At 53.8% G+C, this 137,838-nt stretch overlaps 6 protein-coding genes across 12 annotated transcripts; 2 read left to right on the forward strand and 4 right to left on the reverse strand.

Moving 5' to 3' along the window:
- Nucleotides 1-3,854: 3,854 nt before the first annotated feature.
- On the reverse strand, nt 3,855-8,109 carry HEXIM2 (HEXIM P-TEFb complex subunit 2). Its single transcript, XM_036495997.2, has 2 exons — nt 7,966-8,109; nt 3,855-4,724 (listed from the first exon to the last, which is right to left on the reverse strand). The coding sequence occupies exons 1-2, from the start codon at nt 8,026-8,028 to the stop codon at nt 3,888-3,890; spliced, it is 900 nt and encodes a 299-aa protein (XP_036351890.2). The 5' UTR covers nt 8,029-8,109; the 3' UTR covers nt 3,855-3,887.
- Nucleotides 8,110-20,025: 11,916 nt separating this feature from the next.
- HEXIM1 (HEXIM P-TEFb complex subunit 1) lies at nt 20,026-21,991 on the reverse strand. The gene has a single exon (XM_004597370.2). The coding sequence runs from the start codon at nt 21,424-21,426 to the stop codon at nt 20,410-20,412; it is 1,017 nt and encodes a 338-aa protein (XP_004597427.2). The 5' UTR covers nt 21,427-21,991; the 3' UTR covers nt 20,026-20,409.
- Nucleotides 21,992-26,581: 4,590 nt separating this feature from the next.
- On the reverse strand, nt 26,582-33,393 carry ACBD4 (acyl-CoA binding domain containing 4). 2 transcript variants are annotated; one of them, XM_058676504.1, is made up of 9 exons: nt 32,611-33,393; nt 32,319-32,439; nt 32,151-32,235; nt 31,904-32,024; nt 31,645-31,731; nt 31,363-31,451; nt 31,199-31,286; nt 30,190-30,329; nt 26,582-26,855 (listed from the first exon to the last, which is right to left on the reverse strand). In XM_058676504.1, exons 1-9 carry the CDS (start codon nt 32,696-32,698, stop codon nt 26,733-26,735), a joined length of 942 nt encoding a protein of 313 aa, XP_058532487.1. In that variant the 5' UTR covers nt 32,699-33,393; the 3' UTR covers nt 26,582-26,732. The 2 variants fall into 2 exon arrangements, with proteins under 2 accessions (XP_058532487.1, XP_058532486.1); XM_058676503.1 differs by having other exon boundaries at nt 26,582-26,858.
- A 918-nt stretch (nt 33,394-34,311) lies between these two features.
- On the forward strand, nt 34,312-58,208 carry PLCD3 (phospholipase C delta 3). 2 transcript variants are annotated; one of them, XM_058676502.1, is made up of 16 exons: nt 34,312-34,588; nt 44,235-44,396; nt 44,506-44,734; nt 44,960-45,089; nt 46,648-46,876; nt 47,137-47,338; nt 47,473-47,617; nt 47,926-48,078; nt 49,002-49,136; nt 49,273-49,423; nt 50,038-50,154; nt 52,092-52,258; nt 52,402-52,537; nt 52,620-52,769; nt 55,515-55,645; nt 58,080-58,208. In XM_058676502.1, the coding sequence occupies exons 1-16, from the start codon at nt 34,444-34,446 to the stop codon at nt 58,191-58,193; spliced, it is 2,496 nt and encodes an 831-aa protein (XP_058532485.1). In that variant the 5' UTR covers nt 34,312-34,443; the 3' UTR covers nt 58,194-58,208. The 2 variants fall into 2 exon arrangements, with proteins under 2 accessions (XP_058532485.1, XP_004597335.2); XM_004597278.2 differs by lacking the exons at nt 55,515-55,645; nt 58,080-58,208 and adding an exon at nt 52,883-53,392 and having other exon boundaries at nt 34,315-34,588.
- Nucleotides 57,374-87,802, reverse strand: NMT1 (N-myristoyltransferase 1). The gene is made up of 12 exons (XM_004597279.3): nt 87,495-87,802; nt 73,181-73,289; nt 70,101-70,245; nt 65,637-65,755; nt 64,774-64,865; nt 63,619-63,735; nt 63,016-63,186; nt 62,246-62,354; nt 59,862-60,032; nt 59,217-59,384; nt 58,266-58,403; nt 57,374-57,730 (listed from the first exon to the last, which is right to left on the reverse strand). The coding sequence occupies exons 1-12, from the start codon at nt 87,797-87,799 to the stop codon at nt 57,710-57,712; spliced, it is 1,665 nt and encodes a 554-aa protein (XP_004597336.2). The 5' UTR covers nt 87,800-87,802; the 3' UTR covers nt 57,374-57,709.
- DCAKD (dephospho-CoA kinase domain containing) lies at nt 87,741-115,793 on the forward strand. 5 transcript variants are annotated; one of them, XM_058676506.1, is made up of 6 exons: nt 87,872-88,051; nt 105,193-105,244; nt 108,490-108,713; nt 109,016-109,219; nt 112,108-112,195; nt 115,240-115,793. In XM_058676506.1, exons 3-6 carry the CDS (start codon nt 108,602-108,604, stop codon nt 115,529-115,531), a joined length of 696 nt encoding a protein of 231 aa, XP_058532489.1. In that variant the 5' UTR covers nt 87,872-88,051; nt 105,193-105,244; nt 108,490-108,601; the 3' UTR covers nt 115,532-115,793. The 5 variants fall into 5 exon arrangements, with proteins under 5 accessions (XP_058532491.1, XP_058532490.1, XP_058532489.1 ...); XM_058676508.1 differs by lacking the exons at nt 87,872-88,051; nt 105,193-105,244 and adding an exon at nt 87,741-87,865 and having other exon boundaries at nt 108,487-108,713; XM_058676507.1 differs by lacking the exons at nt 87,872-88,051; nt 105,193-105,244 and adding an exon at nt 87,741-87,865.
- Nucleotides 115,794-137,838: the final 22,045 nt, after the last annotated feature.

Consider the following 137,838-nt stretch of genomic DNA (forward strand, 5'->3'; position numbering starts at 1 on the left):
GGGGAACAGGGAGGAACAGCAACATGAGTGCTCAAGTTTGGAATTCGAGGCAGTAGGCGCACACACTGGGCAGACACTAGGTGCGTGCGGAGCAGGAAAAGCTGGGGACCACAGAAGGGAAGCTGGCTCAGGTGTGAGGCACGGGGTCCATGGAGGAGACTGATTCCATCTCCTGGAACCGGAACTTCTGGGCCAGCACCTACCAGCTCCTCTGTTGGGGCAGCTGGGACAGGGCCCTGGTCCTCCAGCTGCTGAAGAATGGCAAGGAACCCATGGAATGAGATCAAACATGTTAAGCAGCAGGAAGACGGGCCACAGTCCACACTGGGGAGCTGAGGCTGGCACCAGACTCAGGAGGTGCCACCTCCAGCAGCCAGGAGACTTGCCCAGGGTGGAAAAGGCTGACCCAGAATTCTTTGTGGTACCCCTGGGTTGGGTGGGGGAAGGGACTTGGGGAGCACCTTGGCCTCCTGTGTCAGACCCAGGAAGGAGTGACGGCAGCACCAGGAACTAGGGGTGAAAGGCTCCCTCTGGAATCTATCCCCCAACTTTCCTCTCCACCCCACACAGCTCCTGCACATGCTCAGTGTGCTCCTGGACTGGGTTGGCTGGGGGTAGAAAACTGGCTGGCACCCCCACTTAAAGGGCCAGTGCCACCCTTTTCTGCTCCCAACCAGGGACCATGGGGACCCAGCCACCTTTCCCCCAGCTTGAGTCACTTGGCCTCAGGCCCTTTCTCCACTTCCTGGGAACTTCCTCCTGACTCACCCCAGTGCCCCTCTTTCCTGGCCTATTGCTGGCACAGGGTCAAGGAGTCCCTAAGGGAGAGGGATCTCAGGCTAGGCTACTCAGGGGTTGGGGGAGCACCAGCAATCAATCACGCTGGGCCCAGTATCCAGCATTCAGTGCAACGGGTTAAGCTACCACCTGCAATGCTGCCATGCCATCTGAGATGAGAGTCAGCTGTTCCACTTCTAACCCAGCTCCCTGCTGATGCACCTAGGAAAGCAGCTGAGAATGGCCCAAGTCTTCAGGCCCCTGCACGAGAGAACTGGATGAAACACCTGGCTCTTGGGCTCAGCCTGATCTAGCCCGGGACCACTGCAGACATCTGGGAGTAAGCCAGGGAATGGAAAATCTCTGTATCTTTCCTACTCTCTCTTTCAAAATAAATAAAATAGGGGCCCGGCGCAGTGGCCTAGCAGCTCAAGTCCTCGCCTTGAACACACTGGGATCCCATATGGGCGCTGGTTCTAATCCTGGCAGCTCCACTTCCCATTCAGCTCCCTGCCTGTGGCCTGAGAAAGCAGTGGAGGACGGTCCAAAGCCTGGAGTCCCTGTATCTATGTGGGAGTCCTGGAAGAAGTTCCTGGCTCCTGGGTTTAGATCAACTCAATCCAGCCATTGCGGCCACTTGGGGAGTGAACCAGTGCATGGAGGATCTGTCTCTGTGTCTCCTTCCCTCTGTAAATCTGCCTTTCCAGCAAAAATAAAATCTTTTTTTAAATCTTAAGCATAAAATATTAAAAACAAAACCATACAAATATTCAAAATAAATACATAAAATCTTGAAAAAAAATCCTGTCCACAGGGCTTTGAACAAAAATCCATCAGGCTTGGGCCCGGCGGCGTGGTCTAGCGGCTAAAGTTCTCGCCTTGAAAGCCCCGGGCTCTCATATGGGCGCCGGTTCTAATCCCGGCAGCTCCACTTCCCATCCAGCTCCCTGCTTGTGGCCTGGGAAAGCAGTCGAGGACGGCCCAATGCATTGGGACCCTGCACCCGCGTGGGAGACCCGGAGGAGGTTCCAGGTTCCCGGCTTTGGATCAGCGCGCATCGGCCCGTTGTGGCTCACTTGGGGAGTGAATCATCGGATGGAAAATCTTCCTCTCTGTCTCTTCTCCTCTCTGTATATCTGGCTGTAATAAAAATAAATAAATCTTTAAAAAAAAAAAATCCATCAGGCCTTGAGCTGCTTGCCCTCTGGGCCTCATTCCTGGCTCAGGTGACCACTCTGGGAAGTAGAGCAGTGAGTGAGCGCATTGGCTTGGCCAAAGTCTGGGGCGTTGGGGGCCGCATCAAGCCCAGCTGAGGGGCTCCAGCTTGGGGTGGGTTGTAAAGCTGAGCTGCTGACAGGCAGCAGGGCCAGGACACCCACAAGGTAGGAGGGGAAGGCAGGTGAGGAGCCCCGGGTCCTTGCCTTCTGCACCTCTCACCCTGGGGTGAAGGAAGGGCTGGCAGCCTAGGCACTGAGCCCACCCCTCCTTACCCAGCCCCTGCCTCACCCCATCCGTCCACCAGCCTTTTGAAAATGAACCCATCTTGGTGTGCGGCCCTGGCCAGGGCCCTCGGCCAAGTCATGTTTGTAGGGGATTGTCAGGAGAGCTGGCAGCTTCTTCTCTCCAGATTCCTCAGTTCTGGGGCTAAACCTCTCACCTGCTGCTGCTGCCCCAACCCACCTCCTGACACACCCACACCCCACCCCTCCACTCCAGCAATCCTCTGGAATCTTCTCTCCTCTCCTGGTCTCTCTCACACGGACACACCACAGCTTGCCTTGCTTCTGGTAAACAACCTTTGCCCTGGCCTCCTTCTCCCTCTAGGGAGAGATTTGGGGCCATAGGGTCCCATCCTGGTAACCTTGCAGGGGAGGGCAAGCCTTTGACCTGCTCGCTTGGATTTTGGAGAGCTGCTTCCTGTCTGGGTCTTGGCTTTCCTATCTGCAAGGTGGGGGCATCTATTCCTGCTGCCCTTCCCAGCAGAGCTGTGCAGGGTGGGTCACAGCTCCCAGCACGGGAGGACCTCAGCCAGATCCGCAGGAAGGGAAAAGGCTGTCTCTTGAAGCTCACCCCTTCCTGGAGCTTCTTCTTGCCTTGCGTCATTGCACAAGGTGCTGGCCAGGCCTGGGTGTGGCAGGACAGAAATAAAAGTTGTCCTGGCAACACATGGGATTTCATCAACATTTCCATGCCGGCAGCTTCCAGGCCTAAGAAGAGCAGGGATCCACAGGATCAAGGTGCAGAAGGCGGCTCTCAGGATGAGTGCCTAGGATGGCAGCCAGGCTGCCTGGCTGCTCCTGTCACCGGCTTCCTGCTCAGCCTGCTGTCTACCACGCTGCTGGCCTGACACCTGCCCAGGGGCCAGCAGGGATAAGAGCTGGGGTTTGTAGGGGTTGGGTGGGTGGACGTGAGTGTGCCTGGCTGGCTGACAGGCAGGTGGTACCTCCACAATGCAGAAGGCCAGGCGGCTGTCTACCTCCAAGAGAACTGACCAGACCAAGATCTGGCAAAGACTAACACGCAGCCCGAGGACACAGGCTGGCTCTGCCCTTGGCTTTCTCTTCCATCAGGGGGATACTTCCTTCCAGGGGGTAGGTGGGGGAGGACAAGGAGAAACAAGGTCTGTAGACCCCCTCTAGGAGCCCATTCCCCTCAACTGTGGACAGAAGATGTGGGGTCTGAGAGCGAGCTGTTAGAAAGCCTTGGACTTGGGCCTTTGCTGAGTCCCAGCTCCTCCTCACCTAGGCTGTCAGGTCTGGCTGAACTTGGGGACTGCCCAGTTCCCTCCCACTGGTAAACCCTTGGCTGCAGGACACACAGGACAGAACGTGGGCAGCCTGGAGATTGTCCAGGGGTCCGCTGACCTCCCAGGCGTGGGGCAAAGTGGGGGCTGGACCTCCCTAAAACATGTTTTGATTCTCCAAAGAGTCCTTCTGCAATCAACGCTGGCCACTCCCACTTGCTCTCAATAAGCCACTTTATTTCTCAGGGTTGTAAGGGGGAAGGATGACATCAAAGAGCCAGCTGTGGCAATGACAAGGTGGGGGGGTGGAACCTGCTGCACCTCTTCCGGGGCAAGGATGCGGAGGGCGCAGGGTTGCCGACCTGGGTCACCAGCCTCCCTGAGACCCGGCTGGCCGTGGGTCCATCTGCCTGGGGGGGCACTCTTCGGTGCCAGGTCCCTCACCTGGGTGCCACATCTGGTTCTCCTGCCGCAACCGCTGGTTCTCTGTTCTCAGCCTCTCAACCTCGGCTGCCAGCTCCTCCACGTGGCGGCAATGCCACTGGCCCGAGCGGCCCTGCAGCCGCTGCAGCCTCCGCGTCTCCTCCTCCGCCTGAGACAGCCGCCTCTCCAAATCCAGGTAGTCGCGTACCAGCTCCTGCTTGCTGCGGCCCTGCAGGCTCTCGGCATGGTAGCGCTCATAGGCCTCAGAGAAGTCCCTCTGCTGGAACTCGCCACACGCCTGGTCCCGCCCATCGCTGTCCCCTGCCTCACTCTCCCCACTGGAGTCTGGGTGGGAGATGCTGGCAGGTACATGCAGGTCAGGCTCCTCTGGGGCCCGGTCATTCATCAGGAACTGGGTGGTATTGTAGGGCGCTACGGGTTGGCCCTTGGCAAACATCTCTTCACGGACCCGGGATGCCCGCTGGCTCTGCTTCTCATCCCGCTGCTGCTTCTCGTCCCAGCTCAGCTCCAGGTAGGGACGCCAGTGTCGCTTGCGCTTCGACGGCCTCCGCCGATGCTTCTTCCGGGTCAGCACAGGTTCCACCGAGTAGCCTTCTGCACCTTGATCCTGTGGATCCCTGCTCTTCCAGCCCAGGCCATTGTGGGCCCCACCAAGACCTTCCTCTAACTGGCTCTCCATCTGAGGTGTCAGGGGCAGGGAACCGCCAGGGTCACAGGTCTCAGGAGACATCTTGGGGCTTCCTAGAGGAGTGCCAGAGCTCTAGAGAGAGGAGGGAGCGGGGGTCACTGAGGGCCTGTCTCTGGGGTTGCAATCCTTCCTACCCACCAGCCTGAAGCCCACCCTTGCTCACACAGCTATCCTGCTCATGCAGCCTTCTGCAAGTCCTTGTTTGCAGTGTGCCTGTCTACTGTCTTCCTGCTGTCTTTGGGGAAGCTCTGGGGACACTGGGAACTTCACCTGCATGTGGGACTTACCATTTCTTTTATATATATATATATATATATATATATATATATATATATAAAGATTTATTTATTTTATTGCAAAGTCAGATAGGCAGAGAGGAAGATCTTTGGGCCACCGGGGTTAGAAGCAGCGCCCATATGGGATCCCAGTGAGTTCAAGGCAAGGACTTTAGTTGCTAGGCCACGGCGCCGGGCCCCTATCATTTCTACTCCTAGAACAATACCTGGCTGAACAGGCATCCCATAAAGGCTGTGTGAAAGAATGAGGGAGGACAGAATTGGGCTACGAGATGGGCCCTGATGCACTTCACCCCATCCCAAGCCATAGGGCTCCGGCTCTTCCACATGAAGCTGGCTGAATGGCCAAGTGGCCCAAGCTGTCACACGTAGCCCTGTCTTCAGAACAGCCCCACTCCAGCTTTAGTGCCCTGAACTTTGGAATAAGCTCCGCACAAAGCAGGGAGCTGGTCTTGCCTCCAGCTGGGGCCTGAGTAACTTTTTCACCCTGGAGGGTTCAGCAGCTGGGTTATCTGCAGACTAAAGCCCGGCTTATCTCGGGGGCCCCCACCTCTCCACACCAGCTTGTCCCATAGTTTGCATCCAATATAGCATCCGGCACGTACGGTAGTTCACCATGTGGCTGCTCAGCTTACCACCGTATCTACAGACTACACTGGGTCCCTAAACATTTGCTAAATAATCTGGGGACAGACCATGGCTCAAAAGGCTAATCCTCCACCTTTGAGTGCTGGCACCCCATGGAACACTGGTTCTCATCCTGGATGCTTCACTTTCCATGCAGCTCCCTGCTTATGACTTGAAAAAACAGCAGAGGATGACCCAAGTCCTTGGGACCCTGAACCCATATGGGAAACCCAGAAACTTCTCCTTGTTTCAGATTGGCTCAGCTCCAGTTGTTGCAGCTGTTTGGGGCGTGAACCAGTGGATGGAAGATCTTTCTGTTTCTCCTCTCTGTAAATCAAACCCTTCAAATAGATCTTTTTTTTAAGATTTATTTTATTTTTATTACAAAGTCAGATATACACAGAGGACAGACAGAGAGGAAGATCTTCCGTTCGATGATTCACTCCCCAAGTGACTGCAAAGGCCAGTGCTGCGCCGATCCGAAGCGGGGGACCAGGAACCTCTTCCAGGTCTCCCACGCGGGTGCAGGGTCCCAAGGCCTTGGGCCGTCCTTGACTGCTTTCCAGGCCACAAGCAGGGAGCAGGATGGGAAGTGGAGCTGCTGGGATTAGAACCGGCGCTTTCAAGGCAAGGACTTTAGCCGCTAGGCCATGCCGCCGGACCCTAAATAGATCTTTTTAAATAATTCTTTTTATTGGAAAGTAAGATGTACAGAGAGGAGGAGAGACAGAGGAAGATCTTTCATCTGCTGATTCACTTCCAAAGCAGCCACAATGGCTGAAGCTGTACCAGTCCAAAGCCAGCAGCCCGGAACCTCTTCCAGGTCTTCCAAGCAGGTACAAGGTCCCAAGGCTCTGGGCCGTCCTTGACTGCCTTCCCTGGCCACAAGCATGGAGCTGGAAGGGAAACGGGGATGCTGAAACTAGAAACGGCGCTTATATGGGATCCCGGCATCATGGGCAAGGTGAGAACTTCAGCCACTAGGCTACCACACCAGACCCTAAATAAATCTTTTAAAAATTTTTGGTTGGGCTCAGCGCAATAACCTAGTGGCTAAACCTTCGCCTTGTATGCACCATGATCCCGTATAGGTGCCGATTCAAGTCCCAGCTGCTCCACTTCCCTTCTAGCTCCCCGCTTCTAGCCTGGGAAAGCAGGAGAGGACAGCCCAAAGCCTTGGGACCCTGTACCTGTGTGGGAGACCTGGACGAAGCTCCTGGCTCTTGGCTTCAGACTGGCTCAGCTACAGCTGTTGTGGCCACTAGGGGAGTGAACACAGAAAATCTCTCTCTGTATTTCCTTCTCTCTAAATCTGCCTTTCCATTAAAAATAAGTCAATCCTTTAAATATTTTTTGGTAAGTGATCTAAAGCTCCTAAGATGAGGAGATCCAAAAGCTGTGGCCAAGGAGCCTCTTTCTGCTCGCCTTGCCGGGTAAGCAGCGTGGAGTCTGCTTGTTCCCAGCACGAGTTGGTATCCTCTCTCTAGTGGCAGTGAAGAAGTCCCACACGGTGCGCAGCGAGCGAGCTCTAGGCCTCAGTTGGGCGAGGGGGAGGCAGGGAGGGACAGGTCAGAGGGTGTGTATGCCAGGCCCCTCCATGTTAGTGAGGGTGAGAGCACCGTGGGTAGGCCATGGGAAATGAATTGCTCAAAGTTTGTGGTTTTGGGATTTCTAACAATAACTCCTACCACCAGTCTATCATTTTACTACGTATAGCACGTGGAAGAGGCATCTGAGGATGGGTCCACACGAGCATAGGAGTGTGGTGAATGCGGCCCATCCAAGGCCAGAGGGGTGTTAGGGGCTTTGGGGTTTCTTGTGGAGATCATTAGGCAAACAAAGGCAAGTTGTTGTGTGTTCACACGTGTGTGCGGCGTCACGTTACTTTACCTGCAGGGACATCACGCATCAAGAGCCAAGGGCCTCATCTCCACCAGTGGCTGGGATCAACTGGAGAGGCCACGCCACTGGAGCCCGAAGGCACAATGGTTTGTGCGCACAGTCACCTGCTCCAGGCTCTCAGTCAACGTTCCCCAACCATCCTTCCTCCCATCCACGGTAGCCTGGCCACCAGTCCCATAGGCCTCCTCCCCTCTGCCTCAGGATTTCTCTCATGTGAGGGCAGACCTCTCACCTGCTCCAAAGGCCCCAAGGGTGAACCCCAAAGGGACCATGGCTGACTCTGAAAACCTTAGCTTTGGTGACCAGGAAGTGACTCCTACCACCTGAACTGGCCAGGGTGCTGGTGGTGCCCATGGCCAGGGCAGCGTTCCACACCCTGTCTTTCCATCTTTCCACCTCAGCCGACCATCTGTGTCCAGACGCCAGGATCCGGGTTTAGGGGCCTTCAGGGGGTGTGCGGGCGGGCCGGCCGGCCGGGGGGCACTTACCTTGGCCCCCTCCAGGGTTGCCGAGGGATCGGGGTTACAGTCGGCCGGAGTCGGAGAGCTCATCTTCCCCAGTTGTCTTTGACTAGTAGTACCTGCTTTGGACAACGACAGTTTGAAACTTAAATTGGCAAGGAGGACGTTTTGGCAAAGCCCCGTGCTACTCCAGAGGCTGAGTCTGGGCAGCGGCAGCCATTTTGTAGCTCCAAACCTGCATGCCCCCGTTGTTGTTTTTTCCCCAAATGAAGGCCCTGAAGGTTGTCCCCTCTCCCCCCAACCCCGGCTTTTGTATCTTCAGCCAGCAAGGGACCAAGCGGGAAGAAGCGGCCATCTTCCCGTGCTGTCCCTCAGCACCCCAGGCTACGGCTTACTGCCCGGTCCTGGTGGAGCCACTGGGGCCCAGGCCAGCGGCTAAAGCAGCAGCGAGGCCTACGCCTTGTGCCCGCAAGTCCCTGAGGGAAAGGAGTCGGCCGGGGGAGGCTGCAAGGGGGCTGGGTTCGTGGCTCCCTCACGACAACCTGACACAGGCTCTGGGACAGTCCTTTCCCCCACGGACTCTAGGGGCCCCCATCTTGGCGGCAGGCAGCCTCGCCCCTCTGCCTCCTCCTCAGGCCGGGCTTCACCGGGCCAAGCAGGACATAAGCGGCCTCCCTCCTGCCTCTCAGGCGGGGAAACGGAACGGGAAGGGAGTTTTCAGACGACCTGCAGCGGGCGGGAGGATCGACTGAGCTACGAATGGGTTTCTTGGAAAGCGGAAAAGAGACATGGAAGGGGCTTTTGCAAAGGAGGCACTGACCTAGTTCCTGACATGGGCTACGCAAACGACTACATCTGTCTCTCTGCCACCGCCTGACTGCGCAGTTCCCAACGCCTCAGCCCTACCTCTTGCTGCAGTTGTAGCAGCTCTGGTCAAACCGTTGAGGTACTAAGGCTGGGGGGAGGGGACAGTCGTCGGCGCGGTGCCTGCTGGGGATTGTAGTCCTTCCAGCCTGAGACGGCGGCCCAAGAGCCTGTCACGTAAACAGCCACACCCAAGAACTGCAAAACCCATCTATCCCTGCGCGGAAGGCGCCCGCGCTCACCACTGCCTTCTCTGATTGGCCAGACCGCCTGCCAATATTCTCACTGCCATCGATGATTAGCTGCGCGGAAGCACAACCAATCCTCTTTTTCCAGGCTCAATTAAAGAGTTCATTGATGGCGCTAATCTTCCCGGACAGCTAATAGATCCGGCTGAGGGGAGGGGCTAGGTGCGGAGGGATCCCCGGTCCTTCAGGCAGGCGACAAGAAGACCGGTGGCCGCCGCCGCCATTTTGGGCTGGGAGGAGGCAGCGGAGGGACTCGCTGCGCAGTGAGAGCACCCCATGGGGGGTGGTCCGGGAGCGGGGAGAGGCCGGGCCAAGTGGGCTGCCTGCAGTAGAGGCGCCGGGAATCGGCGGGGAGTGGGAGCCGGGGACAGGGAGCGGACAGGTAGCCTACGCAGCCGAGCTCGGTCCTCACCGTCCCGGCAGCCCCGCAGCCTCGCCTCGCACGGGGGGCGGGGTTCTCTGCTAATGACCGCGTGTTTCCCGAGACCCTAGCAGGCGAGAGGCCGGCAAACCAGTTCTCGTTTGCTGGCGCGGATACTGAGGTTGGGCTCTGCCCAGACCCTGTCCTCACCCTCTGTCCCATCTGGGTATGGCATCCCACCCAGGCCCAGAGCGGGATCCCACTTCGAACGAATAGGTGGGAACGATGCCAGATTCCAGACCCTGACGCCGCGAGAGAGGGTGGAGGTCCTGGCTCTGGCCTCAGCACCCGCCTCCGCCCCCCGGGCGTGGCTGTCAGCTGGAGCCCCGAGGCCTAGGAGCTGGGCGCACCCACCTCTTCTCCCTCCAACACCGAGGCCATCCCGCCTCCCGGTCTGGGAAAAGGAGCAGCCTCCTGCTTCCCGTGGGACCGGCTACGTGGGGGCACGTGGGATGCCTCCTGAGCTTGGGGATCCCTGCGCGCTCCCACCGGCCCCCATCCTCCGAGTGACCTGGCCCTCTCGGCTCTGCCAGCCACTTTTGGAAACTCCTAAAGTGTGCTGTTCCACTTGTTCTTTTGGCTTTACACCAAACGGATGGGGTACGGTCTCTTGCAGGGTTGGGTCAAAAAATCATTTCAGAGTCGCCCATTTCGGACACTTTGTGAACATCTGTTTGCATTTTGAAATCCGAGCCGTCTTACCAAAACTTCTGGAGGAACTGCTGCCCTCTGGGAGGGGTAAAACAGGCTAATTGCCGTGCAGGCTTTCAGGACTACGAAGTCTTTCCAGTGTAAGCCATTTTCTTCCACAAATCAAATGAGGGAGTTCTTGTGCATACTTACAGGGGATCTTGAAATTCCAAATCCTGGATGCTCCCAATGTAGAAGCTGCTGTTTGGATCTCCATTTGCGTGGCGTTTAGGGGATTGGGAAATTTTTTGAAAAGCGTAAACCTGAAATTTGAGGTATAGCAAGTCCTTTTTAAACTTTTAAGATGAATTTATTTGAGAGGCATAGTTAAAGAGAAGGGGAGAGAAAAGTCTTCCATGAACTGATTCACTCCCCAAATGGTTTCAAAGCACAGAGCCAGGCTAGGCCTAACCCAGCAACCTGGAACTCCATCCAGGTCTCCCTCTCTTGACTGCATTTCCAAGCCCTCACAGAAGGCTGGATTAACTCCAACCAGTGCTCCTAAGGGATGCTGGCGGTGCGGCAGGCAGACGCCTCCTTAACCTGCTGCCCCACAGCATGGCAGAATAAACCACTTTGTTTCCTCCTTGAAATCTAAATCCAGAAATTTTGTGGTCCATAGGTTATCTTCAGATAATAGTTTTATTGTGAAAATGTAAGCTGAGCACCTGATGCGATGGCTCAGTGGCTAAATCCTCACCCTCCATACTCTGGGACCCCATGTGCGTGCCAGTTCCTGTCCCAGCCGCTCCACTTCCCATCCAGCTCCCTGCTTGTGGCCTGGGAAAGCAGTCGAGGACGGGCCAAAGCCTTGGGACCCTCTACCCACGTGGGAGACCTGGAAGAAGCTCCTGGCTTTGAGTCAGCTTAGCTCAGGCTGTTGCAGCCACTTGGGGAGTAAACCAGTGGACAGGAGGGCTTTCTCTCCTCTCTAAATCTGACTTTCCAATAAAAATAAATTTTAAAATGTCACCTGAAATTATGTCTAGGTGGATTCTGATGGAGGAAATTGGACAGTGAACTTGATTTTTGTGGTTCCCTTGTGATGAATTCCACCACCTGTTATGGATGATCAGACTGTTCCTAAGCCTTTGGCTTTAATAACACGAACCTTGAAAGTCTTCAGAATTGAAGGCCACTCCTTCTGTTAATAAAATACTTATTCCTAAATTCCAAGAGTGACAACACTCTAGCTTGTTTTCTCCCGCTGTCCCAAGAAAATCTCAGAAATTCTGAAAAGCTAGATTGCAAAAATGAATCACCATGCATGTGGCTTGGAGTGCAGCACGGGAGGCGCCCCCTCATTGTCAAGGCTTCAGGACGGTTTACGGGAGGCCTACGTGCTCAGGCCACGCTCCCTTTGCGCTGACGGGGAGTGATGTTAGAACAGCTGACACTAACGTGGAGGGAGTTACCCACAGCAGTCAAAGGAGCTGAAAGGGGTTGTAGAGATTATTTTCGTAATTTCTTTTGTCAGAAACGTTGTGGAGGAGGATCTTTTACTGGTGTGATTCACCCTCCGTTGTGGAGTCATCTGTTAAACCTTGGGTGGCTTCTGCACGGCAGATATTTAAGACTGGGTGCAGAGATCTGTTACTCATTTGTAAATCCTTCGGTTGTTCGATTCCTTGATAAAAGAAAAAAAAAAGGTGGGCACCAAACCAGTTTAGTAACAATCCCCTGGTTTTCTTGTGAGCACAGCCCAGAAGGGAAAGTTAGGCAGGCTGAGTTCTGTGTGTGCCTTCCCTGGGTTGATTGGCTTGGCTGTGGGCCAGATCCTGAAGAGGAGGTCAAACTGGTGGTTTTGTTACTGAGTCTTCATCTAATGTCCCACCAGCCTTCCGGCTTCCTCAGCAGCCCCACCCTCCGCAGGTGAATTTGTGCTTTAGAACGAATTCTCTATGCCTCAGTTTCCTAACAAAAACCATGTCAATGCTGCTTCCCACACGGTGACCTAGACGAGTAATCACCCTTCACGCGGTCATGATCTTGGACTCCCAGTAACTCATGTTGGGAACTTTACAACTTCTGCTTCCAGAGCACCATGGCAGCTGGGAGGAAGCCCTCTGTGTCTCAGTGTGACCTTGGCTTTGTCTGTGGCAGCACAGAATGGCCCTTCAAGTGGGATGAACAGGGGGCAGTTTCGCAGTTGTCAAGGTTAGCCCTGGACAGTCCAGCTGGAAGGTAGCCAGCTCCTGGGGTGCCTGGCTGTGTGAGCAGGGCCTGTTGATGGGTAGCATGATTCTCCATGCACCCGTGGCAGTGGGATGAAGATGCGGGCCTCTTGGCTAGCTGCTCAGCAGTAATCCACCTTTTTATACCCCTCCGTTTAACCTCCACCATCCTTCTTCTCTTACTCTTTCTTTTAATTACTCAGATGTTTTGCAGCTTTGTAAAATACACTTTTAATAATCTCTGGCAAGGAAGATGGACCTAACATTAGGTATTTCTTCCATCCCCATGTTTGGTCTTCGTTGCATGAAAGTTGTTCTGGGGTTATGCGACCAAACAGAATTACATGTTTAAAACAGGCTTCAGGGAACAGACATTGAGGTGCCATGGGTTAAGCTGCTTGGGTGCACCTGTATCAGAGTGTGGGTTCGAGTCACTGCTGCCCAGCTCCTGCTGCATCCTGGGAGATAGCAAGTGATGACCGCCTGACCCCTGCCAACACTGGGGGAGACCTGGGTGGAGTTCCAGCCCTGGCTGTTGCAGGTGTTTGAGGAGTAACCAGCAGATGGATTCTTTGTTGTTCTGCTTTTGAAAGGTTGGCTTTGAAAAAGCTACTTTCCAAAAAAAAAAAAAAAGGGGGGGCCCTCAGTGTTATGACTGTTGGTTAATCCTCTCCTTGCTTTCACGGTTCATGTCTGGGATGCTCCACTTCCCATCCAGCTCCCTGCTTGTGGCCTGGGAAGAGAGCAGAGGACGGCCCAAAGCCTTGGGACCCTGCACCTGCATGGAGACCTAGAAGAAATTCAGATCAACCTAGCTGACAGTTGGGACTATTTCGGAAGTGATCCAGCAGAAGATCTTTGTCTCTCTGTAAATTTGTAAATTTGTCTTTCCAATAAATAAGTAAATCCTTAAAAAAAAAAAAAAAAAACAAAAAAAAACCAAAAACAGGCTTCACACCTTCAGAATAATTTGCTTTAGGCCTGATGCTGAAGACTAGCCACTAAGTCCTCGACTTACACGCTCGGGTTCCTATATGGGTACCACTTCTAATCCCGGCAGCCCCACTTCCCATCCAGCTCCCTGCTTGTGGCCTGGGAAAGCAGGAGAGGACGTCCCAAGGACTTGGGACCCTGCACCTGTGTTGGAGACCTGGAAGAGGCTCCTGGCTTCGGATTGGCGCAGCTCCAGCTATTGTGGCCTCTTGGGGAGTGAATCAACAGACAGAAGATTTTCCTGTCTGTCTCTCCTCCTCTCTGTGTATCTGACTTTCTAATAAAAATAAATGTTAAAAAGTAATAATTAGGGCCTGGCAGCATGGCCTAGCGGCTAAAATCCTCGCCTTGAAAGCCCCGGGATCCCATATGGGTGCCGGTTCTAATCCCGGCAGCTCCACTTCCCATCCAGCTCCCTGCTTGTGGCCTGGGAAAGCAGTCGAGGACGGCCCAATGCATTGGGACCCTGCACCTGCGTGGGAGACCCGGAAGAGGTTCCAGGTTCCCGGCTTCGGATCAGCGCACATCGGCCCGTTGTGGCTCACTTGGGGATTGAATCACTGGACGGAAGATCTTCCTCTCTGTCTCTCCTCCTCTGTGTATATCTGGCTGTAATAAAATGAATAAATCTTTTTTAAAAAAAGTAATAATTATTTGCTTCTCAGACAAACACCTAGGGCAAGTTCTGCTGGGTGGAGGAGGAGGAGCAGTCTTTATCTCCCATATTTTTAGGAATGTACTTTAAAAAAAAAATTTATTTTTATTGGAAAGGCAGATGTACAAAGAGGAGAGACAGAGAGGAAGATCTTTGTCTGATGGTTCACTCCCCAAGTGGCCGCAACAGCTGGAGCTGAGCCAATCTGATACCAGGAACCTCTTCCAGGTCTCCCACACAGGTGCAGTGTCCCAAGGCTTTGGCCCGTCCTCTCCTGCTTTCCCAGGCCACAAGCAGGGAGCTGGATGGGAATTGGAGCTGCTGGGATTAGAACTTGCACCCATATGAGATCCTGGCATGTTCAAGGCGAGGACTTTAGCCGCTACACTATCACGCCGGGCCCAGGAATGTACTTTTTAAGATAATTATTTTCATGATTTGTACATAGTTGATTAGAGTGACTTTTCTTAATATTTATTTACTTCCAAGGTAGAGTTATAGATCAAGAGAGGAGGAGAAAGATCTTCCATCTGCTGCCTCACTCCCCAAATGACTAACAGCTAGAGCTGAGCTTGTTGGAGGCCAGGAGCCAGGAGATTCTTCCAGGTCTCCCATTGGGTACAGGGACCCAAGCACTTGAGCCGTCCTCTGCTGCTTTCCCAGAAGCATCAGCAGGGAGCTGGATGGGAAGTAGAACAGGGATTCAGAAAAGTAGGTTATCAGTGTTACATGGAATTCTTAACCAGTCATGCCACAGCACTGGCATCAGATTTATGTGTTTAGTTATTTGATGAAAGGCAAGGTGATGGATCTTCCATCTGCTGCTCAGTCCCCAAGTGGCTGCAGCAACTAGGACTGATCCACACTGAAGCTGGGCATCCCAAGTGCCATCCAGACTCCCGTGTGGGTACGGGGTCCCCAGGGCACGGCCCCATCTATGCTCCTGTAGGGGTATGGGGTCCCCAGGGCACGGCCCCATCCAGGCTCCCATGTGGGTACAGGGTCCTCAGGGCACGACCCCATCCAGGCTCCCGTATGGGGACAGGGTCCTCAGGGCACAGCCCCATCCAGGCTCCCGTATGAGTACAGGGTCCTCAGGGCATGGCCCCATCCAGGCTCCCGTGTGGGTACAGGGTCCCCAGAACATGGCAAGCCTCTTCTCCTTAGCCACCTCAGTTGGGAGCTCAGTTAGGGGTGCAACTGCTGCCGTTGAAGGAGCAGCTTACCTCATGCCACAGCAACAGCCCCATACTCTTCTCCGAAACCCGAGGGCAAGCTTTTTGGGGAGGATTTGTGAAAGGTTGAACTGATATTGTGTAAACCTAGCCTTTGGTTTTTCTGCAAGAAGCAGTCGATGTTTTCATATTCAAAGACAAATTGCAAAGATGAGTTGCCTGGACTGTGGGTTTTGTTCCATTTGAGATGTATGACTATGATTCCCTTTTGGTCAGTAGCTCCCATGGTGTTCAAGGCCTGAATTAGACATTTTCTTTCAAAAAAATTTTTTGAAAGATTTATTTATTTTTATTACAAAGTCAGATATACAGAGGAGGAGAGGCAGGGAGGAAGATCTTCTGTCCAATGATTCACTCCCCAAGTGAGCTGCAACGGCCGGTGCTGTGCCGATCCGAAGCCGGGAACCAGGAACCTCTTCTGGGTCTCCCGCACGGGTGGCAGGGTCCCAAGGTTTTGGGCCATCCTCGACTGCTTTCCCAGGCCACAAGCAGGGAGTTGGTTGGGAAGTGGAGCAGCCAGGACATTAAACAGGGTCTATGTGAGATCCTGGCACCTGCAAGGCAAGGATTCAGCCATTGAGCAAGTCTTTGATTTTTCTAAGAACAGGTTATTTAATTGTAGATATTGTCTTTTAATTCTGTGAGGTCCTTCTTTAGTTTCTGTAATTTATTAAAAAAATGTTTTTATGGGCCCGGCGGCGTGGCCTAGCGGCTAAAGTCCTCGCCTTGAAAGCACCGGGATCCCATATGGGCGCCGGTTCTAATCCCGGCAGCTCCACTTCCCATCCAGCTCCCTGCTTGTGGCCTGGGAAAGCAGTCGAGGACGGCCCAATGCATTGGGACCCTGCACCCGCGTGGGAGACCCGGAAGAGATTCCAGGTTCCCGGCTTTGGATCGGCGCGCATCGGCCCGTTGTGGCTCACTTGGGGAGTGAATCATCGGACGGAAGATCTTCCTCTCTGTCTCTTCTCCTCTGTGTATATCTGGCTGTAATAAAAAAATGAATAAATCTTTAAAAAAAAAGTTTTTATTGGAAAGTCAGATAAACAGAGGAGACAGAGAGGAAGATGTTCGGTCCGTTGATTCACTCATCGAGTGGCTGCTACGGCCAGTGCTGACCCGGTCTAAAGCCAGGAGCCAGGTCTCCCACACAGGTGCAGGGTCCCAAGACTTTGGGCTGTCCTCGACTGCTTTCCCAGGCCACAAGCAGACAGCTGGATGGGAAATGGAGTAGCTGTAATATGAACTGGTGCCCACATCAGATGCTGGCACTTGCAGGACAGGATTAACCAATTGAACCATCATGCTGGACCCTGGTTTCTCTATTTTTTATTTAAAAATTGAGTTTAAGATTTATTTTTATTGGAAAGGCAGATTTAAAGGGAGAGAAAGATTGATTTTGTCTGCTGGTTCACTCCGCAAGTGGCCGAAACAGAGCTAAACCAATCTGAAGCCAGAAGCCAGGAGCTTCTTCTGAGACTCCCACGTGGGTGCAGGGTCCCAAGGCTTTGGGCCATCCTTGACTGCTTTCCCAGGCAACAAGCAGGGAGCTGGATGGGAAGTGGTTCAGCCAGGACATGAACTGGTGCTCATATGGGATCCTGGGCACATGCAAGGCGAGGACTTTAGTCATTAAGCTACCTCACTGGACCCTGGTTTCTGTAATCTTTTAATTCATTGGGGGTTAAGTGTCTGCATTTACATTTCCTTAAAGTGTTTTTATTTTATTTCGGGTGAAGTGTAAATGAAGACTGATCAAAGGGCAACTGCTCTGGGGTTAAGCAGAATCAATAACACACCAACAGTACCTTACATTATATAAAGGATGTATTTACTTGAAAGTCAGAAGATTTCCATCAGATGGTTCATTCCCCAAATGACTGCAGAAGCTGAGGCTAGAGCAGGACAAAGCCAGGAGCCTGGAACTCCACTGAGTTTCTCGTTGGTGGCAGGAGCCCAATCACCTGGGCTGTCTGCCTCTTTCCCAGGCGCACCAGCGGGAAGTAGGTTGGGGAGAACAGCTGGAACTGAAACCCATGCTCATGTGGTTGCCAGTGAGTGTGGCAGGCAGCACCCAGCCCGCTGTGGCACAAGCTCTGCCCTTAGTTTTCTGACTCCTGGTTGCATCAGATTTTACGGTTGCTCTCTCTTTGGACACACTTAGTCTTCTTTTCAGCACTAAACCAACCTGGAGCTTCTTGGCTTCCTCCGCCCCTAAACTGAACGTTAATGGAGCCTGTCTTCCACAGCCTTTGCTGTAGACTAACTCCAGAAAATCCATCCTTAAGGATAAAGGTGTGTCCTGCTAGTTTGCAGAGTAGTTCTTCCTGGTTGGATGCCTGCATGAGAATAGTGATGTGAAAATTGCTCATTTGTAAGTCTGGTCTTTTGAGCAACTCAGTTAAAATGTTAGACAGAAGGCCCACTGGGATGGCCCTGTGGCTAAAGTCCTCACCAGGATCCCATATGAGTGCTGGTTGGTTCTTGTCCCAGCAGCCCCACTTCCCATCTAACTCCCTTTTGTGGCCTGGGAAAGCAGAGGATGGCCCAAAGCCTTGGGACCCTAAACTCATGTGGGAGACCCAGAAAAGCTCCTAGCTCCTTTGGATCGGCTCAGCTCAAGTCATTGCAGCCACTTGGGAAGTGAATCAGCAGACAGAAAGTCTGTCTCTCCTTCTAATCTGCCTTTCCAATAAAAATGTCTTTAAAAAATGCTGGAAGATCTTCCTGTCTCTCCTGTCTGTATATATGACTTTCCAATAAAAATAAATAAATCTTAAAAAAAAAAAAAAAGAGACAGGGGGCTAGCAGGTTGAGCTGCTGCTTTCTTTTCATATGGAATGCCGGATCAAGTCCCTGCTGCTTTGCCTCAACCCACCCCATTAATGTGCCTAGGAAGGCAGTCTTGGGGGGCCAAGTACTTGGTCTCCTCTAACCCATGTGGAAGGCAGGGTGAACCTCCTGGCGCCTTTGGGCTGGTCTGGATCTGGCTGTGGGGACCATGTGGGGAGTAAACCGAGACAGAAGCTGTCACTGCTCTGTCACTCTGCTGTTTAAAACAGCAATCTTTTGTGAAATGTTAGAGAACTTTAGTGATGTGCTTGAGTCGTCTAGGGGAACACTTGCCACAGCTCCCCATTACTCAGCATCTCCCCTCCCTCACTGCCAGGAGAGCAAGAAGGTAACATTTCCATATAGAAAATGGTGATGGAAAACAGATTTTTGCACAGAACAGCATTCTAAGAACTTAGTAGAATGCTACTAGAGTCAACATTCCCTAACAAGGTGGAGCAGAGTGTTCAGGGGAGTCACCTTCGATATTCATTTATTGTTAAAGACGTTATCTTAAAACATATTAAATAATTTATAGTCTTTCTGGGATTCATGTTAGGTATTTCAGGCTTCTGATGGTATTGTGGTAAGTTCTTTATAATTAAACCTTGAAGAGGATCCCCGCTGCCTGCATCCTAGAACAGTGGGAAGGTGTCCCTTGCTCTGTGAAGCCAGGGGGCACTGTTGCAGCTGCTTTTCCAAGCAGCCTTTTTTTCCCTGAGACTGCTGGATGACGTCATAGCAGAAAAAAAATACGAAAACTCTTTAAAGATAGTGCGATTTTTAGGCCAAAGACAAAAACCCAGCATGCAATGGCTCCAGTGGACCAGCTGAGGCCACCTCCAAGGCCCTAAATGGCCCTCCTGGCAAACGCAGGCTTCCCCAATGGCAGGAGTTCTGAACCTCCAAGGAGTTTTGATCCAAGTATCTTGAACCCTCCTCCCAAAAGTCTACATAAAATCTCAGGGAGTTCATGGGTTCCAAGGTTCCCTGTAGCTGGTAGGACCAGTCAAGGAAGCCCTGAGCTGGTGGGCAGGTAGTGTGGCTGCCCCCGGGGCAGGGTTGCCCAGAGGGTCCCCAGGGAGTAATCACGTCATTTCCTTTGCAGTGTGACTGGAGAGCAGCAGGAACTCTACAGGGCTTCCCTACAACTGCTAGAGCAGAACTACCAGCAGCTGAGCAGAGCTGAGCTCCGTGGGCAGGGGTGGCTCCTCCCTGGAGCCCTGCACCCAGGAGCTCACTGGGCTCCCTAACCCACCGGATTCGCTGTGAAGACGCACACCTGTTCATTGTCGGGCGTCAGGAAAGGCACATCAAGCCATTAGGGCCTGTTCCCTTTTTCTAGTACAATGAGCACATAAGTACTGGACAATTAAGGTTAAGTTTCAGAATCCCCCAACAGCCATTTCCTCTGTAAATCCAGTATTCCCAACCTCTAGACATTTTAAAACAGCTATCCTACAAATTTGTCTAACCTTTACTTGAACTAAGAAAGCAAGAGGTTTGTCAGGAGCCTCAACCAGGCATCCAGAATTTGCAGCCTTTCTGGGGGGAAGGGAAGGGAAGGATTACTTTAAAAAAACAAAAGTTGAAGGGAGGCTGGTCAGTTGGCCAGCCTGACCAACGTCAAATTACCTTACATTTTTGTTAAAGTTTTCAATGGCTATTGAGACCCAGAATTAAACTTTAACTTCTGGTTGCAGTCGGTTTCCACGCCTCCAAACACCCCACACTGCTTGTCTTTGGCAACAGACAACTAAGGCGGCAGAAACAAGCACACTGAAGTCAAAGAAATTCTATTTTGCCTGAACTGCCTAATGCAGCATACTAAAACGAAGCACAAAACCAGCAAATTGAAAACTGCCATTAAAGCTATTTCTTCGCAAATTGACAATTAAGCTTTCTTCCCCTCCCAAAAAATGCATCACAGAAATTAGCATTTCGAATGCGTTATAGAAAGCACACTGAAGCTACATTACATTTACAAATATTAAATTTATTATAACTAGAATGAATTTATTGATTCTCAGATTTGGCCACCTTATAGCTCCATTTAAGGAGCTCTTTTTTTTTTTTTAAACAGGAAAAATGCATTATATATACCTTGGACAACTTACTTGCACATTTAAAAAGAAAAACTTCTATAAAGGAAAACAAGAAAAGCAACCTTCAGTTTCACATAATTAAAGAACAGGAGAAAGCACGCAGCTACACCATAGCTAAATTTACCAAACCAACCGAAGCCGGGTGGGGTGTGTTGGGGGATTTTCTGATTCTGTCATAAAAAGGTCCGCCGTCTTATGTACACCTGTCTATAACGTTACATTCCAGCCCCGGCCAAGGTCCCCGCGGCCCCGGCTCAGTCGGCGAACTTGGAGAGCGGCGCGCGCTCCTGCAGCCCGTGCCGCTGGTTCTCGCTCAGCAGCTGCAGGTTCTCGGCGCGCAGCCGCTCCAGCTCCAGCTCCAGCTCCCGCACGCGCGCCTCGTCGCCCGGCCGCCGGCTCTCCAGCCGCAGCCGGTTGTTCTCGTCCTCCATCCGCGAGAGGCACTTCTCCAGCTCCAGGTACTCCTTGATGAGCTCCTGCTTGCTCATGTTCTGCAGGCTCTCGGCGTGGTACCGCTCGTACGTCTCCGAGAAGTCGCGCTGCAGGAACTCGCTGCCGTCCCCTCCCATCCCGTCGCTGCCCCCGTCCTCCTCGCCCCCCTCCTCCATGAAGTCCTCGTCGCTGGTGTCGGATTTGGTGGCGGACCGCTTAGGGCAGAAGCCGGTTTTAAGATCCGGTTCCTCTTGGTCGTGATCGTCCATAAGGAACTGCGTGGTGTTGTACGGCGCGACCGGCTGGCCCTTGGCGAACATCTCGGCTCGAATCCTCGAGGCTCGCAAGCTCTGCTTCTCGTCGAACTTTCTCTTCTCCTCCCAGGTCAGCTTGTAGTACGGCTTCCAATGCCGCTTCTTCTTGGAGGGGCGCCTCCGGTGCTTCTTCTTGCCCAGGTGTCTCTGCTGATGGCCCCAGGCCGCCTCGCCCCCTGCAGCCGGAGCCTCCAACTTGTTGGCCTCCGAGTCCTGCCCCGGCGGGTCCGCTCCCGCCGCCGGCGAGGGCGCGCCGCCCGTGGCCAGGCCGGCCCCGTTCCGGCCCCGGTCTCCAGGTTCTGCCCCGGCCTGGGTCTGCGGAGGCTCCGGACTCCCTTCCCCCGCCGGCCCCGGACGGCCGTCGGACTCGGGGGACGCTCTCGATTGCCACCTACTGTCCTCGGCGGGCACCCGCTCCTCCGCGCCTGGGGCGCACTCCGCGTTCTCTCCGGGGACCACAGCAGCACCTGTACAGTTGCTAGTCTGAGGCTGGTGTTGATATTCTGACAAGAGTGACTCGGCCATGGCTAGTGGAGTCCTCTTGTCCAAGTTGGACAAATGTTAGCTACAAATCCTTGAAGAGGGAGAGAGCAAAGGCTTTCTCTTCTTGTCCTGAAGGTGTCCGAGTCCTCTTCGGCAATTCCTGCAAGGATGCGTTGAGCGAGTCCTGCCGGCAAACTCCGATTGCAACTTAAGACGCCCAAGTTGGGAAAGGGTTAAGCGCCGACAGCGCGGCCAGTTGGCGGGTCCGAGGGGGTGCAGCGCGGGTGGGCCTCACGCCTCCCGACCGAGGAGCCGGTGGGCACCCAGAGGAGCTCGAAGTCCAGCGAGTAAGACCCAGCCTCGAAGGGGTTAAAACCACCCGATGACGCCGCCTCCGAGGGGCCGAACCCACAAAGGGTTAAATCCCCTGCCGCAGAGCCCACAAGGGGTTAAAGTCCCAGAGCCGCCTCCTCCCACTTGCACGGGTGTCGCTCCGACCCCAGCTTCCAGCTCCCTAGGCCCGGCCGGAGCCTCCGCCGAGGACGGACAAACTCATCCCGCTCCGGCCCGATGCTCTGCTCAGCTCTGCTCAGCTCTCCTCCGCCTCCTCCTCCTCCTCGTCTCCTCCCTCCCTCCCCCTCGGACGGAGCCTCTTCCGCCTCCTCCCCGGGCCTCCCCTCCCAACCTGCCTCTCCACCTGCCAACTTCCAACTGCTGTCTCCAAGCCCTCTGCGCGCCTTTTATATAGGACTTGGTTGGCCCCGCCCGCGCGCATGCGTAACGCAGTGTGCACGGCGGGAAGCCGGGAGTCGTAGTCCCCTTTGGCCGGCCCCGCCGTCCTCGCGCGCGGTGCGACGTAGCCAATCCCCGAAGGCGTAGGGTGCGTCTCCTAGGCCGCTCCGTGCCAACGCTGAGCCCTCGCTAGAGAAACGTGAGCCACCATTGGCCAGCAGTAACACGTCAGTCGCAAGAGGGCGGGCCAATGGCAGAGGCGACGAGGCGGGCTGCGGACCGTACCATTCCGTTCCAGGAGTGAGAGAAGGCTCGAGGGCCTGGTCGGAACGCGTACGGGATATGTTCCTGGAACGGGGCGCGTTAAAGATGACCACGACGTTCGGGCCTCAGCGGGAGGGCTCCGACCGTCACAAACACTCGTCAGCTACCGCGAAAATGGTTTGGTCCTAAAAAGTAGTCCCTAAAACATAAAGGAGGATTAAATGCCGTGAAGAGCGACTCGGGATGCGGGAGCGAGCTCTGTGGCCCGAGGCCGCCGTGGCCGCGTAGCAGGCGCCCGCGGGGGGACGTCGTAGCGACGCCTTCCAAAAACAGAAAACAACAACAAAAAAGATAAACGAAAGGCGCATGAAGAAGTAAACAAATGCAGAATAAAAAGTGCCGCCTTAAAGGGACAGTGTAGCTGCGTTCAGCTCCGCCACCTCCAGCTAGGCCTCGGAAGGGGGCGGGTTCGAGTCCCGGGTGACGTCGACCTCCGGGACCCTTTGGAAGAAGGTGGCCGAGGCCGAGCCCTGAAAGACCTTTCCGTCCCGGGGGGCTTCTGCACTCGGGCGACCCGCAGCTTGAGCCTGTGTCGGCCCAGCTCCCTATGGCTGCGATCGGCAGGCGCAGGCCAGCGCTGGAGGACTCGCCCCGGGGCCTCAAGCTTCTGTCGAAGAAAATGGCCTCCTGGGGTCGACTCGGTCCCTTCACTTCCGACCTGGAACATTTCCGGAGCCGGAACAGCAGAGGCCAAGCCGGCGAATGGGCCTCTTTTTGGGGGAGCGGCTCGAAAAATAATAGTAATAGCCAAAATATTATAAGTCATCCTTGGCTATCAAAAGTAAAAGAGGCCTGGGGTTTTTCCTCGGGACGCTTGGAACACCCTCCTGCTGCTACGACAGGAGCGCTTTTCCCTTTTTTGCCCTAAATAAATCCTGCTTTTCTAACTGGGGGGTCGGGGGCAGTGAAGGAGGCGCCATCCCCCGGGGGGAGGTGTGCGCGCCGCGGTCCAGCCGGAGGCACCCCGGGGGGGCGGGTGAGGGGCTGAACCCGACCGGGTATTATTAACCGGGAGAGGGGGCCATATGCGATTGTGGGGAGAATCCTGCAGACTCCAAGCCCTCCCCCACTAACGGGCTCCTCCAGCCGCTGCCACTCCCCCTCCCCCGGTGGCTACCCATTCTTGTACTGGAGGGCAGGCAAAGCCTTTAGGCTTTGATGCAGGATGGAACATCATAGCCAGCCCACCGCCCTGAAAGGGAGGGAGGCCCGCTGGGAATCCTCCCCTCCATTTTAGGAGGAAACCTTCCTAAAACATAGAGAAGTTGACTTACCCAAGGTCACACGACAAACTCACCACAGTTCTCTGGGACTCCTGTGCTACTACATGTTCTGTCCCAAATACAAAATTCCCCCCCCCCTTTTCCCTCAAAACCCCTGAATTTCGTCGTTTTTTTTTCCAACCCCACATGGGGCCATGACTTCTTCCTTTCACAAATGTCTGTGTGAGGAGGGCACAAAGATGAATGAATGATGCGTCCCCACTGCCTCCGGATACCCTGTAAGCTGGGAGTTCGGGCAGGCAGAGGCCAGCAGAGTTTTCAGGCAAGGTGGCCCAAAGCCAAGAGGAATGCAGATAGACTTCCATGGGGTGGAGCACATACCCTAAACCAAGAAACTTCAGAAAGTTCATGGAAAAGTGCAATGAAAGTTGTTTACGGGCCTGGCATGGTGGCCTAGCAGCTAAAGTCCTCACCTGAATGTGCCAGGATCCCATATGGGCGCCACTTCTAATCCCAGCAGCTCCACTTCCCATCCACCTCCCTGCTTGTGGCCTGGAAAGCAGTCGAGGATGGCCCAAAGCCTTGGGACTCTGCACCCATGTGGGAGACCTGGAAGAAGTTCCTGGATCCTGGCTTCGGATAGGCATAGCACCGGCTGTTGCACATATTTGGGGAGTGAATCATCAGACAGAAGATCTTCCTCTCTATCTCTCCTCCTCTCAGTATATCTGACTTTGTAATAAAAAATAAATAAATCTTGAAGAAAAAAAAAGAAAGAAAGGTGTTTACTGGGTCCAGCGCTGGTCCATTAAACTGCTGTCTGTGGTACAATGCCCTGTTAGTGTCCCAGCCGCTCTACTTCTGATGCAGCTCCCTGCTAACATGCCTGGGAGGGGCAGCCAGGGTACTTGTGTCCCCAGAGCCCTTGGGAGACCCTGGAGAAGCTCCAGGCTCCAGGCTCCAGCCTGGCCTGCCCCAGCTGTTGCAGCCATAGATCTTAAAAACAAAACAAACTTTGGTGAGGCATGTGAAAAATTGCATTGCACACATACAACAGAGACTCCAAAAACTTGAAGGAAAATTATGCATGGATTTCAGTTCTTTAAGAAGTGTTTTCATGTGCTTGAAAGGCAGAAAGACCTTTGATGATATGCGTGCCTGCACACACACACACACACAGAGCAAGCACTGCCCTACATGGGCACAGAGAACTTGACTGAGACCATTGTTCCCAATTTTTCAGACTCCAGAAGACTCCTGGGGACCCTTCAGTCAGATACAGGAGGTACAGGTCTACATAGGACTCAGCGGTGGAGTTCCAGGGCTCCCATTCCCCAGCAGGCTCAGGAGCTGTGCAGTTCTAGAATCCTGTCAGATGAGGAGCCATATTGTTGCGGAGTTCCAGTCCTCGGGAGGCCATGTTTCATGCCCTAGTCATTGTGCAGCCCAGATGGTGAAGGGCTCACCAACAAGGGAATGCAAGCCCTGAGAATCCGGCACCATTGCACTGCGCGCAACCCCATCGTTTACAGCCAGGCTGTCCCTCCTTGTTTATTCAGCCTCTGCTGGGCAGGGCCCTGTGGGCCAACAGGGCTCCTTAGAAATGTGAGGAAGGATCGCGGTGCCTTCGCGACACTGTAGGCCAAAGTGTGTAGCTTCCAGGAACCGACAGAGGCCACACCTGGGGCAGCAGTTAAGGCCAGGAGTGAACAAGAGAACTCAGGAGATGGAAGGTCTCAGCCATGGGCCTTTGGGTGCAGTGGCAGCTGCGGGGGTCTCAGGCTGCTTCTGTCCATTACCTTCCAGAATGGGAACTCTGGTCTCCAAGTGGCAGGAGACCCTCAAGTGGCCAAGTTCACCAATGAATGTAGCCTGGCATGGAGCTAGAGCCAAGGCGGCCCAGGGACACCTGGAGCTGGCTGACCTGAGAGAAGAGGCCAGTGCCTCCAGGCAAGGCTAAGGAAAAATTAGAAAGGCAAGAGCCTGTGCCATGCCACGCCACGGGGTTCTGCTAGGCCAAGTCCAATGGGGGGTTTCAGGCTGCCCACATGCGGCGGAGGCAGCGGCTACGATGTTCTCCAGAATTCTCTGGAAGGCCTGTGCATCCAAGTTGTGGAGCTAGGGGGCATAGGACAAGCCGCTAAAGAAGGGGTGGGTGGGCAGCGGCCACTTCTCAAATCTCCAGCCCTCCCCAAGGCGCCAGGGAGAAGCAGCTACTCTGCCATGCCCATGAGCGGCCAACCTATGCCCGGAACCGCTCCCCTCCACCCCTGCACCCCAGGGGCGCGGCCCCGGAGCCCCCATGGATTGTGGAGGCGCCCCACGCTCCGCCCTGTCCAGGGCGCTCCTGCCCCCTCCCAGGCCGACGCCTATTTTCCCCTCGTCTGCTAGGGAGGAGGGAAAATATTCCTCATTCAGAAAATACCCTTGGCAGCCGCTGGCAGGCAGACCGCCGGGGCCTGGGGGACGGAGCGGGAAGGTTTGTGCCTCGTGCCCCCCCTCCGCCCCCGCCACCTCTGCTCCCTCCGTGGGAGCCCAGAAGGCAGAAGATTAAGGTTTCCTTTTATTTAGTGAAATATTTCATTTGTAAGTGAAATTTCCGGTGAAGACGTCCTGAGTGCGTGCGGCGGGGGCGGTGGGCACAGCGGGCACCACGGGCGCTCCTTCCCCCGGGGCCTGCGCCTTCCTCCCTCCCGCAGCCACAGCCAATCACCTTTCCAAGGCCCGGGCCCAAGTCCCAACTTGCCCCAGAGCAGTGCGGGGTGGGAGGGGCAGTCAGGTGACCCATGGGGTGGGGGAGGCAGGGGACTGGGACCGGCAGCTCCGCCCCAGGGCCGGGCGCGTCTGGAGCCCGGGTGCAGCGCCGCAGTTGAGGGCTGCCCGGGGCCCGGGGCCCTGGAAGGCGGTGAAGAGTGAGGTCTTAGGGCCCCCCTCATTGTGTGCAGGCGGTGCCAAGGCAGACAGTGGTGGGCGGGGCACTTTTACTGCCGTTTCTCATGGAGCTTCAGAAAGCCTGGGCCCCCAGGAGAGGGACCCCTAGGCTGGCTGAGCCCCCCCACGTCTCAAGAATCACCTTTTCAGAGTTCGAAACTGTCGGTAGAGCCACTGGACGACGAAGGGCCACAGGAGGAAGAATAGCAGCGTGGGAGCTGAGAGCCTCAGGGGCCACGGGCGAGCCCTGGGCCGGGACCTCTGCTGCCAAGAGGGGAGGGGAGTCAGGGGCCAGCTGGGGCTCAGCACAGCCCTCCTGAAGGACCTGCAGAGGCCCACAAGGAGAGTGGGTCCCCGTGCGTCCCCTCCCGGGGCAGCCCCAGGTGTCAGGAGTGGGTGCTTTGGGCCACCCAGCAGTGGGTGACCCCTGTTTCAAAGGGCGGGAACGTAGGTGATGGTTCCTGGGGCAGGCACAGAAGAGGTGGAAGCGGTGCTTTCAGAAAGCAAGCTAACTGCCAAAGATGAGTGTGGCCCCATCCTAGGGACCTGACTTGAGCTGGCACAGCTGTGACCGTTGGCACTGCTGCCTGCAGCTGGCTGGACTGGGAATCTTTAGAATCCAGAGTTCATAAGGACACTCAGAGAGAAGGAATACTGGAAATTGTCACAATCATCCTTGCGGTGGCTTTTAAATTCACTCCTCACTTTAAAAATAGCTAATTGAGAAAGAATCGAGCACTTATCCTGTCTTTCCATAAGGCACTGTATTTCACAGAAACTCGACAGAAAATGGATGGCTAATAAATGTGTCAGAAATAATAGGATTTAAAAGTCAACTTTTTTTTCCCATTACTAAATCAATTATTGATTCAGACAAGGGTCATCAATTGTCAAAGGGCTGGCACTGTATTAGTGGATTAAAATGGATTAAAGCTGCCTCCTGGGACACCAGCATCACAGGCTGGAGCAGCCTGGAGTCCCTTCTGCTCCGTTTCCCATTCAACTCCTTGCGAATGCTCCTGGGCAGGCAGTGGAGTGGGACCCATGTACCTGGGCCCCCTGTCACCCACATGGGAGCTGCTGGTGGAACTCCAGGCTCCTGGCTTCTGCCTGGCTCAACCTACTGCAACTGTTTAGAGAAATGAACCAGAGAGAATGGGGGAACTCTCTGTCTTTCAAGTAAGTTTTTACAAAATCGTGTCAAGCAGGGCTGACAGGAACCAGAAACTGGATGACCTCAGGCTCTAAGAGAAAGGCAGAGGGCTCGGCAGCGTAGCCTAGTGGCTAAGGTCCTCTCCTTGATCCCATATGGCCGCTGGTTCTAATCCCAGCAGCTCCACTTCCTCTCTGTTTCTCCTCCTCTCAGTATATCTGACTTTGTAATAAAAATGGAATAAATCTTAAAAAAAATAAATAAATAAATAAGAGAAAGGCAGAGTGTGAACTAGTGGGATCGACTCCAGGCCTCATGCCACTGGCTCGTCTATGGTCGCCAATGAAGTGTCTTCCAGGCCCTCTTGTGGGGATTGTCACCTCTGATGTCAGCTGGCTCTAGCCAAGCTGATAGCCAGGACAAGGTGCACTGGCACAAACCACAGGAATGCCACGAGGCCCCAGATGGTGGCATAGGCCAGAGGACCCTGGCCACTGTGGTCAGCAAGGCCTCAGCGAGAGGGAGTGGTCAAGATCAAAGGAGACTCCACGGCAGGGGAGCCTGGACTGGCCAGAGAGGCTGCCAGGGCAAGTTCCCGAGAGCTGGGGGAGGGTGCATTCGGTTATGTGTTTAGTTCAATGAACGGATTAATTATTGTGAGTGATATTCATGGGTAAGACATGATGGAACTCCTGGCTTCCGTTTTGGCCTGGCGCAGCCATGGTTGTTACAGCCATTTGGAGACTAAACCAGGTAATGGAGCAGCTCTCTCTCTCTCTCTCTCACTGTAATGTTGCCTTTCAAATAAATCTTTTTTTTTTTAATAAAAGAGGAGACAGTAATTGTGGCTGATAAGTTGTTGCGTTGGCTATAGAATGGAATGTTGAGAGATGCAAACTCAGGCATTTCCAAATGGAATGCTATGACATCACCATGTCTGGGCTCCACTTTAAGATCCTCAGCATTTAAAAAATAAATTAAAGGGCCCGGCGGCGTGGCCTAGCGGCTAAAGTCCTCGCCTTGAATGCCCTGGGATCCTATATGGGAGCTGGTTCTAATCCCGGCAGCTCCACTTCCCATCCAGCTCCCTGCTTGTGGCCTGGGAAAGCAGTCGAGGACGACCCAAAGCTTTGGGACCCTGCACCCACGTGGGAGACCCGGAAGAGGCTCCTGGTCCCGGCATCGGATTGGCGCGTACCGGCCCGTTGCGGCTCACTTGGGGAGTGAAACATCGGATGGAAGATCTTCCTCTCTGTCTCTCCTCCTCTCTGTATATCCGGCTTTCCAATAACAATAAAAAAAAATCTTAAAAAAAATAAATTAAAAATAAAAATAATAAGATCCTCAGCATTTAAGTTAGGAAATGGTTAACAAAAGCAAAATGCAAGCCAGCCCTGGGCAAGGAGGCAGTGTTGAAAGGTTCGGCCACTGTGGGTCTGAGGCCATCTCAGCCACCACGGCTCAGGGCCACTGGGTTAGGGGTGACTCAAGCGGTTCCTGAAGTCCAGCAGCTCGACTCTTCCTGCCCCCACACCCCTGGGCTTCTCAAGACCATACCCATTCACACTTAGTGTGGGCAGCAGCAAGGGGTTGGGGAACCAGACTTGGGGTCACCCCAAGCTCCATTACTTTATAGCAACAACAGGGCCCATGGGAGAAGGCTGGTGGTGTGCTGGGCAAGCAGCCACACCCCCAGCCCAGGGCACTTCTCCTAGGCTGTGTACCTTCAGGCAGCTGACTCAACCTCTCAGAGCCTTGGCTTCCCCCACCCACAGGGCGGAAAGGAGCAGGGCCCAGGAGTGAGAGACAGGCAGACTGTGGGAGGGGAGGGCTTGAGGGATGGCAAGGGTGACAGGTCCTACATTTGGCAACAGAAGCCCTGGCTGCTGGGGACACCACTGTGGCACAGAGAGTTAAGCCGCCACCTGGCATAGCCACATTTCATACGAGCACAGGTTTGAGTCCCGGCTGCTTCACCTCCCATCCAGCTCCTTGCTAATGGGCTGAGAAAGCAGCAGAGAATGGCTTGTGCTTGGGCCCCTGCCCCCCATATGGGAGACCTGGATGGAGCTCCAGGCACCTGATCAAGACCTAGCCCAGCCCTGGTCATTAGAGCCATTTGGGGAGAGTGAGCTAGAAGATAGAAGACTGCCTTTTCTCTGTCTCACTTGTCTCTTAGGTTAACTAAATGAATCTTTAAGAAAAAGACCTTGGTGGAGGGGGAAAAGGACCCCCAGTTGGGGCAGGCAGGGAGGAGTGCCCTCCCGGTGTGCTTCTGGGAATAGAAGCAGTTTCAGGGCATCTGTCCCCTAGCCCACAGCATGAGCCACCCCATTTTCTAGACAAAGATGTGGGGACCAAGACAAAGCGGCCAGCCAGCTGAGAAGCCACCCCCGGCTGCACCGCCCCAGGCTGCAGCGTGCATGGGGCAGGGGGACTCACCTGCTCCGGGGCCAGGGGCAAGTGCTCCAGGCTCTGCAGCCTGCCCTGGACGTCCCGCATGTTCTCCTGCAGTGCTCGTACTGTCCCCACCAGCCATGAGTCCAGCTCCTGGGGCCCCAGCAGGGTGCCCCCCAGCCCCTCTGTAGAGCAGAGACCCAGGAAGTGGGCTCAGGAGGCAGTCCCACCACAGACAAGGAAGAGGCAAGCTGCTGGGGTTTGAGTCCCAGCACTGCTCCTTTCTAGCTGGGTGACTTTGGGCAAATTGGTAACTTCTCTGAGTCTCATTTTGTCATGTGAAAATTGAGAGCAGATGTCACCTCCTAAACAGGGCTGTTTAGTTAAAGGAATGAAGGAGACAGTATTTACAAACATGCTCCTTAATGGACACGCAGGAGGGCTTAAAGTGCCTCAGGCAGAACTCAGATGCTGGAGGGAGCATTGTGGTACAACACGTTAAGCCAATGTCTGCGGTGCCAATTCAAACATGGGATGCTGCACTTCTAAGCCAGCTCCCTGCTAAGGCACCTGGGAAAGAAGTGGTGGACGGCCCAAGAGCTTGCACCCTTGCAGCCATACGGGAGACCAGGAAGAAGCTTCTGGCTCCTGGCTTTAGCCTGGCACAGCCCCGGCTGGTGCAGCCATTTGGCAGGAGAACCAGTGGATGGAAGAGCGCTCTACTGTTCTCCTTTTGTAACTTCCCTAATGGAAGGCCCAGAGACAAGGGATGCTTTCCCAAGGCCACTCAGCTGCAGGTGGCAGAGCTGGGATGGGATTCACTCCCACCCCTGCCGAGAGCACACAGGCTCCTGGGGGCGGGAGGGCTCAGGGCGAAGACCAGGGCTGGGAAGGACTCAGCCCATCCAGGCAGTGCTGCTGTTTGACAACCCTTATGGGACCAAGGCTGTACCCTGTGAGCCTAGTGCTGGACTTTCACCTCTGCCCCAAGGAGGCCTGCCACGCCAGCAGCCCAGAGGAAGGCAGTGGGGTGAAAGGTTGGGCGGGAGCCCACCTTGCTCTCTGGTGGTATCCAGGCTGTGTTTCAGGGCGGTGGCAGCGCTGTCCTCTCCTCCAATGGCTCCCTTCAGCTCCCGGCACACCTGTTGAGATGAGTCAAGGCTGCCAAGGAGGGGGTGGGGAGACAGAGGCAACTGGTGGGGAGGTCGATGGTCTCACCAGCTCAGGCTCCAGCTGCTCCAGCTGCTCCAGCTGTTCCAGGGAGTCACAGAAGATCTCAGGGTCCAGGTCTCCGGGTGACCGAGCCTCTGGGGAAGTTGGGGGCAGATACATTAGGGACAAGCAGGGTGTGGGGAAGGGCCAACAGTGAGCACAGGCACAGGCTCAGATGCCAGGGACACAGGGGACCCCAAAGGAGGCCCTAGGACAGGGAATGGGAAGGGCGTCGCATGACACCCCTGGTTCGGGTCCAACCCCCGTCCCTCCTGTCCCAGCACTAACCTGGGCCTGGAGGTGCTGGTTCCTTGGGTGGGGCAGGAGACACTGAGACAGCCCCCACCTCTCCATTTAGGACCTGCTCCTTCCGGCCTGTGGAGATGTAGCACCTGGAGGCAAGGCTGGAAGGGAAGGGGCGGGGCCCCAGGGAGACAGTCCAGGCCGGGGGGTGACAGTCCAGGCCCAGGGGTGATAGTCCAGGCCCAAGGTGCTTGCCTCCAGCCCCTCTCCAGTTCACTCAGCAGAGTCCTGGCCAAAGTCTCACCTGCGACTCTTCTAAGAAAGGTGTCTGGCGGCCTTGGCATATCGGGGATCACTTGGTACAGGGGCTCGAAGTAGCCAAACATGTCCTCTGCCATGTCGCCCAGGGGCACAGTGTCTATCACCTGTGGGAAGGGGCTCTATGGGCTGGGGACCCAGACAGGCGGGACTCACAGCAGCGACAGGAGGTGATGATTCCCCCGGGTGTTGTCAGGTGAGAGTCAGCTGGCTGGCCCCTTGGGCTCGCCCACCTTCTGGGCCACCAGCTTCATCTCAGCGATGTAGGCGGCCATGGCCTCCTCCCGGCTCATCTTGCCCAGGCTGTTCCAGGCATCCCTGGGGAAGGGGGACGCAGAGAGTGGTGAGAGAGTTGGCTCATTGCTCAGCCTGGCTTGCCAGCAGGCAGGTGGGGAGCTCACCACTTGTATCGTCCAATGGGGTCCCAGAACCCAGGCCGGGGGACTGCACAGGGACCCATGGTAGCCTGCTTGTAGTAGCTGTAGAATCTCAGCATCTCCTCATAGGATGGGCGGTAAGAGCCTGGGCAGAGGGATGGGGAGTGGCGGGCCCTGCATCAGTCCCAGGGGATAGCAGACGGACTGCACCCTCCGCCCAACTCCCACCTTGAAAAAGGCAGGCGTTAGGGCTACCTTCTCCGCGTCCAAACCCCCAGCGCCCGGTCCCCTAGGCGTGGGTACACCGCAGCCTCACCGTTCTTTGGCAGGTTCTGAATGACACTGACAGCAGCGTGGAACTGCTTATGGTAGTCCGGCCCCGGGTCCTCGTCTTTGGTGCCCATGCTGCTCCGAGCCTCGGCGGGGACAGGCCTCCGGGTCCAGCCGGACACCCCGCTTTTCAGAGCGGGGCGAACTCAGCTCCTCAGCGGCCCGAGATGGACACCCGCGGGGCCCGGCGCTGCAGCCCAGGGAGATTCCTTTCCCTAGCTCAGGGCAGCGTGGCTGGGTCCAGGGTGGCCAGAACCGGGGTGCACGGAGAGGCCACGGTCGCAACGCCACACAGATCCCCAGATGCACCCTCTCAAGTGTCCATCAACTCCGGGGCAGGCGACCCGGCGGCAAGAGAGGAGTCAGAGGCGGGCGGTGCGGCCTCCGGCCCGGCCCGCACTCAGCCCGCAGTGCCCACCGCCCCGGCACCCGAGTCCTCTCGCGCCACTCACCCGCGGCTTGCCGACTGACCTCGGGGTCCAACCGGGTCGGGATGCGGACGCGGAGCGAGGGGAAATTTCCAGCCAATCAGAGGTTTCGTTTCACATTCGGCTTTTACACTCTGGCCATTCAGCGGGGCCCTTTCAAGATTGTGTAAAGAGCCTCGCGGTCGCCTCTCCCAACCAGGCGCGGCTCGTCCACGGGCAGGACTTCCCATCCCGCGACGGCCAGAGGCGGGCGGCAGCGCCTCCTTGTGGACACAGTGAAGCATGGCGGGCTCCTCGCGCCCTCTGGTGGGCACCCGCGTCCTGGGTCGTCAGGTGCTCCGGAGAAGTTCGGGGAGATGAAAGAACAAGTCAGGAGTAGGACGAGGGAGGTCATTTCTGGAGGAAAGAACGGTAAAATCAAAAGTACGAAGCTAAAGGCTTGATGGTCAGGAAGAGAGCCCGGGATGTCCGAGCGGGATCTCCCCACTGGGGGACCCTCTGAGACGAGTGGGGCGCGGCAGGCAGGTGGCACACCTAGGTCGTGATAAAGGGAACCTTCTCTGAGGGTCGCTCCGCGGCGGGCCTGTGAACCGGCTCTCCCTCCCAGGTTCCCGCACGTGCTACAGGCAGCGGCCGCCGCCGGACACCCCCGCGTGGCATGCAGCCGGGGCACGGCCGATGCGATTATCCGGTGCCCCCGCGTCGGCGCTCATCCCCGCAAGGCAAGCTGCCTAAGCCTGCAATCCCAGAACCCAGGGCCAGGACAACAGACTGGGCGTCAACTCTCCCTGTCCCGGCCACTGAGAGGGGGCACGGCTGCCGGCCTGGTTTGGCTCGGGGCGCGCGATGGGGGGAGGAGGGGGCTGTCATCCTATGACGTCACTGCCAACGTCTTCCTGCCCACCCCCCGCCCCAGCCCCATCCCGCGTGGCTCTGCTCCTGGGTTCTGCAGGCTCGTCGGCTCCGAGGACCCCTAGCCCAGGACCAGCTGACCTGCACCCCTGTCCCTGGTCTGACTCCCTGCGCAGCCCCCACCCTTGGAGTGGGGTCCCGGAGCCACAGGACGACCTCCCTCGCAATGGCGACCCCGGCCCCCACTGTGGGCCAAGAGCCGAGGGGCGCCCGGGCTGGGAAAGGGGAGGCGGGGGTACACCCGCGCCCAGCCTGGGGTCCCCGGCGCCCCGAGTAGCCCCGCCCCGCCCCCTGCGCCCCTCCCCCGCCCAGCCCTTCCCCCGCCCTCCTCCCGACGTCTCCTCCTCCCCGCTCCCTCCCGGCGCCGCTAAGTTTCTTCGCTCGGGATCGCGCACAGAACCGGGGCCGGGCCTGAGCGGTGGCCCCGCTGTCCTGTCCCCGCGCGCAGGCTCCGGGCCCGGCCCCGGCCCCACCGAGCCATGCTGTGCGGCCCCTGGAGGAGGTGCCGCGGCCGGCCCGAGGAGCCCCTGAAGTCCGCCCGGGTCGCTGCGCCCCTGGAGCTCCCGCCCTCGTCCCCGGAGTGCGGCGCCAGGAGGCCGGGGCTGCGCGCCCTAAAGAAAATGGGTCAGTGACGCGCTCGAGGGTCTGGGTGGGCGCCGCCGGGGGAGGGGCGGCAGGGGCAGAAGTGTCCTAGCCAGCCGACCGCAGGCTTCCGGGACGGCGTTGGGTTTCGGGAGGCTTGGGCAAGACGCGAAGTACCAGCCCCGCCCCGCAATTGGGGGTCGCAGTTGGGGTCACCGGAGAGGCGAGCCCGGGTGCTCAGAGTGCTGGCTATTTCCCACCAGAACGCGTCCGCGGGGCGGGAATGGGGTCCCTGAAGCGGACAGCGGAGTGGGTGCCAAAGACGGGAGGACGGACCCTCACCAGCCTCCCCAACGCCTGCTAGGGAATGCGGGGACAAGGTGGCGGCAGCAGCAGAGTCCTAGGAGGGGAACCTTGCCCTTGAGGGTCTGTCACCTTGAACTTGGAGAAGCCTCTCGTGGGGGAGGATAGTCCCTATGGCTCCTGCGAAGGGGGAGGGGTGGGGTCGGGGAGCAGCCCCGGGCACGTTGCTTCTCCTTCACCTTCCTGGGGCAGGTGGCATTCCACAGAGGAGGAAACTGACTCAGAGACGGCAAGGAATTTGTCTGTGACCACACAGCAAGTGATTGGTCACCAGCACCCCCAGAGTTGTCAAGCGGGACTCTCTGAGTTGGGAACTAAGCGTGTGGGTGGGATGCCAAGGCCGGCCGTGCACCCCAGGAACTGCTCTCTCGGGGTTACAGAGACTGGGCATGAGCCAGGGAGCACAAAGCAGGGCTGACCAGGCAGCTTCTGCAGGTCTTGAGCAGAAGTCAGGGGTCCGGCTGCCAGCCTCGCCTCCCCTGCCCTCATCTGACAGGTGCTGAGCAATTGCAGAGCCCTGTGCAGGCATTAGATCTCCGCCCAGCCCCTTGATCAGTCATCCATGGATGCACTTAGATGCTCAGCGAGCACCCACTGTGCGCTCTGCCCTGGGGCTACCACAGCCAGCAGGACTGGTACAGCCTTGCCCCCCTACACACACACACACACCCAGGAGGACTGGGGATGAAAGGGCAGAGAGGGGGTGGATAGAGACAGCCCTGCTGCACCCCTGCCCCAGGCCAGAGGGAGACCTCAACTGACAAAGCAGGGCAGCTCCCTCACCCGCGGGCCAGACACTCAGCCCCTTCTTGTAGAGCTGGGGACATTATTGGAGGACAGTGGGAGTCCCAGAGGGTGGCAGGCAGGCAGGCAGGCCAGGAGCTAAGGTTGGGGTAGACCATACCAGGTGAAACAGGCTGAGGAGGCTGTTGGGAAATGTGTAACTGGGCAGGTGCAGCCGAAATGGTCACCGGGGCCTCCGAGCAGGTGCATGGAGCTGGCTCTGTAGGTGGGATCTGAACGGCACTGGGGAAGGGCCGTACAGGACACACAGTCCCCCAGAGCAGGGCTGCAGGGGTCTCTGCCTGCACCCCTCCCAGGTGATGCCTCGAGGAGCACTTTGTGCAGTGGACAAAGCTACTTGGGAACACACAGGACAGCTAATACTGCCGAGTCCAGTGGCTGAGTCCATCAGGATGACTCGGTGGGGAGCTCTATGGGTGTCAGCCATCACTGCAGCCAGCTCTTTCCTCATTCCACCTGGTTCTGTGCAAGGAACGTCCCTGGGGACTGTCCCTTCCCTACCCCATACCAAGCCCGGGCACAGGGTAGAGCGGAATCGCAGACAGCTGTCCCGGGCCCAGCCCCTCAGGTCATGGGGCTGGGGAAGGCCTGGGCCTATCGCAGATTGGACCCCACCCTCCCGGGATGACCACCATCACCATCAGTGCCACACCCCTTAGGCTAACAGAACCGATTTTATTTGGGATCAAGGTGAGGAACTAGGGCAAGGAGTGGCTCAGAAGGGCCCAGGGGAAGGAGAAGGCCTCAAGGGCCCTGCCATGGGGAGCCAGGGAGAGGAGCCGCGGGCAGGACTGTCCCCAAGAGGAGTGTCCATCTTGGGTCACCTCCCTCTCTCCAGGGCGGGGCTGCTGGCCTGGCTGGGCACAGAGGAGGCGCCAGAGACCCTGCATGCATTGTCATGCAGTGCTGAGCTTACAGCCGTCCCTGGCCTATTTCATCCCGGCCCCAGGGATGCTGTGTGCCCACGACAGAGGACCTGCAGGTGCCACGACTGCCCAGGGCCTTGTGTTAGGAGGCAGTGTCTGCCACTGATCCCCGATGGTGGCTCTTGCCGGCCAGGGTTCATGATCAGGAACACGCAGGTTCTTTTGCAGTGCCATGTCAAGCGCTGTCCACGTTCTACCTCATTGAACGCCCACAGCCGCGGGAGTGGGTGGCACCATTTGGTGAGGAAGGTGGGTACTTGGCCTGGGGTTCAAAGTCACAAGGAGTTGTAGGATTTAAACACAGGCAGTGCAGCCTAGGGTCTTTGCTCTTAGCACAACGAGTGATGCTGGGGCAAGGACCGGGGGAAGCCCTCAGCCTCCAGGCCCGTCCTAATGTGGTGGCCGAGGAAATGCAGACGGCCTTGCTCCTGCCTGGATTTCAGATGAACAACAGATCACCTGAACCATCCTTGACTGAAAAAGTATTTGCTGTTTCTCTGAAATTCGCATTCACCTATGTACTCAGTTTCGCTTGACAACCTCAGGGCCCTACCCACCCCCCAATCCCTCCAGTGGGCAGAGCCCTGAGTGTGCAGAATCCTGCACTGTCCCCACCCTGCTCCACCCTGCCCCACCCTAAGTGCACTCAACCCTTGGGGCTGCAAAGCTGAGCGGATGGCCTTCTAGGGTGAGCGGGGTTACAGTGGATCAGGTTGATAAGCTGGAGGGTCTGGTGGGTAGGGAGGGCTGTGGCCGGGCCAGGTGGTTTCTTGGGGACCCGATCTGGCTTCTTCCCTCTCCCAGCTCTACCCCAGCCAAGCTTGCTGCCTGTGGGAGACCCTGCCAGAGCACTGCCACCTTGCTGGCTCCCAGGATCCAGCTCCGGGCTGGTGAAGCCCCGCCCGCCTTTGTTGACCTGTTGGTTTTCCAGAGGATGCTGCTGGCTCCAGCCTGGCAGTGGTAACAGCCAGCCGGGCACTGATGCAGTGCTGAGGCTGCCTGAGGGGTGAGGGCCGGAGGGTATGTGACGCTGACTGTGTGTGTCCCGTCCATGTGGCTGTTTTCCTCCCGCCCCTCCGCCTTGGCCAGGGGCTGGTGTGTCTGTTTCTTGCACGGGTCACATTCCTGCAGGAGTCCGTATGCCCTTCCTGAGTGAGTGCTGGCTGGCTCTCACGGCCTGTTTTCCTCCACAAGCCGACCCGCCCTTCTCCCACTCTATCCACCTCCCCCAAAGTGCCCTGGTCTTTGTGTGGGGACTCTGGGGGTCCCCACAGCGCTGCCCACCCCGCCTGCTGCCCTTGCGTCCATCCCTGCCTTGACCCAGTCTAGGGCAAGTGGTTTGGCTTCCCGCCCTCCAGGGGCTCAGCTGTAAAGAGGCTGGAGTTTGGGGGCTCCCTCCTGCCCACTTTCCTGTGAGGCAGGTTCCTGCTCCCGGCCTTGGCCACCCAGACAGCACTGTGCAGGTCCTAGACCGCACACAGCTGTAGCTGCCCGGGGAGGTGGAGGAACTTGGCCTTGCCCAGGCCTTCGCACCCCTGGCCTCTGTCCATGGGTGGAGATAAAGCCCTGGGCTCCGGGCCCAGCTGACAGTGTTGCGTGTGGCTGGCTGCAGGCCAGCTCTATGGGCGTGCCTGGATGCCTTTTCCCTCCTGGCCCTCCATTTGCCCTCCCCAGAGCCCTGCCTCGGTTTCCCTCTGTGTTATTGTCTGTGGAATCCTGCAGGGCACTCCAATGTCCCCTCTATGGGGTTAGACAACCTCCTGCTGTCTTCCAGCACCCCTCCCACCCATGTCATAGACCCATGCCTGCGTGGGACATACCTGCGACAGGGTGACCGCCCACTGTCCTTGCTTTGGCTCTAGGGCGCATTCACTCACGGGACCTGTCCAAACACACAATCCTTTCTGGCACTTTACATTATTAAACTTGAAAAATGGTGGCTAAACCCACAGGACATAAAATGGATCAATTCAATCTTTTTTTAAGCATATATTTCTAGAGATTTGATTTTTTTCAAAAAACAAAATTACAGAGAAGGAGAGAGAACTTCCATCCCTTGGTTCACTCCCCAGATGACTGCAATGGCTGGAGCCAAGTTGATCCAAGGCCAGCAGCCAGGAGCTTCTTCCTGGTCTCCCACATGGATGAAAGGTCCCAAGGCTTTGGGCTGTCCTTAACTGCTTTCCCAGGCTACAAGTAGGGAGCTGGATGGGAAGTGGAGCAGCTAGGACACAAACCGGTGCCCGTATGGGATCCTGGCATGTGCAAGCTGCTAGCTACTGTGCCAGTCCCAATACCAACTTAAAAAAAAAATTATGGTCTGGTGTGGTGGCTTTACAGGCTTTACTTCAAGTGCCAATATCCAATATGGGTCCTAGTTTGTATTCTGGCTACTCTCTTTCCAATATCCAGCTCCCTGTTTGTGGCCCAGGAGAACATTGGAGGACGCCCCAAAGCCCTGCCTGCACCTGAATGGGAGACCCAGAAGGGGCTGCTGGCTTTGGATAGCCTCAGCTCCAACTATTGCTGCTATTTGGGGAGTAAGCCAACAGATAAAAGACCTCTCGGTAAATGACTTTCAAAAAAAAAAAAAGAATCTTAAAAATTTAAGTTCATGTCCTAAATGCCCAAATGTCCGCACTGGCAGGGACTGAGCGGGCTCAGAGCTAGGAGCCAGGACTAGCCTAGGTGACCTGTGTGGGTAGCAGGGACTGAAGGCTTGAGCCGTCACCTGCTACTTCTTGGGGTCCCACAGGCTCGGGCTGGGTGGTGACTCCAGACTCTCGGAGGAGGGAGGCAAGCACCTTAACCAGTGTCTTCCCTACTGCGCTAAGTGTCTGCCTTCAATTTCATCATTTCTGAGTGGTTAATTCACCGGCATTCATTGCATTCATGCTGTTGTGAAATAGATAATCAGCATTATATCATTCCAAAACATTTCCGACACCCCAAATGGTAGCTCCCTGCTCCTCCTGGCCCTGGGTTCTGGCCATTCTAGCTCACTCTGTGCCTTCTGGGTGCTTTGCAGTAGTGGAATCTGGCCATGCAGGTCCATTTGCGTCAGGTGCCAAGGCTTGGCACGTGGAGGTTTGGGTTGAGTGACACTCCACTGCATGTCTGGGCGCGGTTTGCTTGGCCAGTTGTCTACCCCCGTACCCAGGGGTTGTTCCCAACTCCTACGATCGTCCACCCTCACTTCTTCTGCTGTTGCTTCGTGACTGTCCCCCTACCTGCTCAGTCCAGGGTGACCATGCCCCTCCCCTGCCAGCCCACAGCCTTGGCAGGAGGTGGGTGGTTTGTGCACCTGCTCAAGAGTGCACAGGAATGAGGTTGAGGCAGCCTGGGGTTAGGGCCCGGCAGGAACTATGATTGTCTCACGGATGACTGGGCAGAGGGCCAGGGACTCTGAGCATCAGTGCCCCAGGCCTGGAGCCCCTGTGACTGGGTCACCTTCCCTCTCTGGCTGCAGCCCTTCCTGGCTGGACCCCTTCCAGCCCAGGGCACAGGAGCTGAGTGGAACTAGAGGTGCCCAGCTTGGCACTGTACCCTCATTCCTCTGGGCATCTCCCTGGGGCCCGTGTGACCCAGAGGCAGTGTCAGGTGGGTGGACAGCCTGGTTGTTATTCTTCCCCGCCAGGCTCCTCAAGAGCGGAGGAGGCCGGGCCCAAGCAGGAGACTGCCCCCCTCACCCCCGCCCCCAGCAGGTCTCCACCACTCACCTCTATTTCCTGCTTTAGTCACAGCCACCTCCCCCGCCTCCTACTGCCTTGGCTGCTGCTGGCCCCAGCTGAAAGTCTGGTTGTCAAGGCAACAAGTGGTCTCATTTTCCTTCTGGAAGTGGGTGTAGAAGCGGTGGGCTCAGTGGCTTCCCTGGCTGTCTTACCTTCCCAGTGTTTCTTTCTTTTTTTTTTTTTTGTAAAGATTTATTTATTTTTATTACAAAGTCAGATATACAGAGAGGAGGCGAGACAGAGAGGAAGAACTTCCGTCCGATGATTCACTCCCCAAGTGAGCACAGTGGCTGGTGCTGTGCCGATCCGAAGCCGGGAACCAGGAACCTCTTCTGGGTCTGCCACGCGGGTGCAGGGTCCCAAAGCATTGGGCCGTCCTTGGCTGCTTTCCCAGGCCACAAGCAGGAGTTGGATGGGAAGTGGGGCCTTTGGGATTAGAACCGGCACCCATATGGGTCCCAGTGTTCAAGGTGAGGACTTTACCCGCTAGGCCATGCCGCCGGGCCCATCCCAGTGTTTCTTAAGAATTCAGGGACCACCCAGATCTTATGGGTGGGGAGCAGACCTGCCACCTGCCACACTGTTTGGATTAGGGAGATGACCCAGGGTCTGATGTGTGTAGTCTGGCCTTGGAGACACCCCCTGGAGTTATCTAGGGCTCCAGAGGAGACCACAGGGTCCTGAGGAAGGCAGCTTGCTTCCCCAGGCCCTGAGACCTCAGTTGTCAGTCACCGTCACTCTCACAGTTAAAAGGGAAGAGGGAAGTTTTAAAAAACAGACACCCAAGGGCCTGGTGCGGTGGCCTAGCAGCTAAAGTCCTTGCCTTACATGTGCTGGGATCCCATATGAGCGCCGGTTCTAATCCTGGCAGCCCCACTTCCCATCCAGCTCCCTGCTTGTGGCCTGGGAAGCAATCAAAGATGGCCCAAAGCCTTGAGACCCTACACCCACATGGGAGACCCGGAAGAGCTCCTGGCTGCTGGCTTCGGATCAGCTCAGCTCTGGCTGTTGTGGTCACTTGGGGAGTGAATCATTGGACAGATTGTACTCTCTGTCCTCCTCTCTCTCTTTCTCTCTCTCTCTCTATATATATATATATACATATATATATATAAATATAACTGACTTTGCAAATAAAAATAAATAAATAAAGCTTAAAAAAAATAGACACCCAAGGCCCTCCCCACCTGCTGAGTGACACTCTTTGGGCCTCCTTGCACTGCTGGGGTTGAAAAATGTGACCCTCGGGCCCGGTGCAATGGCTCAATGGCTAAATCTTCACATTGCAAGCGTCAGGATCCCATATGGCACCAGTTCATGTGTTGGCTGCTCCACTTCCCATCCAGCTCCCTGCTTGTGGCATGGGAAAGTAGTAGAGGATGGTCCAAGTCCTTGGGACCCTGAATCTACATTCAGGAAGAAGCTCCTGGCTCTTGACTATGGATCTGCACAGTTCTAACCATTGTGGCCACTTGGGGAATTAACCAGCATGTGGAAGATCTTTCTCTGTGTCTCTTCTTCTGTCCATAAATCTGATCTACCTTTCTGATAAAAATAAGTAAGTCTTTAGGCAAAACAAAACAGAAAAAAACAAAACCAAACTTGATCCCCAAGGCTGTTGCTGAAGCTGGTGACAGGGTGGGGCCAGGGCAGGCAAGGGCTGTCCACTGGCCTCTGCTCCAAGCACTGGGCAAGGACACAAAACCTGCTGTTCTCTGGTCTTAAAGTCTCCACTCCCCCAACACTCGCTCCACCAAAGTAAAAAGTACTCCTTGTGGTCAGGGAGAGAAAAACTACCATTTGAGGACAAATCCCGGGAGGCTTCCTGGAGGAAGTGTTACTTGATGGGTCCTGGTTTGAAGGACTCGGATATGAGAAAGAGGAGGCAGAAAGGTGCTACAAGGGCTCAGAAAGACATAGGGGTGGGGGACAGGTCAGGGATTTGGACTTGATCCCTGCCATTGGGCAGGCAAGGACCCTGGGCCGCAGAGCCAGACTGGGCCCTAGGCATTTGTCAGATGAAAGGAGGGGAGTGAGCCCTCAGCATGGCCGTGAAGCCACCACTTGGGGTGCTGCGTCCCATCTGCAGTGCAGAGATCCTTGGCCCCGCTCTGCTTCCAGTTCCCCACCCCTGTGGGTGCGCACCCCAGGAGGCAGCAGCCCCAGGGGCCTGCCTGCCTGCCACTTGGCATGCCCAGGTGGAGCTCCAAGCTCCTGGTTTTGGCCTGGCATAGCTGTGGATGCTTCGGGTGTTTGCGAAGTGATTGGACACGTCTTTCTACCTTTCATATCAAATAAAAATAAAAACTAATAAATAAATAAATAACAAAGGGAGGAAGACAGGCCCACGCCATCATGTTCTGTCAGGACTACACGGTGGTTTCTGGTTTGGGGTTTTCCAACTAGATTTAGGTGCCGTACAGCTTGAGATTCTGTTCCCTTTGAGACGCTGGGCCCCCCATCCACTCCTGGCTGTCCCCTTCCTCCCCCAGGGTGGGGTTTGTCTTGTTGCTACTTCTTCTGCTTTCCCTGCTGGGCGTTTGGAGCAGGCCCTGCAGGGCTGGGCTCCAGGGCTGAGCCAGCAGAGGGCTCAGCCTCTCCCGGGCACTGGGCGGGCCAAGCTGGAGCCGAGCTGCCCTTATGTTGAGTTATACACTTTTGTTGAGTTCTGGAGCTGGCAGTCTGTGTGATCGTGGTCTCTGTTAGGGATGGGGGGAGGTGATGCTTAGCCAACCGCAGGTTAGTGCCACCGGGCCATGTCACTGACAGGGACAGAACTGGGACCTGCACTCTGTGCTGCCCTTACCTCCTGTGGCTCTGGGGTGGTTGCAAGAAGCAGAAAGGGCAGAGGGCAAAGCTGTGGCAAAACTGTGCCAGGCAGCCTGCTGCCACCACTTCCTAGCTGTGGAATTATAGCTAGTTATGGAATCTTCCAGAATTTCAGTTTCTTCTTGGATTAGCATGAGCAGGCCTTGTGTACACAATAGATGCTTTGTAAGCATTTACTTTTATTTATTTTTTTTCCTCTTTGAGAGAGAGAGAGAGGGAATTTCCATCCTCTGGTTCACTCCCTAGATGCCCATAATAGCTGGGGCTGGGCCAGGCCGAGGCTGGGAGCCAGGGCCTCTAGCTGGGTCTTCCAGGTGAGTGACATAGACCCCAGCACTGGAGCCACCACAGGTGCACAGAGCAGGAAGCTGGACTTGAATTTGCCTGCCCCAGCATCGGCTTCGATCAAAGGAGAGTGGGCACTACAGAATGTCTGTGGGCTGAGGGTCCCGGGGAGCGTGGCAGAGCAGGAGGCCAGCAGGACCCAGCAGACCGGCAGGAGGACTGTTGGAGAGCAGCCAGCCAGGACTGCAATTGGAGGCCTCGCCCATGGCCTTGGAGGCCAAGCGGCCTCTGTTGTCCCCAGGAAGTGAATGCTGAGAGTGTGGGTTGCAGCAAGACACTGAGTGGAGACTGGGAGAAGACCACTTCCCTGGCCATGGTTGGCCGCGGTTTCACTCCCATGGGTGAGAAAGCTGTTGGCCAACTGGGCTTCATGGCCGCCTTGGAGGGCAAGTGCCAAACAGGTGATCCTCAGGCCTGAGCCCTGGACAGCTGCTGCTTGGCTGTTCTGCAGAAGGTGCTACTTGGCAGGCTTAGGGGAGCCTGTTAGTGGCACAGCCTGGAAGGTGCAGTGCAGGTGTCTGGAACAGGACAGCCTGCACAACTGAGGCTGGACTGAAGAGAGGAAAAGACTGCATTCACTGAAGTGTGAGACCTGGGTTTGCTGGGCACGAGAATCAGGAAGCCCTGGGGAGGAATGCAGCCTGCAGGGATGAGGGCCAGGTCCAATGGCAGGTGCGCGTGCCTCCCCAGGCCTGACAGAGGATGAGGATGTGCGCGCCATGCTGCGGGGCTCCCGGCTCTGCAAGATCCGCTCGCGCACGTGGCACAAGGAGAGGCTCTACCGACTGCAAGAGGATGGCCTGAGCGTGTGGTTCCAGCGGCGCATCCCGCGCGCGCCCTCCAAGCACATCTGTGAGACCCGCGGGCGGGCGGGGACGCGGGGACTTGGTGGGGGGGCCTTCCCGGCAGGGATTCGGCCCTGACCCGTTGTGCTTCCCTCCCTCCCCCCCCCCACCCGCAGTCTTCGTGCAGCACATTGAAGCTGTCCGCGAGGGCCACCAGTCCGAAGGCCTGCGGCGCTTTGGAGCCGGGTTCGCACCCGCGCGCTGCCTCACTATCGCCTTCAAGGGCCGCCGCAAGAACCTGGACCTGGCAGCCCCCACGGCCGAGGAGGCACAGCGCTGGGTGCGTGGCCTGGCCAAGTTGCGCGCACGCCTGGACGCCATGAACCAACGGGAGCGGCTCGACCAATATCCTGGGCCACTGAAGAGCGGGTCCTGGCCCTAGAGAGGGAAGTTCCGTTAGGTGACCCAGGCCTCCTGTGTCTGGCGATCCCTGTGGAGGAGCCTATGCGAGTGTGCCCATCATGAACCCCTGGGAGCTCCCAAAACCTGGGTAGGGGAACCTCTTCCCTGCTGACATGGGTGTGGGGTGTGGGGAGCCAGCTGTCGCAGATCTTTCCTGAACACCCACACCTGGATCCACTGCTACTTGCACCGGGCTGATTCGGACCAGGACAGTAAGATGAGCTTCAAGGAGATCAAGAGCCTGCTTCGGATGGTGAACGTGGACATGAATGACATGTATGCCTACCGCCTCTTCAAGGTGGGTCCCCGCCCCTGCCCCACCCTGCTTTGTCTTCCCTGGGGTCCCCAAGTTGACACCTGCCGGCCTGCTGCAGGCAGCAAAGTCATGTTCTTGGAAGGGCAGCCTCTACCCATGGGACCACGTGTGGCTTCCTCGTGGGAGCTCAGGCTACAGTCGACTTGTGCACACAGGTGCAGGCCCTCTTCCACACGTGACCGTGACCATGTGAGAGTACAGGCATGGCAGGGGGAAGGGGTCTACAGAACAGGGAGCAGATGCCTATGTAGGTGTTGACCATGTCTAGCCTGCGAGCCTGAGATCCAGGCCAGCCCGTGGCACCTGTCACTTGGCCTCGTGGACTGCCCCATGAATCCCCACTGACTGTGTGCGATGGTCTTAGTGTGAACATGCGGGAGGGACATTGGGGCCAGGGACCCATTCCTTCGCCTGTCACCTGTCTTGGATCTCGATTCTAGGGCTAGGTCATGGGGCACAGGGACAAGCACCGAGCCCAAGACCTTCCTTTCTTAACCCATGAAGTTCTAAGTTTTCAGTTAGTGATGGTTTCAATGAAATGGACACAGGTGTACGGAAATAGGCTGAAAATCATAATATAGACTTCCATTTCCTTTATTAAGAGTGAAAAGGAAATGATTCTATAAATAGACATGCAGGGACAACACAGTATCTTTTACATAAGGGGCAATGTTGTGGCTTAGCAAGTAAAGCTGCCACCTGTGACGCCGGCTTCCCATATGGGCACTGACTGGTTTGGGCCCCGCTTGCTCCACTTCTGATTCAGCTCCCGGCCAGTGCTCCCTGGGAAAACAGCAGAGGATGGGTCAAGTGCTTGGGCCCCTGCACTCATGTGGGAGACCCAGATGAGCTCCGGCTCAACCCTGGCTGTTTCAGCCATTTGGGGAGTGAATTAGCAGGTGAATGATGCCTTTCTCTCTGTAATTCTTTCAGATAAATACAGAGAAGCTGTCTTGTAAATAGGACACTGGACAAATAGCCTTTCCTGCGTTACAAAACACACAAGGAAGTGGCTTTAAGGACCTGTCAACAGTCATCCTGGGTGGGGTGGAGCAAAGCCTTCCAGGCTGTCACATTGTTGACAGCGCTGTTGGGCTTGCATGTTGTGGCTTGTTTTGGCCTCCTGGCCATTTTTACCTGGAGAATTCCCCGACCTCCCGTCAGTGCTGATCGTGTCGGCCGGTGTTGGAGTGGTACTACACCTTTCTTCCCCCAAGGCTTTCCCGTTGCACATTGCATTGTCTTAGGTGTGTGAAGAAGCACGTGTCTCTTTGGAAATCCAACCAGTATATGAGCTCTGTCCTGTCTGTGTTCACCTATTTGTGAATAATCCACACATCAGCAACACATGCCCACTCTCCTGGTCAGCTGAGGCCTAGACTGCTGGTCACTCCTCTCAGAAGCCAAAACTACCCCATTGTGTCTTTCCACAGTACCCTGAGGTGGTTCTGGCTTTCTAGTGCACTTGTTTGGGATGCAGTGGCAGAACCCTGCTGTGGGGGTTCAGCGGTGACCTGATCTTGTGTCCCCTGCTCCCCAGGAGTGCGACCATTCCAACAATGAGAGGCTGGAGGGGGCAGAGATTGAAGAGTTCCTGCGGCGGTTGCTGAAGCGCCCGGAGCTGGAGGAGCTGTTCCACCGGTACTCAGGAGAGGACCGCGTGCTTAGTGCCCCAGAGCTGCTGGAGTTCCTGCAGGACCAGGGTGAGGCCGGCGCCAGCCTGGCCCGTGCCCAGCAGCTCATCCAGACTTATGAGCTCAATGAGACAGGTAGGCGCTGGTGGGTGTCCTTGGGTCAGCATCTGACCTGCCTGGGCTGCACTGTTCCTGGCAGTGCAGGCACCGTGATGTGGGGAGGGGAGAGGGCAGGTCACCTCTCTGCTCCTCCAGGCTCAGCTCCCACATGGGTAAAATGTGCAATCCCATGTCCTCCTTGGGGCTTGGCTGGAGATGCAGCAGCGTGTCTAGGGGGATAGTCTGGGGAAACCTTGGGGGCACGTGAACAGTCACTCTCCCTGCCCTTCCTTCAGCCAAGCAGCATGAGCTGATGACGCTGGACGGCTTCATGATGTACCTGCTGTCACCTGAGGGGGCTGCCCTGGACACCGCCCACACCTGTGTGTTCCAAGACATGGACCAGCCCCTCACCCATTACTTTATCTCCTCCTCCCATAACACCTATCTGACTGACTCCCAGATTGGGGGACCCAGCAGCACAGAGGCCTATGTCAGGTACTGGGGGTGGGCAAGCAGCTTGGGGAACGCAGTTTGGTGTGGTGGAGGGGGCGTTGGGGTCACCTGGGGCCTGCCTGGTTCAGCCCAGTCCACGGCCCTCCCCTGACACCTGCCCATCTGCCCTTGCACAGGGCCTTTGCCCAGGGCTGCCGCTGTGTGGAGCTGGACTGCTGGGAGGGGCCCGGCGGGGAGCCCATCATCTACCACGGCCACACACTCACCTCCAAGATCCTCTTCCGGGATGTGGTCCAAGCCGTGCGTGACCACGCCTTCACGGTGCGCCCCCGGGGTCTGCCCAGTGCCCCCTTACCTTTGATCACATTTCCAGGAGAGAGAAACCGCTGCAGGGACATTGCTGCAGGTGCCTGGCAGCCCGCAGAGACAACAGTCACTGAGCAGGAGTTTGGAGCCAAGCTGAAGCGGCCTGTGTCAGCCATGCGGACACGGTGTTCATGGATGTGGCCTCCTAGCAGCTCCCTCCTAACACTGGCCTCTCCCTCACCCCTGCCTGTGCTGATTTGGGGGGTGAGGGGAGAGGAGGAAGAGGGAGAAGGGTTCTGAGCACTGCCCTTTCCCTTCTGCAGCTGTCCCCGTACCCTGTCATTCTGTCCCTGGAGAACCATTGCGGGCTGGAGCAGCAGGCTGCCATGGCTCGCCACCTCCGCACCATTCTGGGGGACATGCTGGTGACACAGGTTCTGGACCCCCAGAACCCCGAAGCACTGCCATCCCCAGAGGTGAGGACCCCCAAGAAAAAGCAGGATATGCCTGTGGGTCCGGTCCCCACTCTGACCTCTCATACCACCTCTTTGGCTCACATCCTGCTAACCGCCCCCCCCACCCCATCCTCTCTGCTACCCCTCACCTCTGCCCCCCAGGGCTCTCCATCCTCACCCTGCCCTCTTACCCAGCCTTCAAGGCATGCCCTGCCCTGGCCTGCCTGTTCTGTCACTGCAGGCTCGGCCAGTTCCATGTGCCAGCAAGGCCTGGGGCAGCACAGGAGCTCCCTTCCCAGCCACCCAAGCTTGGCATACCACCTGCTTAGAATGCCAGCTCAGCTGGAAACCCCTCTCACTGAAGCCTGACCTTACCTCTCCCCGGAGCCCAGGGCATTTTATCCACCCTCCAGGTGCCCATTCTTTTCGAGCTCCTTGGGAAAATATTCCCCATACTTCCAATCACAAATACCCAGGGAGCTTAGACCCCCTTCTGCCCCTGCTGTGTGCGCGCGACTTGGTTGTCATTAGTGTGAAAATCACACACACGCGGTTAATTAAGCGTCAAGCTGCACAAAGGGAATACATGGAAAAAGGAAAAATGAGTTTTCCTTCACTCAGATCCCCCATCCTGTTTTACAAGCAGTGGCCCTCTTGAACAGTTTCTCGAGTATGTCCTTCCAGAATTTTCTGATGCACACCCACACATCCAGACACAGCCACCTTCTATAAATGTCATATCCAAGGATGACGCGATTCCATGTTCTGTACACACCTCTTCCATGTCCAATCTTTATTTTTAAAGATTTATTGTTTTATCTAGAAGGCAGGGCTGCGGACGGGGGAGATCCCCTGCTCCAGCCCTTCCCACAGTGGTGGTTGACTGACTGTCACTGGGGGATGCAGGGGGCAAGGCCTTCACCTCTCCCTCCTGGTCTCTACAGCAGCTCAAGGGCCGGGTCCTGGTGAAGGGCAAGAAGCTACCGGCTGCCCGGAGTGAGGATGGGCGGGTTTTATCAGACCGAGAAGAGGAGGAGGAGGAGGAAGAAGAGGAGGAGGAAGCAGAGCAGAGGAGGCAGGTGAGCAAGGGCAGCCAGGCCAGCAGGCTGGGGCAGAACGGTGGCAGGGGTGGGCAAGCTGGGTATCCCAGGATGGGGGACAGGATGCGAAGGCGAACTGGAGGCGCAGGGGTGCCCTCTGAGTCTAGTCTCCCAGACCAAGCAGATCTCCCCGGAGCTGTCGGCCCTCGTTGTATACTGCTGCGCCACCCCCCTGCGGAGCCTCGGCCCTGGCCCCGACCCCTCTCAGCCCTGCCAGGTCAGCTCCCTCAGTGAACGCAAGGCCAAGAAGCTCACCAGGGAGGCAGGTAGGAGTGCGGAACAGTGGGTGTCTGGAGGCCAGAGATGGTGGGTGGGCAGCCAGCTCCTGGGGCGGGGTCTGCAAGTTGTCCAGGAGACAGATTGAGAGGAGCTTTGGGGACCAGCCAAGAGGTCTGGAGGAGCCTGCAAGGGGCTCAGGGAGTAGGCCCAGTGCATGCTCAGTGTGGATGCTCCAGCTGGGGCTGAAGGGCCTGGTGCTGGGGCTGAGGTAGATGAGAGGCTCCGTCAGGCTGAGCCAGGGACCCAGGGAGCCCAGCAGAAGCAGGGTGAAGCCATGGACGGAATCTGGGAAGGGTCCAGCAATGGGGAGCCAGCAGCCTGGAGGGCAAGGGGGAGGGATTTCCAGACGAGGAGTTAGGGTGCAAGGAGGTCTGGATGAGCCTCTGCCCGGCAACTCGAGGTGTGGGCCAGAGGATGTGGGCGAGCAGGGTGTGTGTCAATGACAGGCTCTGGCTGTGGCATTTGGGGGCTGGGTGGCTGGAGGGCACCCTGGCCCCTCTCTGGATTTGAGCAGGCCCATCTATCTCCCTGGGTCAGGAGAGGGCAGGCGTCGGGAGGGGCCTGGAGGGACTGGTTCCAGCCCCACCCTTACTCTGCGTAGGAAACAGTTTCGTGAGGCATAACATGCAGCAGCTGACCCGTGTGTACCCACTGGGCCTGCGGATGAACTCGGCCAACTACAGCCCCCAGGAGATGTGGAACTCGGGGTGCCAGCTGGGTGAGTGGGGCTGCCCATGGTGGGCAGGTGCAGTGGGCGACCACCGTGCAGGAGGGGAGCCAGCCCACCTTGCAGCCAGCCTTGCTCGTTCTCTCCGTTCTTCTGAGGAAAAGGCAGAGCACATTGTGATTGATTTCCATTTAAAAGAATCTGTGAATCTGTTGGATTTCAAGGCCACTGCAAAATGCATGGTCATTATGACAAGACTTGTTAGGTTAATGCAATATGAAGAACAGTAGTGGGTCCCTGTATATGGTCCTAACACAACACTTCCCCGTCATCCCTCTTCTTTTTATTAATTTTTAAGCTTTATTTTTTTTTAAAGATTTATTTTATTTTTATTACAAAGTCAGATATACTGAGAGGAGGAGAGAGAGAGAGGAAGTGGAGCTGCCGGGATTAGAACCAGCGGCCATATGGGATCAAGGCGAGGACCTTAGCCACTAGACCACGCTGCCGAGCCCTAAGCTTTATTTTTATTGGAAAGGTAGATTTACAGTGAGAAGGAAAGACACAGAAATATCTTCCATCAGTTGGTTTATTTCCAAATGGCCCCAATGGCCAGAACTGAGCTGATCTGAAGCCAGAGACTCTTTCAGGTCTCCTATATGGGTGCAGGGTCCCAAGGCTTTAGGCCATCATCTACCTCTTTCCCAGGCCATAAACAGAGAGCTGGATGAGAAGTAGACTAGCCAGGACTTAAACCAGCACGCATATGGGATGCTGGCACTTGCAGGTGGAGGATTAGCTGGTTAAGCTATTGCTCTAGCTTATCTTGTTTTCTTTCTTGTCCTTCCTTCCTTTTTTTTTTTTTTTTTTTTAAGATTTATTTTATCTTTTTTGGAAAGTCAGATATACAGAGAGTAGGAGAGACAGAGAAAAAGATCTGTTGATTCACTCCCCAAGTGGCCGCAATGGCTGGAGCTGAGCCAATCCGAAGCCAGGAGCCTGGAGCCTCTTCCAGGTCTCCCACACAGGTGCAGGGTCCTAAGGTTTTGGACCATCCTTAACTGCTTTCCCAGGCTACAAGCAGAGAGCTGGATGGGAAATGAGGCCACTGGGATTAGAACAGGTGCCCATATAGGATCCCGGCACATGTAAGGCGAGGACTTTAGCCACTAGGATTCTGCACCAGGCCCCTTTTCTTTTTTCTTAATCTTTGATAATTTATTCTTTTTTTTTTTTTTTTTTTTTTTTTTTTAAAGATTTATTCATTTTATTACAGCCAGATATACACAGAGGAGGAGAGACAGAGAGGAAGATCTTCCGTCCGATGATTCACTCCCCAAGTGAGCCGCAACGGGCCGATGCGCGCCGATCCGATGCCGGGAACCAGGAACCTCTTCCGGGTCTCCCACGCGGGTGCAGGGTCCCAATGCATTGGGCCGTCCTCAACTGCTTTCCCAGGCCACAAGCAGGGAGCTGGATGGGAAGTGGAGCTGCCGGGATTAGAACCGGTGCCCATATGGGATCCCGGGGCTTTCAAGGCGAGGACTTTAGCCGCTAGGCCACGCCGCCGGGCCCGATAATTTATTCTTAATTTACACTGTAGTCAGTCTCACATCCATATGAAGGTAGACACTTCCACTCCTTTGGGTGCCCCCTTCCTCTGCTCCACCTGGCAGCCCTACTACATCAGCATTCACAGGGCCAGCTCAGAGAACGCTGGGATTCCATGGTCACTTGGTCCTAGGTGTGGGGTCTCCATAACCCTTTCTACCCCTTCTCCAGCCTTTCCCTTCAGTCTTGGGGATAGCAGGGTTAAGTTTCAGGTGACTGTGGGGGCTGGGAGACTGGGGGCGGGAGGGTGCAGAGAGTGGGACCCAGGCCCTCTGTGGTGAAGTGTGGATCTTCTCTTCAACACCTTTCTTCTGGACCTGGGCAGTCAGCAGAGGGCCCTGGGGGCTCTGCTCTGAGCCTCCCCACTGTACCCGCAGTGGCCTTGAACTTCCAGACACCAGGCTACGAGATGGACCTCAATGCCGGGCGCTTCCTCATCAACGGTCAGTGTGGCTACGTCCTGAAGCCCACCTGCCTGCGGCAGCCTGACTCAACCTTTGACCCTGAGTGTCCTGGGCCCCCCAGGACCACCCTCACAGTCCAGGTCAGCAGTCTGCCTGCATCAGGCCCAGCCTGGGGACAGGCTTGCTCTGGAGGGGCAGGTGCCCATGTGCTGTAGGGGTAGGTGTGGGAGGCTGGGGACAGGGCTGGTGTTGAGGGTGGCCATGAGTGTCCATCCATCCACAGGTGCTGACTGCCCAGCAGCTACCTAAGCTGAACGCCGAGAAGCCCAACTCCATAGTGGATCCACTGGTGCGCGTGGAGATCCATGGGGTGCCAGCGGACTGCGCACGCAGGGAGACCAGCTACGTGCTCAACAACGGTAGGTGGGCTGGTGGCTGAGACGTGGTGGGCTGGGGCCACACGGAGGGCAGTAGGGGTTGATGGTCGCATCTCTGCCCTAGGCTTCAACCCCCACTGGGGGCAGACCCTGCAGTTCCAGCTGCGAGCCCCTGAGCTGGCACTGGTCCGCTTCGTGGTGGAAGACTACGACACTACCTCCCCCAACGACTTTGTGGGCCAATTTACACTGCCACTCAGCAGCCTGAAGCAAGGTCGGTGAGGGATGGGCTAGGATCAAAGAGGGGCCAGGGCTGTTGGACCCCCAGCCCAGGCATGGGCTCCTAGGGCTGGATGTGGTGCTGATGCCTGTCTACCTACCCCGCAGGGTACCGCCACATCCACCTGCTTTCCAAGGATGGAGCATCCCTGGCCCCCGCCACACTCTTTGTCCACGTCCGCATCCAGGGCTCCTAAGGGCCCATGTGCCCCCTGGCCTCTGCTGAGGGAAGGGGGTGTGCATGCCAGTGTTGGTCTCACCCTGCTGTGGAGGCATGCCTTCTAGACCTCCCCATTGCTGGGGCCTGGAGCCGGCCCTGGTTCCTCTTGTCCTCTGTCCACCTCCTTGTGGCAGCCGGGTCTGTTGCTGCCAGCCGCGGGCCGGGAGCAGGACCCCCGGGAGCCCTCAGCCATCGCAGCCTTGTTGCCCCGCCCCACAGTGGGGTTCACTGGCCTCAGCCTTCCTCTCCACGTAGGTTATCTTCCAACTCTAGAACCCAAGTCCCCTTCTCAAACAAGGGGGAAACTGAGGCAGGAGCCCAGAGGGAGGATTTTGTGTCACAGAGCTCCGAAGAAAACAAAATGAGATGACTGTGAAAAATAAAGGCGGTTGAATTCACCACTTTGCCTCCCTGATGCCACAGCCATGGCCCTGTGAGGGACCCAGCTGGACAGGGAGAAGGGGTCCCTGGGGGAGTCTTCCCAGCTCAGCCTGTACTCACCCAGGATCCTGGGAGTGGCAGGAAGAGCTGCCGCAGCTCAGAATAGCTCTGACCCCCCGCCCTTGGCCTAAAGCTGCTGCCAGCATCACAGGGGTGCCAGAGGACACCAATTGCAAGGTCACGCTCAACCCCTCCTCCACACACACATGCACGTTCACACACGAAGAACCTCAAACGGGACTCCAGACAGACCCCACCTGCCAGGACAAGTGGCAAGGACATGGGGTGCCCCTCTCCCCAGTCTAAGCTTGTGCAGAGGGCAGACCACAGGGCCCTGGCATCTCAGGTGTCTGTCAGGTCACAGCACTTGCTGGCAATCCCTGAGGTTAGCCTGGAATTGGCTCCCACAGTCTCATAGGAACCGAGTCTGGGTTGAGGCCATGTTCTTGCACCCCTGGGACCTAACGCAGATTCTAAGAGTGGTATCTGGTTCAGGTGCTGATTGAACAAGGAGGATCAGTACCCAGAGGGGCTCAGAAGGGAAAGGCCGGGCAGCCCAGGCCCCTGGTACCCGGGCTGTAAGGGAGAGCTGAGCAGCCAAACAGTGACCTCATGGCAGGAGGTGTGGCAAGGCCGAGTGGTTTTAGTGCATAGGGAGCTGTAAGACTTGTCTGTCGCCGACCAGTCCTGCCTGGGCATGGGTTGGGTGCATCCCAGCCCCAGGGCTAGTCCCTCTTCTAGCCTCTCTTCTCTGGGCCAGAGTAGCCACAGGCAGGGTTGCCAGAGCGAATGAGTGCCCCAGGCTGGGAGAATTGCTTTGTGAGGGCAAAAGTTTGAGCTAGAACGTAGATGGGAGCTGAACATGGGGGAGAGTGGAGGCCAAGAACCCACAGCGGACACCCCCTGCAGGGCTGTTTTCTCAGCCCAAAGTTGAGGGCAGGGATGAAAGGGCACGGGTCTGCAGGAGCCAGGGTGCCCAAGGTCAGGGCTAGAGGCCCAGGTCAGAGGTCAGCTGGGCTCAGGGTGGCCCTGTGTCCTCCCAGGTTCCTTGGAAGGGCAGAAGCTACAGGGCCTCAGTAGAATCAAGGGGCAAGAGATTCCAAAGGATGAGTAGAGAGACGTGAAGGCTAAAAGCTGCTCCAAGGCCCACCCCTAGCAGAGCTGGGTCACCAGCCAGGCCCCAGGCATTCTAGTGCCACTTGCTGACCAGAGGAAAACCAGGAGGGCAGAATGGTTTGTTCAGCTGCTTCCTTTATTAGAAACAAGTGAGATGGACTGAGCAGAATAACAATTCATTTGGTATTTTTCCCCCACCCCCTACAGCCCAAAGAAAAGCCAAGACAGAGGTGCCCCTCCCTTCTCCGTTCCTGCCAGTCAGTCAGTATCAAGTTTAACGGAGTGAACTTGTCCTAAACCTCCTCCCGAAACAGGTCTGCCCCGACTCTGCAGCGGCCCAAGCCGAAGCCTTGGGTTTCCTCTAGGGGGTGGGCTCTGGTGGGCTCCTCATCTGACCAGTGAGGTCCTCGCTCACTTCTAGATTGCGACCAGCAAAGCTGTCCCAGACCCTGGTCACCCTTAGGGAAAGTTTGAGCCCACAGGGATGCCCACCTCCAGGCTTCAGGGAGCCAGTAAGTAGCAGGTACAGTGGTAGCTAGAAGGGAGCTGCAGGCAAGGCCTGGAATCTTCCAGAAGTAGCTTGATGTGGACCAGCCTTCAAAGCCAGCATCTTTGGAAGCAGGCATGCAGGGAGAACAGGCCTCGCTCAGGAATTCAGCTGGCCCTGGGGCCTCCGTTCTGCCCAGCTCTCTCCCGACACCGAGGCCAGAGTCCGTGTGGTCAAATGTGGAGTCAAAGGCTGCAGGAAAAGGATATCCTGGAAACATGGCAGCCAGGAGGCCCAGGTGGTCAATGCTGGGGCGAGGCCCAAGACGGACTACTAGCAGCAGTGGATTGAGGTGGCTGGAGCAGATCTCAGGCCCTGGGCCCTTCCTTCGCTTGGTCCAGGCCAGTCATGGAGCCACCATCCTGCGGAGTTTCCCACAGGGAAACCCTAACCACGGGGGTGCTCTCTGGCCTCAGGTTTCATAGGGCTTGGGTGGAGAAGCAAGGGGCTGTTGGGACAAAACCAAGACAAGCAGCAGCTCCCAGCTGACTTCCGGGGAGTTCAGGGCCCCTGCTGGGACGGAACAGCAGATCCAAGGAGCAGGCTGGTAGGTTTTGGTGAGGGAAGATACGGGAGCCATCGTTAGGCCTCATTACTTCCGTTCCCTGGGCTGAGTCCCCCCAGAGCACAGCTGCCTCCAGGGCCTGTGCAGCCCACATCTTGGGGGAAGCCTGCACCAGGATGTAGCCTGGAACTGATGAAGACTAGGGCAGGGAGTCTTTCCAAGTTCCAGCCCCATCCAAGGTAGGAGAGACTTGGGTACCTTGTTGCGGCTACCCTCACAGGTCTGGCCAGGGAAGCCACTCCAGGACTAATGCTGGTGGGGCCGGAAGGTGAGTTGCTGCTTCTCCACCAGCTCCCATCCGTGGTGTGTGGGGCACATCTCACGAAGCAGCTTCTTTGGTCTGGGTATCTTGGAGCCAAGGAGTCAAGGGCTGGCCGGCATCAACTCCTGGTGGCGGCAGACTGTGCGCAGGGCCAGCAGGGAGAAGGGAGGCCCGTCCAGGCCCGGCAGTGTTGCTGGCTCCCAGCAGTCTGCAGGAGGAGCGGCTTTCCCACGGAGCCACTGAGCAGCCACGGATTTCCTCCAGCTTTGGGGATTCAACAGACAAGGGCTCTGGCAAACCGCAACAAAACCCCACAGGCTGAAACGAACCCTGCTGGCCTGCAGAGTGCCTTCTGTGAGCGGGACAAGGTTGGCCTGGCCTCCTAGCGCAGGCTTCCTTCCCCTACAAGAAGCTGAGAGGTGACAGCAGCAAGGAGCCCTCCAACTCCCACGCCACACATCATGCTCTGCTCACTTGCTTGCTCCTAGGGCATAAGTTACATCAAAGCCTGGCACAGCCCAGTCCTCCTGGGGCCATGCGACTGAACACAACCAGAGAATGCTCTGTGGATGGCCCCGTGACTGGCTTTGATTACTTGCTGGGAAACTAGCAGCAGCAATAACCATCACTACCACCACAGGAAATACCACAGCATGGCATCAGTGAGCGTTAGACTCGCCCATGGCACTGAGAAGTCACTTCCACGGCCAAGTCCCTGTCTGCCTCTGCTCACCATGTCAGCTGTGGTGCAGGGAAAGAAGCACAGCGAGCTGTGTGAATGTGCTGGAAGGCACAGGCTGGGGCCAGGGGTTCCAGGGATCTGAGCCTCGGCCCTATGCCCCACCCCCGGTGAAGCAGGGGGCTGGCTCTCTGCTCTCTCAAAGCAGCTCAGCGGGGCTGGCACTGCTATGGTCTCCACCAAGGTCCCCTCCAAACTGCCAGTGACCCCAGGCAGTGGGAAAGCAGAATCGCACACAAGACCCTTGCATGGCAGGTCGGCAATAGTTGGCTTGAGGTCTACCTCCTCAGTTGGAGGATGCTCTCCTCCAGGGAGTAGGGCGAGGGGACGGGAAAAAGGATTCGATTCATGATTGTCCCCGCTGCTCTGCCTCAGGAAGAGCTAGCCCTGCTGAGGGTCAGCCCCCCCGCTCCCCCAGGCTCTGCTGCCACCTGCTGAGGTCTAAGCCCTCTCCAGAGCTGGCAGGTTCCCCCGTGTGTCCTCCCTTCCCATCTGTCCCTGCCAATTCCCAAAAGGAACTGCAGGGACTTGCCAGGTGCTCTTTCTCCCCGCCTGCTTCAGGAGGACATTGAGGAACTGCACAGACATGTCTACCAGCCACTGTCCTGGGGTTCCAGTCGTGAGCAATAATCTGGATTCAGCTCTTCATCAGAGACCAAACATCCTTGTACATTTGGAACATGAAAGATATTTAAAATATTTATATATATATAATATATATATATACTTTTATTATTCACCCGTTAACTCCATAATATGCCAATCACGAGCTAGTTTTCTGCAGTTACACTCCCTTGATCACGCTGCACGAGGAGGTGAGTAACTGGAAAACAGGGAGACCAGAGACACAGCCACGGTGACATCACGCAGCCTACGCCACAGCAACACAATTGTCGAGTTCGCTGGCGATTTGGTAAAGCCGGTTCAGTTCTCTTCCCTTAGCCAAGGAATCTCATGTTTGTGAAAACTGGACCAACAAGTGGTGGGGTTCCGTTTCCTGGTTGGACTTCTTAGTGGCTTTATCCAGAATCTCCCCAGCACCTGGTTACTGTAACACCAGCCCAACCTAGGAGAGCCAACAGGGAGAGGTACGGCTGAACGGACGAGCGCCCAAGGAACTTCCCACATTCCCCACTTGGTCCTCACGTTCTGGCTGGGCCTGGCCGTGAGCAGGTTCACAGAGCGGGCCTCTCACTCAGCCTCCGTGCCAGCATGTCTCCAGTGTGGCAAACCTTTCAAACAAAGCCAGTCGGCACCCTGAGGAAGACCTGGCCTCAGGGAGGGTCCTGCCAACGCTGACTAGACCAGGCTGGGCTGCAAGCACAGCGGGGGGAGGAAGGGTCACACCAGGAGGAGCAAGGCCGCCTAAGCTTCTGGCTAACCCCAGGCTCCACCCACGGGCTCCCCTTTCCCAGCCAGGGGAAGCGGCTCGGCTGTGGGAAGAGAAGACAGAGACACTGGAGCCTGTCCCCTCCGCTGTCACCACACCAGCTGCTGAGAGCAACACTGATGTGCTGATCTGTCCCTGAGAGGGAGGACATTGTCCCACAGCTCACACACCAGGTGACAAGAGGCAAGCCCTGGCCACACGCGGCACATACCTTCTCTGCCCCCATGCTGGGGCACTTCCAATTGTACAGGTAATACTGCAGGTTGCCATCCCCTATGCCAAACTTGAGCTTCTCCAGGAAGGTCTTATTCTCCATGAGATCCAGTGCATTGAACACGTCAAAGCCTTTCTGCAGAGCAGCGGGCAACAACAACAGGTGAGGGCTGCCCACCTTCCTGGCCCCTGCTAGCCTGCACCGTGGAAAGCACCCAAGCCACTGCAGGGCCAAATCCCATCAGAAGCCCTGGCTGCTTCCGTGTGAGATCCCCACTGCCACAGGGCCCAGCTCTGACAGGACACAGAGGACCTCTCCTCGGTATGGCTCTGAGGACACACTTGTAGCCCCACAGTCCACAGCCTCGGGTACTCAATCATTTCCACAGGCACTGGCTCCTGTCAGCTCTACAGCACTCATGCCGCTTCCAAACCTTGGGCCCTGGGGCCCACAGTGACTGACACCTGATCAGCTCTCTGAGTCTGGAGTGCTCACAGGATAGTGATGGATCAGTCCCCACGTAAGCAGGCTTGACAACTCCATGGTGAAGAGTCACACCCCCTTGTCTCCAGCCAGTTGCTCCCACAACTCCTCACAGAACTCACGGCACGGTGGGGTGGGGGGAGAAAGGGGTGGCATGGAGAACCCTGGGCCCACCTCCGCACCCCCAGCAGGCTCAGCCTGCTTGGCTCCACAGCAGCGCCTGCCAGGATGACACTCAATGAGCTACGCTGGGAGGATCCCAAGGCTGTCGCTGGGTCTGGATGTGCCTTGTTCCCTGTCCTTTTTAGATTTTGGCTGAAAACTGCAGGGACCTTATCTCAGCAGAGCAGGAGGGTGGGGAGCGCAATGCCTCCCAGTTGGCACTGCCACTAGGTGGGCTGGGGTCACAGCCACCCCATCACAATCTCTCCCCAGGGAACCGAGACCCCTGGGTCCACTGCTCACCATTTTGGCAAGAACAAGGGCGTCACTCATGAGGTCTAGCAGAGGGGTCTGAGTGTGAACATTGTAGAAAGAATAAGCAGCTTTCAGACTCTTGTGGGTTGGATGGTTCATGATGGTGGAGGGAAGTGTGTAGAAGCTCAGGAAATCCGTCACCTCACCATTGGCGTTCTGAAGGGAAGAAAACAAGAGACAGTGTCACACACGTGCAGCGACATTGCAGCCTGGTCACGCATGCGTGGCCACACCACAGCCCGGGGAACAAAACCACTCCTGTTACTGCCCCTGCAACCAAATGGGTGGAAACGGAAATGGGATACACAGGGACAGGAAGCACCCTGGCCAAGGGCACCCAAGGCCACCCAGGCTGGGCCGCGACAGGACCTCCCCTGCAGCTCATGCCTGCCAGTCCTGGATCAAAGTGGGATCCGAAGCCAAGCTGGGAAGCAAACTTCAGGCTGACCTGATGCTTAGGGGTTCCTCAGCTCTGCCTGGTTCCACCACCAGGCCCAGAGGTCATCTTTCCCACAGACCCAAACTGTGGCTTCCCATGACGGAATGAGGCTGTGGGGACCCCACAGAGCAGAGCTGCTCGAGCAGGCACTGCCCTGTGAAGGTGGGGCAGCCTGGAATCCCCTCCCTGCGTACCTCCACCACGAAAGTGTCAATGATATTCTCCTGGGGGTAGAACCAGTGCTCCACCTCCTCCCGGCTCATGACTGGCGTGAGGTGAAACTGCTTCAAGTACCGGGTGAGCAGCTGGTGCACTACGGGAATGTCCTTCTTCTCCATCGGTCGCAGCCCAGCGGTTTTGGGGGTCTGGAAGGAAGACAGCTGGGTCAGCATCAGGTGTGCCTATCCTTGGGGCCCACAAAAGTGAAGCCCCTCCCCAGGTGCTGCGTACACCAACCAGGCCCACATCTTCCCCCTCAGCAGGCTCTGGTCCTGCCTGGCTGGCGGTGCTGGCATTCAAGTGGGTTGCTGCCTCACCCCCACCTCCCTGGCCCCAAGCTGCCTTCCCAAGAAAACACTCCCCATCCTGCATCATCCTACTTCCAAACTCCCCACACCCACAGCCAGGGCTCTGTCCTCTGTGCCACTGGGCAGTGCCAGCTGAAACTTGGGTACTGGCTCTCAGAGGGGGCACTTCTGCCCCCAAGGGGAAGTTTGACAACTCTGGGGACAGTTTGGTTGTTACAAGTAAGGCTAGGGTCCCACTGGCACTGCTAGAAGGCAGGGGGTAGAAGCCCAGAAAGCGGCTAAGCATCCTACCCCACAGAGGCCGGGCCTCGTGACCAAGATGCCACCAGGGTCCCGACAGGGGCCTCAGGCTTCCCCATCACCGCACAGATCCCTCTGGACAGAGTGTACACTGGGCACCCGTGTCTGTCAGACCCACAGACCCAAGCCTACTATTTCCTTTCTTCTTTCTTAAGTTGATCTTCTACTGAAAGGCAGATTTATAGAAAAAGAGAAAGTGAGATCTTCCATTTCCTGATTCACTCTGCAAGTGACTACAATGGCCAAAGCTGGGCCGATCCAAAGCTAAGAGCCTGAAACCTGGAATCAGGAGCTTCTTTCAGATCTCCCACATGGGCAGCAGGGCCCAAACAACTGGGCCACCTTCAACTGCTTTGCCAGGTGCGTCAGAAGCAGAGTAGGTCAGAAGTTGAGCAGCCGGGACAGAAACCAACGCCATTATGGGATGGCGGTGCTGCAGGTAAAGGCTTAACCTCCTAGGCCGCAGCACTCCCTCCACACCCGCCCCCCAGCTGTCTTTTCTTTGAGAAACAGCCATGAAAGCAAATGCTGCAGCTGAGCTGGTCCCAGAGGGCCAGGTTCTGCTAGCCACAAGGAACACAGGGCACAGTTACAGACTTCATGGTTCAGTCACCACCTGACAGAGTTGCCCCTGGGGTAGCAACTGTTTTTGAAACTCCTCAAACTGTGGGCTGACAACGTGGCCATGCTGAGGTCCTCAGGCCAATGTGGAGAAAGCCCAATGATCTTAAGAACTCCCTGTGCCCACCTGCATAGGACACAGGCACATCTGTCCTGATAACAGGAGGCAGAAGGCATCTGCCGTGGTCCCCAGGATCTGCTTTGGGTAGCATCTAATCTCAGCTGGCTCTCATGACGGACATGAGGGGCAGGCACGGTGTCAGCTAAGCTGTCAGCAGAAGGTGGCCCAGGTGTGTGTGTCCCTGCCACCTTCATGGGAGACCTGGATGGAGTTCCTGGCTGGTTTCATTCAGGCCCAGGCTCATCTGTTATGGTCATTTGGGAAGTGAACCGAGGAAAAGATCTCATTCTATCTCTCCTCATCCCTGTCATCTTGCTTTTCAAAGAAAGAAAGAAGAAAAAAAAAAAAAGGAAGGAAGGAGGCAGGGCACTAGTGATTGCGATGCCAATGGTGGACTGGCTGGACCCCAGGCGATGCATCACATCCGACAAATCCCAGCAGCATCCCAGCGAAGAGCAGACTTGGGAACCCTGACCTCTGGGTCCAGAGCCAGGAACAGCTGGAGGGCAGGAGAAAGCAAGACCCAGACAGAAATGCTCTAGATGGGTGGTTCTTCAGTGTCAGACCTGGCTGGGGTACTGGGAGCAGGAATCAGGCTTCCCTCAAGCTTAGGTTTCCCTCTCGGCCCTGCCGTGCAAGGGCAGCAGACACTGGCCCTCCAACTCAGCCATCCTGGGCCCTGGCATGTGCTGTGAGGCAGCTGATGGTCAGTAAGTGGACTCATCTATTCAGTGTCATCTGGATACATTAGAGTGGATACTCTCCGTCCTCCTAGCCTATCAGTGGATGGTAAAGAAGCCAGCTGAGGAGCACACTTAGGACAACTGAGAAGGTCAAACCAAAACAAAGCCCCGGCTGGGGACAACAGAAGCAGCGGGGTGGAAGACCCTGTGCCGCTCACTGTCCTGGCGGCATGGCCTGAGCCCCTGAACTGCCCTTCCTTCCTGCTGAGGACCAGGCTGTCAGGCCCCTCCCTGGCCCTTAGGTGGTGCCCCAGAGCCCCACTGGCCTCCGGCAGTCTGTAGAGCTTCATAGTGCGCTGCATGGTCATGTTTCTGCTCAAGTGGGAGAACTTCACTTCAATCAGCTTCCGGGGGTTTAGGGACCGATGCCAGTACCTGCGGGGACATAAAAGTTCTGTCCTCAAAGGATTCTACAGTCCCAGTGAGAACACAGGGAGAGCTCCATGTGGCCAGCAGGTGGCGTGAGAGCCACAGCAGGCTCCACTTGCTGGGCAGCTGGCCCCTGCTCTCCAGCCCCTCCAACCAGTGAAGGCAGAGCTGCCAGAGTTCCTCCTGGATTCTCTCTCTCAACTCATCTCCTGTGCTGTGGAGGTCTCCTGGGGAGAGCCTTCCTTACATTCCAGAGCTGTGCCCAGAAAACTGTGTGCCTGCCTCCTCCCTCCTCTTCTGCATTTACCTGCTCAGGTTGCCCAGGCAGAGCCTGTGCTGGCATCACACAGGTGTCAGTCCAAGTGCCCACAACAAAACTGAGCCAACCATCAGAAACGTTATGGTACTTCCCACAAATACCCAGACTGGGGTTTGTCCCTCAACACAAACACAAAACCTCAGTGGACCCACTTCTGACTTCAACAGCTCTGCCAGACAGGAACCAGCACAAACTGGGAGGTATGACAAGACATACCTTTGCTTTCCTCCTGGCTCCAATAGGTGCCCCAGCACCCACCCAGCTCACCACCTGCAAGGCTTCGGGGCATGTCCTGATGTGCAGTGGGGGGCCCAGTGTCTTTAGGTCCTTCCAGGAAGCACTCATTACCTGCAGGTGCCAACAGGCTTTGGTAACACCACCCCAGCAGTGTACACAGCTTGGAAAATGCCCTCCAGGTGGACCCGCCTTGTGATCTCACGGATCAGGACAGGAGCCACTCGTTTGGATCGCAGCTTCTTGTGGACACACAGGAAGTTGATTTCCACCATCTTCTTTTCTCTGGAAAGAGAAGTCTAGCTGACAAGGCTATCAACACGAAGGTGACAGTGACCGTTGAGAAGAGGCCTTCTGCTCAGGTCGCGGTTCTCCTGGCACCAGGACTCAGCGGGCAGTCTCCTAGACTGCCCACCCGGTAAGCAGCCTGGCTCACCTCAACACAGTCCCTTCTCCCCAAGGTAAGTGGGACTCCCGCAAGTGCCTTTATGTGAACGCACGGCCAGCAGCTTTGTGATGAATCCCTGCCAGCAGGCGGGGCAGCCCCACTGCGGCATGCCCACAGAGTAATCAGGCGGTTCTAAGATTTCGAGGGTTCTGATGCCTTCAAGAACCCACAATCTCCCTTCTTTCTTTCAGGGAATGTAGCCTTTTCTCCTTGCTGCAGACTGGGGGGATGGTGCTGATGTGAGGAGAATGGTGGGGGCCGGTGCTTACGTGTCATAGATGTGGATGTTTGCTGGGATGGCGCTAATGAACCCAACCAGTTTCCGACTTGAGACCACTCGAACCCCACAGTGCCACTGGGGGAGCCAGCCGGGCGGCCGGAGTGCCCTGGAAAAGAGACAGAGGTGGGACTGAGCTGGCTTCCTGCAGGCTGGACACCCTGAGCTCCACTGTCAAATGCACTTGAAGCTGAGGCTGCTGCCTGCCTGGGGGTAACACAGCTGGAGTCTCTTCGGGGCCAAACCCTCTGGCCATACACAGAGTGTGTGCCTAGCCCACGTGGCCTGTACACCCAACCAACCTCAGGCGGTCACTCTGAGCACTTCCTGCTGGATCCTGCTGCTTGATGCTTACTTGGACAGCTTGACCAGAAGATGGGCCTCTGGCTCAGGGGCCCTCATGTTTGGGAGCTAACTGCAGTGCCCCTAGAGCTGTGGCCTCCACCTGCCTTCCAGGCACTACCACTCTTCTGCCTGCAGCTTCCTTCCCCGCATTCCGTCCAGACCCCTCCATTTCAGTTGCATGGCTCTACCTTCCTAGACAGCAGATGTGGCCCAGGCAGGTGAATGGCTCAAGTAGACAGTGCCATTTTCATGTAACTGAGCATGATCAGGAACTCAACAGGAAGGATGCCTCGAAATCCCAGTCGGTCTCATCCCTGCTTGAATAGCTGCCATAACCATAGGTGATTCTTTTCTTCTGGGCAACAATTCTGCAAAGGTCTGCCTCACCCAGTGGGTCTGCTCCAAGTAGGATTTCAGGGGCAGCCATCTGGCTTAGCAGCATCTGGCACTGGAGTGCCTGGGCTTTGTCCCAGATCCACTCCCAATTCCACCTTCCTGCTAACATGCAACCTGGCAGGCAGCAGGCGATGGTTCAAATAGCCGGTTCCCTGCTGCCCATGTGGGAGACCTGGATGGAGCTCCTGCCTCCCGGCTTCAGTCTGGCCCAGCCCTGGCCAGCATGGCAGGGCTCTATGCCTCTCAAACAAACTAGGGAAATAAGGCTTTTAATCCAGCAAGTCTTCTTTAGATGCATCTGCCCCTCGAAGGTCAGTTCTGGGCAGGGTTGAAAACTCTGGTGCCTTGCAGCTCTCCTGCTCCCTGCCTTGCCCTCGGCAATCCTCAGAAAACCCTTACAACTCACCATAGCAGAAATTCTGGAGAATAATCAAATCGGAACATGTTGTCATCATCTTCCACGTAGTTCTCATTCAGGAGGGTGTACAGCTCCTTCAGCTGCAGGGAAGTAGGGAGATCACGTGGCCTGTTTAAACTCACACACCCTGCTCAGCCTGGGCATGGAGGGACTGCTTGGAACAAGCACCCTCGTTCTCATAGGAAACCACAAGGAGTACAATGGGAGATAACCAATGCCAGCCAATTAACGCAGCCCTCGGTCCTTCCAGCGTACCACCAGTGCAGAGCCACTGGTCTCCACTTCTGTGAAGTGCTTGGCAGACAGGACTCCTGCGAACAGGTGCTGCTGTTTCCTACCACATTTGGAGCTCTCAACTTTTCCTGGCTTACTACCTGACTCCATCTGCTGGCCCAAGTTGGGTATTAAAGTTTCCATCCACATTTTCATCATTCTGTACGCAGGAAACTAATTCCTGAGGTCAACAGCAGCTCCCTGGAATGGCTGGAGTTGAAAGGACCCTCATCTGACAGCTCCAGCTCAACAATCAAGACAGACCAGAAAGATCAAACCAGGAATAAATGAACAATAACAAAATGACTGAAGAAGGCACTTGGGGGATCTCGGGGATTAACCCTCAGCCTGTCAGCAAAGCCAAGTGCTTTCCTGAGCAGCACGCCCCTCCTCTGCAGCAGGGCAGCGTGTGCTGGGAACTGCCCAGGAGGCAGCAGATGGGTCTGTAGGCCTTCCTAAGCTTGGTTCTCCAAGAGAGCTAGAGGAGGCTGGAGGTGAGGCCAGCTTGTTAGGACTGAAGGCCTGGGTGTACCAGTGGTGCCTGATGCCTGCTCAGAGCCTGTCCTGGGCTTACTCACCACACCACGGTCCCCCAGGTCCAAGGCGTCCCAGGTGAAGCCCTGGGGCAGCGTGTATGGCTCCTGGCGGATGTTGTCCTTGTCGGGCTCCACAGGGCCGTGGGTGTTGACCACCTCACCTGAAAGGAGGACACAGCCCTCAGCTCTCTCTCCACCTCTCAGGGAGGGGACAGGTTCAGCTCAGCAACTGAGCACATTCCCACCGTCCTAAGCAGCCCTCCAACTGAGGAACATTCTGTGCTTGGCAACAGCAAAACCATTTCTCTGGTGACCCCTGGCCTGCAATCAAGAGCCAATTCATTGCAAAACCTCAGAACAGTTACTGGGATTCAAGGCGGCTCGTTCTTTGGAAATCCTTTTAAATCTCCCTGGGGTTACTGAACGACAAACATTTATCTTTACTGACTCGGCTTCCTGCCTTCTGGTTGGAGTAAGGGGCGGGCCCATGGATCTGGATGGATTTATAAGGGACTGCAACAAGGCTGCTTTTGTGTCGGCACCCACAGCAATGAACTGGGCCCATTCCTGACCCAGATGATGGCTTCCAGGCGCCAGCTTCGTCTTGGCACCGCCAGCCTTGGCGTTTAGCCACATGCACCAGTTAACTGCTATGGCCGACTCAGGCCCTCACTGTCCAATCTTACAAGTGCCTTTAGGCTGAATCACTCAGTCCATGTGGGGCTGTCAGGAAGTTTCCCTCTGACACATCCCCATCCTGAGCAGCACGCTCCTCCTCTGCGGCAGGGCAGGGTGTGCTGGGAACTGCTCAGAAAGATACAATCTCATTTCCCAACCCAAGCTAACCCACACTCACCTAAAACACTTTCAAAACTCCACCACTTAGCTTTGCCCCATGGAGTTACTTAGTTTTTACAATTCTGAGCTCATTCACATTCATACTCAGGATGTTTTTGGAAAAACAAACCTGCAAAAGGGACCCGCGCCATATACTGCTCTGAGTACAGGGCTCTGCATACTGTAGGTGCTCAATTCATGCTTCCATTGACTTTCAGACTCTTGATCAAACATTCCGTTCTAATGTTTAACAGGCAGCTCCACGTGTCTAGCACAGGCCTGAAGGGTACAGGTGGTGAAGAAAGCCACAGCATACTGCTGAAGACGGACCATGCCTCTTTTCCTCGCTCAACACCAGCAGTATGGCATCCCTGGGCTGGGCCTCGGGGACAGCAGGGGAGCCTGAGTCCCCGTCCAAGGCTGGGAAGAGCAGAAAACCAAGGGAACAATGGGCAGGGGAGCCTCTCACTACAGGCACTCCCTATCTGCTTGCCATCCCTCGGTGGGAAACCATTTGGTCTATTCACAAAGCGGCTCTTGTAAATGACTTTAATACAATCTGTGCCCAATTCACTGCTGTGTATATTTAGTTTTTAAGCTTACAAGACTGTGGGTCAGAGGCCCATGGACAGCACTGAGAACTTACACTGTAACTGTCTACAACTCCATTTCCTGCCTTGTACTGAACCCACACTTTTTCCAAATTCCACCTCAGACTCCAAGGCCAGGATTACCAGTGTCTTCCCTACTGCATTACAGTAGCATCAAGGCCAACTCTCGTCATGAGGCTGGTTACTAGGTCTCACACACCCCAGGCATTGCCGCTCACTCATTCCTTCAGTATGTGCTCATTGAATTCTAGCATGTGCCAGTCCCATGACTGGAGACAGTGAGATGGACACAGCCCCATACCTTCCTAGCCATCAAATACACAGGCTGCACGGAGGGCATAGCCAGTCATCTCCAGGCCACTGTGGAGCAGCAAGCAAATGAAGACATCTGCAATTCATTTTCAAAGAGCCTAGACTCTTAAAAGAAAACCCCTCTGGACAGCACTGTTGCACAGTGGAGAAAGCCACTACCTGCAACGGCAGACATTCCATAGGGGCACTGGTTCAGGTCCCAGTTGCTGCACTTCCATTCTAGCTCCCTAGCCTGGGAAAAATAGCAGAGGATGGTTCAAGTCCTCAGGTGCCTGCACTCGCGTGGGAAAACCAGGGTAAACTCTTGGCTTCTCCTGGCCTCAAACTGGCCCGGCCCTGGCCGTGGTGGCCATCTGGAGAGTGAACCAGTGGATGGAAGCTAACTCACTTGCTATGTCTCTCCCTTTCTCTTTCTCTGTAGCTTTGTCTTTTGAATTAACTTAAAAAATAATAAGGAAAGCCCTAGCCTGCCAATGGGTTTCTTTGTTGTCCCAAATTCTTTCTCTATCATTCAAAGCCCCTCTGCTGCTTTCCAAGGCACATTAGCAGAGAAATGGATCAAATGCAGAATAGTGGGGACTCGAACTGAGCCCTGGTATAGGATACTGACATTGCAGACAACCATTTATATTGCTGTGCAACAACGCCAGCCCCAACAGTTGCTTTTTTCTTTTTAAAAAAGTATTTATTTTTATTTGAAAGGTAGATCAGATATACAGAGAGAGGAGAGACACACAGAAAGATCTTTCATCTGCTGTTCAAACCCCCAAGTGAGCCAATCCGAGCCAGGAGCCTTGAGTCTCTTCCTGGTCTCCCAGACAGGTGGAGGGTCCCAAGGTGTTCAAGGCGAGGACTTTGGCCGCTAGGCCACAGCGCCGGGTCCGGGAATTTATTAACAATCTGTAATCTTGGGCCCGGCGGTGTGGGATCCCATATGGGCGCCGGTTCTAATCCCGGCAGCTCCGCTTCCCATCCAGCTCCCTGCTTGTAGCCTGGGAAAGCAGTCGAGGACGGCCCAAAGCCTTGGGACCCTGCACCCGCATGGGAGACCCGGATGAGGTTCCTGGTTACCGGCATCGGATCAGCACAGAACCAGCCAGTGTGGTCACTTGGGGAATGAATCATCGGACGGAAGATCTTCCTCTCTGTCTCTCCTCCTCTATGTATATCTGACTTTATAATAAAAAATAAATAAATCTAAAAAAAAAAAAAAAAAAAAAAAGAAAGAAATTCCCATCGTGGGCCCGGTACAATGGCATAGTGGTTAAAGTCCTCCCCTTGAACATATCGGGATCCCATAAGGTCGCCGGTTCTAATCCCAGCAGCCCTGCTTCCCATCCAGCTCCCTGCATGTGGCCTGGGAGAGCAGTCGAGGACAACCCAAAGCCTTGGGACCCTGCACCCGCGTGGGAGACCTGGAAGAGGCTCCAGGCTCCTGGCTTTGGATCGGCACAGCTCCAGCCATTGTGGTCACTTGGCGAGTGAACCATCGGATGGAAGATCTTCCTCTCTGTATCTCCTCCTCTGTATATTCACCTTTCCAATAAAAATAAATAAATCCTAAAAAAAAAAAATTCCCATGCTGCAGCTCTATGGACACCACTCTGCACAGCAGAGCCCTGTACATATGATCTCCAACTTAGGATAGTTTGATGTAACAATTTTTCAAACTTATAATGCTGTGAAAGTGATAACCAATCAGTAGAGACCATACTTCAAAGTTTGACTGTCTCCCAAGTTACAGCAGTAGGTGGGGTGATTCCCTCTTGCCGCACTGGGCAGTGAGCATAGCTCTCGGTCAGCCCTGGATCATCAGTGGAAATAACACTCCGCAAAACAGTGTTGCTAAGCTATGGGAGATGAGGTGAATTAAATGCATTTGTGACTTACAACCCTTCCTGCTCACAACAGTTCCACTGAGAAGCAACCCATCTGCTGTGGCCACTCCCACCTCAACGGCACATCTATCTCCCTGGGAACAGTGGCCTGTCTCCCCTCTTTGGTTGTTGGCACTGTCCTGTCTCTCCCATCTCCGCTCCACTGAACCTACTGTCAAGTCTCATGGTGTTTCTAGAGGGAGCAGTAGCACAAACAACCTGACATGGTTTACACTTGCTACTGGCTTATGTGTTTTGATGCAATCTCCCTGAAAAGTTTCAAGCCAACCATCTTCCCGGTTGTTAGTCTCCAAGGTCAGCTGTGCTCTGTCACAGCAGGCACCAACTCTGCCACATGCAGTCTCTTCTGGCATCTGCCTGGATGATCCATGTGCCACCCCTCAAGGAATTTTGAGACATGCTGGTGAAACTTAGGTACATATGCCAGGTGTGGAACTGTCACTGCTAAGAAAATGTCAAATCTCTTCTTGCCAGAAATCATGCACTGAAACAAGGAAAGAGGCTGAGGATCGTCCATTCTAACACTTTATATCAGTCCAGCTGAGACGGCCTCCTTGTAAACCTACATGGGAACACAGCCACACTCATCACTTGCCCATTCACTGTTTTCCTTTGTACATTTACATTGAAGATGGACTAAATGAATCGTATTTGTTCTCAATGTGTACTGCTGTGAAATGATAAGGTCTCTGAACAAAAGTCTTTTCTACACTGTATTTGAAATAGTCACAAGATACTCTAGGGCTCCTTGTTCTTTCTCACGCACTGAGCCTGGAATTCCCAGAGAGACACAGCTGAGGTGAGTCCTTGACCCCTGCCCTCACCTGGGGAGGAAAGCATGTACATACCCAGCTTGGGGACAGGCTGCGTATCCCAGAACTGGTAGCTGCGTTTGCTAGCCTCCTCCAGGGTTTTGGCAGGCCCCTGGCCCACGGAGAACAACTCGATGGCCTTCTGTATTTCCTGGATCCTCTCTGCTGGTAAAGAGCTCATCTGGGCGAGAAAAATTTGGGGACAGAAAAGGCCCATTATGTTCATAAGACAGGATTAACGATGAGTCCACGGGGTACTCAAGTGGGGCTCCCCGTCCTAACCCCAGGGGTCACATGTTAGACAATCAATGACAGAACGCCCCCCAGTGAGCCACCTGATGGGAGGCCCTGCCTGGAGGGTTTCTCCCCTTCTTAGACTCCTACTGTTTGGCCAAAGAAATACATACATGCTCAGGGGAACATTTCAAACAACACAGAAATGTATAAAACACACAGAAAATAAAAACCTAACAAACAATCACATCCCTTAAATACAATCCTGGTCAGCAGCAGTCTTAACTCAAGTGGTTAAAAAGAGGCAAATATAATTCCAATTTTTTTACATGCAAGTTCCAAACACACACTTTTAAAAACTAAAACTGGATCATGTATCACTCTACAAATTACCTTTTAAAGACTACGTCTTAGCAATCTTTCCAGGTAAAGACAAAAGACTACCCATTATTGTTAATTTTCTAAATTTAAATAAGGGGGAAAAAATCTCATGTAGTTCAAACATTCAGTTTCAAGAGCATAATACTTCCCAATCTACCCTCCCTCCCTCCCTCCCTCAGCTCCATCCATCCTGAGTCCACTGATGGATGGTACAGACTACAGCTAGCCAGCCTCTCACTGGCAAGCATGTTAATGGTTTCAGCTTCAGTTTTGCAAGTAGTACACTTTCTTATACACCTACTTTTGCTCAGTAGGCTACATATTTCTGAAGGAAAAGGGTTAAGAAAAAAGCCTGATGGGGCCCGGTGGCGTGTGGCCTAGCGGCTAAAGTCCTCGCCTTGAACGTGCCGGGATCCCATACAGGCGCCAGTTCTAATCCCGGCAGCTCCACTTCCCATCCAGCTCCCTGCTTGTAGCCTGGGAAAGCAGTCGAGGACGGCCCAAGGCTTTGGGACTCTGCACCCGTGTGGGAGACCTGGAAGAGGTTCCTGGCTCCTGGCTTCGGATCGGCTCAGCACCGGCCGTTGCGGCTCACTTGGGGAGTGAATCATCGGATGGAAGATCTTCCTCTCTGTCTCTCCTCCTCTCTGTATATCCGGCTTTCCAATAAAAAAAAATAAATAAATCTTAAAAAAAAAAAAAAAAAGGAAAAAGCCTGATGGGTGAAAGGATATAAACATTTGAAATTTGCTCTCTTCAAAAGAGACTATCGGGACCCGGTGCTGCGGCAGAGCAAGGTAAACTGTCCAATGAGCACATTGGGTTTCAGTTCCAGCTACTCTGCTTCCACTCTGGCTTCCTGTTAGCGCATCCCAAGAAGCAGCAGAGGACAGTTTAAGTGCTCGACCCCCAGATGGAGCTCCTGGCTCTGGCTTTGACCTAACATAGTCCCCGGGACCGCTGGCACTTTGTGACTGGAGCAGGAAATGAAATTCTCTCTCTCTCCATGCTCCCAATGTTGAAAACATATTTATTTGAAAAATAAATGAAGCAAAAATAACTAAACTACAAATTAAAGTATCAAATAATAACTCATGGAACACTGAAGGTCTGTTTCATCATTTGACTGACAAAACCTTAACCCCTGATAACATAAGAGAAAAAAATTATTCCTTTAACTTTCATTTTCTTCACAGTGAATTTACCCATTCTCATCTATTGATTAAATTAATAATTTATACACTGCCTGTTCATTTAATGATTAAATTGACTGATCTATGTATTAATAATATTTTCCTGGTTTGTTATTTCTCTTTTGACTTGTACAAACAAGTTTCAAATTCATCAACTTCTGTTTTATGATTTCTGGATTCATGCCCAGCTTCAGATGACAACCAACATTCTATAGTACTTATTTCTGAGAGATGAGACTAAAAGTGATTTTAATTTCTTCCTCCTGTTTTTAAAATTCTGTGTAACAAACCTGTTAAGAAGAATTAGGTGAATGGCATTTATTTAAAAATTTCTCATTTCAAAGTAAAAACTATCTTGCTATAAACTTCAGCTCAAAACCTGTGGTATGAACCAAACACCTGGTCTCAAACAAGCAGAAATCCTTAAAGCCTCCTGAGCATAGACCAGGGTCCACCACCACTCTAGCCTTGACCACGGGAGACCCCTGTGCCCTGCAGGAAGTTCAAGGTCTGGCACTGGTTCAAATGATGTGTCTGCCAAGAGTCTAGCTAACAATGTGGTCTTAAACAGAAATGCTTTTTTTGTTTTCTTCACAGTGGATCTGACCATGGAAATAATGAAAAATCACCTGAAGCCATGTCTCAGTAAGCTAAGGCGATCCAAGCTCATCAGAACTTTTGAAGCATTAAGCAAGGTGTGGGCATCCTGGGATAAAACCGGATGTCAAACTCAGATTTGTCGTGAGTTGCCTTCCTGGGCCACTTGATGTGAAACAAGAGGTTTTTTTTGGTATATCTATTTTATTCAAGAAACAACGCCACCCAACTCATATGTTTGCATTTCATGCCATGTGTCAGCTGTGGGAGGTGAAGTTCTAGGCCAGTGGTTCTCACAGTGGGGAACTCAGCAGCAGACAGCTGCGGACTCTGTCCCCCCAACAACCCTGGCCTTGAGAGGACGCTTGCTGGTACATACGCGTCTGTGCTATGAAGGAGGAGAGGCCTTTCATTCTTCAGCAGAGAGGATGAGAACCACTGCTCTAGGCAACACAATGTCACCATTCCACAGCTCCTGGTCAGCACCACATGCAGGATGCACCTATGAGTTCTGCTGGGCACCATGCTTGGGAAACAGGGTCTAACCTGTGGAAGGCAGTTTCATCACCTAGGGCTAGGACGGCAGAGGACAGCACTGAGATCCAGCTCTTCATCTTGAAGTAATACCAGTGGAAGATGGTCAATCTAAACGGGTCCTATACTTAAACCCCCAAACTCTCCCAGTCACAGGAAAACAGAGCCCCTCGTTACCTTCACAGGCTGGTCCTGTGCTGAGTCTGTCTCACTGCCCTTGTCTTTCTTCTTCTTTTGTTTCTTTTTCTTCTTCTTGGCTCCAGTGTCATTGGCTGGACTCAAACCTCTGTAAGACAGGGAAGATACTGATGCAGGGTTGGTATGTGTGTGTGTGTTTTGAGCACCTGTTGTGAACTACACTGACAATGCGCTTTCTGTGGAGCCAGACCTTCTGTCATCGAGCCCATTGGCTTCAGAAGCTGACTGCAAACTCCAGGTCCCGGAGCGGGCATCTGGCGACACTAGCAAGCACGGCTCTCCAGCCCCTTCAGCTGGAGAAAGGAAGAGCTGTGCTAGGCATGTCTAGTTGCTTGAAAAGGCCTTTTCTAGTCACACTTTGATTCTGTTTCTCTTCTTTAGGATGCTGAACTGATGGCTCCCAAGGCAGAGTACAGGTGTTTACAGGGCCCTCACAGCACCAGCCCCTTCTCAGAGCCCTGCTCAAAGGAAGGAGTGGTCTTCCTCCCTCACCCCAGGGATGTGCTCACTTTGATGAGTTTCCCCAGGAGCATCAGAAGCTCAAGGGAGTACGGGGAGGGAGCAGGGAATGAGGAAGGGCAGGTTAACAATCTGTGTCCAAATGTCAACCATGAGAACTGCCTAAATGAGCCCTGCAGGGCAGAGCAATTACCACTGGCAAAAGCCAGTACCAAGAACCTAAAAGGAAAAGCTGCAGCAGCAGTGCTTGGGTCCCTTCCACGAAGCCCTGGTGTGGGCGAACACGCTAATGGGGGCTATATATAGGATGCTCTCCCTCTATGCAATACAGCTTAAACAGTCTCAGCAGAGTACAGAGTCCAAATTCAGGCCTTTCCACCAAAATGGCAATGAAGGCCAAGAAGGCGGCACTGAGAGGTGGTGTTCACAGCCATGAGAGAAAGAGAATGCACCCACATTCTGGAGGCCCAAGACCGTTCGTCTCTGCTGGCACCCCAAACATCCTTGGAAGAGCAGCCCCAGGAGGACTGAGCTTGACCACTCTGCCATCACCAAGTTTCCTTTGACCATGGAGTCTGCTGTGAAAAAGACAGACAACACACTCATGTTCATTATAGATGTCAAGGCCAACAAGACTCGATCACACAAGCTGTGAAGAAACTCTATGAAACTAATATGGCCAGAGTCAATACTCAGATCAGACCTGACTGAGAAAAACAGGCAGACGTGTTGCTGGCTCCTGATTATGATGCTTCGGATGTTGCCAACAAAACCGGGATCATCTAAACTTAACGCGGCTACCTAATTCTAAATATATGTCTTTTCATCACTAAGAAAAAAGTCAAAATTCAGTGCTGAGTATTGTGGTACAGTGGCTTAAGCCACAATGTGGCTAAATCCTCACCTTGCACACTCCAGAATCCCATATGGGTGCTGGTTCATATCCCAGGTTCTCTACTTCCCTTCCGAACCCGTTTTGGCCTGGGAAGTCAGCAGAGGATGGTTCAAAGCCCTGAGACCCTGCACCTGTGTGGGAGACCCGGAAGAAGCTCCTGGCTTCAGATTGGCTCAGCTTCAGTTGTTGCGGCCACTTGGGGAGTGAGCCAGTGGACTGATGATTTTTCTCTGTCTCACTTTCTCTCTGTACATATGCCTTTTCAATAAAAATTTTAAAAATACTTTAAAAATGTATAAATATATATTTAAAAATAGATTCATTTATTTGAAAGGCAGAGTGACAGAGACACAGAGGCAAAAAGATTTGTGATCTGATGCTTCACTCTCCAAATGTTCGCAACAGCCATGTCTGGGTCAGGCTGAAGCCAGGAACCTGGCATTCCAGCAAGGTCTTCGATCTGGGTGGCATGGCCAAGGACTCGAGGTGTCACCTGCTGCATCCCAGGATGCTTTAGCAGGAAGCTGGAAGTAAAAGTTGAGGTACAGATTCAAGCAAACATTACAGGGGATGCAACGAGGGTGTCACAAGTGGTGGCTTAGCCTGTGGCACCACAAAGCCTACCCGGGCATTATTACAGAGATTTACTTATTTTTACTGGAAAGGCAGATTTACAGAGAGAAGGGGAAACAGAAAGAAAGATCTTTCATCCACCGGTTCACTCCCCAAGTGGCCACAATGGCGAGAGCTGAGCTGATGCAAAGCCAGGACCCAGGACTTCTTCCAGGTCTCCCACACAGGTGCAGGGTCCTAAGGTTTTTGGGCCATCCTGGACTGCTTTCCAGGCTACAAATAAGGAGGTGGGCAGGAAACGAAGAAGCCGGGATACACACTGGCACCAATATGGGATACCGGAGCATGCAAAGTGGGGATTTAGCCACTGAGCCAGCACACCAGGTCCTGGCATTATTATTTAAGATCTTACTTATCTGAAAGAGTTACAAAGAGAGGGCCCGGCGGCGTGGCCTAGCGGCTAAAGTCCTTGCCTTGAAAGCCCCGGGATCCAATATGGGCGCCGGTTCTAATCCCGGCTGCTCCACTTCCCATCCAGCTCCCTGCTTGTGGCCTGGGAAAGCAGTTGAGGACGGCCCAATGCATTGGGACCCTGCACCCGCGTGGGAGACCCGGAAGAGGTTCCTGGTTCCCGGCTTCGGATCGGCGCGCACCGGCCCGTTGCAGCTCACTTGGGGAGTGAATCATCGGACGGAAGATCTTCCTCTCTGTCTCTCCTCTGTATATATCTGGCTGTAATAAAAAAAATGAATAAATCTTTAAAAAAAAAAAAAAAAAAAAGAGTTAGAGAGAGAGAAGTCAGCCTTCCATCTCCTGCTTCATTCTGCAAATAGTCACAATGGCTGGGGATGGTCCAGGCCAAAGCCAGGAGCTTCTTCTGAGTCTCCGGCATGAGTGCAGGGGCCCAAGGACTTGGGCCATCTTCCACTGGTTTCCCAGGTACATTACCAGGGAGCTGGATCAGAAGTGGAGAGACTGCAACACAAACTGGTGTTCATATGCAATGCCAGTACTGCAGCAAGCAGTGTTAGCTGTCACGGCAAATTGTCAGCCTATTTTTCCTTTTTTCTTTAAAGACATTTTACTTATTCAAAAGTTGAAATTACAGAGAGAGGGGGAGAAACAGGGACAGACACAAAGAGAGCTATGTCTTCTACCCGCTGACTCACTTCCCAGGACATCACAAAGGTAAGGGTAGGGCCAAGTAGAAGCCATGAGCTCCATCTGGGTCTTCCATCTGGGTAGCAAGTGCCCAAACACTACAGCCCTCTTCTGCTGCGATTCCCAGGCCACTAACTTACAGCTGGACTGAAAACGAAGCAGCGGGCCTGGCATGGTAGCCTAGTGGCACACTTACATGTGCCAGCATCCATATGGGCACCAGTTCATATCCTGGCTGCTGTGCCTCCCTTCAGCTCCCTGCTTGTGCCCTGGGAAAGCAATCAAGGATGGCCCAAAGCTCTGGAACCTGCACCTGCATGGGAGAACCAGAAGCTCTGGCTGGTGCAGTCACTTGAGGAGTGAACCAGCGGACAGATCTTCCTTTCTGTCTCTCTTCTCTTTGTAAATCTTTCAATAAAAATTGATTACTTAATTAATTAATTAAAAAAAATAAGAAAGAAAGGATCAGCACGACAGCATACCTAAAGTCCTCGCCTTGAATGCACCAGGATCCCATATGGGCACCGCTTCTAATCCCGGCAGCTCCACTTCCCATTCAGCTCCCTGTTTGTGGCCTGGGAGAACTTGAAGAAGCTCCTGGCTCATGGCTTCGGATTGGCTTAGCTTTAGCCGTTGCAGACACTTGGGGAGTGAATCATTGGACAGAAGATCTTCCTCTCTGTCTCTCTTCTATGTATATCTGACTTTCCAATAAAAATATATAGATTTTTTAAAAAGATTTACTTTATTTTTTATTGCAAAGTCAGATATGCAGCGAGGAGGAGAAACAAAGAGGAAGATCTTCTGTCTGTTGGTTCACTCCCCAAGCAGCAGCAATGGCCAGTGCTGAGCCAATCTGAAGCCAGGACCCAGGAACTTCTTCCAGGTCTCCCACGTGGGTGCAGGGTCCCAAGGCTTTGGGTCGTACCTGACTGCTTTCCAAGGTCACAAGCAGGGAGCTGGATGGGAAGTGGGGCTGCTGGAATTAGAACAGGTGCCCATATGGGATCCCAGAGCATTCAAGGCAAGGACTCCAGCTGCCAGGTCACGGCAGCAGGCCTGAACCTGGATTATTTAGGGAGTCCACCAGTGGACTCTACCTTTCTAATAAAAATAACAAATAAAATTTTAAAAAATACAGACTCTGAAACAATGTGCTATTGCATACGTACTAAATGTTGCTTTCTTGGCCTCCCAATGACATTAAAAATTTCCCAAGCACAGGAAACACATCTTACAAGGCTGCTTCCCTCAGCATGGCTAGCCGCGCTGTGCTGAGCACACAGGAGTTCTATAACACTTTCTCAGCTAATGCATTCCAGGTACCAAGAGCTACACCACCACCACCCTAAGAAGCCGCAGCCCTACACGGTCAGGCGAACACCTTCGGCATCTCTTCCACTGGACAGCTGGGTGAAAACCCCGAAAACAGCAGAAGACATGTTCTTGCAAGGCACTGGTTGAGATTTTAAATGAGCAACTCTTTCCCCTCTCTAGGATATATATTTTACCCATGAGAGTGAAAATGGAAACAGCTCCACTGTAACCAGTTCACATGGTTCCAAATTTGGTTAATTTTTCTTCCATCTCTGAAAAAAGATTTTTGGAGGTTATAACTGAAATTTTCCAGGGAAACTTAGTAAAATAAATCCTAGTCCTCAATATCCTTTTCTTTAAAACAAAGATTTACTTATTAGAAAGGCAGACTTACAGAGAAGGAGAGACAGAAAGATCTATCTGCTGGTTCACACCCCAAATGGCCTTAAGAGCCAGAACTGAGGCTGTCTAAAGCCAGAAGCCAGAAGCTTCTTCTGGGTCTCCCACATGGGTGCAGGGTCTTAAGGACTTGGGCCATCCTCCACAGCTTTCCCACATAAACAGGGAGCTGTTTGGGAAGTGCAGCAACTGGGACACAAATTGGTGCCCCTATGTAGCATTAGCATATTGAGTCATGGCGCTAACCTTTTGAGACTACTTTTAGACATCAGGGAATCCTTTTACAAATTACTTTTCTCTGGAGTCGTGATACATTCGCTTGTATCCTTCCCAGAAAGACCGAAGACACAAGAAGGAAACTCCAAGGCACCAGGCAACATCGGCTGCCTATTCCCACTAGTGCTGCGGTTACTTACAGTTCTCCAAACCAGAGCTGTGAATCCCAGAAAACAGGGAAAATGAAAGTATTCTAGCACTGCCATCAAGGTAGCCCAGAAGACTTGTGAGGAAGACAACAGCCTGTGGAAGGGCTGCCCTCTGCCCTCCCTGGGCAGAGTTGTGTGGGAACAATTGCTTCTCAGAGGTCAAACATTCTTAAAACGGGAAGAGACACACCTGTAAATTCCACACCTTCTAAGTTTGTTGAGTAAGCAAGATGATGTCAGCTCCAAGGTCAAATCCAATTCTCTCAGAGCCCATTATCAGTTTTATGAATTACAACACTGGCAGGGGTTGTGCACCCAAGCATGACTTCAGAAAAAGATACAGCTCTATCACAGAGAGCTTAAAGGGGTCAGTCATGTCCACCGCCATCTCTAGCCCTTAGCTGAGGAAAGCCATGGCTTGCTGCAGAAACGGAAGTCAACTCATGGGTCTGGCAAGGTGGATCAACAGGTTAACCCTTCTCCTCCCAAGCGCTAGCATCCCATGTGGGCACCGGTTTGTGTCCTGGCTGCTCCATTTCCCATCCAGCTCCTGGTTAGTGGCCTGGGCAAGCAGCAGAGGATGGCCCAAAGCCTTGGAACCTTGCACCTGTGTGGGATACCCGGAAGCAGCTCCTGGCTTCAGACTGTTACAGCTAAGCTCTAGCCATTGTAGCCACTTGGGGAGTGAAACAGCAGATAGAAGACCTTTCTCACTGCCTCTCTTTTTCTCTGTAAATCTGTCTCTCTGATTAAAAAAAAAAGAAAAAATGTTTTCTAAAAGAAATTTTTTTTTAATTTTTGATGATGTTTGCATAGTTGATCAGGGTGGGAACGATCAAGGATTAGGAGAAAATGGGTGAGACCATTGTTTCCAAGTTATCTTTTTTTTTTTAAACATTTATTTATTTTTATTGCAAACTCAGATATACAGAGAGGGAGGCCCTGTTTCCAAGTTTTCTTCCTCCTGTATCTTTGGGAAGCGGGGAGACAAAGGCAGATGCTGCACCCAGCCTCCCAATCGCCTCAGTATCCTGGATGGGGAATGGCCACCGGATGTCATCCCAGTGTCTCTGATGTGGAACATGCTCTGAGGGTTTTGTTTATGTGATTTCAAAACAAAATAAAATTGAAAAAAAGTCAATTCACTAGGGAAAAGAAATCCAGCAAGTCTGAAATGTCAACAGGAGAGAAGGCAATACAAACCAAGTCTCCCAAGCAAAGCTAAATCAAATGGTCTTTCACATGAAATCACAGATGAGCTAAGCCACACACACTGAGGGCTTAACACAATGCCCAAGACAGAATAGCAACAGCAAGAGAGAACAAGGCCTGGCGCCGTGGCCTAGCAGCTAAAGTCCTCACCTTGAACACGCCTGGATCCCATATGAGCACCAGTTGTTATCCCAGCAGCTCCACTTCCCATCCAGCTCCCTGCTTGGGGCCTGGGAAAGCAGTCGAGGACGGCCCAAAGCCTTGAGACCCTGCACCCACGTGGGAGACCTGGAAGAAGTTCCTGGCTCCTGGCTTCGGATCGGCCAAGCACTGGCCATTGTGGTCGTTGGGGAGTGAATCATCGGATGGAAGATCTTCCTCTCTGCATCTGACTTTGCAATAAAAATAAATAAATCTACAAAGAACAGCCATTTAAAAAATCTGATGCATGTTTTAGAGAGCAAGAGCTCCCAACTGTTGTTTCACTCCCCAAATGCCCACAAAGGCCAGGTCTGAACCAAGCTGAGGCCAGGATTAGGGAGCTTAACCCAGGTTTGCCCCCATGCGTGGCAGAGATCCAAGTGCCTGAGCCCCTCGGGGTACACAGCGGCAGTAAGCTGAATCGGGAGTACAGCTAGGACTCCATGGCAAGCACTCTGATGGTAGAGGTGGGCTTCCCAGGGTTCTAATTGTTGTACAAAATGTTCCCCCAGAAGAAAACCAGCAAATATCTACCAACGATTCTTCAGTGCCTTCTCAGTCAGCAGCACCAGGAAAGTGTTTGTTTTGAAACAGCGATCTTGTTGAAGAATTTTAGGGTTTTTGTTTTGGTTTGGTTTTGGTGCGTTCAATTGAAAGCACCATAGTCTGTGTGCCTTCAAAGAACAATCACGCACAGGGGCAGGGGCTGCTTGAGACACCCACATCCCACATGGGACCGCTTGGGATCAAGCCCCACGCCTTGCTTCCCAACCAGTTTCCTGCTAATGGTCAAGGTCTTGACCGTCTGTCACTGACGTTGGCGCTGTGGGCTCCTGGCTTCAGTGTGGCCCTGACTGGCCAGCTGCAGGCATCTGGGGAGTTAACAGATGAAAGATCTATCATTCCACCTCTCAGATAAATAATGACAAGGCCACCTTCCTTGAGGAATCAGAAGGGAGGCTTAAAGGATGGCGATTCCAGAGAAAGATCTAGAAGAGTATCCTACATCATTCAAGTCTACGTGCTAGGACCCTATGGCCATGGACCCACAGGGAAAGGGTTAACTGCGACTTGATGAGGCTGCGCAATGGGGGGTGAGCACATTAGTCAAAGATGTGAAACATCAGCAAAATGAGTTCGCCTGAGCAGCAATCTCCCTGAAATAGGCTCTCCTTCACTCCTCATTTCTTCAGCTTTCCAGACTCTTCTCTTTCAAGCAGATCTTGATTAGTTTCTTTTTAATTGCCAGTTAATTAGGAAACAAAATTAGAACACTTATTTGGTATCAGTGATGAGGCTTCTCTTTTCAGAATTCTGCTTTGATCTAGTTTTGAAAAATCAAAAGCTCAAGCAGGAGAAATTAAGAAACAGCAAGTACAAAGATAACTTCTTTCAAGAGCTCAGTGCAGCCCTAAGCCATCAAACACACATGGCAAGAAGCACTCTGGGAAAATCTGAAGGAAAAAAGCAAATCAGGATAGTTTTATGGAATCGACTTTCAGAAAGGGACTCTCTTTTAAGTTTCTTCACGAGGATAACATCTCACAATCAGGAAGCAGGAAAAGTCTGTAAGTCATACGAGGGACTGGTTCTATGGTGTCAGCAGGTTAACACACCGCTAACAACGCCAACATCCCAAATGGGCACCAGCTTATGTCTCGGCTACTCCACTTTCGATCGAGCTAACGTGCCTGAGAAAGCAGTGAACATGGCCCAAACTCATGGATCCTGACTCGGACGTGGCCCAGCCCTGGCTGTTCCAGTCATTTAAGCAATGAACCAGCAGACAGAAGTTTTCTCTTCTCTCTCTCTCCCTTTCTTTTTCACATAAATAAATGAATAAATCTTTTTTTTAAATAAATAAAATCTTAACATAATAGTAACAACAATAACAGAAAGAACCCATAGGAACCTGCTCCATGGAAGAAGACAGCAGGAGTTTGTCACAGCAGTAAAGGCGCAACTTGGGACTCCCACATCCTAGAACAGAAAAACTAAAGACAAGACAGATACATATATGCTGGTCCTCATCCGCAGGAGCAATTTTTCTTTTTTTTCTAGATGTATTCATATTTATCAGAAAGGAACATTTACAGAGAGCAGGACAGAAAGAGCTTCTGTCCACTGGCTTACTCCCCAGATGGCTGCAACGGCTGGAGCTGAGCCAATTTGAAGTCAGGAGTCTGGAGCCTCCTCCAGGTCTCCCATGTGGGTGCAGGGTCTCAAGGCCTTAGGCCATCCTTCACTGCTTTCCCAGGTCACAAGCAGGGAGCTGGAAGGGAAGTGGAGCAGCCAGGACACAACTGATGCCCATACAGGATGTTTGCAGGTGAAGTATTAATCAGTTGAGCCATCATGCTAACCTCTATACATGAGCTATTACATTAAAAAACTGTTTATACTTATTTTACAACGGATGAAACACATACTAACTAGAAATACCAAGAACCAAACTTCAGGATAGGTGTTTGGCTGGTAAATACCAGCAGCTAAGCCACCGTTACAGAACCCCTGGCTCCACTGCCGGCTGGGCTCCTGATTCCAGCTTCCCACTAAGCGATCCAGGGTAATAGCAGGTGACGGCTCACTGCCTGGGTCTCTACTCCCACAGCTGAGATCAGCCAAGATCTGGATGGAGTTCTTGGCTCCGACTGAGCCTGTTCTAGCCCCAGCTGTGGCAGGCATTTGAGGAGTGAAGCAGAAACTGACAAGCCTGAGCACAGGAGCCATCACCCACTGCCTCCAAGGATACATTAGTCATAAGCTGGACCAGAAACAAAGCAGGTGGGACTCAAAAGTCACTCCATTATCAGATACAGACATCCCAGGAGCCATGATACCAGCCTCCAGTGTTGCTTTTAACTATTGCCAACGTTTTCTGCATATTATAATTCACTGGCACTGAAGGGAGAAACCCCTTTAATTCTTCTATGGGAGCTGGTTCTGTGGTATAACAAGTTAAGCTGCTGCCTGAGACACCAGCATCCTATATGGGCACTGCTTTAAGTCCCAGCTGCTCCACCTTCAATACAATGCTAATGGGAATAGAAATGGCAGAGGACAGCCCAAGCGCTTGGGTACCTGTTACCCCTGAGCAATTGTGATGAAGCTCTTAGCTTCTGGCTTTAGCCTGACCTACCTGACCTAAGCCTGGCTTTGGGGGCTATCTGGGAGGGAATCAATGGATGGAAGATCTCTCTAACTCTTTCTAAAATACATAAATCTTTATTTAAAAGAAGAAAAAGAAGAAGAAAAACCTGACATCTTCTCACTCTTTGACAGGAAATGAAACCCTATTAGCACTGGGTCAGACACATTTGCCAGTCATCCACCCAGCAAAAACTCCTAAATACCCACCAAATGCCAGGCGTCTGGAGCAGGGTCCAGCACTGAGGCGAAGGAGGTTAAACTGCCACCTGGGATGCCAGCATCCCATGTGAGCTCAAACCCTGGGTGCTCCACTTCTGATACAGCTCCTTAGTAATGCATCTAGGAAGGCAAAAGATCACCTAAGGACCTGAGCCCTGTCACCCATGTGGGAGGCCAGAATGACGTTCCGCGTTCCCGGCTTCCACCCAGCCCAGATCCAGCCGCTGTGGTATTTAGGAACTAAGCCAGCAGACAGAAGTACTCGCTCACTCTCTCTTTCTGCAACTCTCCCCTTCAAATGAATAAATCTTTAAGCGGGGGGGGGGGGGGGGGGGAGGAAGAGAAAGTAAGGCAGAAACTGAACATATTACACAAAACTGTCAGATGTAATTTAACAACTGTCATTAAAGAAACCATCAAAAGGGCCCGGAGCAATGGTTCAATTGGCTAATCCTCCCCGTTCGAGTGCCAGGATCTCATGGGCACCAGATTACATTCTGGCTGCTCCATTTCCCATCCAGCTCCCTGTTAGTGGCCTGGGAAAGCAGTCGAGAACGGCCCAAAGCCTTGGGACCCTACACCCATACAAGAGATCTGGAAGAAACTCCTGGCTTCAGATCAGCTCAGCTCTGGCCAGTGCGGCCACTTGGGGAGTGAACCAGCGGACGGAAGATTTTTCTCTTTCCTTTCCTCTGTATATCTGCCATTCCAATAAAAATAAATAAATCTTGAAAAAAAAAATCAGGCCCAGCACAGTAGCTTAGCAGCTAAAGTCCTCGCCTTCCTTGGGACCCTGCACTTGCATGGGAGGCCAGGAAAAAGCTCCTGGCTTTGGATCAGTTGAACTAGGGCCATTGCGACCACTTGGGGAATGACCCAGTGGACAGAAGATCTTTCTCTCTGTCTCTCTTCCTCTTTACATCTGACCTTCCAGTAAAAATAAATAAATAAATAAAATGGGCCCAGCATGGGAGCCTAGTGGCTAAAGTCTTCGCCTTGCATGTGCCCATATGGGCGTCAATTCTAATCCCGACGGCCCCTCTTTCCATCCAACTCCCTGCTTGTGGCCTGGGAAAGCAGTCAAGGACGGCCCAAAGCCTTGGGACCCTGCACCACCATGTGGGAGATCGGGAAGAAGCTCCCGGCTTCAGATTGGCTCAGCTTGGGGAGTGAATCACTGGATGGAAGATCTTTCTCTCGTCCTCTCTGTATATCTGACCTTTAAATAAAAATAAAATAAGTCTTTTTCCTTTCTTTTTTTAAAGATTTATTCATTTTATTACAGCCAGATATACAGAGAGGAGAAGAGACAGAGAGGAAGATCTTCCGTCTGATGATTCACTCCCCAAGTGAGCCGCAACGGCCGGTGCGCGTCGATCCAAAGCCGGGAACCTGGAACCTCTTCCGGGTCTCCCACGCGGGTGCAGGGTCCCAAAGCCTTGGGCCGTCCTTGACTGCTTTCCCAGGGCATAAGCAGGGAGCTGGATGGGAAGTGGAGCAGCCGGGATTAGAACCGGCGCCCATATGGGATCCCCGGGGCTTTCAAGGCGAGGACTTTAGCCGCTAGGCCATGCCGCCAGGCCCAAAATAAAATAAATCTTAAAAAAAAAAATAAATCGTTTGAAAAACTAAATTTAAAAAAATCAAAAAAAATTTTTTTTTTTTTAAAAGAAAGCAAACTGTGAGAAAATTAGGGATGATCAAAAGAAAGAACGGACGGGAATCCCAGAGCTGCAGTCCCGGTGTTATCTCATTCAATCTGCATCTAACTTTAGGTTCAGTAACTTTCCCACGGTCCCAGGAGTATTCAGTGTCAGAACTGGGCATGAATTGATCTCTAGTCCACGGTTTTCCCAGCACACCATGCTGCCCCAGAAAGTTGATGACCATGTGTTGGCTCTCCCACAGATTCTAAGCATTCACTCTGTCTTCCAGACTAGACCTTCTGTGTTTCACCTGCCAGCCCAACCACATTCTCACAGATGTCTAGATTAGGGATGCTAATAAATTTGATTTGTTCACTGAAACCATAACTGAGCATAAGAAAAAAACACATTCAAAGTTGGTCACATTATCACTCCGTTGTACTACAAATAAAATACAAAGCTATCTGGCAAAGTTTTATATATATATATATATATATTTTTTTTTTTTTCTTGGAAAGACAGATTTATAGAGAGAAGGAGATACAAAGAGCAAGACCTTCCATCTACTGGTTCACTCCCCAAGTGGCCACAACAGCCAGAGCTAAGCTGATCCAAAGCCAGGAGCCAGAAGCTTCCTCAGGATCCCCCAAATGGGTGCAGGATCCCAAGGCTTTGGGCCATCCTGGGATGCTTTCCCAGGCCACGAGCAGGGAGCTGGATTGGTTAGAGGAGCACCTGGGACACGAACTGGTATCCACACCAGCTCCTGGTGCCGGCAAAGTGAGGATTTCGCCACTGGGTCATTGTGTCAGGGCTCTGGCAAACAGTTTTATAAAGTGATTTATGCGGCTGGTGTGATAGCTCAGTTGGCTAATCCTCCTCCTGTAAGTACAGGCATTCCACATGGGCACTGATTCATGTCCTGGCTGCTGCAATTCCCATACAACTACCTGCTTATGACTTGAGAGAGTGGCAGAGGATGGCCCAATGCCTTGGGACCCTGCACCTGTATGGAAAACCTGGAAGAAGCTTCTGGCTCCTGGCTTCAGATTAGCTCAGCTGCTTCACTTCTGAGAGAGCTCCCTGCTAATGTACCTGGGAAAGCTGTGGAAAATGGTTCAAACGCCTGGGCTCCTGAACTCACAAGGGAGATTTAGATGAAGCACTTGGCTCTTGGATTCAGCCTGGCCCAGACTAAGCCACCACAGCCATTTGGGCTGTGAGCCTTTCCTCTCTCTGCTTTTCAAGTAAATAATAAATAACTAAAACAAAACTACATAAAGACCAAACCAAAAGCCACACTTTCACTTCTGAAATGACTTTCACATTCGACAACTGGAATCAGTGAATCTAATCTCTACTGAGAAGGGCTGCCCTTTCCCTCCCTTGAGTTCCTCCTTCCTGTTTCTCAGCATTTCCATACTCAGTAATATCAAACTTCAAAACAGGGGTTTTCTTTTTATTATTATTACATGAGAACTTGCTGTGAGTTACAGCAACGGAACAGAATCTTATTTAAAAAACAAATTTGGATAGTTTTTCTCTACACTTTTCTGAATATTTTAAATGCTGATAGATAGTATAAGAGCTGATATTTCAAGCCTAATTCACCACAAGATAAAGAATTTAAGCACTCCTTTACTCTACCAAAACTACAAAGTAGCAAAATAAAAAAGGTAAAAATGTTACTCAAAGGCCTCAAACTTGTCTTTGCCTTCACTACCAACAACACAAATGGCTCGAGATTTTTCACTTTGAAAGCAGACAGGAAGCGAGTCATTGAGCACCAGCCCTGGGAAGAAAAGTGAGTGATACATTGTGGCTTTTACAAGAACAATCGATTTCACAAAAGAAACTCCAAGCTTGAAACACCTGTTTTCTTTCTTCTCCAAAGTAACAAATATGCTGGATACAAAGTTAGAAGACCCTGAAGCACAGATCTCAAATAAGACTCAGGAAGCAACATCGCTACATTTCTGAAAGCTGGGAGCCTACTGCACAAGATTAACACAGCAAAGATGCCGAAGACATAATTATAAATTGCTCAGAAAAACATGGATTACTGGTAGCAACGGATATCGTATAAATCAAGACGTGATCATACACAGCTAATTGCACAGGGTTTATAAGGCGAGTTTATCTTTTGGGATTCTCTGGCAGTGATATTTTACAACATAATTATATATAAAGTCTGCAGAGCCTGATGTATTTCCTCATTGGAAGTGTACGGCGGCGAAACGTTTTATTATTCATTTATTGCCAGTCACGTTGTTCACACACCTCTGCAAAGTAACGTTCCCTTTGTAACTGCGGTTACTAGACTGCCCCACGCCGTGCCGGAGGACACCGGCGTCCGAAACGGACTTCTCGCCGGACGAGTTTCAAACACCAGGATGGAGCATCACACACAACTTTTACATAATAAAAGTACTGAATGTCTTCAGCCCCTGAAAGACTGAGTACCCCCTCGTGGTAAAAGACAAGGACAGGAACCAATCGCCAGGCAGGATCCTAAGGTCTTAGCCAATAAGGACATGGGGGTGGGGTTAAGACTAAGCTCCCGGTGACTTCCCCGCACCCCGGAGACTCAGGTTGTGGGAAACTGGGAGGGAATTGGACTCCGAGAATATCATTACCCCCGGTTGTAGCTGTTTTCCTCTTCGTTCTCGCAGTCGCTGCAATGATCATGGCCGTTTCCATTTCCTTCCATCATCTGCGGCAGTGAAGGTGCCGGCGGCTTCACTGCTGTCTCACTCTCGTCCGCCATCTTGAGTTGCGAGAGCCGGGCTCCGCGCCCCGCTACATGGGGGGTTTCTATTGGATGAGGGACACAAGCACCGTCTTCTGGGTCTCGTAGTTTTTCCAGGGGAGGGACCCGCCACTGGGAGCGGCTCTTAACCAGGAAGTCTGAACAAGATGGACTACAATGCCCAGAAATCATGAGGACAGGCTGTGGGAGGTGGGAACAGAAATACCCGGAAGACTGCGGGAGGAGAACGGCCGCGAGGTTGGTCGGGCAGAAGTAGCCCGTTCCGGTGGTCGCGCAGCATGTTGGGAGTTGTAGTTTGAGGGTGAATGGGGTTGCGGGCGTGGAGGTTTCAAAATCCAAAGTTTGCCTTCTACCTGCTCTTGTTAGCGCCGGACCGCGGGCGAGCGGTTATTGGTTTCCGTTAAGGACCTTTGTCATTCCCGGGTAAGTGAGAGAGCTTGAGGCCGGAGGGTACGACTGGCGGGGAGCCCGGACGCCCAGGCTTTTTGGAAGGGGCTTTCTTGTTAAAGGCCCCGGTTGGCTCCCGGCCACCTTTCTCACCCGGGAGCGAGGGCATTTCAAAGGCTCCTGAGAGGCGGCGAATTACGATGTGCGGTGCACTGACCCGGAGTCCGAAGGCCTGATCGATGGGCAGGCAGGGCTCGCCGCCCCCGAGCCTGCAGGTATCTGGTTCCAAGCTCTCCCGCTCACTTTGCTCCACCCAAGTCACAAGGCCTTTCATGGGCACTGAAGTGCCAGGCTCTGCGGGAAGGCATATTGCACTTTATCTCCTGTAATCCGCTCAGCTAGCCTTGCCTGGGATGTGTGAGCTCTTTGACCCTCCTGCACCCCCGGAACACCTGCGACTCTCAGGGACTGGAAAATGGCAGTCACATAGCTAGTGAGCAGCCGAAGCAATCGGTGTGTCCCACTGTCTGAAATCCAGGCTCCCCGAATCCTACACCATCACTGAAGTCCCATCGTGTCACGTCTGGCAACCCCACCCAGAAACCCATCCTGTGTTAAACTGGACTGCATTGCCCAGGCCCTTGGGTGTCATTCCTATGATGATGAATCATCTCCCCTGAGCACCTCAAGAGGGCCCAGAACGATGGGGTCCTCTTGCTAAAGGAGGACCCCTTCATGGGTCGAGGACAGTGGGTAGTGCGAGAAGGGGTGATGCTCACCAGCAGAGAGCTTCTGTGGCCAAAACAGGTCACTGAAGGAAGAAGGGCCAAGCAAGGGGAGGAACGATTCCCATCTGACTGAGGGAAAGAAAACACAAAATGTGGATCTAAACATAAGCCTCTCTATCAGTGGCAGGGACAGCAAATGTGACCCAAAGCCGCAGATGGTCCCCCAAGACTTATATTTGGCTTTGAAAGGCAGTCTGAGAAGCCCACTGGGCTGAGAGCCATCAGCCACTCTGGGGCTGCACAGGGCCCAGGCTGATGCACCACAATGCCTTCTGTGCAGCTGCAGGGCTAGGGAAAGAGGGTAATAATAGCCTCACAGGCGGATTGTGGACTTAACAGTGCCAAGTGGTTCCTCTGCTTTCGTTCTTACAGCCCTCTGGGGTGGTGAGGGAAGGGAACTCGAAGAAAGTTGTAGAAATACAACCCCCAGCTGACACCAGTGGCAGAACTTGGGCCAGCACTCATGTCTCATTTCATGATGCCCAGACCTGGGGCTGCTTTGCAGGAGTTGAGTGAACATCGATGAAGCGTAAGCAAGGAAGAGGATTCCAGGGGATGAAGGGGCTGCTTTCTGTGGACTCTGCTCTTCAGTAGTTCAAAACTTAAGCAAGACCCCCCTAGGCTGTATTTTGTTTGTAAATGTTTATTTTCGAGGATGGTTCAATGGCTAAATCCTCACCTTGCAAATGCCTAGATCTTATGGGCTCCGGTTGGTGTCCTGGGTGCTCCACTTCCCATCCAGCTCTCTGCTTGTGGCCTGGGAAAGCAGTTGAGGACGGCCCAAAGCCTTGGAACCCTGCACCCATGTGGGAGACCTGAAGGAAGCTGCCAGCTCCTGGCTTTGGATCAACTCGGCTCTAGCCATTGTGGCCATTTGAGAAATGAACCAACAGTTGGAAGACTTTTTTCCTCTGTATCTCCTTCTCTCTGTAGATCTGACTTTCCAATAACAATAAATAAATCTTTAAACAAAAATTTAAAAGCAAAGACTTTCTCTTTAAAATTTATTTTTATTTGCTTGAAAGACATAATTAAATATACAGAGAGGAGAGAGATATCTCCCATCTGCTGGCTCACGCCACAAATGTGCGCAGCAGCCAAGATGAGGCCAAACTGAAGCTGGCTCTTTTGCATGGGTGGCAGAGAAGTGCTTGACCATCCTCTGCTGCTCCTGGGGTGTACTAGCCAGGAGCTGGATGTGGAATGAGGATGTCCCAGGCTGTGGCTTCACCTGTACCGCACCGCAATGCAGTACCACTGCCCAAGATCATAGCACAAATGGACAGGTTTTGCCTAGTGGAAGACCTTTCTGGAAGGTAAGCAAGTACTGTGGCTGTTGTGACCAAGGTCAGAATGTTGGAGATGCAGCAGGTGCTTGGTCCCTGTGACACCGGAGACCTGGATGCTGCTGCCAACTCCTGGCTTCACCTTGGCCTGGCACATACTGTCGCCAAGTGAGGGGTAAACCAGGGAGTGAAAAATCTGCCTCTCCCACTGTCTGTGTAACTCTTTCAGAAAAAAAAAATAACAACAACAAAAAAGTAAACCCAGAGTTCTGGACTCTAGCACCTTGAAGGGACCTCAGAAACACCTATTCCTTTTTAGTGCTTGTATTAGTTCGTTCATTCCCAGAATGCCTGCAACAGCCTGGGCTAGGTAGGCAGTCAGGCTTTGAACCAGAATCTTTGATATGGGATGCAGGTGTCCAGGCAGCAACTTAGCCACCTGCCCCCAAAGGGTATGTTTTTACAGATATTCAGTACATGTGGTCCCTGTTGTTAACTGACCACCTGCCGTTTTGTTGCCTATGTTGGTTTGGATTCATAATCACTTTGTTGCAGAATGACAGCCCAAAGCAGGGTAGTGTCAAGTTTTCAAAAGAGTTGTGCATATTCCCCCACCCCTACTCCTGCCTGGAGAGCTTTCCACTTCTAGACAGCTCCAGTTGGTGAAAGTTGACCAAATTATGCCTTTAAGAGTTACCAGAAGACACATCCCTGTCCTTTTCATTACATTGTTTATGTACATTATGTACATAAACAGTACGTATCTAAGACTCCTTTTCACCAGGGGAGCCCTCCCAACTCTCAGAGCTCATTGATGTGTGGAGTCAGGACTCTCCCACTTGGCTCGGCTGGTTCCTCCCATCCGCCTTCCCCAGCAGAGACGTGGCAAGAAGAGGGTGGCTGGGGGGCATCCCTGTGAAGTTGTCCCCTCCTGTAGCTACTAGTGTGGGCTCCCGCGGGAAACTCTGCATGGCAACAGTCTACACTTGAGGCTGCAGTTTGTGGCCAGCAGTTCAGAGGCAAGCTGGGCTGTGGGAAAAAGGGTGTTGTCTCTTACTAGTACAAATTATATTTACTCCAAACTTACCAAATCAGATGTCTCAGCCTTCACCCGCTGATCCTGAAAAACAGGGTGAGGATCCATAGCACCCTCAAACCACACGTTGTTCCCAGAAGAAAAGGCACCAAAAGATGATTAAAGTGATGGAGTCCCTGCTCCTGACCCTGACCTGACCTACTCCTGGCTATTGTGGGGCGTTTGGGGAGTCACCCATCAGATACATAGGGAGGGCCTTTGTTTTCTCTGTCTCTCCGCTTTTCCCATAAATCAAATCATTTCAAAAAAAAGTGTGCATGGTCCCAGCGTGGCAGCCTAGAGGCTAAAGTCCTCACCTTGCACGGGATCCCATATGGGCAACAGTTCATATCCCGGCTGTTCCACTTCCCTTCCAGCTCCCTGCTTGTGGCCTGGGAAAACAGTCAAGGATGGCCCAAAGCCTTGGGACCATGCATCCACGTGAGAGACTTAGACAAAGCTCCTGGCTCTTGGCTTCAGATCAGCTCAGTAACAGACACTGCAGCTACTTGGGGAGTGAACCAGCAGATGAAAGACCTTTCTTTCTGTCTCTCCTTCACTGTGTAAATTTGGATTTCCAATAAAAATATGTGAATCTTAAAAAAATAAATAAAATAGTGTGCCAGGCAACTTCTCCCCAGAAGTCACTTAAAGTGAAATTATATATAGATATAGATAAAGATACATTTGAAAATAACAAGGCCTGACCACATGTGGTTAAATGACCAGTGAGCCTGAGCAAGACAGATAAGTGAAGGAGGGATGGGTGGGGTTGCTGCTCTCTGGGCAGCTTCATGAAGGAAGCTGACCTTGCAATAGTTTTGGAGGCTGCTCACACACTGTCTCTGGACCCCTCCTGAGCTGGAGTCCAGCTGCAATTTTACTTTGGTGTGATGGCCTTTGGCCATTTTCCCCTCACAAGACCTTGTGTTCTAAGAGAGCTGACAACAGGTTGCATTTTTCTTTTCTTTTTAAGATTTATTGTCATTTGAGATACAGATTTACAGAGCGAGGGACACACAGAAGACTCCCATCCATGTTTCAATCCCCAACTGACTGCAACAGCTGGAGCGGAGCTGATCAGGAGCCAGAAGTTTCTTCCAGGTCTCCCACACAGATGCAGGTGCCCAAGAAGTTAAGCCATCCTCCACTGCTTTGCCAGACCATAAGCAGGGAGCTGGATGGGAAGTGGAGCAGCTGGGATTAGAACCTGCACCCATATGAGATCCCAGTGCTTGCAAATGGAGAAGTAGCCTGTTGAGCCACCATGCCAGCCCCAAGAGGTTGCATTTTCCTCAGCCCTGCATCCCTTGGGCTAGTGTACTGTAGGCCATCAGTTAACAATTTCTGGAGTCTCATATCTAAGAGTGAGCGAACAATGAGAAAGAACAGTTATGGTTTTCAGCCTGGAAAAACATGGCAAAGAACAGAAGCAGGAAGGCTGGGAAACCCAACCCCTCTTGTTTGCAGGCGGCATTTGCCACTCACAGCACGCACAGTGCACACCCTTGCTTGGCTTTCTACCATGCACAGTCTTGTCTGACCCCGTGTGATGAGCAGCACAGGTGTTACTCCCATCGTACAATGAGAAAACAGGAGTTCAGCGCTTTGTCCTGTTTCGCTGCTATTTAGAGTAGTGTTCAGGCTTGAACCTGGTTGATGTAACACAAAGCCTGGTGCAATGACTACATCACACTCCCCCCTCCGCTTCCCCAAGGGAGAGCATATGGTGAGACATATGTCTGGAGTGGTGAGCTGGGCCAGTGATGAAAGACTTTAAGTTGCAGGTGAAAGAGTTTGGACTTTATCTTCTCAGTGGTAGAGCCTGTGGGAGGTTTTTGTTTTGTTTTTTTGGAAGCTTTTAAATAAAGGATAAATATTAATGATATTTGTGAAGTATAGTATAAATTTAATTGCGTATTAATATTTATTTAAAATAAACATAGGGAAATTTTTAGAACCAGGAGTCAAAGGAGTCATTGCTAATGGACCCAGAGGGTTGTTTCAAAGACTGGGGGCAGTGCTGTCTTCCCAGCCTCGTGCTCGGCACCAAGGACATGAAGGTGACTGAGTGGCAGGTCACTGTCAGGAGGAAATGAGCTCCTGGCATAAGCAACTAGAGGCAGCTCAAAGCTTATTATTGCTCTCCTGAAATCACAGAGCCTGGGGCCTCACTGCAGAACTGCAGCAGCCCAAGTTTGAGTAGGAGAGAGATCTGGGAGGAAGCCCCTTCCAGCAGCCACCATTTCATATGGCTCTGGGACTGCCCCAGGCAGAGGAAGGTGGTCCATGAAGGTAGAGCCATAGGCAGCAGCCAGCCTTGGGGCTCAGCAGGTTAAGCCAGGCTGCTCTGCTTCTGCTCCAGCTCCTGCTAATGCGCGTGGGAAAGCGGCACAGGAGGGCCAACCACATGAGCCCCTGTACCCACAGCGAAAACCTGAATGGAGATCCTGGCTCCTGGCTTCAGCCTGGACCAGCCCCAGCTGTTGCCATTTAGAGTGAAACAGCAAATGGAAAATCTCTCTCTCTCCTTGAAATAAATACATCTCAGGCCCGGCAGCGTGGCCTAGTGGCTAAAGTCCTCGCCTTGAACGCCCTGGGATCCCATATGGGCGCCGGTTCTAATCCCGGCAGCTCCGCTTCCCATCCAGCTCCCTGCTTGTGGCCTGGGAAAGCAGTCAAGGACGGCCCAATGCATTGGGACCCTGCACCCGCGTGGGAGACCCGGAAGAGGTTCCAGGTTCCCGGCATCGGATCGGCGTGCACCGACCCGTTGCGGCTTACTTGGGGAGTGAATCATCGGATGGAAGATCTTCCTCTCTGTCTCTCCTCCTCTCTGTATATCTGATTGTAATAAAATAAATAAAATCTTTAAAAAAAAAAAGAAATAAATACATCTCTAAAAAATAAATGATCTTAATATAATTTTAAAAATATTTATTTGAAAAGCATATTTACAGAGAAAAGGAAAGACAGTGAGAGATCCTCCATTCGGGCTCGGCAGCGTGGCCTAGTGGCTAAGGTCCTCGCCTTGATCCCATATGGCCGCTGGTTCTAATCCCGGCAGTTCCACTTCCTCTCTATCTCTCCTCCTCTCAGTATATCTGACTTTGTAATAAAAATAAAATAAATCTTAAAAAAAAAAAAAAAAAAGAAAGAAGTACATGAGTAAAAAAAAAAAAAATAAAAAAATCAAAAAGAGATCCTCCATTCGTACTAGTTCACTCCCCAAATGGCCTCAATGACCAGAGCTAAGCAGATCTGAAGCCAAGAGCTTCCCCCGGGTCTCCCACATGGGGGTAGGAGCCCAAAAGTTTGACTCATTCTCTACTGCTTTCTCACATCATAAGCAGGGAGCTGGATGGGAAGTGGGGCATCGGGACTTGAATCGGCACCTGTATAGAATGCTGGCATTTGCAAGATGGAAAATTAGCTTGTTGAGCCACCATGTCAGCCTCCAAAATAAGCAATCTTTACATTAAAAAAGAATCATAGGGATACCTGCTTAGAAGACAAGGCCACTGCTGTACACCACAGTGGTATCTGAGAAAAGTAGGATCCTCTGGTGGGGTTCTGAACAATGTGCCCAGGTGCGCGCAGATCCTTTGGTGGCAGGGACACACAGTCCTTTCCCTCTCATGCTCTTGGCCCTCCAAGCTTATTGATGGGAGTATGCATATACCTGAAGTCTCAGGAGTCAGAAAAAGTGGACCACTCCAACGCTAAGTAATCTCAAGTTCTTTGGCCAGGGAAGGAGATGAAGCCATAATATCTGCCTTAAAAAAAAAAAAAAAAAAAAAAAAAAAAAAAAAGATGTATTTTATGGTGGCTCAGTGCAATGGCTCAGTGGCTAAATCCTTGCTTGCAAGCACTAGGATCCCATGTGGGTGCCAATTTGTGTCCTGGCTGCTCTGCTTCCCATCCAGCTCCTGCTTGTGGCCTAGGAAAGCAAAGGAGGATGACCCAAAGCCTTGGGACCCTGCACTCACGTGGGAGATGCAGAAGCTCCTGGCTCCTGGCTTTGTATCAGCTCAGCTCTAGCCAATGCAGCCACTAGGGGAGCGAATCAGCGAATGGAAGATCTTTCTCTGTGTCTCCTTTTCTCTGAAAATCTGATCTGCCTTTCTAATAAAAATAAATTTAAAAAACATTTGTTTTCCTTATTTGAAAGATAGAATTACAGTGAGAGAGGCCTCCCATCTTCTGACTCACTCTGTAAACAGTCACAACAACTATGGTGGGCCAGGCTGCAGCAAGGAGCCAGGAGCTTCTTTGGGTTCCCCCGTGTAGGTTCAGGGGCCAAAGCACCCAGGTCAGCCTCTGCTGCTTTCCCAAACACATTCTCAGAGAGGTGGATCAGAAATGGAACAGCTGAGACTCGAACTGGAAACCAAATGGAATTCTGGCACCGCCACTAGATCTGTTACAACAGGAATTTAATTATTCTACATGACCACATGACTTAGAACCGAAGAGGTGTTTTCGAAGGAAGAAAATCCTTTAGTTTTAAAATATTAATTTTTTAAAAATTAATTTAAAAATATTAATTTTTTGAAAGGCAAGTTACAAAGGAAGAGAAAGACAGAGAAAGGTCTTCCATTTGTTGGTTCATTCTCCAGACATCCACAGCAGCCAGCAGTGAGTCAAGCCAAAACTCAAAAACAGGAGCTTCATTTGGGTCTTCCCTGAGAGCGGCAGGGACGCAAGCACTTGCAACTTTTTCTATACCATTACCAGGGAGCTGGATCAAAAGTGGAGTGGCTAGGATTTGAACTAGTGGCCATATAAGATGCGTGCATCACAGGTGGTAGCTTTACCTGCTATGCCACAACACCAGCCCCAGGAAGAATATTATAACTGCCAGGACTGGACTTCAAAGGCAGCATGCAGGGCAGGCCTTGATGCAGTGTGTTAAGCTGCTGCTTGAGACTCCAACATCCCATCCTGAAGTACCAGTTTGATCCCTGGTTACAGCATCAGATCCAGCTCCCTGCTAATGCAACCTGGGAGGCAGCAGATAATGGCTCAAGTGTGTGGGAAACTGGGATGGAGTCCCTGACTCCTGGCTTCCTCCTGACTGTGGTGGCATTTGGAGAGTGAGCCAGAAGGTGAAAGAGTGCTCTCTCACTCTCTCTCCACTGTCTCTTTTGCTTTGCAAATAGATGAAAATAAAGAATTAAAAAAAAAAAAAAAGAACTTGATAACATGAGTGTGTCTTGGAGAGCAGAGCAGGTCTCTGACACTGTTCACATCTAAGTGTAGATGACAGACATGATATGGAAGAGATGCAAACGCTGGCTAGGGGCTCGCCCACATCCCCTGCTAGAGACCCCGGGTCTCCCTGCCATCTTCTGCACTCTGACAGAAAACCACAGGTACGTTGACCTCCCTGTGACCTGGCCACCAGAGGTGTTCCCTAGCAGGCTTGAGCCCATGTCAGAACCTTGACATTCTCAACATTGATAAAAATGCTTATATTGGGGGCCCGGTGTGGTGGCCTAGCGGCTAAAGTCCTCACCTTGAATGCGCTGGGATTCCATATGGGCGCCGGTTCTAATTCCGGCAGCTCCACTTCCCATCCAGCTCCCTTGGCTTAGCGTTGTGAAAGTACTGATTCCCACGGCTGTGCTAGGAGCCACCTGCCAGCTGTGCAGCCACGCCCACCCACCCCTCCCGCTGACCTGGTGTCCGGTCAGCTCAGGAGGCCCCACCTGGCTGGTAGAGAATGGGCGAGCTAGACCATGTCCTAGGCCTTGTCAGAGGCCCCGGGGGACAGAGCAAGCCGAACAGGCCAGTGGGAGCAACAGGGGCCCTGGACACATTACAGCATGCCAAGCGCACTGCTGAGCCACTTCTGCTGCCTGCCCTTGCGGGAACCGCGGGTTTGTTGTCTTGACTACCACTCTGTGAAGACATGCTGACCCCTGGACAGGCATGGGGACGGGGGGACACCCAGGCCCCAGCCAGCCCCACTGCGCTAGGCATCGTGTGGTCAGCCTGGGGTTTGACTGATTTTGTTGTAAGGATTTCATGAATACATCGAGTGTCAGGGACACAGCAGGTGCATAGCAGTTACTACCACACAGCCCTCCTCCATTAGCATATTCATGTGGTAGGAATACAAAGAAAACAGACTCAGTGTAGTTCCTAAATGCAAGCCCAGAAATATTTCCTCCTTCCCTGTCTTTTTAATGTTTGAGAAAATAATTGTTTTGAACATTTGATTATTTTTATTGGAGAGGCAGATTTATAGAGAGAAAGAGAGACAGAAAGATCCGTCTGCTGATTCACTCCTCAAATGGCTCCAATGGCTGGAGCTGGGCCGATCTTCCAGGTCTCTCATGTGGACGCAGGGTCCCAACCCCCTGGGCCATCTTTGCACTGCTTTCCTCAGGTATGTTATCAGGGAACTGGACAGAACGTGGAGCAGCTGGGAGGACAGCTTTTACCTGTTCTGCCACCATGCTGGGCTTCAAATTTTAAAACTTGGTACTTTGCTGTTTGAGTCTGGCTTGTGTATAGTCTTCAGTTACAGCCCTGTTTGTTGCCAGTGTCAGGATTTCATTCCTTTTTCCATCAGTTGGTGGACGCCTGGGCTGCTTCCATAGCTCGGCCGCTGTGAATGGAGCTGTCATTAACAGACTGTGGGTCACCCCTTTAATGCCGCTTTCCTGTTCTGTGGTTGTGTTCCCAGGAGTGGACCTCAGCCTCTCTTGCTTGCAGTTTTGTGAACTTGGCTGCCTTTCCTGAGCCTAATTTTTCTCGTCTGGAGAACAGGAATGGCTCATGTGTGGTGTGGTAGGTGTAGGTGCTGGGCCATTGTTGTTTTGTGGGTGAGTGTCTGGTTTTTGGACCCCACTTCCCAGCTTCCTTCTCCCAGGGAAGCTAGGCTAGCTCTGAAGTTCTGGTTTTGAGGACCAGCTCAGGTACCACACTCTCACCCCAGCCTCCCACAGTGGGCGTGGTGGTCTCTGCTGTAGAGGTGGCTTAGGGAGTTTTCAAAGATTTTTGGTTCTCCCTCCAGTGGGGAAAGTAGCTCCTGAATGAATCTTCATACTAAGTCCCGATTCTAAAGTGAGCCCATGGAAGCCCTCAGTGTGTTTGATGCTTTAACCAGGCAGTTTTGCTTGTTTGTGCATGAAGCCAAGCCCTGAGTAAATCCCTTGCCTCGGTGTGGGAGGGTGTGGCATAGACCCGGGTGATGGTAAGGTGGACCGGCCTGTTGGTGTGGTTTTGTGTTCCCACTGAATTCTCTTCCGTCTCCAGCAAGATCTGGATCTTTACTCATGAACATGGGGTTTAAAGGGCCGCTCTTGGTGCCTGTGCCTTCAGGAGGACAGACCGGGCTGATAGCTGACGGCAGGCAGGTGGAGAGCTTAGCTTTGTCGTAGCACATCGGCAAGTTGATATCTGAATTCTGGTTTGTTGCTGAGACTGGCACTTCCCGCTCATACTTGCTGCTTTCTGCTTGCAAGGCCATTTGGGGCACCTCAGTGATTAGCAACAGTGCCCAGATTCTGAAAGTGGACTCCCCTAATGTAAGAGCAGGACCCAGCCTCCCATCTCTCTACCTTGGTGCGATGTGCCCTTGCCTGCCCTTGATCGAAAGGAGTTCACTGACTTCAGGGAGTGATCCAGCAGGCCTTCAGAGGTTCTAATCACTGCTTCTCCAGTGGGTGAGACCCTCAATGGTTGGTGTTCTCCTGGGTGATTTGGGTAGGGGAAATTCCAGATCTGGGAAAATACCTTCTCATAACCCCCAGACCCACTAAAGTCCCCTAGTGATCATGAATTCCCTAAAGAGCATGGCATCCCTGCCCGATCAAAGGAAGGTCACCAGCTCCACTGACCAACCAGGAACATGGACACAAGATGACCATGCGTTACTCAACCCCATTTTCTTTTTTTTTTTTTAAGATTTATTTATTTTTATTGCAAAATCAGATGTACAGAGAGGAGGAGAGACAGAGAGGAAGACCTTCCATCCAATGATTTACTCTCCAAGTGACCTCAATGGCCAGTGCTGTGCCAGTTGAAGCCAGGAGCCAGGAACTTCCACTGGGTCTCCCACACGGGTGCAGAGTCCCAAGACTTTGGGCTGTCCTCAACTGCTTTCCCAGGCCACAAGCAGGGAGCTGGATGGGAAGTGGAGCTGCTGGAATTAGAACCGGTGCCCATATGGGATCCCAGCATTCAAGGCGAGGACTTTAGCCACTAGGCCATCGTGCCGGGCCTTCAGCCCCATTTTCAATATATGAGAACCTTCACTCCCAACTCCTTGAGGGAAGCCAGAGTTAAGCAATAGCTGCCCGGCTCCTTGCTCTGCACTTTGTAGTAAATACCCACTGTCTTCCACCACCCCAGTGTCAGTGATTAGTGATTGGCTTTCTGCACATTAGGTCAGCAGACCCGATTTGGGGGCCCTACAGAAGTGCCTCCTACCTGTTTGGGGTGTTGTTAGCAACAGTTCTAGGGAGAAAAGAGGATTATGATAAACTCACAGCTGTGTGACCAGTTGAATGGGATAGGTCAGTAAAGTCTGTGAAGAAAGTGAAACAAGGTCCAGCACGGTGGCCTAGTGGCTAAAGTCCTCGCCTTGAACGTGCCTGGATCCCATATGGGCACGAGTTCTAACCCCAGCAGCTCCACTTCCCATCCAGCTCCCTGCTTGTGGCCTGGGAAAGCAGTTGAAGATGGCCCAAAGCCTTGGGACCCTGCCACCCATGTGGGAGACCTGGCTCCTGGCTTCAGTTTGGCACAGCTCCAGCCGTTGCGGTCACTTGGAGAGTGAATCATCGGATAGAGGATCTTCCTCTTTGTCTCTCCTCCTCTCTGTATATCTGACTTTGCAATGGAAATAAATAAATCTTAAAAAAAAAAAAAGTGAAACAGTAAGGAGATTAGAAGGAAGCCAGTGTGCTGGTTCATAGAGTTGGGGCCAGTGTGGCTGCTAAGGGCACTTGGGGTGAGGATATAAGGCCTGTAACCTGTAGAGCAGGAGTGTCCTTGCAGAGGCTTGCTTGCTTGCTGTGTGTTAGGACCAGCAAGGGGCCCGTGTGTGTCTCGGGGTGAACCAACCCTGGGAGCAGGATAGGAAAGCTTGCCGAGGACAAGGCCTGCTCTGTTTCAAGGCCCTGGGAAAAGTCCTCAAGGACCAGGCCTATCTTCTGGTGGCATGGATGAAGGTCTTAGTTGAGGGCAGTGTGGGTTTTAAAGGCTCACACTGGCCCCTGGGTTAGGAACAAACCGTGAGGGAGCAAAAGTGGCCCTTGGGAGCTCACTCAGGCTGTGTGGGGCAGCAGGAGGTGGAGGTAATGCTGGGGGACCGAGGGCAGGGTCTGAGAGAAGCCAGGAGGACACTGGAATTTGGTGTAAATGAGAGGAAGGATGGAGGTGCCGTTTAAGGAGGAGTAGGCGAGCGGACTGCAGTGACTGGCATGTCACACCGAGTTGGGGAAAATGAGGTGACGTGACCTCTCACTTCATTTACTGCCAACAAGACCCCTGTGAAATAGCCATTATTAATCCCATTTTATATTGAAGGCAAAGGAGCTCAGACATGGAAATGAATTGCTTGGGGTTGCCTGGCTAGTTGAGCGAACAGAGCTGAGATCCTGTGCAGGGTTCTGTGGTGCATACCAGCACAGCGGCCCGCCCCACCCTACCCACCCGTGGGTGCCCCTGGAGGGCAGGCCAGCGCTTGCCAAGAAGCCTGCTCCCTGCCTCGCTTGGGGAAGACCAGTGGAGGAGGAGAGGGACGCTGACCTCACGCCCGCTCTTGGGGCTCCTTTGGGATAAATGGCAGGCTGGAAAAGACGGTGACTTAACAGGCCCAGCAGACAGAACTTGGCCCCTCAAGTTTAAATAACTTGCCAATAATGAAAGATTAGGAACGAGGAAACTGTACGTAAAAATAGCATTTAATAGTTAACTGGAAAACAATATATTTTTGCAACCACTGGTTCCACAAGAAAATAATTGGGTCCCGAGGCAGACATGACTCATTTTCATGAGTGATTATATTGATCATTGGAGGAAAATAGATAGATACATTCTCTTTGGAAGGCAATTCAAAGGAGAAGTGCCTGGCTGGGCAGGCATGCGGGAGCAGGAGGAGGTGAAGTGAGGGCTGATGTGGAGCAGGGTCCTGGCTGGGGGGCAGCAGCATTGGGCTGTGACTGGGAGACATGAAACCACATCATGTGTTTTCCATGAAGTCTGTACTCCCTCGAAGGAAGGAGTGGCCGCTCGAATGCTAGTTTCCTACTGTGCTAAGCCCATTGGATGTTCTGGTTGAATTCCCCCAGGGGAGATAGGGTAGCTGGAAGCTAGTCTTGTAATGGGAAAGAAACAGTCTGAGGCGCCTCCTCCCCCTTTGCTAGTATCTACAGAATGTGACCCAAGTATTTGCTTCTTGCTCCCTGGCCCAGACCCTAGATAGACCTGGTTGTGGAATCATTCATTGTGTTAGGTGTTACGTATGCTCCCTGTGATGGGGAAGAGGGAACATGTTGTGCGTGTTTGGTGTGCTCCCGGCATGCTCCTAAGCATTTTGTAGGTAGTAACTCAGTTACTGTTCGCAGCAAGTCAGAGAAGCAGGTGCCCCTAGGTGCATTTCACAGAGGAACAAACTAAAGTGAAGAAAGCTTCAGTAGCGTGGTCAGCGGGCCTCACCTGGTAGGTGACCCACAGATAGTGAACAGAGCCAGATGCTGGTGACAGGTACAAGTCAGTTGTGGCTTGAGGCCTCTTGGAGCTTGTTTATCCAACGCTTAAAAACAGTCCTACTGGGGGCAGGCTGTGGCCTAATGACTGAGGTGCAGCTCGGTTGCCCGCATTTGTGTTTTGGAGTCCTTGGGAAACTCTGCTTCCGTTTCCAGCTTCCCTCAGACGCACCCCGTGGGAGATAGGGGTCGGAGTTCGCTTAGCTGCGTCTGTAGAAGAGCCAGGAGATCCCAGCCTCAGCCAGGCCAGCCCTGAGTGTTGCAGGCATCTGCGCAGGGAACCAGAGGCTTGTGCGTTCCCTCGTGCTCTCTGTCTCTGGTAATAACATTGACCTTGGCTGTGAAGACGCTGGTAGGAATGCTGAATTCCATATTGGAGTGCCTGGGCTTAATCCTGACTCTGCTTCCAATTCCAGCTTCTTGTTAATGACTCCCAGTTCCCAACCTTGTGGGATTTAGGGGAGTGAAGCAGCAGATGGAAACTTACACACTCTCTGTCTCTCTTTGCCTCTTACATTGTTAAAAGATTTTAAACTTACGAAATAGTCACAGAAGGAGCCAGTGCTGTGGCATACAGGTCAAGTCATCACCTGCAGTGTCAGGATCCCCTGTGGAAGCTTGTTCAAGACACAGCTGATCCAGCTCCCCGCTAATGTGCCTGGGAAAGCAGCAGCAGATGACTCCAGCTTTTGGGTCCCAATATCCATGTGGGAGACCTGGAAGAAGCTCCTGGCTCCTGGATTTGGCCTGACACAGCTCTAGCTGTGATGGCCCTGTGTGGGGATTTAGGGGATGGGGCTGAACCAGCAAATGGAAGACCTCTGCCTGTCTCCTTTTGTGTAACACTTTTATCAAGTAAATAAAATGTATCTTCTTTTAAATGATTGATTTTATTTTTATTGGAAAGCCATATATACAGAGAGGAGAGACAGAAAGGAAAATCTTTTGTCCATTGATTCACATCCCAAGTGACCGCAACGGCTGGAGCTGAGCCAATCTGAAGCCAGGAGCCCTGAGCCCAGAACCTCTTCTGGGTCTCCCATGAGGGTGCAGGGTCCTAAGGCTTTGGATCGTCCTCGACTGCTTTCTCAGGCCACAAGCAGGGAGCTGGATGGGAAGCGGGGTCTCTGGGATTAGAACCGGCGTCCATATGGGATCCCGGGATGTGCAAGGCAAGGACTTTAGCCACTAGGTTATCACGCTGGGCCTAATAAAATAGATCTTAAGAAATAGTTACAGAAGCAGAATGTAAAGTACAAAGCATAGTGGATACAAGGAAGGGAAAGTGACTGCAGTAACTGGTGCCCAGGACCAGATTTGGGTTGGTTGGTTGGTTGGTTGGTTGGGGGAAGGGAGTATCAGATAAGGACTATGACTTGCTCCCTCATTGCCTGGTTCCTTATTTAAATAATGACCCCCTAACCCCCTGGATGCCCTTCACTCCTTCTGGACGCCACACACATCCTGAGTTGTGTTCACTCCGTCTCCTGACTCCAGCCCCGCCGCACCAGGGCAGGCTCTTGGTTGCTCAACACCTGGAGTCTGATCGGCTGATGGAGCAAGTGCAGGGAAATGAGAATTCAGCTAGGCGCTAAGGGAGGAGGCCACGAGGCAGCCTGCATGGAGCTTTAACATGTGCAGGAGCAGAAGATGGGTCAGTCACGGCAGGGAGTTCCTGAGCGGCACGCAGAGCCTGGGAGGAGCCCCGAGGAGCAAGCAGAGGCACTGAAGGTTAAAAACAGGAGGGAGATGATCCAAAGACCCTTGAAGCTGTGGGGAGAAGCAGGGCAGGGCCTGGAGCGGCAGGTCATCAGGTGCTGAGGGCTTAGGCCCTGAGTGGCCTGAATGAAGTCGGAGCTGGGACTGAACTCCCTAGCTGCGGGGCTTTCTGCATGCTGGCCTGTGATGCAAGCCTCTCTCAGGCTTCTGAGATAAGCACCATCAGAGAACATATCTCCTGAGTGGTGGGAGCCCCAGAGCTTATACCCAAAAGGCACTCTGGAGACACTCCTCACCATCCCACTTTGGAGCGCAGGCATTGGGTGCAGTGGTTAGGACCCTGCCTGGTGTGTCTCCATCCCACGTTAGAGGGCCTGGGTTCAAGTGCTAGCTCCACTTCTGATTCCAGCCTCCTGCTGACATGCACTCTAGGAGAGAGTGGGTGATGGCTCAAGAGCTTGGCTGAGTATCCATCCCCCATGTGGGAGACCCAGATTGAATTCCAGCTTCCTGGCTTCAACTATGGTGTGTATTTGGGGGAGTGAACCAACAACTGGCAGATATATTTGTTTCAAACAAAACATAATCTAAGAACCCACAGTGAACTTGAGCCTGCTTTCCCAGGCACTGCTGCTCTGCCTTGAGCCCTGCTCCCAGCTTGTTGTATTGAGGCCAAGAATAAGAGAGAAAAAAAAAGTCAGATGTAGTTCTCTAGGTCAGAGCCCTGCGCTTTCTCCCAGAGCTGGGTGGGCTGATGAACCTTGCCCTTGGGATTTGGTCAAGAATCCAGCCTCCATTTTTTTTTCTTTTTCTAAGATGTGTTTATTTATTTATTTGAAAGGCAGAGTTAGAGGAGAGACAGAGGGAGAAAACTTCCATCCACTGATTCACTTTCCAAATTGCTGAAACAAACAACAGGCCAAGGCCAGGAGCCTGGAACTTCTAGGTTTCTCAAGTGGATGACGGGGCACAAGCACACGGGTCATCTGCTGCTGCTTTCCCAAGCATGTTATCAGGGAGCTGGATCAGAAGTGGAGTAGCTAAGACTTGAACTAGCATCCGTTTGGAATGGCAGCACTGCAGATGGCAGCCTAGCTTAGCCCACTGTGCCACAACAGCAGCCCCTCCAGCTTCCATTTCTGCTGCACCAGGCATTAGGTGCTTCTATGTTACTGTGGGACTTGGTCCGTCCTTCTCCCTCAACCAGGCCAGCTCCGAATGACTTCATTATGGAGAAGGAAGAGTCCCAGGCCACTAACGGTCACAGCATTCCTTGGCTTACCAGGTGGACATGTATCGACTGCTCACAGACAGGTACTGCATGTACTAGGGGGCCCTAGAAATCCAGCCCCCTCCGTGGAGACTGGGGTTTGGAAAAGGGAAGGCATGCAGGCTCAGCCATTTCTCATGACTGAGCCCAAACCTTGGGTCAGGCTGGTGACAAAGCATCCTGAGGTCACATGAGAGCCAGACTTCTACGTTTTAGCACTCAGCTCCCCCTGTTAGCCGGCAGTTCTGGCCTAGTTGACAGGTTCACTGGACCAGGATGGAGTTTACTTTCTGTACCTTTGTCTTTGTTTCTTAGGGGATTCAGAGCACAGCCAGCTTTTGGATGGCTCTGATGGACCTGCCGCCGTGTGAGTGGCCGTGGAGGGAGGGAAGGACACAGATTGGATTCTGGAGATTAAGGAGGCTAGGAGCATGGACGCAGGTTGTCCAGGCACCCACTCATCGCTGTGTGCCTGAGGGGAGCTGCTGGCAGGCCTGGAACCTAAGGCTGCATGTCCTTCTGGCTTAGCCTGGATAAAACCGGACTCTCAGCTTCCTATTGCCGTGGCACTGGCAGCTACACAGCTGCACCAGTGAGGGGGACTCCCCCTGCAGGCCCAGGGCAGGGCCACCTGTCTCCTGCTCCCCTGTCGGCACTGTGTCCTCAGCTGTTCTCATTTGTTCTTGTCGGTCTCTGCAGTTGTTCCCGTCTGTCAGTCACGCTGGGTGTCCTCGGGGCCCATGCCTGGTCTTCCTTCTGTTGCCCCAGAGGATGGCTGGGGAAGGAATGAGGTAGGGAGGGCCTGTGGGTAGGAGCAGATACCACCCGTTCAGCCCCTTCCTGCTGGGGCTCAGAGCCTCCTGGCCTGTGGCCTTCCTGCTGGGGCCAGCAGCTGTTGAGCTGTTTCTACAGATGGTCATCCCAGGCACCAGGCTGTCCTGGGAACCTGGAATTTACATTCCTGCTTGGTCTCTATGCACAAACCCTCTCACCCCCATTCTGTAGGAAGAAAATCCATCTTAGCATCATAAAACCACTTCTCTTTGACTCTGACCTAATTTGCCTCTAAATAGATCCCACCTTTTATTTATTTATTTATTTTTATTTATTTATTTATTTATTTATTTTTGTCTTATTACTTAAAAAGCAAAGCTGATTGTCCTTGGGGCCTCAGACACCACCCTGTGGTGAAAAGTTGCAATCTCTTCCCGCCCTGCCACCCCTGGGCGACATCCGCACTAGAGACTGTGTTGTGCTGTCTCAGGAGGGCTCAGGTGGCTGTGTGTGTGTGTCAGGGGGAGGGTGGGCTTCCAGGCCCCTCACCTGAGCTTGGCATAGTGGGGTGACCAGGGGATGACAGCTTGCCTTTGGCAATGAGAGCTTAGGTCCCTGTCGGGTGCTGGTCCTTGCTTGTCACTACGCCTAGCCTGTTCTCCACCCTACGCCGGACCCTCCAGGTCAGTGTTTGATGGAAGAGAAGCAGCTTGCTGCCCTAGGGACAAGAGTGGCAAGTTGGATGTGAACACATTGGTGCTGGTGACCTGGAGCAGCTGGCACTGTGAGCCCAGCAAGGGCTGCAGGGCCGTGGGAGTGCGGACTGCACAAGAGTGGACCGCCAGGGCATGCTCCATTCCTCCAGCTCTGCCAGCTCTGAGCACCCTGGCCCCAGGATTCTGAGTCGGGCCTGTAGGAGCGTCTTTCCTGACTAGGCCGGGAGACTTCCTGAAACAGCCTTGCCAAGCAGCTTCCAGACTGGAGTTCCAGATCAGTATTTCCTTCTGGGAAATTGACCCAGTGGCCAAGTTCATTGGTGCTGCTTCAGGGACTGGCCTTGATTGTTGGCTGTGTTGGGCACCTGTCTGGAACAGCAGTCTCCTAGGCCATGGGCCTTGAGTTTGGTGGTTGTCTTCCTCATCCTGTTGACCGTGTGAGGTTCCACGGGGTCACCTTCCGTGTCCTTGGACTGTAGATGCGATCCTGGTGCTGAGTGTGCTGAGCTACTACACTGCGAAACATTGTTTCTCAGAAGAAGAAGAAAAAATTACATTCACTGGCTTTGCATTTCTTATTATTTTTAAAGATTTATTTATTTGAACGGCAGACTTAGTGAGAGAGAGGCAGAGAGTGATCTTACATTTGCTGGGGTCCTTTCTAAGTGATCACAATGAGAAGGCCTGGGCCAGGCCGAAGCCAGGACCCTGGAACTCTGTCCCGGTCTCCCACATGGGCAGCAGGGACCCAGGCTCTTGGGTTATGCTCTACTGCTTTCCCAGGCACATCAGCAGCTAACTGGGTTGGAAATGGAACAGCTGGGGTTTGAACTAGAACTCACATGGGGTGCTGGCATTGCAGACCGAAGCTTAACCTACTTCACTACAATGTTGGCTCCTGAATTTTCTGTTTCAAAGTGCCAGTGAAATAGACCAACTTAGTTCTTTTCACAACTGAAGCCTATTCTGCACCCATGTCTCTGTAACCTGGCTGAAGACTCCAGCCTCAGATTAAGGAGGAATGTTTTTGTTAAATGGCAGAATAATTCCATTGGGTCTCTGTTCAGATGCCACCTCTAATAAATATTTATTTTCCTCTCTCCAGCCATGGCTTCCTGGGCTTTAAGGTTTAAGCTTGCAGGTTGGTCCCACTCACCACCCCTAGCCGGGCACCTGCTCAACCCACTTACAAGCAACTGCCTCCCACTGTCACTTGCCATGTCCTCCGGGAAGGTAAATTCATCTCAGTATAAACTCAACCAAAGTATAATTAGGACAGTAAATCCTCTGTTTGGCCAAAAAAAGATCTTAAGTTGACACTGTAGGGAGGAGGAAAGGGGACCTGGCCTTTAATTGCTCCTAGCCTGGGAACAAAGTCCTACACATGATAGCCCCACTCACGCCAGAAAGTGCAACCTGGTTTGTCCAGAGTCTATTGTGAGGCAGCCTGGGGCTGTGGGAATGAGGACACGCGCACACACGGTGTACCTCCGCTTTCTGCACCTTTTCTCGTCCGGTCTGCATGGAGCCACGCAAGGCAGGTTCCTCTAACCCCAATTTATAGATGAGAAAACTGAGGTTCAGCAAGGTAAGAGGCTTGCCCGGAGTTGCACAGCATTCCAGTGGAGAAGCTAGATTTGAAGAGGCCCACGCTCCTAACCTTTGCAATTTGAGGAAGCTATAAGCTGTGGCACCTAGCTCCAGCTGGCATCCCCCACCTCCCAGCCTTTCATACCCCTCCCCGCCCCCAATCGCCGTATATTCCCTCCCCACAGGAGCCTCCGAGCCACTGCTTGCCTTTGGACTCCCCACCTGGGCGGCCACTGATTGAGGAGGAGACACTGCCCGACCTTTCAGAAGGTAAATGCCCACTTCCTGCCCAGCACTGTGTGTGCCAGATTTATACAGAGTCAGTTTTCCTCCTTTATCCATGCTTTAGAAGAATACTGAAGGTTTTCTCCTCTATGTGGCCCCAGAGCTCTCCATGCACGGGGCCTGACCCTCCATGTGGTCCCAGAGCACCCGTGCGTGGGGGCCTGACCACCTGTCAGACCCTGTCTCTTCCCTTCCTCCCCCAGGCCTTTCGCAGGACACAGATCAGCCTGCTCACTTCTGTCAGCAGGTCCCCTGGCCTTCCTTTGGCGGAACCTCCCAGTTGGCCAGGCTTGCCCTGCTCATCGGTGATCCTCTGGCTCCTGGCTCTGTAATCTTGCAGACCTGCGTTTGCTGGGAAGATGTTCCTGGTAGGCCTGACAGGGGGCATTGCTTCAGGTAAGAGCTCGGTGATCCAGGTGTTCCAGCAGCTGGGCTGTGCCGTGATTGACGTGGACATCATTGCCCGGCACGGTGAGTGGGAGGAGGCCAGGTTAGGGGTGCGATTCCCCCACTTTTCACCTCTCTTTGTAAAGCCACTTGGAGGCCTCGGGGGAAGGCAAGGCTGCTCCCTGCCTCATGTTTGCACATGCCCTGTCTACTCCCTTGCTGTGTCCACCACCAGCAGGGAGTGTCCTGTGCTCTCGGCTCACGCTTAACTGTCTCCCCTCATATAAGCACCTCTGGGTTCCCCGTCATTTGCCTCTGGTCCCTTGGGATCCTCCAGCTGGCCTGGAGACTCCACTGAATGGCACAACCCCTTCCTCCTGCCACAGTTGTCCAGCCAGGATACCCAGCCCACCGGCGCATCGTGGAAGCCTTTGGTCGGGAAGTCTTGCTGGAGAACGGCGAAATCAATCGCAAGATCCTAGGCGACTTGATCTTTAAGGAGCCCAAACAGCGGCAGCTCCTCAACAGCATCACGCACCCTGAGATCCAAAAGGAGATGGTGAAGGAAACCTTCAAGTACTTTCTCCGGGGTAAGGCCCAGAGCAGAGCCCTCCTTCAGGCACCAAGGGCAGCACATTTGGCCAGGCCAGGTGCAGAGCTAGTCATTCAGGCCAATGACCTCGCACTGCTTCCTGACCCTCACTGCCCTGGGCCGAGCCTTGAGCCCACCCTAGGAAACAGGCACATGTTTAAGAAGGCACACTTTAAGGTACAGGCAGCTTAGGGACCGGCATTGTGGCATAGTGGGTAAGACTGCCACCTGTAATGCTGGTATACCATATGATCACCAATTCAGGTTCCAGCTGCTCTGCTTCTGATCTAGCTCCTTGCTAATGGCCTGGGAAAAGCAGCAATGGATGGCCCAAGTGTTTGAGCCCGTGTTCCTATGTAGGAGATCTGGAAGGAGTTCCAGGTTCCTGACTTTGGCCTGCCTCAGCCCTGGCCATTGTGGCCATCTGGGACCTGAACCAGCAGGTAGGAGAAGGCTTACAATTTAATGAGAAGAGACAAGCGCTTTGAGCCCTGGTCTCTGAGAAGTTAGTTGTCTTTTCCAGTAGGGATGGGGGCAGTAGTAGCTGATGAATGTGGGGTTAGACCCGAGTTCAAGTCCTGAGGCTGACAGTGTGGGTCTGTGTGTCTTTGCCGGCTGACCCGCAGACCCTCCACCTCGCCCTCATCTGCACAGATAGTGATGCCAACTAGCAGGATGGATAATTCTGCATCAGTGACGTCAATTGTCACACAGAAAGGCCAGCCAGCGCGGACGTAGCAGTGCCGTGGCTGAGCCACTGTTAGGCATGCCCATGTCCCATACCCGAGTGTCTAGTTCTAGTACCAGCTATTTCACTTCTTCCTTTTGTAAAAAAATTATTTTCTTTGACAGAAGACAGAATTATCCAAAAATAACGGGGGTGGGGGGAGAGACAGATCTTCCATCTGCTGGTTCACTCCCTAAGTAGCCACAGTGTCTGAGACTAGGCTAAGCCAAAGCCAGGAGCTAGGAACTCCAGCCATTCTCCAGTGTGGGTGGCAAAGGTTCAGATACCTTCCACTCCTTTCCCAGGTGTTTTACAGGGACCAACTGCTCCACCTGTGATTCCGCTTGATGCAGATAGTACCTGGGGAAGGCATTAGATGACAGCTCAAGCACTAGGGGCCCCGACACCCACACTGGGAGACGTGGGTGGAGCGCCCAGCTCCAGCCCTCATGGGGGTCAGTTACCAGAAGCGGGAGGACAGAGAACTAGGCCTAGGCCCCTGGGGAGACCTGCCTGCAGGATTCTAGTACAGTGGTCTCCAGTTTGACCCTCTAAGCTTAGGGCTTGTCTGCCTGTCTCCTGCTGTCAGTCATGAAGTGGACACTTTACTCCCTGGAGGGTATGGGGCACTTCAGGTTTTCCCTTGGAACCCTTTATTCTGTCCTCTTTCAGGTTCTCCTGTACAGAGTGGGGCCCTGTCCCACTCCCATTCTGCTATGGCTGCCACCTCCCTCCAGGAGAACTTGGTAGACTTGGTAGAGATCCACACCTTTGGCCTCCCCTGGTCCTGCCCCTCCCCTCCCTGCCCCTGCAAGGCTGGGGCTGGCTGTGGCTGTTGTCCCTGCAGGACCAGCTTGGACCTCAGAGCCTTGCCACAGGCCTTCCCCCCTCCCCCTCTGCCGCCCCCTCCCTCAAGGAGTCTGTCTTTGTCCTGCCTCCCGCTCCTAGTCAGGGCTAAGCCTCTGCCTTTCATCCCTGCCCTTTTGCGTTCTCTCCCAGGCCAGTTGCGAATACATCTGCAAGGCTGCGGGGGCCACAGCTGCCCTCCTCTGCTCTCTCCTCCTGAAATCAAGTGTCGGAGAATGTCACTCGCTCCCAAGCTCTTCCACTGTGTCGCCCGCCCAGCCTCCCCGCCTCCCCCACCAGTGCCACTTAAATAAAAGGAGAAAGCTCTTTTCAGCTCGATAAGGTGAAAAATGGGGACGACAGCTGTGGCTTCCACCGTCCCCGTTTTTCCCTGATGAGTATAACAAATGCAACTGTCAAAGTTGGTATAATCAAACGTCAGATAAGATCACCAGCTGTTGGGAGGTCTCTCTGCAGGCAGACGGATGTCTTAATAGAGTCAAGATAGTTTGCCGAGCTCACCAAGCCGGAGGGAGGTGACAGCTGAATAGCCCTTTGCTGGTGAACCCAAGAGCGACCACGAGCTCCCGAGAGGGCCCAGGAGAAAGGACAGCGCAGGCTGGGGGCGGGAGGAAGACGCGGGGGTTCGGGGGGAGGCAGGGGGGAGCCAAGCAGGAGAGGGAGATAAGAGGCCCAGGAGGGGGAGGCCTGGCTCCTCCTCTGAACTGCAGTGGGGAGGACCTGTAGGAACAACGGAATAGTTACCCCATGTAAAGGGCACTGCGCAGGGCTGGCAGCTTGCCGTGGGCACACAGCCCTGTTGTGAAGTGGCTCTTCTCCATAGCCAGGGGGACACAGAGAGGGTCTGCTGGGCAGAAAGGGCCTGACAACTTTTGGAACTATGCCCCCGTCAACTCCCACTGCGTCATTTCCCTCCTTTAAGGTTCAAGATCAGGGCAGACTAAATACTTGGCAGGTGCCCTGAGTAGCTTGTCAGTTTCCCTTGCCCTGCCTAAGGGCCCTGCCTGGGCCCAGACAGGACGCCTCCCTGCTCCTGGGCTTTGCTTGGGCCTCCGCCTTCTTACCTCAGACAGCATGAGGCCTCCAGCATTTCAAGGCCAGTACAAAGTGCTCGCCCTGCTACAGGCTCTCTCCCAGCTGCTGTGTGTGTCCTGGGCCTGACCGGCCCAAGGTGTCCCCACTGCAGTGGTTGAACCCAGTGGTGGTCTTGTCCCTGTTCCCTGGCCTGGCCTGCAGCAGTCCTCACGGTGTACTTACAGAGTTGAACCTGTGGGTCCCCGTTCCCTCCCCAGGGTACCGCTACGTGATTCTGGATATTCCCCTGCTGTTTGAAACCAAGAAGCTCCTCAAGTACATGAAGCACACGGTGGTGGTGTACTGGTGAGTATGTGGTACGTCTTAATATGCCTCTGGGGGGAGGCATGTGCCTCTATGATGCCCATATCACTTTGCTAGCTATGGGATGGAGAGAGCCACTGTATGGCACAGGGGATTTGGGCAGTAGTGCCCAAAGCCTACAGAAATCAACCTTTGTGCCTGACTCTGGTGCACCTGGGATGCCCACGGGAGAAGTGACAGCCCCCAGGCTTCTGTAGTGCTTGGGAAGGGCTCCCCCTGCTGGCTATGGAAGGCACTCCATCCCGGGTGCCAGGCCTTGCCCTCTGCCACCATAGTGTACTATTCCCGAGCTCCCTTCCTTCTATAGCACTTCTCAACCTCCCAGTCAATTCCCATGCTTGCCACTTGCCTCAGTTTACCCTCCAGCCTGAGATAGTCAGGGATTGGTACTTCCGACGTAGGACCCAGGGTCCTGCACACAGGAAGTTGCACAGAGAGCCCAGGGGCAGCCCCCAGGTGACCGTGCGCTGCCCCTGGGCCCCTGGGCCACCTGTGCCCAGCTCTGAGGGCTTTATTTGATGAAAGCAGGCATTGCTGCAGCTCTAACCAACCAGCAGAGCTCTGCCGCTCATGCTGCTCTCTGGGAGATCTTTAGCCCCACGCATGAGGCAGAGGAGCCTGTGCCTGTTTCCTGGGTGCAGCTCCTGCTCCATTTTCAGCCTGTGTGGGTAGCTGTGCAGTTCACAGGAGGCCAAAGAGAGAGTGATTATATTCTTTCACCATCTGTGCTTCACCTAGCAGACATCTCCTGATGTGTTAGCAGTAATATGGGATATTTTGAGGCTGATGCCATGGTGCAGTAGGCTAAACTTCCACCTGTGGTGCTGGCTTCCTTTAAGGGTGCTGGTTCAAGTCCTGGATGGTTCACTTTTTTAATTTTTTTTTTAGATTTAATTTTATTCGAAAGGCAGATTTTACAGAGAGGAGAGACAGAAAGATCTTCCATCTGTTGGTTCACTCCCCAAATGGCTGCAACAAGTGGAGCAGATCCGAAGTCAGGAGGCTTCTCCTGGCCTCCCACGTGGGTGCAAAGTCCCAAGGCTTTGGGCCATCCTCCACTGCTTTCCCAGGCTATAAACAGGGCGCTGGAATGGAAATGGAGGAACTGGGACATGAACTAGCACCCATATGGGATCCTGGCACTTGCCAGGGGAGGATTAGCCAATTGATCCATTGCACCAGCTTCTCCCACACCCCCAGTAGCTAGACTCTCTTTTTAAATATTTATTTATTTTTATTGGAAAGGAAGATATACAGAGAGGAGGAGAGACAGAGAGGAAGATCTTCCGTCCAACGATTCACTCCCCAAGCAGCCACAACAGCTGGAGCTGAGCCAATCCGAAGCCAGGAGCTTCTTCTGGGTCTTCCATGTGGGTGCAGGGTCCTAAGGCTTTGGGCCATCCTTGACTGCTTTCTCAGGCAACAAGCAAGGAGCTGGATGGGAAGCAGGGTTGCCTGGATTGGAACCGGCACACATTTGGGATTCCAGAGCATTCAAGACAAGGACTTTAGCCATTAGGCTATCACACTGGGCCCTGCAGCTAAACTTCTAGACTTCTAGCCCAACTCCTTGCTTATGCCCTAGGAAAGCCACAGAGGATAGCCCAACTACTTGGCCCCTGCACTCACATGGGAGACCTAAAGGAAGCTCCTGGCTCCTGGCTTCAGATCGGCTCAGCTCCAGCCATTGCCACTATTTGGGGAGTAAATCAGTGGATGGAAGATTCTTTCTATTTCTCTCCTCTCTCTGTAATTCTGCCTTTCGAGTACTTTAAAAAAAAAAAACTTGGGTATTTCTCAAAAAGTGACTATCCCAAAACACAAATATTCATGTTTTTTGAAAGATGTATGCAGTTGAAAGAGTTACAGAGAGAGAGGGTAAGACAGAGAGAGAGCTTCTATTGCTGACTCACTCCCCAGCTTGGTTGCAACATCAGGTCAGGAGCTTCCTCCAGGTTTCCCACATGGCTGCATGGGCGTCCTCTGCTGCTTTCCTGGGTCATTAGCAAGGAGCTGGATGGGAAGTGGAGCAGCCGGGACTCAAATCAGCACCCCTATGGTGGCTTTACCTGCTATGTGACATGCCTACCCCAATTCATATTTTTGAGAAGTTTGCCAATTGTGAGAATAGCGTCACACCTTCCACTGTGATGGTCCCATTTCTGTGCACCAGGACTAGTTACTGGTGAGCACCGCCTCCTCTTCCCAGGGACCCCCAGGTCTGCTCTACACCTCCCGAGATGTGTGCAGGCAGCCCTAGGCAGCCTCTGTTCCCTCCCTTGGCTTTCCCAGACAGACATTCATCCTGTGTAGGGATGGAATAGCACTGGTTGCCATGCCCGCAACAATGTGCTAGTGCCACAGCCAAGGAGCCCTGGGGCTGGAGCACCTCATCGTGGTGGCAGCTGGCCTCCCCTGGGTCTTCCTTGCTTGGTCCACTTCCCAGGCTACCTAAGAGCCTAAGCGGAATCAGTTGCTTTCTCACTGTGACTGGCAAAGCCCAGGTCTGGTGGCATAGCAGAGATGAGCACTGGTCGATGGAGAACAGCTGGCCCCTCCCAAGATCCTGCAGTCAGATGTCAGGGGCAGCTCATAGAAGCGATGGGGTCTTTATGGTGGCTTGGGGGGCTGGTTTTGAGCCCATCAGCCCTGGCTCCCAGGAAAACTGCAGGCAGCTCTGAGCAGTGGCCATGGACCTGTCACGGAAGGTTCCCATAGAGGTTCCAGCACACAGCTAGGCCCAGCTGGTCAGACCCTGTTGTCTTACAGGTGGCTGGCAGCAGGCAGCTGCCCACCCTTGTCTGGGTGAAGCCAGGGCATCCCCAGAGGGCGGCATGGCGCAGGAGAAGCCAGAGGCCTCCAGGGCCCCCTCCCAGCTGCAGACTTGAAGTAGATCAAGCAGCGGGGGATTCAAAGGACGAGGGGTGCCCACACACCCCGTTCCAGGTGGGGGCTGACCTGACTGCCCGCCCCATGTCCTGTGGGAGGGAGGCTGGGCCCACATTTCTCTTCTGTCCCTTTTTCAGTGACCGGGACACGCAGCTTGCACGGCTGATGCAGCGGAACAACCTGAGCCGCGAGGACGCCGAGGCCCGCATCAGAGCCCAGCTGCCCCTGACGGAGAAGATCCACCTGGCCCGCCACGTCCTGGATAACTCGGGCGAGTGGAGCGCCACCAGGCGGCAGGTCCTCCTCCTGCACGCGGAGCTCGAGCGCTCCCTGGAGTACCTGCCGCTGAGGTTGGGTGTCCTCGCAGGCCTGGCCGCCCTCACAAGCCTTCTCTATCTGCTCAGCCGCTACCTGCTGCCTCAGCCTTAGCCGCGAGTGCCACAGCTTCCTTGGGGGCAGACGCCTGGCCGCGCAGCCTGTTTCTTCACCCTCGTCAACACACACATTCTCTGGACGCTCGGATCCCACACTGGGCCACCTTCCTCTAGACTACATGCTGCCCTGAGACCAGGGGAGGGGGCAGCCACAGTCGGGGTCCTGCCTCCCGCCCTCCTTGGCATCTCCTGCAGAACAGCAGCCCTGATGGATAGGAAATCCACAGTCGGGGTCTCACAGACTGTGTGTCCCAGTCTCCCTGACAACTGCAAGTCCAGGCCTCCCAGTGCCTGGTCCCTCAGCCCAGGTATGGGGAAGGCTCTTGTGGGTAATGGGGTCGGTGGGCAGAGTACAGCCACTTTCAGGAGACCACTTCCCACAGTCTGACCCCGTGCCTTCCCTGAGTGGCCCTCCCACCCCCGTGATGTGCCTGTGACCCCTGGTACCTGGCCAATTCCCCACACAGGCCTTGTCTGCAGCCCTGGCAGGCTGGGTGTGCGGCCTCTCCCCACCCCCACTCCTCCCCTTCCCTCCTGGCACAGAACAGCTCAGAGCTGGCTGTGATCTCTGGCTAGGTCGCCAGGCTGTTGAGGGCAGGGACGGTCCTGCTCAGCCCCGGGTCACTGGTACGGAATCTGGCTCATGGTCAGTGCTTAATAAAGTGTGTGGACATGAGATGCCCTGGGCGGCTGAACTCCCAGGCTTGGCTGACAGCATTTGGGGTTACGGCAGCCCCTCTCCTCGCTAGTGCCTAGACCCCAGGACGATGCCCACCAGGTCCAGTGTACCTTTGTGGGAGGTGAACAGATGAACCTGGGCTGGGCCACACTCGCTGCCTATCCCACTGCGCCATCTGCCTCTGCCAGCCCTGTTAGACCAGTGCAGGCGGCCCTCAGAAGTCTGCCCATGTGTGGATTGTGGGGCCGGAACCTATTCAGGCCAGAAACAAGGGTGACTGACTAATGCCAATGCTCTGGGGGGGGGGGGGGGTTCACATTTGCTGCCCTCTATCTCAGAGCTGTTCCTACCTCTGGACCAGTTCATTAGCTTCAAGCCGACCCCAGGGAGCAGGCCAGCTGTGAGCTACCCAGTGAGGAGCAGATGCCCACTGCTCCCCACTTTGGTGAGGCCTGGCAGGATGAGGGAAGGGAGGAAAGTAGTGAGTCCTCCTCAGTGCCCTGATACCCCAATAATCTGAAAGATGGTTGAGGGCTTGTGGCATGCTGCATTTGTGACACCCTGTAGGCAACATGACATTGCTTGCTGTTCCAGGCCCCAAGATGGCTGTGAGAATGTCTGAGCAAGGCCAGACTGGAAAGTGTGTTGGGGGAAACCCCAGATGCGGTCCTTGTGTCTGCCTGAATGCGGCTATAGCTCCCCTGCCCCTGCTTATGTCTCCCTCATGACCCCAGGCTCCGGGTCCTAGGAGACCTCAGACGGCAGCCTGCTGCTTTTCCACAGCCGGCTGGGGGACAGCCGGCCAGGCGACTACCCCTCCGACCAGCAGGTGGCAGCATATGCCCGGGCTGGGGCCAGCCTCCCTCCCGGGCAACGGCGGGCTCCCAGGCTACAGTGCTTGGAGGTGGATGTGCTGCGTGAGCCTGAGCTTCCACCCGACGCCTTGGGCACAGGGATGCTGTGTGCCCCCACTTAAGGCCTCAAAGGCACCTGGGAGGGCTGCAGATGCACCCTCATCCTGGCAGGGAACTAAGAGCACAGGTCCAGAGCGGCCAGAGGCTGAATGGCCCCAACAGTTTGGTTACCTCCCAACTCTGCAAGAGAGGCAAGGCCAGGGGTTGAACCGCCAGTATGGGGGCGGTGAGATCAGCAGCAAGCTTAACCTCCAACTCCAGGACCCACACCTGGGCTGCTCCTACCACTTGTGCTACCCAGTGGACCATAACATGATCTAATATTATTTCTCTGAGAGGCAGATATCTGGACAGACAAATCTTTCACCTGCTGGTTCACTCCCATGTATACCTCAGCTGCTGGCTCCAATCAGGGGAAAGCCAGGAACTCAGAACTCCATTGTAGTCTTCCAAGTGGTGCTTTGATGCCGCCTCCAGGGGCACACATGGACAGGAGATGGGCTTAAAAGCCATGAGGACTTGAGCCCTGCCATGGGGCGCAGGGATTTGAATGGCTGCAGGAAGTGCCACCTCTGTCCAGCAGTTCTTGAAAGCCTTTTTAAGATGTTCAGTGTGTTTCCTGGACCTGGGACACAGGTTTGGGATGCTCCACCTGGAGCCTGCAAGTCCAAGAATCTGCTGGGAGGGGGTTGTGGTTCCCATCAGGGCACTTAGGGGTGGGGCCGAGGGACATAAGGTGGGAGGGGCCCACCAGGAGGTGGTGAGGGCTGCATGGCTTTCTGGCCCCACCAGAGCTGAGGCTGCCCCCAGCTGAGCCCCAACGCCAGCTCTCCACTCCCCACCTCTTTGCCTCCCTCACCATTGCTCAGATTCCAATACAATTTCCAGCTAACCAGCATGTCGATAGAACAAGTCGGGGTGGCTAGATTGCTGGCCAATTACAGGAAATCATTCTGCTCCACTGCCCAGCACTGGGGAGGGGGGAGGAAGGAGGGAGGGAGGGGCAGCAGGTGCCCAGCCTGCTGGTTGGGCGGGGGCTGCTGCAGCCCCAGGAGGCGCTGGGGCATGGGAGGAGGCCCGTGGGGCCAGTGCAGCCCCAGGCTATACCTCAGCCACACACAGCTCTGGACCCAGCTTTCCTGTGTTGGGAAGATGGGTGTCTCCAAATCACAGAGAGAGAGCTGAGGGTGGGTGAGGAGGGGCTGGGTATCTGGGCATCTGCTTGGAACAGAGGGGATAGAAGGGGGGGTGTTGCATCCAGTCTGCCCCCTGCCCAGCCCTGGACACCGGGCAAGAGTGCTGGGGACAGAAGCATCTGGACACTTCTCACACAGAAGAACCTTCAGGACATGACTGGTCTGCTTCAGAAGGTGGGCCAAGATTGAGCCAGGGGACAAGGACTTGCCTCTCACCCTCCTGGTTCCCTCCACCTGGTTCCTAGCTCCTGAGTGGAAAGACCCCATGTGGAAAGACCCCAACTGTCCAGCAGTCTGCATCTACCCCCTGGCCGCCTCTCTGTCAGCCCCACCCTCACCCCTGCTCCCACCTCTCCCATAGCTGCATCCCATCCCCCACCCCCACCCCCACCCCCAGGCTGCCTCCCTGCACCTGTCAGGGGCTCCTGATCCCAGCACGGATGCTGGAAGGTCCCTGAGGGACAAGCCTCTGCACCCAACAGCCCAACCCAGAGAATGAGGGCTGCTGCTTGGTTTGCCTAGAAACCCCCTGTGGCAGCTATGGCCTGATGAGACCCTCTCTGCAGCCCAAAGGCTGGACCACTGGGCAGAGCTGCAAGAGGAGGGAGCCTGGTTCCCATCGCGCCTGGCAGGACAGGAGGACTTCAGTGCCCTCTGACGAGGCACATGGTCAGCGCCCCAAGACCTTGCCTTCCGCAAGCTGCAGACACCCAGGAGGCGCCACAGGGTCTGGCCTTGTATCCACGTGTGCCCAGCTTGGCGGAGGATGAGACCAGATCTGTTCATCCGAGCTCAGCGGAGGCCCCGGCTCCCTGGCTGATGCCGCCTTGGCCCTCCCTCCGCCCTCGGGCCGTGACTGGCAGGCTGCTTGCTTGGTGCTCGGCGATCTGGAAGAGGGCGCCCGCCGGGGCGGTCCTGGTCCCGGGGACACCCCACCCAGCGCGCAGGCTCTGCGCCATCGATCGCGCCGCGGGACCCGGGCGCACCGCCTCCCTAGCCCTTCGCTTTCGCTTTTAATTGAAGTTTGTTTGAGCAGAGCGCGGTGCCGGCAGAAGCAGAAACCAAATATTTAGTTGCTGCAAATTGGCACCTCCAGATCAATTACCGGCCCGTGTCGGGGCCTGTGCCGCCCCCGCGCCCCACGGAATCTCAATGCCGGGCCGCCCGCCTTCATTCCACTGCACATTTCTCATCAGCTCCAGCCACACATCACCCGTGGCCGCGAGGGAACAGACTTTCAATGGGGAAAGTTCCCCGCGAGCGTGTTCCTTGCAGAATCCCACCGCACCCTGCGCCGTCTGCCCCCTAAGGAGACTGGTCTGTCTCACGGGGAACAGCGGGGGAGGGAATAGGGTGACAGCAACAAAGGCTTGGAGTCACATGGACCTGGCCCCAGTCCCAGGAGCTCCTCTTCCTCGCAGCAGGGGTGACCTTGGAATGTGATTTCTGCTTTCCCAAGCCTTGGTTTCCTTATCTGTGATATGGGGCTTAGCCTGCACCTTGTGAGGTCAACCGCAGGAGACATCCCATAGATGCTGGTTCTCAGCCCTGCTAAGGAGTAAAGAAGGGGCTCAGAGGAAGCGAGGGACACTGCAAGGCAGCCAGCTTAACTGCAGACCCCAAAGAGGACACAGAAGGCAGCCATGCCCACTACCCCTCCTCCAGGTCCTGGGCAGGAGCCTGTACCAAGCACAGCCCAGCACATCCCATCCCAGAGGACTTGCTTCCAGAGATGGCCGCTCGGCCAGGAGGTGGGAGGAGACATCCCTGATGCCAAGGCTGGGGTCTGAGGGCTCCTGCCCCACTACCACATCTTCCCTGCCCCTAACCAGTGCAGCAGGAGCAGGAGTCAGAATACCTAGGTAGTGCTGGGGCTTGGGCAGACCCCTGACCTCTTTCCTCACTGACACTCTCCCTCCCGGGACACCTGTGAGGAGCTAAGGATGGTGGACAGGCACGGAGCAGGTGGCATGGGACCAAAAAGCAAGTTCTCAGCCTTCCCAAGCTCTGGGCCGGAACCCAAGACAAATAGCTGGGCATCTGTAAATTGCTGCCTGGACACAGTGACAGGCACTGCGGGTGTGTGGCAAGCTGTGGGGGAGGCATGAAGCCCCCCGCTGTGTGCTACCACCATCACTACCTATGGGCCAGACCCTGCCCATCCCCTCCTCCTTGGGTCATGGGCCAGCCCCAGCTGGAGGACTGATTTTTTTTCCCATCATGCTCTGAGTTCCAAGTGGAAAGGCAGGTAAAGCTGACCAGGAATCCAGAGCCCAGTTCCCAGCCAGTGAAAAGAAAAGGCCCTTGGCCTCGATGTTCCCAACTGTGAAATGGGACCACAGGTTGTGAGCATGAAGTACTTTGCATGAAGTACTTTGGTGGGTGACCTCTGGAAGTCTTTCTCCCTTCCACATGTACTATTCACCCCTCAGCCCCCACCACAGCAGAAATGTCTTCGCTGGCAAAAGCAACCCCAGAAGCCTCGTGGGGAAGGGAGGAACATAGCAGCCACCATTTGTCAAGCCAGGAAGCCCTTCTGTCTACCTTAGATCACTCATTGCTATCCTTCAGGGAAATTTTAAGAAACAAACCAAAAAAAGATGAATGCTGATAGACAGTGATGTCACAATTTAAAAAAAAGAAAACACCCCCAAAGAGTAGGGGGTGGGGTAGGAAGTACCTTTGGACACAATGCTCTTTGCACCGAACAGCCTGATGATAAATATAGCCATGCAATCCTTTTCTTTTCTTTTTTTTTTTTCTTTCTTTTCTCCTTGGCAGGGAAAAAGGCTGAGGCTGGGCAGAAAGGCAGAGGGACCCGAAAATATAAATCAATATGTGACTTTAATATATGTGCTCTCGGTGTCTGTGTGTGCTGGGGGATTATTAGTAACCTTGATTCCTGCTCAGTGTCCACGAGAGGCGGGGAGACGTGCGGCCCCCAGGGAGGAGGAGGGAAATTAGGAAGCCAAATTCTTCTCCTGATTGACACCTGGGTAAACATGATCCCAGCAGAAGGGGAAGAAAAAAAAAGATCAATGCTGGGTATTTTTATCACGTTCCAGCAGCGGACAGAGGTGTGTGTGGGGAGGTGGGAATTAAAGAAGCAGTCCCCAGTTCTGTGGAATGTGCTTCCCACCTCCCAGGAGGTGGGGTGGCAGGCGGGGCCCCAAGCAGAGGCGAGTGGGAGTGTCCCAGGGGGCGTAGCCACCTGTGTGAGTGGCAGCAGGGGCCCAAGCAGTGACTTTGACAGGAGCCCTGTGGGTGGGCAGGGGTGGCATGGGCTGAACTGGGAGCTGGGAAAAACAGGTGTCCCACGTAGCAGGAATTCAACTCAGCTTTAGCCAGAAACTGGTCAGGAGCTGAAGCCAGCTGTTGAACCCCAGTCACTCCATAGTGGGAGGCAGGCAGGTGTCTAAGCCACCAGGTCCATCCTCAAGAGTTTTCTGAAGATTCCTCACCTGCACAGAGTTCAGAACGGGTTTTTTTTTTTTTTTAAGATATATTCTTTTTTATTTGAAAGGCAGACATACAGAAAGGAGGAGAGACAGAGAAGAAGATCTTCCATCTGATGGTTCACTCCCCTAAGCGGCCACAATGGCTGGAGCTGAGCCAATCTGAAGCCAGGAGCCAGGAGCTTCTTCCAGGTCTCCCACACGGTGCAGGGTCCCAAAGCTTTGGGCCGTCCTCGACTGCTTTCCCACGCCACAAGCAGGGAGCTGGATGGGAAACAGAGCTTCCAGGATTAGAACCGGTGTCCAAGATGAGAACTTTAGCTGCTACACTATTGCGCCGGGGCCCAGTTCAGAATGTTTTGTGGGGCCAGTGTCGTGGCATAACGGAGACCGCTGTTCCCTCAACACATGCAATCCTACATGCATGCTGGGGTTCAGGTTCCAGCCGCTCCACTCTGATCCTGCCTGCTGCTCGCCTGGGAAGAGTAGCTGAGAATGGCCCAAGGGTCAGAGCTCTCGCCACTGACCCGGGAGACCTGGCTGGAATTCCGAGCTCCCAATCCTGGCCTGCTTCGGTCCTGGTTGTAGTGGCCATTGGGGAGTGAACCTCTCCTTCTTCCTAGATCTCTGATTTTTACATAAACATATATATATATATATATGTATATATATATATATATGTATATATATATATGTGTATATATATATATGCAACAAAATAAGCTTATCTTTAAATTGCATTTCCCATCAATTTTAAAATCTTTAAAAATCAGAATGACAGAGATGGGGTAGAGACAGAGAGAGAGATCTAATATTCACTGATTCACTCCCTCAATGCCTCCAACAACCAGGGCTGGGTCAGGCCAAAGTCAGGGAGATAGAAGCTTCATCTCTGTCTCCCAGTGGGTGGCAGACACCCAAGCACTTGGCCCAACCATCTGCTGCCTCCAGACACATTATCAGGGATTTGGACCAGATGTGGAGGTGGGATTTAATGCCAGGCACTCCCTAATCAGGAAGTAGGTATCCCAAGCAGGGATTTAACTTGCTGGGCCTCAGCACCCACCCCTCCGTGAGCTTGTTCAGTTCAACCACCTCGCCCAGTGGGAGCCACAACGGACTTAAACATTGTTTCAGTTTAGTTGTTGTTGTTATTATTATTATTATTTTGCTTATTTGAAAGAGAGAGAGATTGAGTCCCATTTGCTGGTTCACTCGCAAAAGCCTTGCAACAGTCAGTTCTGGCCCAACTACAAGCCAAGAGCCAGGGATTCATCTAGGATTCCCATGTAGGCAGCAGGGACTCAAGCACCTGAGCCATCACTAGTGCCTCTTGCAGAAGCTGGAACTGGGACCAGAGCTAGGACTCAAACCCAGGCACTCTATAAGGTATACAGCATCCCAACCACGGCACCCTACAGCTGCCCTACCACTGACTTCCAGACAGGCTAATAAACTCGTGAAGTGCTAATTCAACTGGCTAATCCTCTACCTCCAAGTACTCCAAGTACCGACATCCCTTATGGGCACTGGTTTGTGTTCCGGTTGCTCCTTTTCCTGCCAGCTCCCTGCTTGTGGTCTTGGAAAGCAGCAGAGGATGACCCAAAGCTTTGGGACCCTGTACTCACATGGGAGACCTGGAAGAGCTCCTGGCTTCAGACTGGCTCAGCTCCAGCTGTTGTAGCCATTTGGGGGTGAACTAGTGTATGGAAGACCTTTCTGTCTCCTGACTCCTGGCTTCAGATTGGTTCAGTTCTGTCCATTGCAGCCACTTGAGGAGTGAACCAGTGGACTTGGGGAGTGAACCAGCAAATGGAAGATCTTTGTCTCTGTATCTCCTTCTCGTTGTAAATGTGACTTTCCAATAAAAATAAATAAATCTTAAAAAAAAAAAGTTGACCCAACAAATCTAAATACTCTAAGCACAGCAGTACCAGCCCCACCCCAGGTGCTTAGTAGCCACACGAGGGTCGTGGTTGCCAGAGCAGGCCTGGGCTGTGGGCAGAAGGCATACGGGTGGCAGTGGTCTCCTCTGGGGAGGCCAGCTGCAGGCCCTGGCTCCCTCTGGGGCAGGACCAGTGGCTGGGACGGACTTCCCCGCTTCTGGCAGCCCTGTGGAGCAGCTTGGTTTCCCAGAAAGAGACTGGCAGGTGCACTCACATGCCTATTCCCAGGGCCAAGACATCCAGCTTGTGGCCTGAGCGAGGCCCCTCTCTGAGCATTGCCCCCAGGGAGCGGCCAGCGTCCCCCCACCGCAGCTGTGGAGGTGTGGCCTCTCACACAAAGACCAGGCTATGGAGAACAGAGGGGGAGGGAGAGGAGGAAGGATGGGAGCTCTTGTTCCTTGGGTGGTCCTTGCTGGGCAGGCAAGCTCCCAAGTGGGGGAAGCAGGCTCCAGCCAGAACAGGTGATAGGAGAGGAGGCCTGGAGTGTCAGAAGGGGCCAGCACCCTGGGGTTTGGCTGCTTGCTTGCTAGCTGGGAAGGAGGAGGGAGAGAAGAGGAGGAAAGAAGCCAGGGGAGGGAGAGAGCAGCAGGGAGCAAAGCTGGTTTGGTGGAGGGCAGTAAGAGCTGGGGCTGGCCTGACACTGCCAGAGAACAGGGCAGGGAGCCTGGCACTCCCACCTGCCCAGCCAGCCAGTCCAAAGTCCAGGTGGCCCTGCGCCCTGAGCCCCAGGACACCACCCCCCTCGCCCTGGTTGCAGAATTGCTCTGCCAGGGTGAGGGGGCATGCAAGCAAAGGCACAGCTGCCCAGGGACCAAGCCCCTCTGCACCCCCCTGGTCCCACAGTGACTCTCAGGCCTGTCTCCTGCAGCCTCTGCAACCCCAGAGGAGAGCTGGGATTGTGGGAGCTGGCAAATGGCTGCTGGGGATCCTTGGTTCCTGAAGTTGGAATCTTCCTCCCAGATGAAGGGCTAAACATTCATCAAGGCTTGGAGAGGGCTGTGACTCCTATGTGGATAAGAGCTGCCTCAGAAAGTCCGGCGCGGTAGCCTAGTGGCTAAAGTCATTGCCTTGTACGTGCCAGGATCCCATATGGGATTTTAATCCCAGTGACCCTGCTTCCCACCCAGCTCCCTGCTTGTAGCCTGGGAAAGCAATTAAGGACAACCCAAGGCCTTGGGACCCTGCACCTGTGTGAAAGACCTGGAAGACACTCCTGGTTCCTGGCTTCAGATTGGCACAGCTCTGGTCATTACAGCCACTTGGGAAGTGAATCATTGGATGGAAGATCTTCCTCTGTGTCTCTCCTACCCTTTGTATATCTGACTATCCAATTAAAAAAAAAAAAGAACTGCTTCAGACACACACTTAAAAACACACATGCACACACTGACATACACATACAGACACATACATGCACACATACAGAACTCATACATGCACACACAAACATGCAGTCACATATACATAGATAAACAGGCATGCTTACACATATGCATATAACACACATATATACGTACACACAATGCAGACAGACATACACATACATAGTATTCACAAACACATGCGTGCACCTCTTCCCTCCCTCATGTTGCTTCCGTCCCAGGGTGCTGTCCCCCACCCCAGCGCACCCCTGTTCTTCCCAGCTGGCTGCCTCTGCACTCGAACTCCCAGGGCCCCTTGCCCGCCACCCCCTGCCCCACCTGGAGTCTGTGGGGGCATCTGTGATCATCTCAGCATCCATCTCCCACCTCACACTTCCTGTCCAGTCCACCCCAGGCTCAAGACAACACCAAGGTCAGACAGAAAAGAGTCCCCTGACCTTGCCCAAATCGCAATGGCTCCCAGAGTCTCCCCGGGGGCAGGGGGTGCTCCTGGCTGCATCTGGCTCCGGTACCCACAAGTCCTCCCCACCCATCCAGGGCAGCTCCCTGCCCCTCTCGAAGGCATGTTTCTGCATTGCCAGTTCTCCTCTGGTGAGACTGGGATCACTGGGAGTGACTGTACCTACCTTTTTGTCTTGTTCCCCTTTTCCATTCAAATAAGGATTCCAAAGGCGTTTACAGACGGAGAAAATGAGAGGCAGCGGGATTGGGGGGCCCTGTGTCAGGCACCCTCAAAGGCCAAGCCCACTCATCCTCCTTTCCAGCCACCTCAGAGTGGACGTGCCCCGCGCCCTCCCCTTTTGCCAACCTGCCAGGCCTTTGCTGCCAACCCCGGCCCTGCCTGACCCAGCTTTCTCTCTCTCCCACCCCATCTGCAACCACAGCACATCCCAGCTGTCTGATTAACTCAATTGATTAATTAAGCTCTAATGAGAGGCTGTGACTCGCCCCTGCAGCTGTGACCAGGAGGCCAGCTGTGCCAGGAAGGGCATTGGGGGTCACAGGCGTGGAATTAGAAGGGCTAGGGAACTGCAGGAAGCTCAGGGTGGGCACTTACACTGGTAACGGGGGCACAAAGCTTGCCCAATGCTCCTTCTCTTCCAGGGCTCTCTGTGGGAGCCTGGTTTTGTGCATCTGAGAGAGGACTCACCGGGCACTTCTGGTCCTGGCCCAGAGGCTCCGTCTTCAGTTTGACCACTAGCTGCTGCACCCACAGCTCCCCCAGATGGCCCCCGGTCCAGGACGAAGCACATGCCCTCAGCAATGAGAAGCTGTTCAGAAGAAATTCTCATCTCTGAGGTCCAGCCATGCCCCTCCCTCCCTAGGGTCCTGTGAAGCCGGGAGGATGCGGTCTGTGTTCTGGACTCAAGGTCATGGAAACGGCACCTGGCCCAGGGCCCTGCCTGGTTTCTGCCTACATCGCAGGCCAGGGCAGAGGGGAAGGGCACAGTGACCCGCTGGCTGCCCAGGCAGGCAAGTAAGCAGGTGATGTGCCGGGTCGCTCCTTCCTGTCCCCTCTGCAGACACAGTGTGCTGCTGGGAGCCGCTTGGGGAATCATGCGAGACAGAGCTGGTGGGCCAGGAGAGTGTGAGGGGTAGCAGGGCTTCTTTCAGAAGCGACAGGGAGCCTGCAAGCAGAACACCCCCAACCCCGAGCCAGAGGCCTGGCTGCAGAGGGCGGCCATGTGGAGTTACTTTGATTTAGAAACACAGGCAGCCCCGCTGGCACCCCTGAAGCAAAGGGCTTCATTCAGGCCACATCTATGGAGGCTTAATGACCAGGTGATGGCCTTGGCAGCGGCTAGGGTCACGGCTCCCCGGGTGCTGCCGAGACCTGGTGCCTGGCAATGGCAGCAGCACCAGGTGAGGCCAGGGTGCGGGGTGCGGGGGGGAAGCACAGAATGACACAGCAGACCGGAAGTCGGAGGAATCTAGATGGGCTGAAGCTCAGGGGAGAAGCCCCTAACTCCTTGTGGGCACGCCCCCACCTGAACTTGGGACCTCCCGCTCCTGAATGCCCAGGGCTTCTCCCTCCTTTCGGGGAAGGTGAGCCTGCCTCTGGCTGTGAGCAGGGGGAGGCGGGGGTGGGGTTGTGAGCAGGGGGTGGTGAGGGTGGGGGGAGCTGCCCCACCTCCCGCTGCAGGGTGAGGGGAGCCAGGATAGGGATGGCTGCCAGGAGCGGGAGGAGCCCCACAGCTGCCGCTGCCCCCAGATTCAATTACCCGCTCGGCTTCCACATCGGGCTCCAGCCAGGAACGTTGCTGGAGAAAATGATTATGTGGTTATTTCGACCTGGCTCCAAACGCCATTTTAATTGGATCTGGGAAAAAGTGGTTTGTGGCCCAGAGGGGCCATGCCAGAGCAGGAGTGCCCTGGGAAAGCTAGGCATGAGCAAGGGCTGGAGGTGGGGATGGGGGGCCTGACTTTGAGCCTCCTCTGGGTGCCACAGTGGGAAAGGGAAGACCACCATGTGGTCTGGGGACTGGCCGTGGGGTCTGGTCTGGCAGATAGCGGGAAGGAGCACGGGAATCAGCAGCCCTCCCTCCCCCAGTCTCCTTGAAATGACTTTAAAAATGTCTTTATTTTTATTGGAAAGGCAGATTGTATAGAGGAGAGACAGAAAGATCGTCCATCCACTGGCTCACTCCCCAAGTGTTGTAACGGCTAGAGCTGAGCTGATCCAAAATCAGGATCCAGGAGCTTCTTTCGGGTCTCCCATGTGGATGCAGGGTCCCAAGGACTTGAGACATCCTGTACTGCTTTCCCAGACCATAAATGGAGAGCTGGCAGGGAAGTGGAGCAGCTGGGATACGAACTGGCACCCACATAGGATCCTGATGCTTGGAGGCAGTGGATTAGCCTGTTGAGCCACGATGCTAGCCCATCTCTAGAACAACTTTTAAATTGCCACTCAGGTTCCAGCCGGAGGAAACAGACTGGGAAAGAACACCTGAGTTTCCGGAAGGCAGCAGTCTTGCTTCAGGAGAGGCTGTAAGGATAGTCTCGGCTGTGGACCCCCTGGCGGCTGTGTAGGCAGATGAGATGGACTGGCCACACATCTCAATGCCCCATAACCAGAGTGGGTCCTGGCCGACCCCCAGAGCCCTTTGCAACAACAAAGAAGGTGCCATCCTTGGTACCTTTTAGCTCCCCAGGAGGCCTGGGGCCTCCGAGCTGGGGACCTGGACTCCTGGCAGCTAAAGGGGCCCTTTCCCTCATGCCCCCCACTCCCTCACCCCCAAGTTGGAGCTCAGCAGGCACCAGACAGAGGGTGCATCTGGGCCTGGAGCAAGAGGGCAGGAGCCCCGACATCATCTTCCAATTCAGCCCTTCCTGGGCAAATGGCCCTAACTCCCTTCCCCTTGACTGTAGTGCCTGCATGCGGGTTGACACTTTTCCTAACACATCGCTTAGCGAGTGTCATTTGAGAAGGCTCTCTAGGGAGCGGCTCCTGGCTGGAATGACTGTGTGTGCTTCAGCAAGACACCTGGACACCTTGGCTGCTGCCCACTGCTGGCAAGTGTGTCCTGGGCACCCAGGGTGTGGGTGGAGGAGATCAAGGCCGTCACCAGGATCCGAGGAGGGGAAGGTGAGGGCCAGGCTGAGCTCCAGCCGCCAGGGGCTGGGCGCAGAGCCGGGGTCACCTCAGAGGTGCTGGTGATCTGCTCTTGGAGACAGGGAGTAATCAAGTTCACACAAAGGATGCTTCCGAAATACGCCTTTGGAGACAGAGGGGACAAAGCCCATTCCGACTTCCTGAAGCCGCTGGGTTTCTAGGGGCTCAGGGTGCAGCTTCGCTGTGGGGAGGCTGGGGTGCGTTCCAAAGATCCAAATGGCACAGAAGCCTGAGGAGTGAGGGGGAGGAGGAGGCCCCTTCCTCGCCTGAAAACAGGAGGAGTTCTACTTTGTCTTTTCCAGCCTGGAGTTCCAGGAGACACGCAGCCTCAGCGTTTGTCCGGCTCCCTCCCAGGCAAGAGCAGCTGAGGGCAGATCCACCTGTGTGCTCTGGCCCAGTGGGTTCTGCAGGCAGAGGGCCCTGTGAGGAGCTAGCAGGCGAGCTCCTGGGACTTTCTGGGATATCCAAGGACCTGAGCCCAACAGAACCCCAGCCCCTCCAGTCAAACTCCAGCCTGGAGCGAGGGGGGATTGAGGTGGGGATTACGGGGTGGGGATTACATTGTCAAAGAGGCCGCCAGCACCATCACCCTCCTTCACTCATTAATTTCGGGGAAGAATTAGCTGTCAGGATGCAACGGTCCTCCAATTCAAATTACAGAATTTGAATTCTTAATTTCTCCTAATCCATCAGTGAGCTGCCTGCCTGCGCTAATATTAGCAGCGCCGGCGAGGCTTGTGGCAGAGTCATTGCTGTCCCCCGCTCTCAGAATAAAGCCCCAATCGATAGGCTGGGCCTATGGCATGGACCCCTCCCAGGCAGGAACACCTCCCATGCCCCCATGCCATCCCACCCTGCCAGCTGGCTCCAGTGCTGGGAAGAGAGTGCTAGGGAAGTCCCTGGAGGGCGGGAGGAGGAGCTGCAAGGGGCAGACAGGTGAGCAGATGGAGACTGGGAACTGGGAGGGCTGGAGAGACCAGGGAAAGGAAAAATTGGAGATAACGGAAGCTGAGCCATGAGCCTAGCAGATGAATGCAGAGAGATCCAGAGAGGGGGATGGAAACTTGCAGAATCCAGAATCCAGGCACCCTGTGCACAATGTATACAAAGCAAACCCCAAGTCCCCCCCCCCCCATGAGGTTCCTACAGTGTCCCAGGGAGTACTGTGGTCTCCAGACCATGCAGCCTCCAGGCCACTTGGCCCAAGGGTGGTGTTCAGGCAGGCAGTGGTGTCAAATCACAGTTCAAAGACCGCCTCTTCCAGGAAGCCCTCCTCTTGGCTGGTCTCCCCAGGCCAGAAGACACTAGGGCTGCTGCTAGCTTGACTTGGGAGGCAGAGTGGGAGTGATAGGCAGCGGGGAGATCTAGGGAAAGCATGAAAGACACAAGATGTCCTCATTGCTTCAACGAGGCCATGAGGTAGGCGCAACATGGCCTGGCCTAGGTTTAGCAGGGGAGAAAACAGACTCAGTGACATCCCTTGCCCAAAGCCCAGGCCAAGGTCAAAATACAGGACCCGTAGTCCAGGGTGTTGGTTAGGCGGTCCCCAAGGGGGTGTGTAGGGTGTATTCACAGCCTTGTGGCTGATTGTCTGTGAGGTGGCGACAGCAGACCCTGGGTACAGACAGCTGAGATGAGAGCAGTGAAGCTCCCGAGCCCTGGGGATGAATCTGAGAGCTGGCCTGTGGGCAGCCACAGGAAGGAGTGGCCAGCTGTGGTCACAATGCCAGCTGCCCTCAGGGGACCCTTTCTCCCCAGGCTGGGAGGACTTGGGGATATGGCTGGCGGGCATTTCAGGCAGCTCTGGAGGCCCCGCTCCCAGGCTCTGCCCTGCCCCCAGGCTCTACCCTGGCACCAGGGACTGGCAGCAGGTTCCAGTTCCCTCTCCCTTGGCTGCTTCTGCTCCTCCTGCCCATACAAGAGGCTGGGCCAGAGCAGAACTATTTGGGTCAAACCTCTGAATTATGCATTGCCCAGCGAGGGTGCCTGGAGCTGCTGCCCAGTGGCAAAGGGGTTGGGGCAGCATCCTGATCCCTGTTTCTCTGTGAAGCATCTGGGTTAGTGCCAGTATCAGGTGGAGAGAGAGGGGTGGCTTGGAGACACTGGTCTAACTTTTGTGTGGGATTGGGGGTGAGTGGGAGTAGTTATAGGTCCACAGGTAGGAATGATGGGATCGCTCCTCTCTCAGGCTCCCAGGAGGTGAACACCAGAGCCCCACACCCAATGTCTGTGTGCCTGATAACATCATCAATCCATGGGATGAGACAGTAGGAGAAATGTCAGAGATGCACCCCTGTCAGAGCCAGAACAAGCAGGAATGAAGCCTCCGTCTGCAAAGTTCAGCAGCAGCGGCATCTGGGAGGATTCTGTCTGCATGGGTCATGCACACTGTCACGACCCCTGCAGGTGCAATGACTCCCATTTCAAAGAGGGAAAAACCAAGGGCCAGAAAGACTAAGTCCCTTGCTTCAGACTGTACAACCTGGAGCTGATAGAGGCAACAGGCAGGCACCAGGCAAGCCACGGCCTGGCAGATCCACGGATTTGCAATACTTATCTGACAGAGGACTTACATCTAGTGAACTCTGACAACTTCCACAAAAGATAGTTTAATTAAAGAATTGTTACTTGTTTAAAAGTGACTGAGACAGGCCCGGAGGCGTGGCCTAGCTGCTGAAGTCTTCACCTTGAATGTGTCTGGATCCCATATGGTCTCCGGTTCTAATCCTGGTGGCCCTGCTTCTCATCCAGCTCCCTGTTTGTAGCCTGGAAAGGCAGTTGAGGACGGCCCAAAGCGTTGGAACCCTACATTCACATGGGAAACCCAGAAGAGATTTCTGGTTTCCTGCTTTGGATCAGCTCAGCTCCAGCCATTGCAGTCACTTGGAGAGTGAATCAATTTTAAAAGAATCAAATGATAGGGCCCGGCGGCGTGGCCTAGCAGCTAAAATCCTCACCTTGAATGTGCCAAGATCCCATATGGGTGCCAGTTCTGATCCCGGCAGCCCCGCTTCCCAACCAGCTCCCTGCTTGAGGCCTGGGAAGGCAGTTGAGGACAGCCCAAAGCCATGGGACCCTGCACCAGCATGGCAGACCCGGAAGAAGCTTCTAGCTTGGGATTGGCTCAGCTCCAGCCACTGTGGCCTATTGGGGAGTGAATCATTGGACGGAAGATCTTCCTCTCTGTCTCTCCTCCTCTCTATATATCTGACTTTGTAATAATAAAAAATAATAATAAAATAAATCTTTTTTTAAAAGTCAAAAGATAAAGAATGGCCAGTATCTTTATATGATATTCAATATCACTTGGGATGCTCAGGTTAAAATCTCAGGGAACACCACCATACACGCTTGGATGCCTGTCCATGCTTAGCAGGCATGAGGCTACGAAGCGTCTGGAACTGTCATTCACTCCTGATAGATAGAAATGGACAATAGTGCAGCAATGGAAAATTGTGTTTCTTAAAAATGTGAGCATACAATTAGCGTGAAACCCAGTCATTTCAGCCTTAAGTGTTTTGGTAAGAAAATGGGACCGTGCTTGGCCAAAGTCTAATGTTGCATTCACAACACCTTTAACTGCAACGGACATAACACCAAGGCTAGTGACCAGGTGACCAGACCGCCCTATGTGCATACAATGGAGCACCACTCAGCAACAGAAAGGTGTAAGCCACTGACGGACGACACGGATGGATCTCATAAACATTATTACGGTCGCTGAAGGCGGCCAGATGCCAAGAGTACATACTCCGTAATTCCATTTATATGAAACTCCAGCAAAGACAAATCTAATCTACAGTGACAGGAAGCAGATCAGTGGCTGCCCGGGGCTGGGGGAAGGGTGGGGCCTGCCTGCCTGCCTGCGAAGGGGCTTGAGGGAGCTTTTGTGGTTGATGAATACATCCTACATCTGGAGTCTGGGCGGCAGTGGTGCTTCCTTGCGTGTGTGCATGAATGTGTCAAAAATCATCAAACTGAACACTTAAAATGGATACATTTTATTGTATGTAAATTAAACTTCAATAAAGCTGAGAGCAGAAATGCAGGCGAGTTGGGCTGCAGCCTGCACCTGTGCTGCCGGGCTCTGTGTCTCTCGGGGCAGTGGCAGGTGTGGAGTGGGCACGTGGGGTCCCCTCACGGGAGCTCCCGAGATTCTCTAGCATTCATACTGTTCCCTCATCCTAGGCCCTCTGTGGCTGTCCCTGTCACTTGAGGAACTGACAACCCCAGAGGGGGAGGAGGTGAGGGATGGAGTCTAGCCTCCTAGGCTCCCTTCCTGACCCCTGCAGGTAGAGGCAGCATCTTCAAGCAGCACCCTGAGTAGCAGGCCAGAGACCCCTCCTGCAGTGCAAGCTCACCCCTGCACCTCTCCCTCCTCCTCTTGGGGCATGTGGCAGTAGACATCTAGGTCCAAAGAAGAGGATCTGGGTGTACTACCCTGGGGCAGGCATCAGGGTCCCCAGGGTGTCCAGCCCTTGGCCCTTGGGCTCACACATGGTGATTACCAGTCATTTGTGGAATGCCTGGGAAGTGCCAGGCTTTCCTTCAGCCCTGTGTGTGTACTTCCAGTGTACATCCTCCAGGCAAAGGGCCTGGGGGAGCCTCAGTTACAGCTGCCCCATTGCACAGATGTGGATGCTGAAGCAAGCAAAGTCACACAGCAGAAAAGGGGAAGCAGCCAGTGATGTGAATTTCCCAGCAATCCTTGTCTCGGCTCTTAGAATGCCTTGTTTTGTTATCTAAATGTTCATTTATTTTTTTATCTGCTTCAAAGGCAGAGTAACAGAGAGACAGAGGGAAGTAATGAAGAGATCATTAATGATCATCCATCCACTGGCTCACTCCCCCAATGGCCAAACGCCCAGCTGGGGCTAAGCCAAGCCAAAGCCAGGAGCAAGGAACCATTCCTGGGTCTGCTCCACTGGTGGTAAGGACCTGAGCACTGAAGCCATCATCATCGGCTGCCTGTCCACATGCACATGAGCAGGAAGTAGGATCAGAAGAGGAACCACCAAGACTCCCACTGCTGTACCACAGCGCCCGCGCCCCTCGGAGGGTTTTATGAACTTTGATTCTTGCATCTTAGATGTATCCTCAATTCCCCCAGGTTCTCAGGGGTTTGCCCACATGGAGCTAAGCCCTGCCCTCTGCAAGGCTCTTGGGAGACATGGCATTAGGCACTGGGCTGCATGTGGCAGCTACTGTGCCAGTGCACCTGTCTGAGTAGGGCCATCAAGGCCAGTAGGGAGGGGCCTGGCAGGGAAATGACATCTACAAATAGCAGCAGATTGCTCATCAATTTCTATCCTGTTGGGACTCTCTGGACACAGCAACAACAGGATTGGGTCTGAACCCAGGGCGGGCAGGCAAAGCCAGACAAAGGCTGCCAGGGGGTGCAGGCTGGGGGGAGTCGGATACTATGGCCTTGGCTGTGGTCCTACAGGTTTGGTGCCTTTCCCCCACCCATCCCTGGGAACAACCTTAGCATCTGACCAATATGCCCTGCAGATGAAGAAGAGGTGGGAGAAGGCAACAGAAACTTTCACAGCCTTGCTCTTCCGGGATGGTCTATCCATATTTCACATCCCATTCCATCCGGTCTTTAAGCACTCACCGCCAGTTATGCCATGTGCTCAGAGCTGGGAATTGGAAAATGACCTGGGTGCCTTGAAAGGCTCCCCAGTTGCCTCAGCCTTTAGCTTCTCCCACGTTCTGCCCTGCTCTTGACTGCTTGGAGCTGGCTGCTTGCTCCACATGCCTCCTCTTGCCTCTGACCACGTCACATACTGGTTCCTCTGCCTTCCCCAGCTCCTGCCTGCACATCCACACTCTAGGCACGCTGTCTGCTTGGACTAGCACCTGCCTCCTACTGAGAGCTACCTCTGCCTGGCCACAGCCTCTTGTGTCTTCCTTCCCTGAATGGCTGTGGCCTATCCCATGCAAGGTCTCTATACCATTTCCTCTGTGTGTGTGTGTGTGTGTGTGTGTGTGTGTGTGTGTGTGTGTTTGTCTGTGTTTGCCAATGCCACACTCCTGAGGTCTCCTGGGCATGCTCCCATTTCTTGCATTGGACAGTAAGGACCTGGTCTCAGGAGTTGCATCTGACTCAGTGTCCTCAGCTCAGCCTCTGCAGTGCCCAGTTGTTGCCTGGCCTGGCCAGCTGTAGACCAACACTTCGGGGACTGCCACAGCTGGAAGGAACCCAAGGAATATCTTTTCTCCTCCCCACCAGTCCAGAGAGGCCTCAAGACAGAACCAAGGCATGACATCACTCCAGGATCCCCTACCTCTTATCAGCAGGCAGCCAACTTTTTTTTTAAGATTTATTATAAATAAATAAATAGGCCTGGCACGATAGCCCAGTGGCTAAAATCCTTACCTCGCACTTGCCAGGATCCCATTTGGGCATCAGTTTGTATCCCAGATGCTTCATTTCCTTGCTTGTGGTCTGGGAAGCAGTGGAGGACAGTACAAAGCCTTGGGACCCTGCACCCACGTGGGAGATTCAGAAGAAGCTCCTGGCTCCTGGTTTTGGATCAGCTCAGCTCCAGTCATTGCAGCCACTTGGGAAGTGAACCAGTGGATGGAAGATCTTTCTCTCTGTCTCTCCTTCTTTCTGTAAATCTGCCTTTCCAATAAAAATAAATAAATCTTCAAAAAACGTATTTGTTTATTTGAAAGAGTCACAGTGGGAGATGGAGATCCTCTATCTGCTGGATCACTCCTCAGATGGCCATCAAGGTCAGGGCTGGGCTGGACTGAATCCATGAGCTTCATTTGTGTCTCCCACATGACTTGCAGAGGCCCAAACACTTAGGCCTTCTTCCACCACTTGTCACAGGCCATCAATGGGGAACAAATGTAGGGCAGTCATGACACAAACTGACACTCCCATGGGATGCCGACACTACAGGTAGCCACTGTACCCAGACTGCTGGCCCCTAGCCGATGTCTAGACTGCTGGTCTACCTTCCACTCCCAGCCTTCAGCTTCCCCAAGTCCTTTGTGCTTCTCCATCTGCCCCCTGTCCTGAGTCGGCAGCCTAGGCAGCCTTCCAACTCCCAAGTCCACGACTGTTCAGACCAGCAGGTGTCAGTGATCTTTGGTCCACCATTTGGGCACACAGTAGTCCTCCCCGGATCCCTGAGGTGGGGCTCGAAGGCAAGCGCAGAGTTCAAGAGAACACACTGCATTCAGCCTGAACCTCTTTGGATGCAACCCAGAGCCAGTGGGAGAGTTAGAAATCACCTTCAGAGCAGCATTCCTCAAAGGAGAACCTGGCCTCCACATTGAAATGATGGGGAGACGGGGACTGGGGAAAGGCCTGGGACATGGTAAGGAGGTCTGCTTCCCACCCAGAATATGGGAGCCCCTAAGCTTGCCTACAAAGCTGGCAGCAGGAAGAAGGCAGCAGTTGGCACTTGCAGGCCTCTCTACAGATCCCCAGGCAGGTTGAATAGTGGATCAGGGTGGATAGCACGGGCAGGCAGCCTCCCAACGCCAAGGCCGGGCCCAGGCCAAGGCTTCCAGGGACACAGTGATTTCCTGTCACTCTGCCCCAGAGCCTGGAACAGCTGCTCCTCCGCTAATTAATAGCCCTGGGTCTGAGTCCTTGGTCAAGGGGGATTATGAGCCACCTGCGGGTGTGGTATCTCTGGGGAGCTTTCCAGGCAGTGGGAGCAGCCAGGAGGGGTCGACAGGGGCCAGCCACGGAGACCTGGACCCTTCCCAGCTCTCCTTCCGGCCCTTGACGCAGTCTTTTTTTTTTTTTTTGAGATGTTTATTTGAGATGTTATTTCGTTTATTTGTATTTATCTGAAAGGTAGAGAGATATTTCTTCCATCTACCAGTTGTTCATGTCTCAAACAGTTGCAACAGCCAGAGTTGGACCAGGCTGAAGCCCGGATCCCACAACTCCATTCAGGTCTCCCATCCGAGTGGCGGGATCCCAAGCCATTAGAACATCAGTTTCCTTTTCCATTTCTTAACTCCTTGCTCCCTCTTCCCCTCGCCCCTGCCCCTTTCCCACCTTCTTCCTCTTGCCTACCCCATCCTTTGCTGCGTTCCCAGTTTGGAGCCCTCCCCTGACTCCTTCACCTTGAACCTTGCACCTGCAGCCTTAGCCCAGATCTGGTAGGGAAGCAGGCAGCTAAGTGCCTCCTCCCCGCGGCAGACCACAGTAATGGAAGGAACCTACGGACCTTCCCTGTGTGTTCAGCTTAGCAGGGACCTCAGCAGGAAGCTTTCCCAGAGCACCACTCCTAAAAAGTGACATATGGGGGCAGAAATGATGCAAGTGCCCAGTGGGCAACAGCTAGATGTTTTTTTTTGTTTAACTTCTTTTTAATTATTATTATTGGAAAGACAGAATTACAGAGGGGCTCGGCAGCGTGGCCTAGTGGCTAAGGTCCTTGCCTTGATCCCATATGGCCGCTGGTTCTAGTCCCAGCAGCTCCATTTCCTCTCTGTCTCTCCTCCTCTCAGTATATCTGACTTTGTAATAAAAAATAAAATAAATCTTAAAAAAAAAAAAAAGACAGAATTACAGAGAGAAGAGAGAGAAAGATGGTCTTCCATTCACTGGTTCACTCTCCAAATGGCCACAATGGCCAGAGTTGAGACGATCTAAAACCAGTAGCCTGGAGTTTCTTCCAGGTCTCCCACGCGGGTGCAGGGTCCCAAGGCTTTGACCCATCCTCGACTGCTTTCCCAGGTCACAAGCAGGGAGCTGGATGGGAAACAGAGCAGCCAGGACATGAACCAGCATTCATATGGGATCCTGGTACTTGCAGGGGGAGGATTAACCAAATGAGCCATGCTGCTAGACCCCAGCAGCTAGATTCTTCTAAGGGCAGCCCACAGGTAGTAAAAAAAATCCCTCCCACCCAGACTCCAGTGCAGCTGACTACAGTGGGCTTGGAGGAGTGGTCAGGGCCCACTTTCCCACCTTCCTCCTCAGATGGAGGAGGCAGAACTAGAGACCCAACATCCACCACTGGCAAACTGGACAAGTCCTTGGAGGGCAGGAAGCCCAGATAAACCCTAGTTGGGCCAGGGCAGTCCAGCTGTGACCAGCAGCCATCTGTAGGATTACCCAGAGCACAGCAGACC

Source organism: Ochotona princeps, chromosome 17, assembly GCF_030435755.1.
Source record: "Ochotona princeps isolate mOchPri1 chromosome 17, mOchPri1.hap1, whole genome shotgun sequence".
NCBI classification, from domain to species: Eukaryota; Metazoa; Chordata; class Mammalia; order Lagomorpha; family Ochotonidae; genus Ochotona; species Ochotona princeps.

What these genes read in the sequence shown, in the direction of transcription:
- HEXIM2 (XM_036495997.2), bottom strand. Translation starts at nt 8,028, where the DNA reads ATGAGCTCTCCGACTCCGGCCGACTGTAACCCCGATCCCTCGGCAACC. An exon ending in CAACCCTGGAGGGGGCCAAG is followed by an intron (nt 4,725 to 7,965) that starts GTAAGTGCCCCC and finishes TCCTCTCTCTAG; the next exon opens with AGCTCTGGCACTCCTCTAGG.
- HEXIM1 (XM_004597370.2), bottom strand. Translation starts at nt 21,426, where the DNA reads ATGGCCGAGTCACTCTTGTCAGAATATCAACACCAGCCTCAGACTAGC.
- ACBD4 (XM_058676503.1), bottom strand. Translation starts at nt 32,698, where the DNA reads ATGGGCACCAAAGACGAGGACCCGGGGCCGGACTACCATAAGCAGTTC. An exon ending in CTTTCTTAGAAGAGTCGCAG is followed by an intron (nt 31,732 to 31,903) that starts GTGAGACTTTGG and finishes ACATCTCCACAG; the next exon opens with GCCGGAAGGAGCAGGTCCTA. An exon ending in ACCAGCACCTCCAGGCCCAG is followed by an intron (nt 31,452 to 31,644) that starts GTTAGTGCTGGG and finishes CAACTTCCCCAG; the next exon opens with AGGCTCGGTCACCCGGAGAC.
- PLCD3 (XM_058676502.1), top strand. Translation starts at nt 34,444, where the DNA reads ATGCTGTGCGGCCCCTGGAGGAGGTGCCGCGGCCGGCCCGAGGAGCCC. An exon ending in GCGCGCCCTAAAGAAAATGG is followed by an intron (nt 34,589 to 44,234) that starts GTCAGTGACGCG and finishes GTGCCTCCCCAG; the next exon opens with GCCTGACAGAGGATGAGGAT. An exon ending in ACTCAGCAGCCTGAAGCAAG is followed by an intron (nt 52,770 to 55,514) that starts GTCGGTGAGGGA and finishes CTCTGGCCTCAG; the next exon opens with GTTTCATAGGGCTTGGGTGG.
- NMT1 (XM_004597279.3), bottom strand. Translation starts at nt 87,799, where the DNA reads ATGATTTCTGGGCATTGTAGTCCATCTTGTTCAGACTTCCTGGTTAAG. An exon ending in AAGCCTGTTGGCACCTGCAG is followed by an intron (nt 62,355 to 63,015) that starts GTAATGAGTGCT and finishes ATGTCCCCGCAG; the next exon opens with GTACTGGCATCGGTCCCTAA. An exon ending in AGCTCTACAGACTGCCGGAG is followed by an intron (nt 60,033 to 62,245) that starts GCCAGTGGGGCT and finishes TCTTCCTTCCAG; the next exon opens with ACCCCCAAAACCGCTGGGCT.
- DCAKD (XM_058676508.1), top strand. Translation starts at nt 108,602, where the DNA reads ATGTTCCTGGTAGGCCTGACAGGGGGCATTGCTTCAGGTAAGAGCTCG. An exon ending in GGACATCATTGCCCGGCACG is followed by an intron (nt 108,714 to 109,015) that starts GTGAGTGGGAGG and finishes CTCCTGCCACAG; the next exon opens with TTGTCCAGCCAGGATACCCA. An exon ending in CACACGGTGGTGGTGTACTG is followed by an intron (nt 112,196 to 115,239) that starts GTGAGTATGTGG and finishes TCCCTTTTTCAG; the next exon opens with TGACCGGGACACGCAGCTTG.